The 114,834-nt window shown below is 29.9% G+C and overlaps 12 protein-coding genes and 1 non-coding gene across 20 annotated transcripts; 4 read left to right on the forward strand and 9 right to left on the reverse strand.

Moving 5' to 3' along the window:
- The first annotated feature begins 2,538 nt into the window (after window positions 1-2,538).
- On the forward strand, window positions 2,539-5,630 carry LOC114188092 (protein NOI4). Its single transcript, XM_028076614.1, has 3 exons — window positions 2,539-2,787; window positions 4,385-4,573; window positions 5,255-5,630. Exons 1-3 carry the CDS (start codon window positions 2,782-2,784, stop codon window positions 5,291-5,293), a joined length of 234 nt encoding a protein of 77 aa, XP_027932415.1. The 5' UTR covers window positions 2,539-2,781; the 3' UTR covers window positions 5,294-5,630.
- LOC114188091 (transmembrane emp24 domain-containing protein p24beta2-like) lies at window positions 5,475-7,355 on the reverse strand. Of its 2 annotated transcripts, XM_028076613.1 has the most exons (5): window positions 7,075-7,355; window positions 6,550-6,765; window positions 6,188-6,374; window positions 5,986-6,093; window positions 5,475-5,859 (listed from the first exon to the last, which is right to left on the reverse strand). In XM_028076613.1, exons 2-5 carry the CDS (start codon window positions 6,751-6,753, stop codon window positions 5,729-5,731), a joined length of 630 nt encoding a protein of 209 aa, XP_027932414.1. In that variant the 5' UTR covers window positions 6,754-6,765; window positions 7,075-7,355; the 3' UTR covers window positions 5,475-5,728. The 2 variants fall into 2 exon arrangements, with proteins under 2 accessions (XP_027932414.1, XP_027932413.1); XM_028076612.1 differs by lacking the exon at window positions 7,075-7,355 and having other exon boundaries at window positions 6,550-7,059.
- Window positions 7,356-8,135: 780 nt separating this feature from the next.
- On the reverse strand, window positions 8,136-34,834 carry LOC114188089 (cellulose synthase-like protein E1). 3 transcript variants are annotated; one of them, XM_028076610.1, is made up of 9 exons: window positions 34,484-34,834; window positions 12,474-12,747; window positions 11,351-11,672; window positions 10,929-11,069; window positions 10,547-10,678; window positions 10,230-10,442; window positions 9,859-10,089; window positions 8,984-9,331; window positions 8,136-8,850 (listed from the first exon to the last, which is right to left on the reverse strand). In XM_028076610.1, exons 2-9 carry the CDS (start codon window positions 12,743-12,745, stop codon window positions 8,293-8,295), a joined length of 2,217 nt encoding a protein of 738 aa, XP_027932411.1. In that variant the 5' UTR covers window positions 12,746-12,747; window positions 34,484-34,834; the 3' UTR covers window positions 8,136-8,292. The 3 variants fall into 3 exon arrangements, with proteins under 3 accessions (XP_027932411.1, XP_027932410.1, XP_027932412.1); XM_028076609.1 differs by lacking the exon at window positions 34,484-34,834 and having other exon boundaries at window positions 12,474-12,991; XM_028076611.1 differs by lacking the exon at window positions 34,484-34,834 and having other exon boundaries at window positions 8,650-8,768; window positions 12,474-12,995.
- TRNAL-UAG lies at window positions 21,604-21,683 on the forward strand. The gene has a single exon. It is a non-coding gene; the product is annotated as a tRNA-Leu (tRNA).
- Window positions 29,822-34,550, reverse strand: LOC114188088 (cellulose synthase-like protein E1). 2 transcript variants are annotated; one of them, XM_028076608.1, is made up of 8 exons: window positions 34,210-34,550; window positions 32,865-33,186; window positions 32,353-32,493; window positions 31,949-32,062; window positions 31,632-31,844; window positions 31,261-31,491; window positions 30,649-30,996; window positions 29,822-30,503 (listed from the first exon to the last, which is right to left on the reverse strand). In XM_028076608.1, the coding sequence occupies exons 1-8, from the start codon at window positions 34,479-34,481 to the stop codon at window positions 29,946-29,948; spliced, it is 2,199 nt and encodes a 732-aa protein (XP_027932409.1). In that variant the 5' UTR covers window positions 34,482-34,550; the 3' UTR covers window positions 29,822-29,945. The 2 variants fall into 2 exon arrangements, with proteins under 2 accessions (XP_027932409.1, XP_027932408.1); XM_028076607.1 differs by having other exon boundaries at window positions 31,949-32,080.
- A 3,904-nt stretch (window positions 34,835-38,738) lies between the features above and the next one.
- On the reverse strand, window positions 38,739-42,599 carry LOC114186776 (cellulose synthase-like protein E1). The gene is made up of 8 exons (XM_028074786.1): window positions 42,277-42,599; window positions 41,556-41,883; window positions 41,334-41,474; window positions 41,072-41,206; window positions 40,752-40,964; window positions 40,268-40,495; window positions 39,648-39,995; window positions 38,739-39,376 (listed from the first exon to the last, which is right to left on the reverse strand). The coding sequence occupies exons 1-8, from the start codon at window positions 42,549-42,551 to the stop codon at window positions 38,825-38,827; spliced, it is 2,220 nt and encodes a 739-aa protein (XP_027930587.1). The 5' UTR covers window positions 42,552-42,599; the 3' UTR covers window positions 38,739-38,824.
- Window positions 42,600-53,927: 11,328 nt separating this feature from the next.
- Window positions 53,928-59,055, forward strand: LOC114187724 (WEB family protein At5g55860-like). Its single transcript, XM_028076047.1, has 3 exons — window positions 53,928-54,285; window positions 55,403-55,616; window positions 57,025-59,055. Exons 2-3 carry the CDS (start codon window positions 55,440-55,442, stop codon window positions 58,807-58,809), a joined length of 1,962 nt encoding a protein of 653 aa, XP_027931848.1. The 5' UTR covers window positions 53,928-54,285; window positions 55,403-55,439; the 3' UTR covers window positions 58,810-59,055.
- A 5,483-nt stretch (window positions 59,056-64,538) lies between these two features.
- LOC114187290 (altered inheritance of mitochondria protein 32-like) lies at window positions 64,539-68,213 on the forward strand. The gene is made up of 5 exons (XM_028075501.1): window positions 64,539-64,851; window positions 65,808-65,893; window positions 66,008-66,313; window positions 66,469-66,552; window positions 67,444-68,213. Exons 1-5 carry the CDS (start codon window positions 64,678-64,680, stop codon window positions 67,835-67,837), a joined length of 1,044 nt encoding a protein of 347 aa, XP_027931302.1. The 5' UTR covers window positions 64,539-64,677; the 3' UTR covers window positions 67,838-68,213.
- Window positions 68,214-69,619: 1,406 nt separating this feature from the next.
- Window positions 69,620-72,828, reverse strand: LOC114186730 (ER membrane protein complex subunit 3). Its single transcript, XM_028074719.1, has 9 exons — window positions 72,554-72,828; window positions 72,264-72,434; window positions 72,089-72,182; window positions 71,654-71,773; window positions 71,478-71,526; window positions 70,785-70,884; window positions 70,649-70,710; window positions 70,420-70,478; window positions 69,620-69,913 (listed from the first exon to the last, which is right to left on the reverse strand). Exons 2-9 carry the CDS (start codon window positions 72,413-72,415, stop codon window positions 69,809-69,811), a joined length of 741 nt encoding a protein of 246 aa, XP_027930520.1. The 5' UTR covers window positions 72,416-72,434; window positions 72,554-72,828; the 3' UTR covers window positions 69,620-69,808.
- Window positions 72,829-77,966: 5,138 nt separating this feature from the next.
- Window positions 77,967-82,154, reverse strand: LOC114188867 (SEC14 cytosolic factor). Its single transcript, XM_028077524.1, has 12 exons — window positions 81,882-82,154; window positions 81,675-81,750; window positions 81,538-81,566; window positions 80,934-81,017; window positions 80,741-80,794; window positions 80,023-80,097; window positions 79,777-79,830; window positions 79,453-79,512; window positions 79,280-79,375; window positions 79,094-79,195; window positions 78,911-78,991; window positions 77,967-78,553 (listed from the first exon to the last, which is right to left on the reverse strand). The coding sequence occupies exons 2-12, from the start codon at window positions 81,727-81,729 to the stop codon at window positions 78,212-78,214; spliced, it is 1,032 nt and encodes a 343-aa protein (XP_027933325.1). The 5' UTR covers window positions 81,730-81,750; window positions 81,882-82,154; the 3' UTR covers window positions 77,967-78,211.
- A 14,073-nt stretch (window positions 82,155-96,227) lies between these two features.
- LOC114188880 (DNA-directed RNA polymerases I and III subunit RPAC1-like) lies at window positions 96,228-100,416 on the reverse strand. Of its 2 annotated transcripts, none has more exons than XM_028077540.1 (9): window positions 100,142-100,416; window positions 99,694-99,879; window positions 98,025-98,151; window positions 97,790-97,876; window positions 97,471-97,667; window positions 96,950-97,045; window positions 96,767-96,860; window positions 96,499-96,618; window positions 96,228-96,405 (listed from the first exon to the last, which is right to left on the reverse strand). In XM_028077540.1, the coding sequence occupies exons 1-9, from the start codon at window positions 100,187-100,189 to the stop codon at window positions 96,302-96,304; spliced, it is 1,059 nt and encodes a 352-aa protein (XP_027933341.1). In that variant the 5' UTR covers window positions 100,190-100,416; the 3' UTR covers window positions 96,228-96,301. The 2 variants fall into 2 exon arrangements, with proteins under 2 accessions (XP_027933341.1, XP_027933340.1); XM_028077539.1 differs by having other exon boundaries at window positions 100,134-100,416.
- Window positions 100,417-102,429: 2,013 nt separating this feature from the next.
- On the reverse strand, window positions 102,430-108,158 carry LOC114188843 (probable 28S rRNA (cytosine(4447)-C(5))-methyltransferase). Of its 2 annotated transcripts, XM_028077502.1 has the most exons (17): window positions 107,799-108,157; window positions 107,540-107,712; window positions 107,117-107,180; window positions 106,756-106,889; window positions 106,513-106,596; window positions 106,341-106,415; window positions 106,131-106,202; window positions 105,976-106,049; window positions 105,673-105,725; window positions 105,299-105,408; window positions 104,420-104,488; window positions 104,242-104,316; window positions 103,929-104,021; window positions 103,750-103,829; window positions 103,570-103,669; window positions 102,949-103,235; window positions 102,430-102,836 (listed from the first exon to the last, which is right to left on the reverse strand). In XM_028077502.1, the coding sequence occupies exons 1-17, from the start codon at window positions 108,031-108,033 to the stop codon at window positions 102,770-102,772; spliced, it is 1,845 nt and encodes a 614-aa protein (XP_027933303.1). In that variant the 5' UTR covers window positions 108,034-108,157; the 3' UTR covers window positions 102,430-102,769. The 2 variants fall into 2 exon arrangements, with proteins under 2 accessions (XP_027933303.1, XP_027933302.1); XM_028077501.1 differs by having other exon boundaries at window positions 103,750-104,021; window positions 107,799-108,158.
- Window positions 108,159-109,851: 1,693 nt separating this feature from the next.
- Window positions 109,852-113,660, reverse strand: LOC114186838 (coiled-coil domain-containing protein 22 homolog). 2 transcript variants are annotated; one of them, XM_028074882.1, is made up of 6 exons: window positions 113,487-113,660; window positions 111,921-112,290; window positions 111,482-111,672; window positions 111,067-111,213; window positions 110,605-110,829; window positions 109,852-110,419 (listed from the first exon to the last, which is right to left on the reverse strand). In XM_028074882.1, exons 2-6 carry the CDS (start codon window positions 112,155-112,157, stop codon window positions 110,203-110,205), a joined length of 1,017 nt encoding a protein of 338 aa, XP_027930683.1. In that variant the 5' UTR covers window positions 112,158-112,290; window positions 113,487-113,660; the 3' UTR covers window positions 109,852-110,202. The 2 variants fall into 2 exon arrangements, with proteins under 2 accessions (XP_027930683.1, XP_027930684.1); XM_028074883.1 differs by having other exon boundaries at window positions 111,921-112,261; window positions 113,487-113,659.
- Window positions 113,661-114,834: the final 1,174 nt, after the last annotated feature.

The following is a 114,834-nucleotide window of genomic DNA, read 5'->3' on the forward strand; positions in this document are numbered from 1 at the left end:
TTTAGTCATATCATATTTAACACACAAACAATGCTATATGATAATAAAATAATAGAATAATTAAAACACATTATGGGATGGATGAGTTAGTCCATTCTTTGACTCATGTATGTTATGAGTTATGTAAGGTGGAGCAATACTAAATGACTACTTAAGTGTTCAACACCTTACATTCTTATCCCTATACATAAGTTGGTAAGGTATCATTTTCTAATAGGAAGTCTTAATCACTTCTATTATTGTCAATTTGAACTTATTTGTTATGTTCCACATAATTTGTTACTAAATATTTCAAATCATTTTTTTTCCATTATATTTATCATATTAATGTTAATTAAGAAAGAGTTTCTATAAAAAATGTGTTACTCAGATTTATAGTTAATATTAGGAATCCATGTATGTTTAGAAAGTTTAAATTACTAATTACCTATATCGTATGCTCTTAATCTAAAAATATTGAGCCTGTTAATAAAAAAAACTTATTATTATCTCATATTAATTCAATAACATTTTTTTAATATATACTTATAATTTAATTAAAAGCAAGCAAATTCATATAAGAACCTAAATTTAGTATTATATATATTTTTTATCCATAAACATTAGTTCACATCAACTTACACTTATTGTTGAATAACTAAGTCAGACTCTTAACATAATTTAAATCAACATAAACTTGATGTAAAATATAATTTAAATAAGAAAACATAAATAGAATTATACGACATAATTTAAACTAGACAAAAAGTAGCTTAATTTAAACAAGGTAAGAAAATTTAAACATTATTTATCACAAAGTAAAGAGGTTTAGAGGATTATCCATCAACATAATCATTGAAATACGAAAAATCAATGCTGAATTCCACTCCTTGTTTACATTCAATAATAGTTTAGTTGTTGAGTTTTGGTGAAGCTTGCAAAGGGGAAAGTTGATTTTAAGTGCCAAATTACCATTACTTTGGGCTATTTGTCTTTTTAATTGAGAAAAAAAAAAAAACTATTGGAGGAGAGTGTATTAAGCAGTAGGTATAATTAAAAGAAGAAATAAATTATTTTATTTTGTGTACTTTGAATGATTAAAATAGGGTTTGTAACTCTTTTTCCCATGTGCCTTAACATGTCATGGTTTTTTTTTTTCTTTTTTTTATGATTACCATAAAATGAAAACATTTTGGAATGATTTATTATGGGAAAATTGTATTAATATTTTGGAGTGGGTTTCTTATCCATACTAATAATATCACACCTTCTATTTTCGTGGGTCTCAAAAGGTTTTTCATAGTTTTTTTTTTACTTATACATTAGCCATAATAATTATTTTCTTAAAAATTTAATTAATAAAAAAGGAATTTTATTAAAATATTTTATGGGAGAATTTAATTATTTTAATCATATTCATGAATTAAAAGTAAATTTTAGATTTTCTAACTAATATTACATGAAGTTTTAATTGACAAAAAATGTTATTTTATTGTATTTGAAATTCGATGCCAATAAAATATTAAATAAGTAATAATTATTAATATGGATATGACATTAATGAAAAAATAGAATTCAATTACAACTTACTTGCTGTGACAATATAATTCACCCCTGTGATTGACACATTTATAGAATTAAGAAAATTTTCTATATTGATTTAAATTATAATTAGTAAATGTGCAAAATTACAAAATATATATATAAAATGTTATGTTTATATGGAGAACTTCTATGTGCAAAATTACAAAAATATTAATTGTTTCATTTTTCCTTCTTTCCCTTTAATTCATTCATTGTCTTCATATTCCACCTCATGAAGAAATAAATCCATACCGTATATAATCTTACATCATAAACTACTTCAACTAGAAATATAATTCAAAATTTTCTCATACTTAAAGTAATATCCTTCAACAAAGTAGCAAATAATAATTTAAATTTCCAAAAAATAATTACAGTTAATATTTAATTATATTTCAACTAAGATTTTTTTTTTAATAAATCGTCCATGTGTGAAACCCTCATAACATCCAAATAAAAAAAGCTGGCGAGTATGGAATACGTTAAAGAAATTAAGATGAAATCTATATCATTAAAGAAAATGAATCTTAAAATAGATTTAAAGGTTTAATTATAATAACTGACATAGTGCTGCTGTAATAACATGATATTCATATCATAATATAGTATTAGATTAGCTTAATTATAAGAGAAGAAATAAAATTACAAAGGATGCATCTAATAATTATGATTAAAATGATCACATTTTCTTAAATTGAAATACACTCATCAACATTAATGAAGCATAGTGCATTTAGATTTGCTTAATTGAAAAGGTATCTTTATACGCTCATCATAAAAAAAGTGACCAACTCAGAACCAAGAAAGAAAACGCATCGAAAAAAAGAACGCAACGGCACCTCACGCCGTAACCGTTTGCCAGCTCATTCTTCCGTTCCTTTCCCCAAGCCACGTCAGCAATGACGCTTATTCTAACGGCATCTGTTTGTCCCCGCGGAACACGTAACGACGTTCCGCCAATGGCGTTACGAACTCCGTAAGGCCCACTTTCGGCCCAACCCCAAGTCACAACAAGGTCTTCTTCCTCTTCTTCTGCTACAGCTTCTATCTCTCTTCTTCATCGTCATCGCGCACTTTCTCTCTCCAACATTCTCTCTTTTTATCTCTCCCACTCTCTTTTTTTCTCTCTCAGAATTTTCTTCTCTCTCCGATTCCTCTTATTAATTCCATTTTTCTCGTTCTTCTTCTCTTCCCTGAAAACACCTCCTCGTAGTATTGATGTCGGTATGTGTTGTTCTCTCTCTATCTTTGTTGTTTTTGCAATGATTTGTGTTTTCTCAATTGATTTGATTTTCTCTCTGATCATTGTATTGAGCTGTTGTATGCGATTCCTCAGTAGTCGTTGATTCGCGTTTTCCATATTGTTTTTTTGTTAATTTTACCCCTTTTCCGCTATATTTTTTTGTTTGTTCTCTCCTTTTTTGTTTTACATTTCTGGATTTTGATGCTGTGATCCTTCTTCGATTATTTGAGTTTTGGTTTCGTGTCTTTGAATTATTCGGATTAGCATGCTTTTAGTCTTCCGTGGAGCTTGTGTGCCTTTCTGATTCGATCCTTGTAGGTTGTGTGCTAGAGTTGAATAGTCTTGGGATGTTGCTGCTGAGTGGTGGTTAAGTAAATATTTTAGATATTTTAGTTTTGCCTTTAATTTTGTTTTTGAATATGTGGTTTAACTGTTATATTCTTTCTATTTCTATATTTGGATCACCGAGTGCTTTGGTTGATTTCTTTTCTACTAACTTCTCAATCGTGAAGGCTGTTATTGCTTATCAGTATCGGAATTCGTAGATCGGAGGTGTTGTGATTTCTAGTTGATTTCCTTTTTCTTTTGAGTGGGTTAAGTTACTGTATTTTCAGTTGTTTTGTTCTGGCACAACATGGCCTTTTCTGAATTACTATCTCATGGTTTGTTGTATTTTTTCCTCCTGTATTTTTTCATGAATTACGACATGTGCACTTCTGTTCTTGTTGCTTAAACAACTTGGCCAGAGGGCTTTTTTTTTTTTTCTTTTAGCGAATAATAGAATTTAATCAGAAAGGGCGATAGGGAAGTTTATCACTTGAAAATAAGTAATCCGAGTAAAGGAAACGAGAGTGCTAAAAAAACTAACCATAGAAAAGTGAAAAGGAGCTAGGGAAAACTAGACAAATAACTAACAAATTGTCAATTTCAAAGAGCCCTACCCTGGTTGATGTTCACAGAAGGTATAGATTATAGAATTTGTTCCAGTTTCCTAACTAGCAGGACAAATCCAATATTTTCCATGGATGCCCCAGTTTGCAAACTACAGATATTAAATCAGTGGGCAGCGAAGGAATGAATGACTGTTAGTATACGGAAAAACCAGAAAGTAGAGGGAACACATGTGGTTTGTGGACGAGCTGCAAATCATATGTAATTAGTTATACCAAGAAAGCTGTTCAAATTAAAAATGAGGACTTGACCTAGTGGGAGTGGTGTATCATGGATAAGCAAAAAAGTATTGTAATTAGAACCAATCTATCTGGAGATTGAATAAGAATTCGGAAGAACAATTTTTGTGAATAGACCTCAGAATTATCCACATGGCATCATGTCTAGCATTTAGTTAAATTTCTCTGTTTTTATGTGTTGTGTTTGATCTCCGTTCTTCTATTCTTAATAAACACCCATATAATCTATACTAGTATTCACATCAAACATTTACAGTAGGCAGAAAACCTATTATATTATCAGCTTTCTGTCTAGAGTTTATAATTATCATGTCCAAAAGAATCTTAAGGAATTAATTCAATGCATTTTAGTCTTTATTTTGCATTGGCTAATCTAATTATCACACAGGAAAAGGGTCGGCCACTACCAAAATTTGGCGAATGGGATGTCAATGATCCAGCCTCAGCTGAGGGGTTCACAGTGATATTTAATAAGGCAAGGGATGAAAAAAAGACAGGTGGCAATCCTGAGTCACCAGCAAAGACTGCCGCTGATCCTCACAGCAAACCTGCAGTAGATCCTGGGAAAACTCAGACTGTAAGATGTTGTTTAGTAAACTTCTCTCACTAACCTGACACACAAATAACTTTTTTTATTCATAATCTAACCATGGCATGTTTTTGCCCATCTACAAGAGTAAGTTTAACCTTGCAAAAAAATGTTGATTGTGATGTGTGTTCACCATGTGCCATATATATATGCTTGTTGTGTTTTTTGCATGAATTGAGAAACTGTTGGACGGCAAAGTAACTCCATATATATGTTGACAAGATGTGCATATGCTAGACTAATCTGGCCTACTTAATCCCAGATGTATTGAAACCATGATTTTTAGTTTGAGTTATAACCTTGGCTGGGTTTTCTTATCAGTTTCTAGTATTTCACTCTTGCTTAAAATATATTTGGTCTTGTATCAAACTCTGATTAAGATGAAATTAAAAAGATTAGATTGTCCAAATCCAAAACAAAAGAGGAAAAGATGTGCGTATATTTTATTTGGACTAATAATTTGTCTATGGTTGGCCAGCCAGCACTGATTATTTGTGAACCTTTGAAATGAAGTATGTTTGAGCAGATTGCTCAGAAATTGATCTGCATTAGATTGTGGTAGGTTTAGATAGTGATACTGAGATGTTATTAAGATGTGGAGCAGTCAAATTTTAATCCAGTCAGTTTATTTGTGATTTTCTCCTGATGAATGATTTTACGTGGTTTCAGAAAAAATGGTTTTGCTGCATGCAACCTTCTGCCGAATGACAGATAGCAATGGTTGCTCCTTTGAAAAGCCTGAACAGGAACAATGTTTATGTGTAACTAGCTTCACAGTATTTTCTCAAAGATAAGGGCTGTAGAGCCATGAGCGAATTCTACGGAATTTATATTATGTGCTGTAAAAGTGAGCTGCAATGGGGTAAAGGGAAGGAGACAAACTATTATTTGTGTGTGTATCAGTGTTGTGGTTTATTATTAGGAGCTGGGGTTGCTTCCTGTTTTGCCTTGTCTTGCGCTATGAGCTAGAGCGTTGCTTGTCACATTGTATTGCTTGTATTATCAAACAAATCCTATTTTATGAACTCATTTTATTCCCCTTTGATTTCGTTCCTCCGATTGATCAAGTTTTATATCTTGCTATTTATTACAACAATCTGGTATGTGAGTGTAGCCTATATATAAAGGCCAACAAAATTGATTCTAAACAGTAGTAGTAAGCTTTCGTTCAAAGAGGCGACGAAGAAGATAAACTTGGAGGGCGCTGGCCCCCATTAGTGCTGCCGATTCAAGTAGCGCCTTGTGAAGCGTTCTCGAGCTCATTGCACTGCCTACTGTAATTGCAAGTCAACAAATAAATTCAAATCTTAGATATGTTATCTGCATCCACGCTAATCAGGTCTATAGACATGAATCCAACAAATTAAACCAATAGAACCTCAACATGATACGAGATGTACCTATTGCCTGGCGTTCTGTCTGAGCCTCAAGCCAATGCTGTTCATACTGAATGTTGAAAAGAGCTTGTTCTAACTTTAGTATCTCTTCAAACAGAGGTGTTAAATGCTCTGCAAAGATCAACATGTGAACACTCACCAATTAAGGAGGGTCCACAGTTGCAGAAATGTATGAAATTGATTAATTAGTTCATGTATGTCTCACCATCTTTTGCATGATGATCAGAAAACTCAACGTGGTTACTGTGGACATCAAAATCAATTGTTTCATGATAGGGAGACCTGTTGTTGAAGCAGAAGCGATACGGTCCGGTGCTTCGAGCCACAAATTCAAATATTTCACTTGTCATGTCAAGAAAATCCCGAATTGGTTCACCACCAGGTCCCCTCACCTGAATATCCAACAAAAGCTATTGTGTCAACACTTCATTTCTCAACAACTATAATGCAAACAGACAGGACATGTAATAATTTCTGGTAATTCACAATTTTGTTCTCACATGTCAGAATCGTAGATAATACTTATTGAGAAAACATTTTCACCGAAATATCTTTGACAGTGCTTACCTCAAGGTCTACACCATCATCAGTATATTGCCAAGATGCATCAATCTTGATGACAACAAATGAAGCATGAACTCTATCCCCTTCGTACTGAACATTATGAGAGAAACAGTCACGTCTGTCAATCACAAATCTGATCCCAAGCACTGCATTCATGCTGCAAAAGATTACCATTGCAGTCGCAAAATTTGATAGCCCTACCTTCATCTCTATCACCACCTTCATTCACACATATTCAACAAGACTCAAGTGAGTAAGCTTAAAACTTTCTTTGCACTTCCACCATTGCCATCATAATTTTTTCATCCATTAGTTTTTGAAAAGCCACATTGTTTGATATGATGAACTGGTCCTTTGATTTCCATGATTTTCACATTCATCATAGCAACTTCTAAAACGTACAACAATGGATATCTCTCGAAAATGAATTCCAAATTAAGAATTTAACCATTCAATCAACGGATCTCATAACAATCAATCAACATGATTAGAAACATACATGCAAGGATCAAATTTGAAGAATGTTACCTTCTTTTATCAATATTTTGCTCCCAAACGAATTTGAAAATTGTAGGATTGTACGAGGAAAAGTTATAGAGGAACGCAAACGGGTTTTTGTTTTGTGGAGCAGTTTTGAAAGTTCGAGGTCTAAGTTTTTAACGATTATGTGAATCATGTTCGAATTTAGACGACACGTGTTGGACTATAATGTAGGAGGAGATAGGAATAGGAGATTGTAAAGTATTGATATAACATAATAAGAAACAATGAATCTATACCTATATATTTATATCTATATATAAGAGATATTTTTTTTGTCTATATCTATATATAACAACAATGATATTTTGACACAATTATTTGACACATGTGGCTTTTTTAAATATAATTTTCAATAATTTTTTTAAGTTACTGACTTAGACATTTGTTGTCCACGCTGGAATCCCAAATTGAACCAAATCCCAAATTTTTGATTGCGCAAATGAGGTGTGAATTGAACCCAGGAGAGCAAAAAACCTAGGTCGCGCCATTGTCTCTCTTCTATCAAACGTGCTCCCTTCAATCGTCATTCTCATTCTTTCAATACCATTCTATATTTCAAAATCTGAAATAGAGATTTATATTAAAACGTCTCTAGATTAAATATAAATATCCTAAATTAAAAAGCAAATTTGAAAATTTGAAGTTTATTGGGAGCTTGTTGAAACTATGGAAGTTGAAGAAGAAGCTGCTTTTGTTTGATTGTAGTAGTTCATATGCTATGTTATTGTTTGAATAAGAAATTTTTTCAATGATCATCTTCTACTAATTTCTCTTATTTTAATTTGCAAAAAAAATATTTAAAATTAATATATATTGAGCAAATTCCACTTATCACCATTTTAAGTTTCATGAATCTGCATAATTATTTTTCTTCAAGGTTTACATTAATATCCCTCATGAATAAAATTAAACGGTGTACCATTATTCAAACAGTTAAAAAGTTAGTGTAATATGTAATGATCTTGGTATATAGTGTTTTTTAAACCATTAGGTTAAATACAGGGGAGAAAATTGTGTATTTTGTAATACTGAATGACAAATACAAATAAAAAAGGTCAAATTGTTCATCACTTGAATAAAAAGGCACAACACTACTGGTGAATTGTCATGATTAGGGTACACATTTTCTAAATTATTTCAGTAAAAAGTAGAACTTTGTAAAAATCAAGAACATGAAAACTAAAACTGAAAATATGAAACATCTTAACTAAGGGAAATAAAGAAGGCACATGCAGCTAGAGCCAATCCTGTGGATTTTGCTGCAACGGAATTTGGTAATCTTCCCTCATCTTTTCTTAGGAAGAGTCCTTGGTACACAGGTAGATTGATGAGAACCAAAACCCCACTAAGAAGAACTTGCAATCCCATTGCATCAAAAATTCTGAGACCCTCTTCATTGATGAACACTTGCTTGAAGAACATGCCAAGAAGGCAAAACAAATTGAGCAATGCAAGTGTTGCTAGCAGAGTGAGCATTGGGGATGGGTTTCCAAACTCCATGATTTCTTTCTCATATCGTTGGGAAACTTCTTCTTCTGCTACCTTTGCAGATACTACAAAGCTTGATTCTTGAAAGCCAAAACACTTCAAGATCGTATCAACAAAAGCAAAGACGTAAGAGCTTGTTCTCTTGTACAGCCATATCCGTAGCTCATTCCACCAACCCTTTATCGTGCCTCCTGACCACAAAAACTCCATCAAGCAATAAGAGGAATCGCCAAGAATCACATATGCAAAAGGTATGAACCATGGACTTGACATCTGATCAATGCAACAAGGTAAAATTGTGATGCCATGTCAAAAACTAAAAACACAAACATTCACATGATTTTATCTAATATCTTAAAAGAGAGATTCAGTCCTGTGAATAAGGTCTCTCACATCACATTCATACCTGTGGAAACAAGGGAATGCCTTTGAGGAGATAGAGTGAAGGGATGATGCAATAATATAGAGTTGGCCAACTTAAAAACACCCATAGGTTATAGTAACAATATGCCATTTGGAGGCCTGGACTGATGAATCCATAAGCATACCATGCAGGACTGTGCTTGGAAAGCAAAATTTGAAAGCATCCTTCAGACCATCTCTTATGCTGAACTAGTGCTTGTGGCAAGGTGTTTGGAGCTACACCTAAGAATGCTCTCTTTTGAGGATTATAGAACACTGATTTCCATCCTCTGCATTTAATAGACAATCCTGTCATAACATCCTCTAATGAACAACCATATAGCAGTCCCATCTGCAATCAAATATTCATATATCTTCAATAGATTAGCCATTGTTACACTATTATAGATAACTTCTTTGTTATCGTGAAAAAAACTATATATCTAAATTATGTATTAAGAAAGTGATGTTTATTTTCTTAAAAGTTGACTTTAAGCCTAATTCAATCTTACAAAATTAACTTGTTAGACGAGGTTTTCATCCACTTATATATTCTAAATTCAACTTATCTCTAGTTAATGTAAAATCTCCAACATACCCCACCGAGACATATGCATCTCGAGTGTGAGACTAGACATTAATAGGTGTCCAACAAACAAAAAATTTTAGTAGGATAAACTTTGAATGACTTTGATACCATCTTAAGAAATAGACTCTAAGCCTGACCCAATCCAACAAAATTGGCTTGTAAAATGAGGTTTACACCTACTTATATACTCTAAATTCATCTTATTTCTAGTTTATATTGTATTTCCAAACACATTTATTTATTAATTTTAAATATGATACAATCGCTATCACAAGGAGAAAGAATGTGACCTCTTTTCCCCATAAAGTGTTTTTCTCAAAGGTACAACTAGCAAGAGCCTTTGATTGTTCTTCCCGTTCATCCAAGCTTGCTTCTTTCATATCACCAATATTTTTGTATTCATTCCAATCTTTCTTGTATCGGTGACTGAGCTTTCTCCCACACAGTATCTCTCTTCTGTGAAAGCAGCCAGTTCCAATATACAAAGGCCCGCCAAGTGAATCCAAACCATGGAAATCCACCTTCAATGTTCAAAATTCAAACCATCACAAACTTTCATTTAGGTAATCTACATAGCAGAGTGCCCTTTTGTCAAAGAAAACAATGCAAATTAATCATGAACAACTTTGGTTTGATAAGCAAAAATCATCAACTAATTTACCTCATAAACTACTCGTAGAGCACCACCATATAGATCATTCTTCGTTATATTCTCAAAACACTGTGGAGTCTGCACATAAGCAATCTCATGACCCTTATCTTCGTCCATTAAGAAGCAGAGAGCATCCCTTAGAGATTGAGAATTGTTTGAGTACATGTCACAATCTACATTAAGGATAATTTCCCTGTTGCTAATCATTGATGACACTCTTATCTGCATTTAGGACCAAAAACACATAATACAACAAATGATTAATTTCACAGCATCATGCACAAACCTTATCATAAATGTTAATAAATGAAAGGTATATACAACACCAATGAATTCATGGCTCCAGCTTTGAAATTATGTGCAACTTGAGGTCTCTTCTCACGAGCCAAATATACCAATAGGGGCATAACATTCCCATCTACATCTTTGGCAATCGAGTCCTTTTCATGTAGTAATATCTATAAAGAAAGTAATGCATATTATACTTGGCATAAGTATAGCAGTACACAAAGAAAACATTAATATTCAAACATTACTTTTAATATTATAATATTAAGTTAAGTGAAGTATCATGTTAGCCTCTATAAATAAAAATTAAATATTAGTTAATGAGACCAATGAGGAACATTAAATATTGTTAAAATTATACATTGGTTATGAGAAGAGGTAGTTTAATAAACCAAAAATGCATAGGAGAAAGTGTAGTACTTGAAGAATTGTGTCATGGTCTCTTCGAGAGGAATATGAATCCCACTGTGAAAACCCTTTATGCTTTGAGTGTACTTCTTTTGGTACTCTACCCATCTTTGCAGCATTTTCTATTCGACTTTCCATATCTTGGTACAATTTCTGCACTTTAATTCCATATATTAATGATTTGTTTTATGGTAATTTTTTGCATATGTCAAACAGTTTGTAATCATTAATCAAATCAAAAAAGTGGATAAGGTTTATGAAAAGTTCTTGCCAGTCTTTTATAAGATAAAAATGATATTTTTTTCAAACTTTTTGTATATCTTATTAAATTTACTATAGTAGACCTAGTGATGAGGTAAAAACACTTGATTTAAGACTATCTTTACTGAAAAAAAGTTATAAAAGATCAAATAAAATAGCAGAAAAGAAGTGACCTTGATGGTGAGCAACTCATTGGCATGAGCATTTGGGTGAGTAGACGAGTGAATAGTTTTGAAATAAGCAGATGGTGAGGTGGGATCCACCTTGAAATTCCTGCAGAATGGAAGCCATTGTTTTGCAAAGGTGGAAGCTTCTAAGAGAGCATAGAAGGTAATATCTGAAGCAGCATCATCTGAAAGATACACACTGAGTTTGTGTGGTGGATAATCATAAGCCATAAGTGATAGCACTGTGTTAATAACCATCACTGGTGGCTCAATTTCTGGATCTGCTGTGCACACAAAGATGTCCACTTTTGGTAACACCTTCTCATATCTGTTTCAACAACATACACTTTATTTCTCTGTTTTATACTTCTCTATGGAGTTTCACTGTACTAAGAAGAAAGCTTAAAAGGAAAAAGAAGAAGAAATATTATATATACTTGTTTTATCGGTTTAGTTTCCTATGAAGCCGATAAGTTTAAAAGATTTGGTTTTAATTTTATTTTCATCAATCATATACACATATTAAGTATATAAATTTCTCGTTTCAAAATTAAAAATTGATATATATGTATTTTTAATTTTAGTATTTGATTATAAATTGGCGAGTCCATAAACAAAAAAGTATAATGATTTTGATGGCACACCACTATAAAGAAAAATCAAATGAAAAAGGTGTTTGTGTTTTTTGGTTTAAGAACACACAGCGTTTATTGTGCTTATGTCTTGATGAAGGGTATCCCCACATGACAAAATGCTCCAAATGGGTACCTAATTCACCTTTTCTTCCGTAGACAAAATCTATCTATCCTATAACATTTCATAAACTTTACACCTCACACTGCCTATATATGGCAAAGCCTGACTAAAATATAAATAAATCATCTTGTACTTCAAAAATGAACTACTATTAAAAAAGTTGAACAAATTTAAAGAGATGGAAGAAGTTTAGATTTTTGGAAATTTTACATGGTTCTTTTTAGAGTTTCCAGCACAAGGGATGAAGTTAGCTTACCTCAGTGTCACAAAACATGTTTATAAGATGAAGTGGAATCTCAAACAGAAGAATTTAGAAGAAAAAAATGAGTAAAGTAGTGAAAAAAGGTGTAGAAGTAGTGAGTGCATGGTGTACCTTTGAGATAGCCTTTGTCTGAAAGGTTCCCTGAAGAGAGGATTCCATCTGAAGGGGTGTCTGAGAAGCCAATAAAGACCAAACCATAGTTCAGCAAAAAACAAGCCAATCCAACCCCATTTCCCATCTTCACTTTCTCTGGGTATGTGACTCACTCTGAAAACCCAGATGAAGCAAATCCCCACAAACAATGACAAAGAAAAAACCTTGTAAAAGACTCTTCCTTTGGCCCTCTTTGTCTCAAACAATGGAGAATACTCCATCTCTGCCATATCTTCTGTTACTTTCTACTCTCTACTTTCTTAACTCTTCCACTATTTATGCAATACACAACACATTGTTATGGTGAAGAGCCATGGTTGTAGAGTTTGATGTTCATATGATTTTTGTGTGGTTGATATTGATATTCAGATATTAGTCAAATCAAAAACAATTGTACTTACTTCACTTACCTCAAAATGTCTATTCCTAGCAAATGAGATACAAGAATTCTAGGAAAGTTTTTACCTCAACTTCTTCAAAGTTTGGATCTTTATTGATAAGTGACAAGACAACCATGTTTGCTCCAAGAAAGATAACAAAAAATTGCTGAAGTCCGTTTTTAAAAATATTTTTCCTTTATTTCTCCTATAGAAAAACCCTCTCTTCTCTATTTTTCATTAATGCTAAGAAAGGCCGGAAGGTTAACATTTTATATGATTTAGGTTAAATCATTTCATAGGTCCCCATTGTTGTAATGAAATCTCAAGTAGGTCCCCTCATTTTTATTTGACTCAATTGAGTCCCTATTTTTGAAAATTCGATGCAATTGGTTCTCTTTCGTTAGTTGACCAGTAACCGTGCTAATTATGTGCCACGTGTCAGCACGTGGTTTTTTTTTCTTTTTATTTTTATTTTTCTTTTATAATTTTTTTAAAAAAACTTAAAATTGCCACGTGTCAATCTGAAATTGTGCCACGTGGCAGAGACAGTGTGATGTGGCAGTAGCAGTGTCACGTGTCAATATTGGATGTGAAAAGTCTCAAAGTCCCCGTATTTATTATTTTGTCTCAATTTGGTCCTAATTTTTTTAAAACTGAATCAATTTTATCCCTATATCAGATTTAATTTTTATATAAATTTACAATGGTATTTTTATTATAATTGATATTTTTAACAAAATTAAATTTATTTAAATGTATATTTTGCACTAATATTTATTTAAATTTTATTTTAAATATTTATATATCCATAATTTATAGATAAATGTTAGAGTTGCTTTAAAAATAAAAACTTTATAAATTCAAATATAAAATTTAAAAAAAAAATTATAACAATTCTAACATTTGTCTATAAATTATGGATATATAAATATTTGAAACAATATTTAAATAAAGTTCAATGCAAAATATACATTTAAATAAACTTAATTTTGTTAAAAATATCAATTATAATAAAAATACCATTGTAAATTAACACAGAGAAGGGCTACCTACTATGAGATATTTGAGATATTTGAGATTTTTAAATTTTAAGAATTTCATATATAAATTAGATTTCACTATGTCTTTAATTCTTATAACTTTAGATAAATGTAATTTTTTATTCAAATTGAAATAAGCTAACATTGAAATACACTGTTTAGTCTTTAATTAAGTTGTTGTCATTAATTAATGAAAATGGCTGTGAGGTTGAAAAGTAAATACACTTGTAATTCATACAAATTTTAATTAGGAAAGAAAGTTTAAATTCATTCTTTATTCTATTTAAAGAAGTTATTCGTAAACTTTAGTTTACCTGAATCATTTTGAAGTATAGTGGTAATCTAAATAACGTTGTACTGAGAGATAATTTATAGAATAAGATACAGTAATTCAATCATTGGTCAGGTAATAAAATTGATTAAATTATTTTGTCAAAATTATTTCTTAGTAATTTTTTGTAAAAATCTTGCAGTGATGCCTTTATGATGATGTGTTTGAATGATTCAATTAATCTAAACCAAATCTGATTGAGTGGATCAACTTTGAAATGTGACTATCCAATTCATATCCTACCATTCATTATTTAAACTTTTAGAGTGCAACTTCTCAGTTCAAGATATGTGCACATCATTTCAAAGCCAAAGTGAAACACGAGCACACTAATTGCTAACCAGCAACTTTTGTTATAAGTTTAATTAAATATTGCCAAAAAGTCTTCTGAAAGTACTTATTTTTAATCATTCAAATAAATTCACATTGGAAAACACTTGAATTTCTGAGACATTGTCGGTGAGATTTTTTAAGATATTATTTTTTTATTAATAAGATAATTATAAAATTTTTTTAATTTGGGCTCTAGTTAAGAATAATTAATATATATTAAATTTTGTGAAAGTTCATAGTTAATTATAATAATAAATAAAATCTGACTTAATAATCATTAGTTTAAATATCTTTTTGGTCTTCATTTTCGTAGTGTTTGTTGTGAATGATCCTTATTTTGACATAATGTTTAAACTGGTGATCATTTTTACCGAATGTTTAACATGATCCTCATTTTCGCAATTCGTGTTTTATTTTGTCATTTTCTGTAACGTCGTTTAAATCACTAACGGAGCATTGTACAGGTAGTATAGTTTGTATTAGGGTGTGTTACGTGTACTGTACAGGTGTGGTAATTAGATATTTGGGGATAAATAAGTGAGCTAGGGTTTTGGTAAGGAATGTTTAGACAGTTGGTGAGATTTGGCAATCTTGTTCCTCCATTCTCAATTGGTGTTGTTGCAATTTTCTTCTTCCTGCAATCCCATTATGTAGGTATGTTACGGTCCCAATCTTCTTCCTTTACCTCTGGTTGTAATCGTTAGAGGTAACCGTGTTGTATCACTTCGTGCACTGTTGGTGGTTCAACGAGAATTGGATTAACCCCGATTTATAGCGGATGAGCAGACTGTAACACCTGCTGAGACTGCATCAGATGCCCAAACTGTTGAGAATGCACCAACTGATGAAACTCAAACAACTCAATCACCAAGGAATGAAGTGGAGAGTCAAGCAGCACCACTACCAATACCAGAAGAACCATCTCAGCAGTTTAGGATGAAATTACAGATTAGGAGGAGGCCATCATAGCAGCTACAAACGTCTTAGTTATTTTTTGGAATTTCTGATGTAGAATTCATTATTGATGTACTGCATTTTAACGTTATGAATTTAACTTCTTCCAAACTTAGATCAATTTAATTTTTCCCAAGCTTAGTTCAATATCACTTACTTCAATGCTCAAATTAAGATGTCATTTTGAACATGTTGGGACTAATATCAATATAATCAAACTAATTCATTTCTTCATTTAACAATAGTACAAAACAGATTGGACTTTAAAAGATTACACATAATAATAGTACGAATAATACAATAACAACACAAGTGAACCATATTACTAATTGCAGCCTCTTCTCAACAACCCAGCAACCTTCAATGACTTCTCCAAATCATTAATCTGCCTCATTTGTGTCATGATGATGACATCCTTTTCATCAACACCACCATTTGAAAATGTTGCAGCTCACATTATTGGAACCACCACTTTGTAAATCAATAAACCAAAAATTAAAACCAATTTATTATTAACACAAAAATAAAAACAGATTGTATCCAAAAATTTTTACCAATATTCTTTGGAGTTCTTGCCATCCTCAAAGCTGACATCTCTCTGCAGCTACAAATCGGAGTTAATTCATTTCTCGTTGAACCACCAACAATGCACGAAGTGATACAACACGGTTGCCTCCAACGATTACAACCAGAGGTAAAGGAAGAAGATTGGGACCGTAACATACCTATATAATGGGATTGTAGCAACACCAATTGGGAATGGAGGAACAAGATTGCCAAAACTCACCAACTGCCCAAACATTCCTTACCAAAACCCTAGCTCACTTATTTATCCCCAAATATCTAATTACCGCACATGTACAGTACACATAACACACCCTAATACAAACCGTGTCACATGTACAATGTTCCGTTAATGATTTAAACGGCGTTACAGAAAATGACCAAATAAAACACGAATTGCGAAAATGAGGACCATTTTAAACATTCGGTAAATATGACGACCATTTTAAACATTCTGTCAAAATGAGGACTATCCGTAACAAACACTACGAAAATGAAGACCAAAAAAGTATTTAAGCCATAATCATTTATGTAATTTTTTTATCTTTAAAAAACAAAAATGCTTTTAAATATTGTATAACCACGTTTATATTTTATTTGGTGTTTACTCATAAAAATTAAAAAATAATTAAATAATTATATTTAATGTTAAAAATTAAAATATAATTAAATTATTAATTTGAGACTTTATTGAATTTCTTTATTCTAACTTGATAACCTTTTACAATATTTTTGTTACCTAAAAAAATCATGTATTAAAAAAATAAACAATATTTCAATATCTGAAATTATTAATTATAAATACATAAATTTAGTAATATAAAAAAATTAATTACCTAAACTTGTATATAGATCTTAAAATTTTTAAATTGCTTATTTTATATCTTAAAAATTTTAAAAATAACTATGTCTTTTGTAAAATTTGTTATATACATTTATATTATTTTTAATTAATTGATTTAATTATTTTTCAAATTTTAATATAAAAATAATAAAATTAATACACATTGATTATTTTTTAACTCGTGTTCAAACAACGGTTAGCTTTCTCCTAGTTATAAACTTTGTTTTTTGTGGGAAAATTGATTGTATGATTAATGGTTAGGTGAGAATCAATTGATTTATATCTCTTTTATTAATCAGAGAGAAATCTTTTATGATCTAATTAATTTCCAAAAAAAATAAATTTGTATCAAATTCGAACTAGTAACTAATCCCAATATTGAAATATTAAAAAGAGTAAGATAAGCAAAAAATCTCAAATATCCTTGATCATGAGACATATAATTATCACTATAAATAAGAACGAGAATGCCAACCGTAGTAATTAATATTAACATAATAGAAGTAAGTGAATCGATCAAGTACCCAAACTCTAAAGAAATATCAATATTTATGGTCCAAAACCATACATATTGAAAAAACGAACTATTCTTGATTTGATGAATAGACAAATCAAGCGAAAAAATCATAACTATAGTTAACAATAAGATACTAGGAAAAGTCCAAATACGGTGAATATTTTTCGTTGCAGTGGGAAAAAGTAGAAGTCCCACTCCTATTAACATCGAAACTGGAAATGGAATAAAAGGTACAATCCATGAATATTGATGTGTATATTCCATACAATAAAGAAAAAAAATTAGGATTCTAATGAATTTGGTTTCTTAGGTTTTTCTTTTATCTTTTTTGTAAAGTAAAGGAATGGTTTCGGTTAATAACAAAGAAAGATAGAATTTAATAAAATAGAATAATCGATTATTCATTATTCTGACTCTTTGGACAATATTTTTTGAACATTGGTTTAGTTCATTAAATTTAACTTAACTAATTAAGTTTTTATTACAATAAGAAATAGCGATTTGGGAAAAACTTTCTAAAAAGTATTATATTCTTATTATAAATATAATAAAAATAATAAAAAATGGAAATTCAAATATATAAAATATATGTCTAATTAGAGATAAACTTAATTTTAATTTACCGCAAAATGTCTTTCACATAAAATTCTATAACAATAAAAAACTATACTAATTCTATGGCAGTTCCAAAAAAGCGCACGTCTATATCAAAAAAAACTTATTCGGAACACTTTATGGAAAACTAGCATGAGACCCGTGCATACGCACGGGTCGTGTTTTTCTCGTTGTATATAATAGATTTTATTGTTAGTATAAATAAATTAATAATTTGAATAATAATTATTATTAAGTGTAATTATATAATGATTAATTTCATTGTTTAAATATATTATTGAGTTATTTAACTATTACAATTTGTAATAATAATAAATTGTTATTAAAGTAAAATATAGATATATTATATAATATGATTTTGTATAAATTAAATATAATATAAAATTGATGTTAAAATTTTTAAAAAGAAACATTGTAAGTTATATTAAAATAAGATGTGTACTTTGTATGATATATTAGAATAAGATGTGTATGCATGAGTCGTTATTAAGGTAAAATATAGGCATATGATGTTATATGGTCATGTGCAAAATATATACAACATGAAATTGATGTTAAAATTTTTAAATAGAAATACATGTAGATATAAATACATGTATATTACATTATAATAAAATGTGTATCCACATATCGTTGTTAAAGTAAGACGTAGGCATATTGTGTAACATTGTCTCATATAGATTAAATACAACATGAAATTGATGTTAACATTTTTAAACAAAAACACATGTACATATAAACACTTTAATGTTATATTAAAATGAACTATGTGTATGCAGATATCGTTATTAAAGTAAAATGTAGATATATTGTGTTATATGGTCTCATACAAAATATATATAAGATGAAATTTATGTTAAATTTTTTAAATAGAAACACATATAGACACATGTATATTATATTAAAATATAATGTGTATCCATGGGTCCTTGTTAGAGTAAAATGTAGGCTTATTATGTAATAATATCCCGTATAAAATAATACAACATGAAATTGCGTTATAAACACATGTATATTATATTAAATGAAATGCATATGCACAGGGTCCCGTAGAAAATAAATATAACATGAAATTGTACAAAAATAAAATATAATAAATCTTTCTGATTTTCAATAAATACAAATTCAAGCTCCATTGAGTATTAAAATAATAATGTTGATAAATAAAGAAATAAATTAAAATAAAATAAAACAGTTCATTATATTTATAATAACAAATAATAATAATAATAATAATTGGACAAAAATATTAAAATGATATAAAATTATAATATCAATAATAATAATAATAACGATAAATATATTGCAAATTAAGAAAGATAATGTAAAGATAATTAAATATATTGACAAAATATAATTCTACACATACTTTTTGGATATCGTCAAAAAAATTAAAAATATTTAAATAAGTCAACAAATAAAAATTTATGAAGTTAAAATCTTCATTCACAATCAAAAAAATTTAAAATAATTAATGAAATCAACTAATTCATAAAAAAATCTTTATAAATTAAATATGCAATTATTAATTATAAATGTATAAATTTAAAAGATTTCAAAACCTATGAAATAAAAAAACAATCAATCCATAGATAGAAAATTAAAAACAATTAATATAACTAATTGGTAAATTAATAAAAAAATTTAGAAATAAATCTGATTGGATTTTAACCCCTGAAATATTCTCAATATAATTCAAAATAAAATATATTTATCGATTCAAATAATAATAACAAAATAGTAATTATAATAGTATAACTAATTACCGATTAAATTTGCTTTCATAATTAAAAAAATTTAAAATAATTAATTGATAATTTTTTTAAAAAAATTAATCTTATTAATTATAAATTTATAAATCAAAAAATTTCAAAACTTATAAAATAAAAGAAATTCACTCACAATTAGTAACAAATCATATAATTATTAATTATATAAATCAATTCGTACGTACGCGTAAGAGCACAATTCATTGATAATTTTAGTATTACTATAAATAAGAAAATCTTATTATTATTATTATTATTATTATGTGTTATGATTTGGTTTTATTAATTTTATAATATTTTTATATTGAAGTATCAAAGATAATTAATATTACATTTAAATATGTTCTAGTATTTTTTCTTAGTATATTTAAAAAAAATTAATATAATTATTACTATATTTAAATAAAAAATTTATTTAAATATTTATATTCATGTGATATAATTATGTATAATTATATATACAATATTTAAATAAATAATTTGATAATACAACACATAAATAATTTTTATAACAAATTAACTAAAAATAAATTGTATAGGACTAAAACAACAGGCATAACTCATATAAGGGTAAACCAACTCACTAATAAATTTTAATCTTCATCATTTATTTATATGATAAAGTCTTCATTCATTATTTTGGTAAATTAACCATTTATTTATAGTTTTAAAATTCAAATTTTAATTTTATTTACTAAGAAAAAAAAGTGTCACAATACAATTTTTACTTTTCAGAAACAATAGTAAATAAATCACTTCATATCAATATGTCTTTCATTTTTTCATGGACAATTCTCCATGGAAAACAGGTTGTCACAACACGAATATAATTATAGTAACTATGAATTTCGCAAAACATAACGTGTTCATCAAAATATACAACATTACAAAATATATACTACATGGAGAAAAGGAAGATTTTCCTGCAATAGTTCTTGCTTTCAAACTTGTGGCCTAATTCATCACTTTAATTTAGTCATGAAATAGTCTAATTGTTATGTGGTTTTTTAAGTTCAAACAATTATATGATGTTTTCCTAAAAAACTGTTCTTGAACCTGATTCAGTTCTTTCTTTAACACGAAGAACACACATAGATTGTTAGATAGACTCATACCTTCTCAAGACATCCTAATATCTAAAGCACATTATAACTACATTTTCTGTTGACTATATGAAAATTAAAACTCATTTTCGCTATTTAACATGAATTTACAAAGCTCGAAGTTCAAAAATAGACAGAATTAGGGACACACCTGCAACTTGCAAGTGCTTTCGAATTCTTGGCTTATTGCATTAGAAAATACGTAAACAATGTAAAAGCATTAACAATGTTTGTAACAATCACATTACTTTACAGCATTAAAAGCTTTTTCATTACGGCAATATATTTTTACGGGGAATTCAAAAAGCTTTTTTTTAACAAATATAAACGTTAGAATAATTTCAAAAAGCTTTTTCTGTAACAAATATAAATGTTAGAATAATTTCAATTAACTGGATTCAACGACTCTTTTTTAAATACAAAAATATGAATATAAAATTGATATAGAATATAAGATTCAGTTATGAATTTAGGATATTTACATTCTATATTATGATATTTACATTCTATATTTAATAGATTCTAATAGAATTCTTTAAAATTATTTTATTGAATGTTTAGTAAACAAATATTGTGTTTTAATTGATTCTTTGAATCTCGACAATTGACTAAAATTGGGTTATTATGGTTTCGAGTAAGCCGCTATGGTGAAATTGGTAGACACGCTGCTCTTAGGAAGCAGTGCTAGAGCATCTCGGTTCGAGTCCGAGTAGCGGCATCTTATCTTCTAAAAAAAAGTTCCTATAAAGAATTATTATTTCTATTCCAAGTACTTATATTTTTTCATTCTATATGGTATTTTCCACTTTAGAGCATATATTAACTCATATATCCTTTTCGGTCGTATCTATTTTAATTTCAATTCATTTGATAACCTTATTATTAGGCAATGAAATCATAGGATTATACAATTTGTTCAAAAAAGGCATGATAATAACCTTTTTTTGTATCACAGGATTGTTAGTTACTCGTTGGATTTTTTCAGGCCATTTACCATTTAGTAATTTATATGAATCATTAATATTTCTTTCATGGACTTTTTCTATCTTTTATATGGTTCTTTGCTTAAAAAAAATGACTATTTCAATACAATAATAACACCAAGTATTCTTTTTACCCAAGGCTTTGCTACTTCAGGTCTTTTAACCGAAATGCATGAATCCTTAAAATTAGTGCCTGCTTTACAGTCCCATTGGTTAATGATGCACGTAAGTATGATGATATTGGGTTATACAACTCTTTTATGTGGATCATTAATATCAGTGGCTATTTTAGTCATTACATTTCAAGAACTCATACAAATTCTTGGTAAAAGCAAGACTTTGTTTTTTTTTAATGAATCCTTTTCTTTTGCTGAAATCAAATATATGAATATGAATGATAAAAAGAATATTTTACAACAAACTCCTTTTCCGTTTTATTCGTCTTATAGAAATTATTATAGATATCAATTTATTCAACAATTGGATCGTTGGGGTTACCGTACTATTAGTCTAGGTTTTATCTTTTTAACAATAGGTAATATATCTGGAGCAGTATGGGCTAATGAGGCATGGGGATCATATTGGAATTGGGATCCAAAGGAAACTTGGGCTTTTATTACTTGGACTATTTTCGCAATTTATTTACATACTAGAAAAAATAAAAAATTGGAATATAGAAATTCTTCAATAGTGGCCTCCATGGGCTTTCTTATAATTTGGATATGTTATTTAGGGATAAATCTTTTAGGAATAGGACTACATAGTTATGGTTCATTTACACCTAATTAATTCAAAAAAATTCACAAATATTGGGAACATTCTATAGAATAAGAAAAAAAACTCCCAATAAAATGATTAAGACCCCATTGAATCAAGTAATGTAATATTGATTCAAGGGGTTCTCACAAACAACAAAAATATTCAATTAGAATTCAATTTCATTTTTATGTAATTAAGAAAATATAAAAAGAAATCCATTTTTTTTATTGTGCATCGGATTGATTTCTATTTTTTCTTTTTCATTTATTCCCCAAAACTATCTATAAAAAATGAGAGATAATAGCTTCAACCTTGTCAGCCGAAAATGAAAAAATAAAATCTGGATAAATGCCAATACTTATTACGAGTTTAAGGATAGAAATTGAAATAAATAATTCTCGTGGCCCCGAATCAAAAAAATAAGAATTTTGTTTATTAAAAAGCTTGTATCCATAAAACATTTGACTTAAGATAGATAATAAATAAATAGGAGTTAATATCATTCCAATTGCAGTTACAAAAGTTATGAGTATTTTTGTGATGAAAAGATATTTTTGATTGGTAATTATTCCCAATAATACTATAAATTCTGCAACAAAACCGCTCATGCCCGGTAATGCAAGAGAAGCCATCGATAAGGTAGTGAAAATCGTGAATATTTTTGGCATTGGGATAACCATTCCACCCATTTCGTCGAGATAAAGAAGACGTAGTTTATCATAACTAGTTCCCGCCAAGAAAAAAAGGGCAGCACCAATAAATCCGTGAGAGATTATTTGTAAAATAGCCCCATTCAGCCCTGTCTCGCTTATAGAACCAATTCCTAAAATTAAGAAACCCATATGAGAGACTGAGGAATAAGCTATTCTTTTTTTTACATTGCGTTGACCAAGAGATGTTGAAGCTGCATAGATTATTTGAATGGAACCTAATAACATTAACCAGGGACAAAATATAGAATGAGCGCGAGATAATAATTCCATATTAATTCGAACCAACCCATATGCTCCCATTTTTAATAATATTCCGGCTAAAAGCATACAAGTGCTGTAATGCGCCTCTCCATGGGTATCAGGTAACCATGTATGTAAGGGTATAATTGGTGATTTGACAGCAAAAGCAATAAGAAATCCCATATAGAAGATTATTTCCAGTGCCACGGGATATGATTGATTAGTTAATGATTCAAAATTTAATGTTGGTTCATTAGAACTATAGAAACCCATACCCAGAATTTCCAGTAATAAAAAAACAGAACTTCCCGCAGTGTACAAAATAAACTTTGTAGCTGAATACAAACGTTTTTTTCCACCCCACATAGATAAAAGCAGATAAATGGGAATTAATTCTAATTCCCACATGATGAAAAAAAGTAAAATGTCTTGAGAAGAAAATGTTCCTAGTTGACCACTATACATTGCTAACATTAGAAAATAGAATAATTTAGATTCTCGAGTAACCGGTTGAGCTGATAACGTAGCTAACGTAGTGATAAATCCCGTTAATAAAAGGGGTCCTAGAGAGAGTCCATCTATTCCGAATATCCAGTAAAAGTCAAAAAAATGGATCCATTTATAATTTTCTGTCAATTGGATTAGTGGATCATCTAATTCGAAATGATAACAAAATACATAGGTTATTAGAAGGAGATCTATGAAACATATACAATAAGTATACCATTTAATTGTCTTATTTCCTTTATGGGGAAATAAGACAATTAAAGAACCTCCGACTATCGGCAAAACTACAACTGTTGTTAACCAAGGAAAATAATTCGTGATAAAAATAAGATATACTTAGACTACAAAAACCCGGGCTCAAAATATTTTTTTATTTTGAGCCCGGGTTTTTGCCAGTAAAAAAAGTACTTGTATGCGGTTCTTTTTGAAACGTATCAATAAGCTAGACCCATGCTTCGAGTTGTTTCATGCCATAAATAAACTCTAACACTTAAGAAATCCGTCGGACGGGCGGATTCACACCTCTTACAAATGCACTTAAAATATCGTGAGAAAGCTCTTGATCTCCTTTCTTCCATAGTTATTTTCACAAAAAAACAATGACGAATCTTCACCAAAATTTTTGAGAGAGCCAAAATAATATACTCAAAATTTATATATTTAATATTATTTGACTAATTTAATAAAAATGAATACATAATCTAGTACATATATAATTATCAAAGAAATTACACAATCTAAAGGAATGTCTATCGTTTTTTCATATTTTTGAACTCGTGATAATTGAATTATAATTAGATTTTTCAGTTAACTTTTTTCGATGTAAATAATCATATTATCTGCAAAATATTCATCTTCCGTTTTATTAACATACATTTGATTCAAAAAATATTCACAAGCTTTCATTTCATTGTTATGCGATAAATAACCATATTATCATGTTTTCATCTTCACCAGTAGTTTCTCTATCAATTTTAAAAACTAAATTTATTCTTTTGTTTTTCATTAATATACCTATTTAAAAAATAAGTTTAAGACTAAAAAATAATTTATCATAATCTAATCAAAAGTTGAGAGATATAATTACTAAAAAAAAACTATGATAATCAAGTTACAATTAAAAATTGACTATGAAAAATCACATAGTACATTGTTTCTTCTTCTATATTAATAAAAAAATAATATACAAAAAGGTCATGAGATAAAAAATAATGTTAAATATTAAACAAATAGTTCACTATCAAGTGAGATAAGAGAAAATTACTTTATTTATTTATTTAACAATGGAAGAGAAAATATAAAAAGATGAGGATAGAAATACTGAGTTTATGCCTAACCTTTTTTTAGTAACAAAAGAAAATAAATAAACATAAAAGAAAAATACAACATATGAAAAACTCAAAAGACAATAGGAGAGAAAATAAAAAATATCTTAATAATTTTGTTTTCTTATATATTTAATTTTATATTTTATTATTTATTATTATACTTTATAAAATAAATAAAAAAATATTTAATTTAATTTTTATTAATTATTAATATAGTATTATTTAATTTAAAAATATATAAATAATTTAAAAATTTTTAAAAAATTTCAAAAAATTAAATGCAAAATAATGAAAAAAATAATAAAAAAATTGGGGGAGAGGGGCCGTGGCACCCGCCTGCCCCTTGCATCCTCCGTCACCGAAAAAAACTCTCTTTTATATATATGGTTTTGCAATCATTCAAGTTCTTCTCATTTTACAAAATGGTATCAAGAACTCGTTGATTTTAGGAGTCTTTAGTGAAAAATTTTTATACAAACCAGAAAAAAAAATCCATAAAAAAGATGACATCAAATAACAATTCTTTACCTCCACTCCTTTTTTTCAAGAGAGAATTATGATTTGTGGGTTGTAAAAAATAGAATTTACACTACTAAAAAAATCCATATTTTCTGTCAATTTTATTTTAAATTTTTTTTGTAGGAAATACTTACTAATTTTCTTGTAAAAATAAATTTGCAAGAAATTACTACCAATTTTCTGGCAAAATATTTTGTATAAAACACTTTTTGCAACAAATTTTGTAGAAAATACTTGCAAATTTTATAATTTTGTAGAAAATGATTACCCATGAAGGAATTATCTATCAATTAAAATTCTTAGAAAAAATGGAAGAAAAAAGTATTTTCTTGCAAATTTTTTTAACAAATTTGCAAAAAAAAAATCTCATGTAATATGAGAATTTCTAGTGGTATTATTTGAGAGCTTAATCTTTGTGGAAAATGGAAGTAATCCAACTCCTTTATCAGAGAACCCAATAGTTGCTCAAACAAGGTTCCATAGTGGCAAAGGAAGGAAGAGCATTTGCCATTATACATGCAACAAGAAACAATGATGTTTTTATCAAGATATTGGATCTTATGATAGCAAAAAAGGCTTGGGACAAGCTCAAAGAGGAGTTTCAAGGTAGTGAAAGAATAAGGAGGATGAGGATGAAGGTGTTGAATTTGAGAAGAGAATTTGAAGCAATCAGAATGAAGGAATCTAAAATAGTAAAGGAATTTTTTGACAAACTTTATAAAGTAGTTACTCAAATCATATTTCAAAATGAAGAACTTAAAGATTAAAGAGTTGTGGAGAAAATTTTGGTGTTTCTTTTGCAGAGGTTTGAGTCAAAAATCTCGTTTCTTGAAGAAAATCAAGATTTTTGTCAGATTTCATTTGTAGAACTTGTGAATGCTTTGCAAGCCACTAAGTAGAGAAGATCACTAAAAATGAAAGAAAATGTTGAAGGTGTTTTTGTGTCTAACAATAAAATCAAACCTTAAACTTTTGTTTGGATGAGGGATTTCAGCAATTCCAATAAATTGAAATACCTAGTAATTAAATTACTTGCAATTGAATTCTCTTCATTTCTTAAATAATTAGTTTGGATGAAGTAATTGAAATATCTTAAATTTCAATGTTATTGTTTGGATAAAGCAATTTATTTTTCATTTTCACGTAAACTCAACTCTACCTTTGAGTCTAATTTAACTTAGCTCGACTTTCAATTCTGGATCATTTGTCTCAACTTTTGGTTCAAGTCGACTCAAGTCGATTCGACCTCAACTGGTTCAACCTAGGTCGATTGAAACTAATTCGATCTCAGCCAATTCAAATCGATTTGGCTCGAGTTGACTCGACTCAACCTTCAATAGGGTAGATTCGTTTAAGCATTTAGTTTAGGTTGGCTTAACTCAACATTTGGCCTAGGCCGATCTAGCTCGACCTTTGGCCTAGATAGACTCGGCTTGACCTGCAACCAAGGTCGACTCGGCTTGACCTACAACCTGGGCCAACTAAGATCGGACCTTCAACCAAGGTTGACTTTGCTCAACCTTTGGCTAGGGTTGACCTGGCTCGACTTAGGACCTGGGCCGGCCTGACTCGACCTTCGACCCAAGCTTACTAGACTCGACCTTCGACCCGAGCTGACCAGACTCGACCTTCGACCCGAGCTGACCAGACTCGACCTTCGACCTGGGCCAACTTGTTCGAACCTTCAGCCTGAACTCACTCGTCTCAACCTTTTGCCCGACCTAGCTCGGGTCAACCTTCCACTCAAACTGATGGTCTATATGAGTTCATTTTTGGACATGTGATTTTTTCCTAACCAATGAACAATTTAACAACTTGGGAAATTTCAATTTCTTTATTTTTTAAAGATATTTCAAATTATTCTATTTTTGTTATTTGATATACCTTCTTAAAATTTCCTAATTTCAACTTCTTCATCCAAACATCTCATTTTCCTTCAAAGAATTTCAAACTCTTTAAATAAATGAATTACTCTCTTAAATTGTCTCACACAAACACATCATAAGGAATAAACAACTATGAGAAAAGACTATTTTGGTGGGAAGAAAGACAGTGAAAAAAAAGAAAATACATCAAATAAGGTTGGAAAGAGAAGTTTCCACCTTGCTCTCATTGTAGAAAAATAAAACCATATAGAACATTATTATTGTTTTAGACCTAGATTTTCAAATGTAGGGCCTGTAATCAACTTGGTCATAAAAAGTGTGTAAAAACAAGATAAGGTACCAAGGACAACAAGTTCAAGTTGTTGAGCACTGAGAGCATAATGAGGAGCCCTTATTTGTTACCTTTTGCTAATCTGCAAGTAGCAGCAAATAAGCTTGGCTAATAGACATGAGTCATATGGCTTATGATGCAAGTTTTTTTATGAAATTTTATCGCTCCTACTTCTCAAAAGTCATTATTGGCAACAAAGAAAGTGTTGATGTTAAAGGCAAATGAGTAGTTACTGTTGGAACTCCTTCAAGTATTAAATACATCTCAGATGTTTTATTTGTGCCTGATTTAAGTCAAAATCATTTGAGTGAGGGGCAAATACTTAAAAGGAATTATGCTCTACATTTTGAAAATATAAGATGATCCTTATGGATGTGAGATAATGTCTATAAAAATGAGAGGGAAAAACTTTCCTTTAGAATGGAAACAAACGATTGGGATAACTTTTCGAAGTAAGGTAGAAGCCTCAAGCCAAAAACAACTTGGAGTTGAATATCTTTGAGATCAATATTCAGAAATTCAAGAAGAAAATTTAGATGATTTTACAAGGATGAGTTGAGTGTTTTTTCTTAAAGAAAAGTCAAAGGTGTTTGATGTTTTCCAAAAGTTAAAGCTTATGGTTGAGAATGAGGCTAGATACAAAACATAAAAGCTCATATATGATAGTGGAAGTGAGTATACAATAAGGGAGTTTAAACAATTTTGTGAAAAGGTTGGAATTCAACATCAATTAAATGGTCATTACACACCACAACAAAATGGGACGAGGGAAAGGAAAAATAGGTCAATTATGGAGATGAAATATGTTTGCTCTTTGAAAAAGATCTTCCAAAGTCGTTTTGGACAAAAGTGGTTAATACCTCTACATACATGTTGAATATGATGTCTACCAAAGTCTTGAAAGGAAAAACACTTTTTGAAGCATGATATGGAAGAAAGCCTTCGATGGAGCATTGCAGTTCAGAAAATCAGATTGCAGACATTATGACCGAAGAACTCTACAAGATCAAGTTTGAAGTGTTGAGACGAAGTATCCAAGAAAAATTTGAAGGAAAAGCGTTAGGAAATGAGAATTTTCTAGATATTATGTTCTGTTTGTAATGTCATGCCAAGTTGCTATTAATTATAAACCTAATTTTGTGGAAAAGTTGGTTGTATGCCTAATGATTAGGTGAGAATAAGTGACAATATTTATTTTATGCAGATTTACATCTCTCTTATTAAAGTGTTGTAGCATATAAGCTACTCCATCCAAAATATTTTGAGAAGACTCGTGGTCATTCTTCTTCCATAGTGTATCTTCACAACAAAAAACTCTCTTATCTGTATCTCCTCTAGTTTTTCAACCATTGCAGTTTTTCTGATTTTATAACAGATATTACTAGTGTCGAAATTTCTGTTAAATCTTCTTACTAATATTTCCATTAAAAAAATTATTATAAAGAAAAAACTTTTTTGGAGAAGTCAAATTGCACTTGTTTACAACCATTTTCTATAAGAAATTAATTTTTTTTATTGGATTTCTTGTGTTGTTCCTCTACTGTACCTTTAAAATATATTAATTGACATTAATTTTGATGTTTTAAAATATATTAAAAATAATTATAGCATACCAATATTAATTATCAATGTACTTTTATCGTTCATCAAAAGGAAATAAGACTGAAAATATTCCGAAGTTAAAAGAAAACTAAAACCGAAAATATCAAACATCTTAACTTAAGGAAATAAAGACGGCACATGCAGCTAGAGCCAATGCTGTGGATTTTGCTGCAACAGAATTTGGTAATCTTCCCTCATCTTTTCTTAGGAAGAGTCCTTGGTACACAGGTAGATTGATGAGAACCAAAACCCCACTTAGAAGAACTTGCAATCCCATTGCATCAAAAATTCTGAGACCCTCTTCATTGATGAACACTTGCTTGAAGAACATGCCAAGAAGGCAAAACAAATTGAGCAATGCAAGTGTTGCTAGCAGAGTGAGCATTGGGGATGAGTTTCCAAACTCCATGATTTCTTTCTCATATCGTTGGGAAACTTCTTCTTCTGCTACCTTTGCAGATACTACAAAGCTTGATTCTTGAAAGCCAAAACACTTCAAGATGGTATCAACAAAAGCAAAGGGGTAAGAGCTTGTTCTCTTGTACAGCCATATCCGTAGCTCATTCCACCAACCCTTTACGGTGCCTTTTAACCACAAAAACTCCATCAAGCAGTAAGAGGAATCGCCAAGAATCACATATGCAAAAGGTATGAACCATGGACTTGACATCTGATCAATGCAACAAGGTAAAATTTTGATGCCATGTCAAAAACTAAAAACACAAACATTCACATGATTTTATCTAATATCTTAAAAGAGAGATTCAGTCCTTGACAACCATACTTGTGCTGTGAAAAAGGTCTCACATTCATACCTTTGGAAACAAGGGAATGCCTTTGAGGAGATAGAGTGAAGGGATGATGCAGTAATATAGAGTTGGCCAGCAAATAAACACCCACAGGTGATAGTAACAATATGCCATTTGGAGGCCTGGACTGATGAATCCATAAGCATACCATGCAGGACTGTACTTGGAAAGCAAAATTTGAAAGCCTCCTTCAGACCATCTCTTATGTTGAACTAGTGCTTGTGGCAAGGTGTTTGGGGCTACACCTAAGAAAGCTTTTCTTTCAGGATTATAGAACACTGATTTCCATCCTCTGCATTTTATAGACAATCCTGTCACGACATCTTCTACTGAACAACCATATAGCAGTCCCATCTGCAATCAAATATTCATATATCTTCAATAGATTAGTCATCATTACACTATTATAGATAACTTCTTTATTATAGTGAAAAAAGCTATATATTGAAGTCATATATAATCATGCATGGAAGATTAAAACTAAAAGCTAATTACTGATTACAGGACCACTTAAAAAAGTGAGGTTCATTTATCTATTAATCATGATCGTTTCAATATGATCCAATCACTATCACAATAACAAGAGCTTGAGAGAGGGCCAATGAGAAAGAATGTGACCTCTTTTCCCCATAAAGTGTTTTTCTCAAAGGTACAACTAGCAAGAGCCTTTGATTGTTCTTCCAGTTCATGCAAGCTTGCTTCTTTCATATCATCAATCTTCTTGTATTCATTCCAATCTTTCTTGTATTGGTCACTGAACTTTCTCCCACACAGTATCTCTCTTCTGTGAAAGCAGCCAGTTCCAATATACAAAGGCCCACCAAGTGAATCCAAACCATGAAAATCCACCTTCAATGTTCAAAATTCAAACCGTCACAAACTCTAATTTAGGTAATCTACATAGCAGAGTGCCCTTTTGTCAAACAAAACAATGCAAATTAATCATGAACAACTTTGGTTTGATAAGAAAAAATCATAAACTAATTTACCTGATAAATTGTTAGAAGAGCACCACCATATAGATCATTCTTCGTTATATTCTCAAAACACTGTGGAGTCTGCACATAAGCAATCTCATGACCCTTATCTTCGTCCATTAAGAAGCAGAGAGCATCCCTTAGAGATTGAGAATTGTTTGAGTACATGTCACAATCTACATTAAGGATAATTTCCCCGTTGCTAATCATTGATGACACTCTTATCTGCATTTAGGACCAAAAACACATAATACAACAAATGATTAATTTCACAGCATCATGCACAAACCTTATCATAAATGTTAATAAATGAAAGGTATATAAAATACCAATGAATTCATGGCTCCAGCTTTGAAGTTATGTGCAACTTGTGGTCTCTTCTCACGAGCTAAATATACCAATAGTGGCATGACATTCCCATCTACATCTTTGGCACTCGAGTCCTTTTCATGTAGTAATATCTATTAACAAAATAATGTATATTATACCAGGCATAAGTATAGCAGTACACATAGAAAACATTAATATTCAAACATTACTTTTAATATTATAATATTAAGTGAAGCATCATGTTAGCCTCTATATATAAAAATTAAATTTTAGTTATTTCGGACCTTTATTAATATATATATATATATATATATATATATATATATAATTTGTTAAAACTATACATTAAGTATCAGAATAGCTAGTTTAATAAAGCAAAAGTGCTTAGGAGAAAGTGTCATACTTGAAGAATTGTGCCATGGTCTCTTCGAGAAGAATATGAATCCCACTGTGAAAACCCTTTATGCTTTGAGTGTACTTCTTCTGGTACTCTACCCATCTTGCCTGCATTTTCTATTCGACTTTCCATATCTTGGTACAATTTCTGCACTTCAATTCCATGCATTAATGATTTGTTTTATGGTAATTTTTTTCGTATGTCAAGTACAGACAAACAATTTGCAATCATTAATTAAATCAAAAGTGGATAAGTTTTGTGGATGCCACATGCATTGGGATTCAATCTCACATGCATAGATGTGTACAAATTATTATGGGTTTGAAGCATTGATCAATGTTTACTCTTCAATGAAAAGTTCTTGCCATTCTTTTATAAGGTAAAAATGTTTTTTTTTTCAAACTTTTTTTATATATCTTATTAAATTTATTAAAGTTGACGTAGTGATGAGGTAAAAACACTAGATTTAAGACTATCACTACTACAAAAAAGTTATAAAATAGCAGAAAAGAAGTGACCTTGATGGTGAGCAACTCGTTGGCATGAGCATTTGGGTGAGTGGACGAGTCAATAGTTTTGAAATAAGCAGCTGGTGAGGTGGGATCCACCTTGAAATTCCTGCAGAATGGAAGCCATTGTTTTGCAAAGATGGAAGCTTCTAAGAGAGCATAGAAGGTAATATCTGAAGCAGCATCATCTGAAAGATACACACTGAGTTTGTGGGGTGGATAATCATAAGCCATAAGTGATAGCACTGTGTTAATAACCATCACTGGTGGCTCAATTCCTGGATCTGCTGTGCACACAAAGATGTCCACTTTTGGTAACACCTTCTCATATCTGTTTCAATAACATACACTTTATTTCTCCGTTTTATACTTTCACTGTACAAAGAAGGAAGCATGAAAGGGAAAAAAGAAGAAGAAATATATATACTTGTTTTAGCAGTTTAGTTTCCTATGAATTAGGCAGACGACGAGTTTAAAAGATTTGGATTTAATTTTATTTTCATCAATCATATATACATATAAGTATAGAAATTTCTCGTTTCAAAATTAAAAATTCATATATACGTATTGTTCATTTTAGTATTTGATTATAATTTGGTGAGTCCCTACTCAAAACAAAACAAGTATAATGATTTTGATGACACACCACTATAAAGAAAAATCACATGAAAAAGGTGTTTTCTTTTTTTGTTTTGTCTGAACACAGCGTTTATTGTGCTTATGTCTTGATGAAGGGTATCCACACAGGACAAAATGCTCCAAATGGGTAGGTACCTAATTCACTTTTTCTTCCATAGACAAAATCTATCAATCCTATAAAATTTCATAAACTTTAGACCTCACACTGCCTAAGACAAAACCTAACTAAAATATAAATAAATCCTTTTGTACTTCAAAAATGAATTTGTATTCAAAAAGTTGAACAAATTTAAAGAGATGCAAGAAGTTTAGATTTTTGGAACTTTTACATAGTTATATTTAGAGTTTCCAGCACAAGGGATGAAATTAGCTTACCTCAATATCACAAAACAGGTTTATAAGATGAAGTGGAATCTCAAACTGAAGAAATATAGAAGAAAAATATGAGACTATTTTTTAGTAACTGAAGTGAGTTGCGTCATATAATTCAGTTAAGTCATACTAATGATGCTATCCATGATCAATTAATCACAAGTTTTGTTATGGCTTTGGATGTTACTGAACTTGAATTGATGATAATGGGTAAAATTTGGATTACCTCAGTGTCACAAAACATGTTTATAAGATGAAGTGGAATCTCAAACAGAAGAATTTAGAAGAAAAAAATGAGTAAAGTAGTGAAAAAAGGTGTAGAAGTAGTGAGTGCATGGTGTACCTTTGAGATAGCCTTTGTCTGAAAGGTTCCCTGAAGAGAGGATTCCATCTGAAGGGGTGTCTGAGAAGCCAATAAAGACCAAACCATAGTTCAGCAAAAAACAAGCCAATCCAACCCCATTTCCCATCTTCACTTTCTCTGGGTATGTGACTCACTCTGAAAACCCAGATGAAGCAAATCCCCACAAACAATGACAAAGAAAAAACCTTGTAAAAGACTCTTCCTTTGGCCCTCTTTGTCTCAAACAATGGAGAATACTCCATCTCTGCCATATCTTCTGTTACTTTCTTAACTCTTTTACTATTTATACACTACATAAGACTTTGTTATGGTGAAGACCATGGTAGTAGAGTTCGAAGTTCGTACGATTCTTTTGTGGTTGATATTGATATACTGACTCATTTCACTTACCTCAAAATCCCTTTTCCTGGAAAATGAAAGGCCAGAATTCTTGGAAATTCTTTTACCTGAACTTCATCGAAGTTTGCATCTTTCTTGATAAATGGTAACCCTGTTTGCTCCAAGAAAGGTAACAAAACATTGCTGATGACCATTTTGAAAAATAGTTTTCCTTTATTTCTCCTATAGTAAAATCCTCTCTTGTTTAGTTTTCATTAATGTTAACAAAGGCTGAAAGGTTAACTTTTTATATGTTTTTCTACCGTTTTATGTTGTTAATGTAATACATGGAAGGGCCACCGACAATGACATATTTGAGATTTTTAAATTTTAAAAGTTTCATATATAAATTAGATTTCACTATGTTTTTAATTCTTACAATTTTAGATAAATGTAATTTTTTATTCCTATTGAAATAAACAAACATTAAAATAATTTTTTGGTCAACAAACAGTCAGTGGACAACTTCTAGTAGTTATCTGTATTTTCATAGGACAATGTTGAGATAAGCATTGCTTCTTTTTTCTTTCTCTTCTGCGTAAAACCATTTTTGTCTGCTTTTCATACAGTATTATGATGACAACTTCTCAAGTATATCTGTTAATATATTTATTTAGTATATATTATTTTCATTACCTTAAATTTGAACTGGTAATTTAGTTTAATAATCAAATAATAACTGTGCAAGGGAGTGATTCAATTAATCTAAACCTAATCTCATTGAGTAGATCAACTTTCAAATGTTGCAATCCAAATCATATTCTACCATTCATTATTTTAACTTTTAGATTGTAGACTTTTCAGTTCAAAATCTGTCAAAATCATTTCAAACCAAGCCAAATTGGAACTCTATCACACTAATTGCAAACTAGAAATATTATAAGTTTAATTAAATGTTTGCAAAAAGTCTTCTGAAAATAGTTCTTTTTAATCATATCAGAAGTGTCTGAAATTCCTGGTCAATTTTCAGACTGATATTTCCACTAAAAAAATTTAATTGAGAAAAAGAAACTTATTGGGTGAATTATTTGGTGGAAGCCAAATTGCAGACGTCGACAACCACTTTCCAGAACCCCCTCCTATTAGCAAAAAGAAAAACAAAGTTGTGCATTTGATACCTTAACTTTCGAGCAATAACATAACAAATGATAAATTTTTAAATTATATAATTTCTTTTACGTGATGTATTTTATGGCGGATAATGGAATATGTAACCACCCAAATTTTAGTAGCTAGATGCTATAAAAAAGGTATTACATATCCATATCAAGTTCAAGTTCATGGTGAATAATAGATAGAATTGAAATATTATGTACAATCTTCCATAGAGAGTTTTTAAAACAAAGTATTTGAGAATGAAGGAAGAGTCAAAATGTTACATAACATAAACTTTCCTATGAAAGCAACTAATTACTCCTACGACAGTTTCAATGTTGCTCTTTATTATCTTCTATTATTAGGAAACAGATAGTCATAACAAGCGGATACCAAAGCATAAACAAACAAGCAGGATAAGTTAGAGTTCATTTTAAATTAAGTTTTGAAAAAAATAAAACTTATATAAAAATAATACAATTACTACATAACTTCATATCAAACATAAAATTTGTACTCACACACATAGGCTCTCATGACCAATTCATATTCCAAGAACCAATAGACTTAACCTTCAGAGAACTAGTATATTAACTAATATTCTGAGACCATGCAACTATCATTGTCCACTCACTCCTACTTCTCAAGAACTATAGTTATATCATGTTCGGGTGTCTTCCTAATTCATAGAGCATGGCAGGATAAATTCTATATTTCACGAGTTCAAACTCTTGCTAAAACTCCATATATGAACCTCCATCTTATTTTTATCTATATAATCCAATTACTAGTAGGGTCAAGATGATCTATTTCAATCTTTGTTGTCAATACACTTCATGCGGTTGGGAATCCAAGTGTGAGTCTAAGTTTTATATTGAGTAAAGATGAAAAAGTTGAGCATCATATAAGGATGAAGACCCATAAATCCATTGTTTTAAGGTTTTGTGTTAATAGTGATGTCAATCCCTTATGGGGTTGGGCTCATGTCTCATTAGTGTTGTATCTCCCAAGTTATCCTCTCTCCAAAAGTCGAAAAGGATTTCCAAAGGCAAAGAGAAAAATTTGAGCACCACTTAGCCCAAGTTGAGTGTTATCTTGGATAAAGAGCTCATTCCTTGCCTCTAATTTCGCGCTCCCGTGTGGAGTGTGTGGCGATGGGTTATGCTTTTTGTTGATGTGACACTTTTTGGTGATTTCTTTTTGCTTATTCTAGACAAAAGGGTTGAGAAGTGTGGAATGTGTTTTGGTGTTTTTCTTAAGTTGTTAGGGCTTCCTTTGAGACCTTCATTCCTCGCATTTGATCTTGATCCTCTTCCATCGTTTGTCTTCTCGTTTTGAGCTCTTCAAGAGATAATGAAGAGCTAAACCCATTTTGTGGATTAGATCTAACCATTTAAACTCTTATTGTTTCTATTTATATGTCTTGCCATTCAATTTAAGTATTTTGTTTTTGTGTTTCATTTTTTTTTTTGACTTAATCATCCATAGCTTGCTATTTAATTAATTGGATATTGAAAAATATCTTTTATAAGCTAGAATTGAAACAAAATACATAATAAAATTTGTATATAGAAATGAAACTTGACTCATTAATTGTATTAAATCTTGATGCGAAATAACACTTATCTTCTTTCTAATTTAAAGTTGAAGTCAACCCATTTACTCAAACTTTAATTCTTGAGTAGAATGAATTTATGTTTTTTTATTAAGAGTAAATTCCTTAAGCACTAAGTGTTATATGCTTGAGAGTAGGATTCAATAAAGTTTAATCCTAACAATAACACTTCATATCATTTTTAATCTATTATGCATTCTAAGTATTTGATAAAATCCCGAAAAAAAAGTTTATTCATTTTTACACAATTTAATTCCTTAAACATCAAAATAATTTATGATATTTTAAAGAACGTTAATTACTTATTATATATTATTATATGTTATTATGAAACTAGTACACTTCTCATTGACTAAATTGTTCTAAGACACGAACATTTAATTCAACTTATTTAAAGAAAAATGGTTCTTTTCTTATGTATTTTTGGAGTATAAAATATTTTAAAACAATTAAAGAAATAATTAAATATGTCTTTGTCCCTTAACTTTCAATGAATTTTGGAATTAGTTCATTTCGAAACTTTGGACCAAATTAGTCATTCATCTTTCAAAATACGTGAATTTAGTCCTTTTAATCAAATTTTGTTAAATTTATCTGACATTTCATGTTTCATAATAGTATTTGATTTAAAATTGAAGCAAATATGTGTCAAATAATATAAACAATTCAAATACAATATTTAAATGCGCATGAAACATCAAATAATCCTAACAAAATTTGATTAAAATAACTAAATTCACGTATTTCGAAAGTTAAAGAACTAAATTGATCCAAAATTTTGAAATGGACTAATTCCAAAATTCACTTAAAATTAAAAGAGCAAAAACATAAGAAAACATAATTTAAACTTAATTAATAAATATGTTAACCTTTAATGATTTGATAGACAGTTAATATACATTATTACTTTAATATCTTAGAAAGAAATAACTGATTTAAAAAAAAATATATGATTTATATTTGATCGGTAAGCATACTAACCTTTAATAACTTGATAGGTTATCAATGGACATTGTTAATTACAAGCGTCAAATGGAATGACAACCCAAATATTCTAACATGAAAGTTAATTATCAACCCTACATCTTGTATAAAATAAACTACTTTAGTACCTATATATTTAAGAATTAGCTTCTACAAGTTGGAAATGGAAAAACAATAATAATGATAATAGTTGAAAATTTAATAATTTAATGTTGATAAAAATAAATCTAATATACAACAAAAGTCCATAAACAATCTACTCAAACAACTTATTTATATCAAAGAAAAAGCTTAAACAAATCAAAGTGAGATGAAAGTTATCAAGACAAATGAAGAAAACTCCATCCTTTGCAAATCAATTTTGATGAGGAAAACAAGAACACTTACATTATTGTATGGATTTGTGTTTCAGAAACTAAACAGACACTTCATCCTATAAGCAAAGAACTTCTTCATTTCTAACAAAATTTTGGAATGTTGACAAATCCAATTGAATGTGTAAATAAAAACACTACAGTGTGATCAAGCAAAGCTGAAGAAAGTAACTACACATAGTGCTAGCAACACTGATTTTATGGCAACAGAACCAGGTAATCTTCCATTGTCCTTCCTTAAGAAAAGTCCTTGGTATATAGGCAAATTGATGAGAACCAAAAATCCACACAAAAGAACTTGCAACACCATTGTGTCACAAATTCCAAAGCCATCTTCCCTTAGAACTGCATCCTTCAACACACTCAGAAAACAGAACAAATTCAGCAATGCAAGAGTTGCTAATACAGTGAGCATTGGAGAGGAGGTTCCAAACTCCATGATTTCCTTCTCATAGCGTTTGGAAGCTTCTTCTTCAGTAACTTTACTTGTGATAACAAAAGTTGAATCTGAGAATCCAAAAAGCTTCAAGATGGTGTCAATGCAGGCAAAAAGATAAGAGCTTGTTCTCTTGTATAGCCATATCCGTAGTTCATTCCACCAACCTTGAAATGTTCCCCCACAGAATAAAAACTCCAACAAACTATAAGTGGCTTCACCAACAATGATATATGCAAAAGGTATGAACCATGGACTTGACATCTGATAAATCCATCAATAACTGGTTAAACACATGCATGATCAAGTATAATGATGCATAATCACAAATAGCATGTTTGATATCCTAAAAGGTGAAAGAAAAATAGAATGATGTAAATGTGTGTAACAAGAGTTATTTGTTGGAAACGGATTCATTGACTAGTCACTAAACAATGTTGTTGATGTTGTTGATGCTAGTCATTCAACACATCAAAATTAACGTGATTTTTTCTGAGAAAAAGACCATGAATCCGTTCTTATTTTGTTTTGTTACCTTTGGAAACAAGGGAATGCCTTTAAGGAGGTACAATGAAGGGATGATAGAATAGTATAGTGTTGCAAAAGAGCTAGGTGCCCATAAGCAATAAATACTATATCCCATTTGGAGTGCCAAACTGATCCTTCCCAAACCATACCATGCAGGGCTAAATTTTGAAAGCAAAATTTGCAAGTCTCCTTCAGACCATCTCTTGTGTTGAACAAGTGTTTGAGGCAAGGTAGTTGGAGCTAACCCTAAGAAAGCCTTCCTTGGTGGATTGTAGTACACTGATTTCCATCCTTGGCATTGAATAGACAATCCTGTTATCACATCCTCCACTGGACACCCATATCTTAAACCCATCTGCAATTCAAGAAACAACATTATAACCTAATTTAGAAATTTAGGGTCTCTTCAAACCATTTGGAGTCTGAAACTTCTGTCACTGTTTTGTTCTTAAAAATGGTCAGGAAAGTTGTAAGAGGAAGGTGTATCTAAATTGCTTTTTACTTCAACTCTTAACTGATGTGAGACTATGGATGTACCAGAAGACTTAGTTTTAGTTTTGACATCTGTTATAAAATTATAAGAAGTGTATATGTTTGTGTGAGTGAGTGAGAGAGAGGGAGAGAAACCTCTTTTCCCCACAGTGTGTTTTCCTCATAGGTGCAACTTGCAAGAGCCTTTGATTCTTCTTTCAGTTCCTCCAAGCTTGTTTCTTTAAACTGATAATCTTCATTAACATTCCAGTTATTCCTATATTGATCACTGAATTTCAATCCACAAAGAGATTCTCTCCTGTGAAAGCAGCCACTTCCTACATACAAAGGACCCCCACAACCATCTGCACCAGGGAACTCCACCTATTTTTTCATAACAAAATAATTGTAAATTCAATACATGTGTCTTTGAAACAAAGTTGAATGCAAATAAGAAAAATAAGGAGTTGCTTAACTTATCATTAGTACAAATTTATGTGTGAGATGTTTGAAGATAACATGACAGAATAAATGTCACTTAAAACTGTTTGAATGAAAGATAAGATATAAAAAATGAGTATCTTAGATTTTCATTAATGAAGTTTCTGAACTAAATCATCTCAGTCCACAAATTACTCACCTCGGATATTGCTAATAGATTACTTCCATATAAATCATTCTTAGTGACATTCTCAAAAATCTGACGGAACTGCACATAAGCTATTTTGTGACCTTTCTCTTCATCCATGAAAAAACATAGAGCATCTCTCACAGACTGTGAATTGTTTGAGTACATGTCACAGTCTACATTTAGAATGATTTTCCCGTCACTGATATTGGAAGACACCCTTAACTGCATATTCACACCAAACAATTGTATAAATTTACACAATTTTACAGATGAAAGATTGATCAAAATACATAAACTAACACTATGAAAGAATTGTACATATTTTATACCAGTGAATTCATAGCTCCAGCTTTGAAGTTGTGGAAATATTGGGGTCTCTTCTCACGAGCCAAATACACCAGAGTTGGTAAAAGGAATCCATCAACATCTTTTGAATTCTCAGGGTCCTTTCTATGAAGTAGTATCTATTAAGAAGAACAAAACATGAGCAACAGGGTGTGTGTGATTATGACAAATGTCAAAAGCTAATGCACTTAATTAATTACTTGAATTCATCATGTTTAAGAAATAAATTGATGTTACTTAAATTACTTCAAAAATTGTATCATGGTCACGTCGAGAAGAATATGAATCCCACTGAGAAAATCCCTTATGCTTTAGACGTGCTTCTTTGGGTACTTCACCAAACTTGGTTGCATCTTCAATACGTCTTTCCATTTCGTTGTACAATTTCTGCATCATGAATACTTTATGTCTGTATTAAATTGTAATGAATTAAAAAAACTAAGATGGAATTATTAAGTAATCTTGTACCTTGATAGCTGTTAGCTCTTTGGTTTGATCAGAATGATTAGAGTAACCTGATGAGACTATACTCTTAAAATATGCAGCTGGTGACCTTGGTTCCACTTTGAACTTTCTGCAAAATGGAATCCAATGTTTTGCAAAGTTTGATGCCTCCAATAGAGCATAGAACGTGATTTGAGATCCAGCATCATCAGAGAGATACACATTCAATTTCTCAGTTGGATAGTCGTAAGCCATAACAGATAGCACTGTGTTAATCACCATCATTGGTGGCTCAATATCAGGGTCTGCTGTGCACACAAATATGTCCACTCCTGGCAACTTTCTCTCATATCTGTTCCAAAAAAACACACAAATTTTCCTCACATGTACCAAATCAATGATCAACAACATAGTTTATGGGTCTGTGCAGGGAAAAATTCATTAAGGAGATAACAATGAGACTTTTGATACAAGAGTCATACGGTCATCAAGATCAACTATCGACTCTAAAACCACTGATGAATTAGGAAGACAATAGTATCAATGAAACTTGAGTCAATTAACATGAGAAATTGACAACACTTCTAATTTAAAACCTTAAAACAATGAATTTATGGGTCTTACTACTTAAATTTTTTCATTTCTACTCGATATAGAACTTAATTCATACTTGCATTTCTAACAATAGAATCTCAATCAGAAATAGAAAGTGAAGGAAAATAAATTAAATAGAAGTAGGTGGCACCTCTGAGAGAGTATGTTTCTGAAGGGTTTTCTGAAGACAAGGTTCCATCTGAAGGCCTGAGTGAGAACCCAGTAAAAGCCAAACCAGAATTCAGCACCAAGCATACCAAGCCATACCCATTTGCCATCTTCACCTTTTGCATCTATGATATGGCTAATTCTGTAAATCCATACGAAGCATATGCACACAAATAATGAAGTTGCAAAGGACCTATAGATGAGTCTTCCTCTGCTCTTTTTTGTCTCAAACAATGGAGTGTGCTCAGTGATTCCCATAACTCTGATATTTCTGTGTGCCTTGTTCTGTTGTTTGTTTTTGGGCTATATATATTGCGTTGCACATTTTCACTGCATTCATATTTCACAGCCATTATTAACGAATTCACGTTTGAATGTTGAAAGTTGGTACATTATTGACTTTTTTGTGCTGTGTGAACCGTATTTTTTAAGGATAATATTGAAGTGGCTGCTGAATGAACGTAATATGTATCATCAGGAATGAGATGATCAATACGTGTTTCATTTTTTTATTTTTTATTTCTAAGTTCTATTTTATAATATAATGTTTTTAATTTACAGAAAATAATGAAAGAAGAAGATAAAAGCAGTTGATTATTAACACAAGTCTCGTAACATTTTTATTTCTAGCTTTGCAATTTTTAAATATCAGGAAAAGCTTCATTTTTAATAAATAAAAGGCATATTGGCTTTTCGAATGCACATGTAAAAAATGATAAAAGTATTATTATATATTTATAAATCATCTTTTAATCTTCATTTTGTAGTTCTAAAAACAAAAATAAACGAGTCTTGGTTAGATGACTTGTTAACAGAACTAGCAAATTGCAATAGCTTAATTTTGATAAGTTGTTAATTTTACATAATTAAAAAGTAAACTCAATTTGAATTTGCTAAAATATGCAAACAAAATAAAATATTATATTATATAACATTTAAGTATTAACACTTATGTGTATATAATTAAGTGTTTGAATCCCTTGAATATTTATTATTATGATTAATTATGTGATGGCAAAGTCAAACCACAAGACGCAGAAATTGACTTGAGGAACGTCTTAAATGTCATTGAATCATTTACATCGAAAAGAACTCAAACGTAAGCACTCACATAGTTTTTATTTAGAAATAACTTTGAACAACATATAGTTAGTGATCTCAATAATAATGATGCAAGTACGAATGACACGAATAACATGAAAGAAACTAAGCACATTGTATAGGAGTATTATCCACCAACTTATCTATATTTAGTAAAAGACAAAAAAATTTGTAGCACGTTTTGTTAAGGTTGTTTGAGTTTGTGCACATCCTTTGAGTGAATGCTAGATCCCTAGAAAAAATTGGGGATATCAAAATATTTGTAGGAATATGTACAAAAGTTTTGAAGATATTAAATATATAAAACATGCTAAAATTAAGTCATTTTCTTACATAAGTTATTTACAAATGGATAAAGTTTAAATATGGTTATCATGTGGTTTGAGTTTTCTTTTACATTAAGTCATGTGATATTTTGTAAGTGTGAGCCATCAAAATGTTTTCATAAAGGTTGTCCTTAGATAAGTGCGATCGATGTCAGATAAATGAGACCGGTTGGTTACGAGATCCAAATTTCTTTTTAAACTATGAAAGCGATTAGGGTTGCGTTCGAACTTTACATGAATTTGGGATAATAATTTTAAGAGGATTTTAAGAGAAAAGGAAGTGAATGTAAGGATCTTTAGACTAAAAAAATGAGAAGAAAAATTATAAAAATTTGTGATGAATTGATTGATATAGATAATAAAATAATTTATTTTATTTATTTTAAAATAAAATATATATTAAAATAAAATAAAAGGAATTATTTTAATTAATTTTTTTATTATAAAAATAAATTATATTTACAAAAATTATTAAGTATGATTTATTACGATTGAATAAAAAATATTAAATATTTTATTATATTTAATTTAGTTTTAATTGTTTATTATTTTTAACAGAATATGAAATTGTTTTCTAAATAAAAATTAACATAAAATTTAAATAATTCACTTTTTTTTTTGCATTTTTCATCGGTCTCACACAATTTGTTTTTGGAAACCGTGATATTTTATCTTAATTTTGCCTTATTACATGCAAAATTATCGCATTTTTGCGATTAGCGTGTTTCCGTAGTTGGAAACAAACGGAGCTTAAGTGTGTGGATAAACCAAACGAGTGACTTTCTTATTTGTGTTTGGACGAAAAAATTTAAATATTCTAAAAAATTAAAATATGTAGTATTTGGATTATTTATAATTGAATTTTTTTACTTTGTGTTTTTAGACAACGAATTTCAACAATTCTAACAAATTGAAATATCTAGAAATTCAATTACTTATAATTGATTTCTCTACATTTTTTAAATAATTAGTTTGGATAAAATAATTAAAATATCTTAGATTTCAATTTTTTTATTTGGATAAAACAATTTATTTTTTATTTTTTGATGAATTCAACTCTATTTTTTATTCTAACTTAACTTAATTCAACATTTAATTCAGTACGACTTGTCTTGACTTTTTATTCAAGTAGAGTCGAGTTGATTCAACCTTAGTTGGTTCGACCTGGGCCGATTTGAAATTATTCGACCTTGATATAATTTGAATTGATTCGACATCATTCAAACTGATCCAACCCAAGTTGACTCGCCTTAACCTTCAACTGTGGTAGATTGGTTTAAAATTTATGTCTAGGACAACTCGACTTGACCTTCGTTCCAGACCAGCTCGGCTCGACCTACGGCTCGGGCCGCCACGTCTCGTCCTTCAACCCGAACTGACTCGTCTCGACTCTCTACCTAACTCGACTCATGTGAACTTTTTATGTCCTAACCAATGAGAAATTACACAACTTGGAAAATTTCAATTTCCTTCTTTTTTGAGTATATTTCAATTTCTATTATTTTAGTTATTTGAAATACCTTTTTAAAATTTCTCAATTTTAATTTTCTTATCCAAACATGTCATTTTCTTTAAAGAATTTCAAAATTTTCAAATAAATGAATTACTCTCTTAAATTGTCTCATCTAAACACACCATTAAAAAATATTGGAAACATACAAGACACAAAATGTCATCCTAACTGTTAACACAATTATATTACATTCGAAGTCATTAAAGATAAATTCTTACAATTACATTGTAGGTTGGATTGTCCTCGTTAATTTAATCATAACATATAAATTAATCTCTATAAATATGTTTAGAAGAGAAAGATAAAGAAAAGAAATACCTTTCGTAAAATAAAATTATCTTATATAAATTAAAAAAAATTATAGACTTAATATTTTGATTTCTATATTTAGACTTATAAATAACTTAAGTTCATTTTTTTTTTTCTCAATTGAGTTTCTCACATTTGTTAAATTGATATTAACATTGTTTAAAAGTATCATATATCAAAATTTGGTTGATCACTTGTCTTGGAACTCCACTTTTTTTTGTTTTATTTTTCTCCCTCCACCTTCCACCACTTCCCACCACCTTCTTTCACCTCCCACCGTCTTCCTCCAGCTTCCTCCCACTGATTCCCTCCACCCACCACCCACTAAATCCTCATTTAATTTATAAAAATATAATAGAATTATGTTGAGGTGTCATAATGTCTTACTAACCCTCTTGTTTTTGTCAGTTTTTTTATCATAGAGTTTCACTAACATTTCGCAATTTAATAGAATTTTATTAGAAGGAAAATAATTCAGTATAGGTGATTCATTAACAAAACTTTTGTTAAGAAAATAATTTGTAATAAACACTCACGAAAAAGTAAAGAACTTTTAGATTATTTTATTCGCAAATACTACTCATATATTAGTTTATACAATTAATATAAGCATACATACAAAGTAAATATAATATCCTACAAAATTATGATACTATTTTCTTCTTATAAGAGCCAACAAATGTTTATAAGAGCCAACAATTTATATATATATCTATATATATCTATATATATATATATATATATATATATATATATTACTCTATCACATATTTCACCCATATATAACTAGGGATGACAACGAGGCGGGATGGGTACGGATTTTGCAATTCCATACTCATTTTTATAGAAAAATTCATCATCGTCCTCGTACCCAAACCCAACGGATATTAAATTTTTGTTCCATCCACATCCCCATTGAATAACGGGTATATACTTGTACCTATACACATACTCATATTCTTACTCTTTCAATAATAATTAATTATTTTTTATGAAAAAAAAATAAAAAATATATATATATATATATATAATATTATCAAATATTCAATATTAAGTGGAGGGTTGTTTCTTCGATATCAAATATTTAGAAAGAAATTATAATTGTATACATTTCAAATTAAAATATCAAATAAAATTTTATGAGAACCAAAACATTTATTAAATTTGCAAACATTAATAAAACTTAGTTGATAAAATTTAAAAATATTTTTAAAAAAAAAATATAAAAGGAAAACAAATATTCAAATTAAAATATATTTTAAATGTCTGTTTACTTCAATTTTTTAAATTCTAATGATTCTCTTTTTTTACACTAATAAAAGTTATAACATATTACTTGATCAAAATCATGCAAAAAATAAAGATTAAATTAATCATAATAAAATTTTAACGTAGATTATGTATATTTTGAACTTCAATATATGTTGGATGATGATAAAAAAAAATCATCGTAATTATATAAATTTGAATATTATAGTAAATAAAATATACTTATACAATTAAGTGACGAAATTACAGTTTAATATTGAGTTAGAAAAAAATATATATATATATATATATATATATATATATATATAAATAGTATTATACATGATAAAAATAAACAACAAATGAAAATATTAAAAAATTATCAAATATGTGTCTTTAAAACAATTTGAGAGATTATTGAATGAAATCTCACAAAGAAAAGCAAATATATATTAAGGGTATGATAAGATGAAAAATACCTTAGAAATCTAAGAAAAATTTTCAAATATCAACATAGTCAATGGTTGAGAAATAACAAAAATTATTCTAACAAAACAAAAGAGTTCTTCAAATGAAACAAAAATTAATAATAATAGTTATTCAATAATTGAATTGAGAGTGTTAAACATTTTCATTTGAAAGGAAAATATGCAATAAATAAATATTAAAAAAGAATAAAAATATTCAAATGTGAGACATAAAAAGTATTTAATTAATATACATCAATTGAACATAATTGGATAAATGTTATGATATGATGAAAAATATATTGGAGATGCGAATGAATTTCATGAAAAATAAACAATTAGAATAATTAAAAAATAAAAAGTGTGTAGTGTATATATATATATATATATATATATATATATATATATTAATTATGAATATTTTAATAATTTAAGTGGGAAAGAGTATTATGGCGGGTATAGAGTAGATATGTACATGTCCATGCCCAATTGAAAATTTTGAGATTCTTCATACCCAGTCAATGCAGTATCGTCAAAATGAAAACGAATTCGAACAATACCTAGGGGACGAGTTTATTTACCATTTCTATATATAACTATTTTGAAACATTGATTAGATATAACATATTAATTTTCCTTCCATAGATTAAAACGTGTCTACTATAAAATTTTCCCTCCAAACTTTCATAAATGTAACAACAATCGAGATAAACATCGGAAAATAAACCCTAAACCAGCATACTCTCTTAACAAATTACTCAAATACGAAAATAATTAAATTAAAATTCTAACAGGAAAGGTGTAATGATCGAAATTCAATATAATGTTATGTTTTTCCGTCTATTCCCTTTGGGTAGGAGATACATCTTATTGTTTCCTTTAGGAAGACTTTGTGGCTAATTGACTTTCTTCTAAAAAATTGTATGATGGAAACATGGATGTGAACGGGGCGATAGAGTACGGATAGTAATTCTCTTGCAATTTATCCGTCGAATAAATATTTATCTCGTACTCGTAGATATATTCGTGTAGATATTTGCATATATTTTTGATATCCAAGGATATTTGCGAATACCTGCGAGTATTTACAAAATAAAATTTTAATAATTAATAAAAAATTTAACCATAAATTTAAATAACAATACAATGCATAACCTTTATAAATTCTAAACAAAAGTGAAAATAACTCATTTAATTAGTGTTGAATGACAATTTACAAATAAATGAAGATTTTTTAAAACCAATCGATGAAAAATAATCTATTCAAAATCAATGTGTTAATGTTTTAAGAAATTTTTTTAATTTAAATTAAAGTATAGCAGTTGCGAATATCCACATATACGAATATTATGATACTTGTTCCCGCTCCGTTAATATGCGGGTATAAAAGATACTCATATCCATTACTTGCAGATATTTATTTATAATATTAATTTTCTATCCATTACGAATTTTATCCAAAAATATCCATGGATACGAGTTTTTCTTACATCCCTAAATGGGAACCTCTTCAAAGAAAAAGATTGATTTTATGGCTCACCTAATTAACTCTTTCGACCCATGTGAAAGCTTGTGCATAAATAAATCTTTCAAATTGGGCAATCTACAAGATACTTTTACGGATATAAAGCCTTTTAAATTGAACTCCAAAATATACTATTAATTCAAAACATTTTTGAATTGAAAAATCCTGAAATATTTCCCATGTTCCGTAAGTTAGAAAACTCATATAAAACAATATGAAATATCATGGCCAACAAAAGAAAATGAAAGAATATAAATCAAAACTTGATTTTCTTAACACTTTTACCACTCACATTTAGATTATATGACAAAGAAACCAATATTAAAGAATCTATCCGTCAACGGTCTCAAATAAGATAAGTTAAGTTGAAATTTTTAATATATCAATTCGTTTTGGCCTGAGCTGCTTAGCTTACTAAATTAATAGATTAAAAGTGAAATAAGACTAATTAACATGTTACTCTTTTAATTAAATATTAAAATGAAAAATTATTTAAAACATTATTTTTTTATATTATATTTTGTAAGGAGATAAATATACTATAATATTATAATTTAAATTATTAAAATTTATAAATTAAATTCTAATTATTAATTATAATAAATCAATTAAAATATAAATATGATAATTATTTTAATTTATCCGATTAAAACATTAATTAATCAATTAAAAATTTAAAATATTTATATAATTAAAAGTATTTTTAATGTTTATTTATTTTTATATAAACAAATTTAAAAAAATTAAAAAGGAAATTGACGAGTCGAACTGTCAGCTTATCCTTTAAGAAGATGAGTTATAAATTTTGACAAATCAAACTAACGTGACATTCTTTTAGCGGACCAGTCACAAATCGAACTAAAACATATTCGATTCACCACAATTCACGTTAAAATTGATACTACAAGATGACACTAATTAATAACAACAATGTAAAACTCAATAAAACTGAGCGCAAAATGAGATATTGGATGAGTTTAAAGATTATTTTTGTTTGTTTTTTACATATCCATCCATGGAAGTGCATGAAAAAAGAAATCAAGGGAGGGCAAAAAGCAATTGTCTTATTGCAAATATTTTAAAGGCCATTTCTGAATTGGGCTTACAAATCACCCCGGCGTTGGCCCATGGTTTTAAACGTGGGGTTTCTTCCTGCAACTCCACTATTTCTTCTACACTCCCAAATAATTTTTAATTTTCAAAAGTATCCCTTGACCATTTGACTAGCAATAAACTTTTAAAAAAATTAAACTCACATTCTCTTTCTTATTTAGTGAAAACTAACTCACTCACATCACATCTCACCCTAAGCCTAAAAGCACAACCACAGAACTCTCCTCTCATCCCCACGAAGCTCACATTTTCTCTTTCTCTTCTCTTCACATTCTCCCACATTCTCCTCCATTCTCCTCCATTGTAGTCCTTGTGTTGTTTTATCTCTCCTTTCTCTTCACACCATAGACATTTACACAAGTAATATCCTCTCCGTATTGTTGATGTAAATTATTTTTAATGATTTACAAATAGGGTAGAGTATAAGTGTTTTGTTTTGATGTTATAATATTGTGAAACCATTAACCAAAAGTGAAAGCCACGGGTCTGAAATGGGAACTCGATAATGACAACCGAAAGTCGACTTCTAGTGAAGCAATCGACTTCCAGTCAAGGAACACGACTTTCGATGAAGGAAAACAAAATTGAAAATGACCATCGAAAGTCCACTTCTGTAGGATAGAAACACAAACCGGAAGTCGACTTCTGTAAGTGAAAAATGGTTAAAATTGAAAATTACCACCGGAAGTCCACTTCCGTAAGATAGAAACACGTACCGAAAGTCGATCTCCGTAAGTGAAAAATGTTGTTGAAAAACCATCATCGAAAGTCGACTTCCGTAAGTGAAAAATGATTTTAAAAAACCATCACCGAAAGTCGACTTTCGTAACTTTATCATAAGTCCCGGATGTGAAGAGATTTTTGGAAGTGAGTGAAATTGGAAATCTAATTTTCGGAACTTCCGGTGAATTTCAAAAAATCGACTTCCATAAGCTTATCATAGTTTTCAGAAGTAAAAATTGGGGATGTTACTTCCGGAAGTTGACTTCTGGTTAAGTATGTTTCCGGAAGTCGACTTCCGGTTCTTTTAGTTTAAATTTTTTATTCATTATTTAAAATTTTATTATTTTTATTATTTCAACATTTCTTAAATATTTAATTTATATTTTTTATTTTAGTTTTTATGTTGTAGTTTGAAAATGTAAATAATTTTAATTTGAATATGTTTTTGAATTTGTTTATTATAAAATATAAAAATAATAAAACAATAAAAAATATAAAATGAAAATAATAATATTAATGCAACAATAAATTAAATATAAAATATAAATAAATAAAAATAAAATAAAGCGTAAGTAAATAAAAATAAAATAAAGCATAAATAAATTAAACTAAAATAAAGCATAAGTAAAAAAATAAAATAAAGAATAAATGAATAAAAATAAAATAAATCATAAATAAATAAAAGAAAAATTAAGCATAAATAAATAAAATAAAATAAAGCATAAATAAGTAAAAAAAGTAAGCATAAATAAATAAAAATAAAATAAAGCATAAGTAAATAAAAATAGAATAAAGCATAAAAATATAAAAATATAATAAAGCACAATTATACAGTAAACCTTATAAAAGTATTAATTAAATCAAGTATAAATAAAATAAAAATTCTACAAGTCTTACTTAACCGAAGTGGACTTCCAGAACTATTACAATTCCACTTATGTTACCAAATTCACCATATCCGAAGGGTGTGGATATGATTAACATGATTTCCGAGAAAATTAAATACCGGAAGTTGACATCTAATTTTGTGTGAAAGTGAAAGGCAAATTTGGGAGTGTAGCGCGTTAGTATATAGCAAATACCATCACAAGCAGGGATGGATGTTTATTGGAGCAAGGAGGGGTCATGGCCTCCCAAATTTTGAATTCTTTTTAATTATATATATATATATAATATTAAAATTTTATTGAATTTTTTAAATTATAGGTAATATATTTCAGGAATTAATGAAAATTAAATGATATATATTTTTTTATAAAGTACAATATTTAATGTTAATAGATAATAGAGAATAAAAATATTTAGGCTTAATTTTTTGTTTGGTTCCTCTTTTTTGTCAAAAAATTGACACTAAGATTATATTAATCACATCAAGAAAGCAAATCATTCATATTAAGAATTTCAATTTTAATGAAAGAATCATTTACCTGTTTCAAGAAATTTAAGTAAAAGACAAATTGCATTAGTTTTTCAAAAATTTAGGACCAAATTGAGATTAAAAAAATTGGAAGACCAACTTAACATTTTTAAACGAAAACCTAAATCAAAAGAGTACTTAAACCAAATATTTATTAATATAATTTTTATTTTCCTTCTTATTTTCTTTTTAGTTTTTTCACAAATTGTAATAATCTCTCGTCTCATATATTTTCTCTTTGTATTTTAAGAAAAAAAAGTTAGACACAAATTATTTTTCCTTTCATTTCTCATTTATCTTATTTCTTTATTGTCTCTTGTCTCACTTGATAATGAAAACATTATTTTTTATCTCATTAGCTATTTGTTTATTATTTTTTATGAATATAGAAAAAAAATGTATCATGTATTTTCTCATAATTGTTTTTTAATTGTGACTTAACCATAATATATTTTTCTTTTAATAATTATGTGCCTCAATTTTTTATTAAATTATGATAAATTATTTTTTAATATTATGTACACAAAATATATATTGATAAAGAATAAAAGAATAAATTCATTATTAAAAAGTGATAAAAAAGGAAACTATCGATGAAAACAAGATAAATTATATTTCTTCACATGTTTTGAAACATTATAATCAAATTGTTTAGTAGAGAAGTAATTTTTTAAAACATTATATTAATGACGAAATATAATGATCTCAAAATTATATTATTCTGACCCTTCAATATTTTTAGTCAACATCCGCCACTGATGACAAGTGATGTTGTTTGTTCAGGCAGCCACCTAGGTAACTTTATAATTACTTAATTATTACTTTTATCTAATTCATCTTTTAATTTTCATTTAATTTTTGAAGGGCATAAATGGAATGGCACAAAACTTTCGCGGTGCAGAAGAAATATTAGGGTGTAGAAAGAAAACCCCTTTAAACGTTGAATAAGTTAACATCTTGATACAAGTGGTGGTAATTAAGATATGCTATTCTGAATACTTCAAAACAAAGTCATTCTCTACATATATATTAACATACACTATTATCGGTTTCAAAATGCCGTGAGTCTCGTATATGAGAATTCAACACACATAATAACAATAAATACTAATAACCTCATTGTATAAACTAAGTACTTAACGTGTAAGTATTCTCATTTTTTAAGCTTCATTTTTTACTTATATTTTTTTTATGTTATCAAATTTTAACATTTGCATGAAAAAAATTGATGATAGATAATATTTTACAGCATAAAAAAGAGACTTTTTTCTTCTCTTCACATGTGATAAAACAAAAGAAAAAGAAAAAACCATAATAACAAAATCATGGGACATAGTAATTAATTTTTTAGGACATGCTCATGATGACAATGAGATGGGGGAAAGAAACAACAATAATAAAGGAAGTGTGAATAAAGTATATAGGGTTCAACGTCCTATAAAATCCAATTGTAGGACAATTTGGCACTATTCAAAACCCACAAATTGCTTCATCAAGGATCAGAAAGCGATGTATGAATTGTATAATATCATGTTATCATGCAAGGTGTCACCTTTCGGCACCCAAAGAACCCTAATTCAAAAAGAATACAAAAACTATAAACTACCAAACAACTTCACCAACAACAACTACCCCAATAACCCTAGTCACACACAGATGTGCTGTTGAGGTTAAAAAATTAAACTTTACGACATTAACATGTGTAAGAATTTGCGGTTTTATTTGATCGATTTTCTTGTACTTTTTTTCTTTTTTACTTTAATCTATTTTTCTCTCTCAATTATTGGAGACAAACTTAGAAAAACAAGGAATGAAAAAAAATATAAAAGAATTTGCCTTTTTGCTGTCTAAAACACTGCTTTCTCTACCATCTCTTTCGTTTTCCTATTGAGGTCATCGTCACCTGAGGGTGTTTTCTTGGACGGTGCCACCGATGACGTGGCGAACCCTAGTGCCATGCGCTAAGGACAAAAGGGTCATTTCATGGAAAAGGAACAAGGGTATACAAACGCTCTGAAACGAAAGGGAGAGTCTTAAAATGAGAACGGGTGCACGCGATCCGCACTCTCATCTCTTTGAACTTGACTACAGCTGAAACAAAAAATTTGTCTCGAACAGCTTTCGGATTTTTCAAACCCACACATCACTTTCTCTCTCTCATAACTTTCTCTTTCTCGCTCTGGAGAGATTCAATATCGGAGCTTTTGATTGGAAATTTTGAGAGTCAGCTTTTTGAAGAGGCCCTGGAAGGTGAGGTCCTATTTCTTCTTCTTATTTTCTTTTTTTGTTTTTTTTTTTTTGTGAATTTCGCTTGGGATTTATGAAGGTGGAGGCTTTGATGGTTTTGTGATTTTGGGTTTTGTTGGATTGTTTGGAGAGGCCGCTTTCGGTTTTTCGTTTGTTTTTGTCGTTCGTCGTTTTTTTGCTTCGTTGGCTGTTGTTTCAATTCATGCTCTGTTTGCGGCGTTTGATGATGTTTTTCTGTCGTTTTCGGGTCGTTTTGACCTACTTCTGGGGCTTTTTAATTGCAATGTTATCCCCTCTGCCGTGTAGGTTGGACAAACTTCTGTTCATGTTTTAGAGAATAAATTTGTTTCAATAATTGTGGTCTTTTTTTTTTATTCTGAAGGGGTTGTTTGGATGGGAAAACCCTTTGAAAAAAAAAATAGATTGTGGAATTTTAAGTTTTTCGTTACTATTTTTTTTTGCATGTAAAGTTTGGATTGCCTGAAATCTTTGCATTTTGTTTTTGGAGGCCTATTTGCACTGCAGAAAGGTCCTTGACTCCTCAATTTATTATGGTTTTGTGAATGGGCTCTTAACATTGTGTAATATTCTTTATTCTTTGGTTTGTTTATACTTATGCATTAAGGGGGTTGTAGTGTGGATACAAGTTGGTTGTTGTTTGAGGAGTATGTTGTTTTTTGAATGTTCTTATTTGATAGAACGGGGAGGTATTCTGGAATCTAGTAGGCTGTTGGAGTTTAATCCAGAATAAGCTATTGATAGTGACTGTTCAAAACTCAGAAGTATTTTTTGAGAGAGAATCTTACTGTTTCAATATATCCAAGTGCAAGTTGTATTAGTGATTTTAGGGTTCTATCATGTCTCTTGATTCTTGACACTGCACAAAAATAACTTTTTACTTTTTCCCCTTGGTTGGAGAATGATCCTGTGTCCATCACACAGTCACTGTGATAGATTTTTGGTATATGGAGTTTTTCTTCTTTAACTTGGTTTTATAGTGGTCTTGTTTTGTCTGATATTCTTCTAATATGGAGTTCTGTATGTTTGACGTTTATAATTTACCAGTTCATGATGATAATTATTTTATTTTAATATCTTTCTACTAACTTGTTTGCAACAGGTTGGCTTCAAACTACTTAATATTATTATAAGACACAATGGTAGCAAAAATTCGGCAAAGTGCTACTGAGTCTCCTAATCCAAAACCTGAGGTTGGAGAGATTGACACCAGCCCACCTTTTCAGTCTGTTAAAGATGCTGTCTCTCTATTTGGTGAAGGTGCTTTCTCTGGTGAAAAACCAATTATTAAGAAGGCAAAACCTTATTCTGCTGAGGTAATTGTTGTTTTGTACTTGGATGTGTTCTCTACCACAACAATGTTACACTGGAAGTTGCATGATGTAGCATAAACATTTTATGATTCAAGGTAGTCTTTTTAACTCTAATTGATAAAAAGAGGAAAAAAAAACCTTTATGACAAATTGACTATATGCATTTTGACGGAGCAGATACTTATCCAGTTTGCTTAATAAAAGTTTTACACTATTTTATCGTCCTGTGTTTCTCTCCATTGTGCGAGGAGGCACTTCACTCTCATTGCCAGACTAGTTTTCCTTATTATTTTAGGACTTGCAAAATGCAGACTCAATTTTATTGAGCAACTCTGGAAAATTTCTCTGCACTGATAAAACTATGGTATAAGTTTCAGTTCTGCATACTAGAGTATCCTCCCTCTTTCTCTCTATAAAAGACTAGAACGTAATAAGTCATAGGACATGGGGAAACCTTTATGACCAGAGGCCCCAAAACCATTCTCATATCATGCTTAACACTCTACTTCTTTAAATCCTTCATCTCCTTCTATCAGTGCCATATCATCATTCTGTAATGTTGTGGCTTGATAGAATGAACAATGTGAATGTGTAAACGATCACTTTGGTCCCTAAATTTGTAGGGTGCAGTAACATTAGTCCCTGAACTGAATGAAATTAGAAATTCGTTCTTGAAAGTGTAATCGGCAATCACATTTGTCCAAAATTCAAAAAATTGTGTTATTAAAGTGATAATATTAAATATATGTAAGGACTAAAATGAACTTAAATAGTTAATTTAGGGTTTTAGTTAACATCCCAAAGACTTATTATACCTTTTGGTTTTAACTACTTTGAGTTTCCTGAGCATTTTCAATAGTTTTAGCTTTTATTAAAACAATTATAATTCTCAGCTTGACTACATAAATGGTTTGGAGGACAATTCAGGTTCCTAAAATGGTCTTTTTCTACTCAAAATTGTGTGAACGTGTATATAGCATATGGGAATCGTAAACAAGAATTCCAGGTGTCTCAGCAGTGTTAATGGTTTAATGATATTAAAATTACATTGTTATAAGTTGTTTTTGCTCAGTTTTCTTAAAGATCTGAATACAGGAAGATGTTGTGTTCATCATTTAAGAAGGAATCTCTTGTGCAAGAATGAATTGGCACAGGTTTCAACATACTCAAGGGCAACATTACATTTTCCATGTAACATTATGCAAATCTATATCCACCATTTTAGATAATCAATTACCATAGCAATCTGTTTTAATTGTACACCACTTTGTTCTAGTAACACCAGCTGATCTAACTTCTGACCACTAAATTAGGTTATCCATTAATAATTTTATATTTCCTTCTACCAAGATAGATTTCATTGTACTTTGTCTTTTTCAATTTCCAATTTACAAGTTTGTTCTTTCACTAGAGAGTATTGGCCAAGGAGACACAACTTCATGTAGCCCAAAAGGAGCTGAACAAGTTAAGGGAACAAGTAAAGAATGCTGAAACTACCAAGGTTCAAGCTCTTGTGGAGCTTGAAAGGGCTAAAAGAACAGTTGAGGATTTGACACAGAAGATGAAAGTTATTGGTGATTCTAGGGAGTTAGCGATCAAGACTACCGAAGCTGCAAAGAGTCAGGCAAAAAAACTTGCAGAAGAAAAGCATGGTATCCCTGACGCAACAGGTAGTGCTTGGAAGGAAGAATTAGATTCTGCAGTAAAAAGGTATGCAGCTGTCATGACAGAACTTGATGCTGCAAAGCAAGTATTGAGCAAGACTCGACAAGAGTATGATTCATGCTTGGATGCAAAAAAGTCTGCTTTCAAGCGAGCAGCAGAAGCTGAAGATGGATTGAAGGAAAACACAGAAAGAGCATGTGAGATTTCTAAAGAAATTTCATCTGTAAAGGAGTCAATTGAGCAAGCAAAGCTTGCATCTATTGCAGCACACCAACAGCAAGCAATGATTTTGGCTGAGAAAGATGTTCTAAGACAATCGTATAAAGCTACCCTGGAACAATCTGAAAAGCAATTGCTTGCTTTAAAGAAGGAATTCAGTCCTGAGCTTTCCAAGAATCTTGAAATGCAGCTGGAGGAGAGAATGAGTGAAATTGGGGCTCTTCAAAAGGAAATGGAAAATAAAAGGACCTCGGACTTGGACTCTGTGAAAAGCGTCACTTTGGAGCTTGATGATGCTAAGGGGTCACTGCAGAAAGTAGCAGACGAAGAAAGCTCTCTTAAAAGCTTAGTGGAATCTCTCAAGGTGGAACTGGAGAATGTAAAGAAAGAACATTCTGAGTTGAAGGAGAAGGAATCTGAAACTGAATCCATTGTTGGGAATCTGCACGTCAAGCTCCGCAAAAGCAAGTCCGAGCTTGAAGTCTGCATGTCAGAAGAATCTAAAGTTAGAGGTGTATCTGAGGAAATGATCTTGACACTTAGCCAGCTGACATCTGAAACTGAAAATGCAAGGCGGGAAGCAGAAGATATGAAGAAAAAAACAGAAGAATTGAAGAAAGAAGCTGAAGTTACTGGACTTGCATTAGCAGAAGCAGAGAGAAAGCTTAAAGTGGCACTGGAAGAAGCAGAAGCAGCAAAAGCAGCCGAGAAAAGAGCTCTTGACCAGATTACAGTGTTAACTGAAAGAACTACTGCTGCTCGTGCATCCACATCTGAATCTGATGCTGTCATCACAATCTCAAAAGATGAGTTTGATTCACTAAGCCATAAAGTTGAGGAGTCTGACAAATTAGCAGACATGAAAGTGGCTGCTGCTAAGGCACAGGTTGAAGCTGTGAAGGCCAGTGAAAATGAGGCTCTCAAAAAGTTAGAGACAACTCAGAAGGAGATTGAGGATATAAAGGCTGCAACACAAGAGGCTCTGAAAAAGGCTGAAATGGCTGAAGCAGCAAAAAGGGCAGTGGAGAGTGAGCTCCGAAGATGGCGCGAAAGGGAGCAGAAGAAGGCTGCAGACGCCGCATCCAGAATTTTGGCTGAAACACAGGTGTCAACAGAATCATCACCTCAGCACTACAGGATTCAAAAGCAGAATCCTCCTCATACAACTACGCAGGTGAGGAAGTTTGAAAAGGAGAAGGTTTCAGTTTCAAAAAAAGCACTCTTGCCTAATATTAGCGGCATCTTCCATAGGAAGAAAAACCAGGTTGAGGGTGGCTCTCCTTCTTATCTGCCTGGTGAAAACCCTCTATGAAATATGTAATGTGCAGCAGTTTGTGCAGCTCTTGAATTTGAGAGAAACATTTATTTGTGTGTAGTTGAGGAATTTGATCAGATTTTGTCGTTGTAGTCTGTTTGAAGGAAAGGATTGTGTAGTGTTTATAGTTTGGTGACAAATTTGGAGATGCATAATGTAAATGGAACCAGAAGTAAGATTAAAATCTATTGTTTTTTTTTTCATCTGTTAATACTAAGCTTTCATGGCTGGTAGTTTGAACTATATTTGAAGCAAAGTATTGTGTAATGTGAATAGTGTTTGGTTACCATTCTAGGAAATGCACAATGCAAATACTTCATTTCAGTTTGGTTCATAAGAAAAACTTTATAAATGTGTCTCTATGCATACTAAAATACAATGTCAAGGTAGTGAAAGATACAGCACAAAAATCATGGTGATTTTAATGCACTATTCAATTTTCCATAAGGAGTAAAACTTTCAACTGCATAACCTTCTCTAACTTGTCATAAATAACTCAAACTACAAAGCAAAGCTACTTCTAACCTAACCTTTCTCCATTTATAGGCAACTTGCACCACTAAACATTTACTACTCATTTTTGTATATAACACATAAATTTTCTTTAATTTCTCTACCACACTCCAAGAACGTCTCACCCTCTTCGTAAATGGACTAATTGGACCACCTACCACTGCACACAGTCTTGACAAAAAGATGCATCATCCTAATCAAAATCTAAGAAACTAAAATGTGTTTTATGAGAATTTTCATACAAAACAGCACTATCTACGTTTTGTTTATGCAAATAACACACTTTTAGTGTGTTAGATCAGAATTTGATTCCCTGAATCTGTTTTTGGTGTACCTGATAAAAAAGTAAGTCAAAATGTACTAGTTCGCGTTCAGAATTCGATTTTCAGAATCTGAATTTTGAATTAGCACAATAAAAATGTTTTTTTTTTATAAATAAAACATACAGTGTGGTATTTAGAGAAAAAAAAAATGGGACATAGTGCTATTATGTGAAAATTTCGTTTTATGGTTCTTTTTTTATTATATCATTTATATTATTGTAGAGGCAGTGGAATAGAAGTTGAAGCACATAAATTCCTGTGTTTTCTAATAGTTTTTTATGGTTTAGTTTCCCGTTTGTTTTCATGGGTTATTTTATTTTCAAAGTCAGTCAATAAAAAATCGATCTTAATATGGTTTATTAAAACAGTTATTACAAACTTCAACTATTTAGAAACTAAAAAAAAAACGTTTTTACTACATTAGGTAATGACAAATATAATATTATTTATATTTTATCTCTTAAAAACGATTAATGAAGTTACAGGAAATTGTGCCTTAGTATCCAAATGATAGTTTAGACAAAACATACATGTTTTAGTTCAACTGAGATTTAGTAAAAGGTTTAAAGGCAACATGTCCATTTTCTCTGAGTAATATCTTCAATTTTATTGATTGATATAATGAATGTTTAGCTATAGGAATATCAAACCAGCACGTTCTGATAATGAAAAAGCTTTATTAAAACATAAAGTTTGCAACGATTTTTACATTTGGAAGAGATTATAATTGTTTAACTATAATATGAATGTTAAGGATGTAAAATTGTGAAGACATTGTGACACTTTATGGTGCCACCTTTATTTTGCTTAAATTAATGAGTGGGAGGATATCTATATCAGATATTGTTATTTACCTTTGAGATTTTCATATTATTATTCAATAATTATATTGACGTATTTTATCCTTTTAGTCTATATTTTAACTTGTTATATTTTCTCATTACTAAACAACATATGTGATAAATAAAAATGGGTAAAGTATGGTTTTGCCTCCTAAAAAAATTATTTTTTTAACACCCAAATGAGTCAAATTCGATTTTAGTTAAAATTCTATTTAGCAAATGACTTACGTGACAAATAAAATTAAAGATGTAAAATATAGTTGTTCACTTTTGTCTCTCTAAATTATGTTTAATCGTTTTAAAGTACAATATTTTGTTAAAATAGCTACGTCCAATATATAGGAACCAAGAGAGGTGAATTTATATTTCAAGATTTTGATATTTTTAGACAATTCTTGGAATTATTTTCGATCTTTATAAGATGTTCTAATCAATTAACCAATGCAGTGTAAATGGATTATCCCAAACACATTAAAAATAACAGAAAGGTAAGAAAAGAGGACAATACTAGTTAGATTCAAGATGAATCTACATCTAATTTTCTTCTAAGCAACCCGAGCTTAAAAGATTTCTACTAATTGAAAAGAGTTTCAAGAATTAAGAGTTTCTCTAAATAATTCAAAACTAATTACTTAAGATCTTAATCAACTAATCAAGAATTCTTCCTAAATGCAATGCTTCACACAATTGCAATCAGACATTCACCTACACAATGAATAAGATATAAAGAAACAGTTAAAGGAAAGAAAGGAACGAATACACCTATTCTGTGCAGATTTTACAAATGATCCCTAGTGCCAAGCTTCAACTGTCCGAATCAACTCCATGTTTTCAAGCTTTTGAAAACCTAGGTGTAAGATCCTTCAAGAATGCAAGAACTCTCATATCTTAATCACTCAAAACAAATTTTCGAGGCTTTTTTTTTCGTAAAAATGAAATTGAGTTGAGATTTGTTTAAAAAGAGTTCTCTACTACTCAGATTAATGGATTAGAAAATTTACCTAATCGATTATCGTGGTCAGGTTGTAAGTGCACTAACTTCAATGCATCTCATAATTGATAAGATAAGTGAGCTAATCCATTAAGGAGTTCTGTAAAGATTTTTCTTGTTTCAGACTTTCCTTAGTCAATTGATGTTAACGCATACCATAGGTGGATTAGCTTAGAATGGTTCTAAGCATGCACTACAATTACAATTCACATGACTAATTAATCCTATTACTCATGGCAATGTAGAACCATGTTACTGACTTTGATCGGCCGGTGATCGATCGATGTCGCACATATTTTTGTTTGTCGAGAGCTGATGATCAGTCAATGTCACATATATATTCATATGTTGATTATAACTTGACTGACCGATGACCGGTCAATGTCACACATATCTTCATATGTCGAGCATCGTAACTTAATCGATGAGAGAACATTTAGGAAGTCACCCTAGCCGGTCGACAGTTGATCAACCGACCAACCCATACAGTACAATAAGTATGATTTAAATTACTTTAACTTACCTTATTGTATGTTGTGTTGTGATTAGGGATGTCAACGGGACGGGTAGGGTACGAGTAGTAACTCCCTTGTACCCTACCCGTTGGATAAATATTTGCTTTGTACTCGTACCCATATCTGTCGGGTACCCGTTATGTAGGTACCCGAATAATATTTTAATATCTACGGATATCTACGGGTACCTACGAGTATTTACAAAAAAATAAAAATAAAAATTTAACAACATATTTTAATCGTAAATTCAAATAAAATACAATACATAACATTCATGAATTTTAAACAAAGTCTAGATAATCCATTTAAATAGTGTTGAATGACAGTTTAAAAGAAAATAAATTTTTTAAAACTAATTGATAAAAAAATAATTCATTCAAAATCAATATGTTAATATTTTAATCATATTTTTTTATTTTTAAAATTTAAATTAGAGTATAGCGAGTGCCTGTATCCACGGGTACGAATACTATGATACTTGTACTCGCCCCGTTAACATGCGGGTATTAAAAATACACTACCCATTCCCCGTGGGTATCTATTTACAATATCAATTTTCTACTCGTTGCATATTTTATCCACGGATACCCATATGTACGAATTTTTTGATATCTCTAGTGCATATGAACAAGTTTTGAAGCAATAGAACTAGGGACTGTCTTCCTAAGGAGAGTAGTTGTTGCTTAAGTATATAAGACTAATATTGTATAGATCCTCTAATATTAATAAAGTATTATTTATCTTTCAAAAATTTATTTTGTTTTTCTCATGAAGAGTTTTAAATACATTTTATATATTTATAAGTTGGTTTATGTTTTTTTCAACTATGTAATGCTTTAAATTAATTATTAAGGTGAGAAATGTTACAAGGACAACTTTCACTTCATTAAAAAGAATATAGAGTTTCTAAAATATATGTGAATGACATTTTTTTTCGCTAAAACATTTTTTAAATGACAAAAAGTGAAAAAAAAAATTAGAGACAAAAGTGAAATCTTGTAATTAAAGAGAGTAAATAACTAAGATTAGACACGTTTTACTTTTATAGGGATAACAAGTGTATTATATTTTTTAAAAGAAATTAAAAGTGACTAGAAGAATAAAATCATATTTTATCCCATAAAATAAACAATTAAAAATTATAAGTCATTTACAGTATAAGAGCATGAACATTACTCTATTACATAATCTTGTATTATTATATGGATATAAGTGAATAAAATAACAGTACAAAATAATAATTATACCAGCCAATTAATGGGAAAATTAAATGAATTGAATTGAAACAAATTAAACAAGTAATACAATTTCAATTAAAAGATGTTAAGAATATTAAAAAAATAAGAGGAACTTTAAGTTGCAAGACATTATTTTAAAACTTAATTAACACTCTAATGATTTATCATTATACATGCGTAGGTTAATTGTGGCAAAATAAAAAAGATTATATGCAATTAATTACTTTGATATTTTGATTCATTTATGGTTTACTTTTTTAAAGTTTGGCAAAAGAAAATGCAAGTTCCAACTTCTGCGACTCCAAACGACACAAGATTTTGAAAATCTTATCCTTCTGTTTTTTCATTCTCTTTCGGTTTCTTTAATCATTTCGAACAAGCCGTTATAACATATTAAACTTTTTAAGGAATTCAAATATAATAATAAAATAATGGCACCCACCTTCACCAGTCACCAAATATATAATTAATTATAGGCATTTAATTATATAGATTTGACTTGCAACAGCAAATAGGAGCCATGGATGAAAAATAATAAATGTTCAATTTAATCCTAGAACTATATTTCTTTGTGATATTATTTCTTTAAATTTTAATTCTTTAAATTAATTACTTTTGTTAAGTTTAAGTTATAACAATATCATACTTTGAAAATTAAATTTAAATATTTGATTTTAAATTTAGGCAAATAATATCATATTATTTTAGGGTTTTAAATAAGAATTGATGACAAATTTTAATGGGGGATAAAAAAAAGTCTTATTGAATCATTAGAAAGGTAGGTTTGAATTGATCGGAGTTCTATAATTTATTATTAAACTACTTTTAAAAGTTATACTGTTTTTTAGAATAAAGAAAGTAAATTATAATATAAGATCAAGATGATGTTAATTTAAATTTAAAGAGAATAATGTCTTTTTAATATGTATTATTATCAATAAAATTTGAAAATTATTTTACATTTATTTTCCCCCTCTCCAACGATTTCAGTGGTGGATTAAATTTAATTCAACTTTTTTTTCTGTACTTCTATTTTGAAATTGCAAAGGAACAACATAGAAAATGTAAAAAATTTCACCTTCAATCACACAACAAGTTAAGTTACTAAAAATTATATGTATCATTAAAATAATTTTAATAATAATAAAAAAATTGAAAAAAAAATGTAATTATTGTCCTTTTTACACGTTGAAGAATCTAATCAGTCATAACTTTTTCTGTAAAATAAAAATCAAATCTATAAAGCCGATCTCACTATAAAGACAGTACACCCTACCACACAGGAAGAAAACTTCTCTACCAAAAACAAAACATCACCAAAGAGAAAGCTTTGCACAGACACTCACAGTGCACACTCTTGCAAGTTGCAATCACTTCCACACTCACTCGCCGTCATTCTCGTTTTTTGTCACAAAAGATTCAAACTTTAGCATTTAGACGAAGATGGGTAGCAGCAGCAACGCCTCCTCGTCGGATTTCTTCTACCGCCGCCACGTGTTCCTGTGCTACAAGAACCCCGCCGTGTGGCCACCGCGCATTGAGGCTGCGGAGTTTGATCGCTTGCCCAGGCTTCTCCACGCGGCCATTAATGCAAGAAACCCTCATATTAAGAAAGAGGTTCACTTTTGTTTTCCTCTCATCATTCTTGGTTTTCTTTGGTGTCTTTTGTTTTTGGTTTTTTTGTTTATAATCAATTTTCTATTCAAAGATGTTTTCTTTTCATGTTTTTCTGGGGTGGGGGGTGTAAGGTGCTAGGGAGAGAAGGAAAATGCTAAAGGTTGTTATTTTGTTCTTGCTCTAGCAAGGGATAATGTACTAGTTTAGTTTTGGGATCTTTTGTTGAATTCTTGCTGTTGAGATGGGTTTGGTGTTTTTTATATTTGTTCTTTTTGCCTAGGACTATGAGGGAATAATGAATCATAGTAATGGAAACAGCTTGAAATCAAAGTCCACATTCTGTTGTTTAATCATTTTTTATGATAGGATGAGGAAATTGGTATGGGAAGGGCTTCCACCCCATGTTTGTGAAAGAAAAGAGTGGCTTGTATTTTGTTTTGAAGTATCCAAATCATGGGATCAAGGCCATTTTGGATAGGCTTTTCCATGACTGAATTAAGTTAGTCATATAAACTGGAATCAGCTTTTGCACTTAACATGTATAGAAGCTTTCTTCATTTTTGCTTCCCTGAAAGCTAATACATGTAAGTTGATTCTAGCTTATGGAGAAGTTCAATGTATTTTACCTTATTATTTTCTTCTGCTATAAATACTCGTGGAAAATTTTATCCAAATAGGTCTTTAGAATAATTCTATTTCAGTGTTTTTCACCAATCCAAATTGGTCTTACAAAAATGTCACCTGATATTTGTTCTGTCTGTTTCCTATTTTTGTTTCCTTGTTTTCACCATGTCATCTACAAAGTTCTAAAATCAGGAAACTGAACAAAATCAAAAGTAACATTGGTGTGCAATTATGAATGAAAACTTACACCGGAAGTGAATGTTAAAAGTGAACCGAAATCCCCTCATATTATACTGACTATGGCTTAAATTCTTGGGTTCATCATTTACTAGACCTGCTTAACAATATGTGAGGGGCATGATGGGACTGAAACATCAAATGGAGATGTGTTAATCTTTCCCGACATGATCAGATATAGGTTAGTACTTATAGTACAACTTCTGTTTCTCAACTTCTAATTTCCCTATAAATGTTCTCTCTTGTTTTCCTTTATTCCTTATCAACAACAGTAGTAATGTTAGTGAAATTGCAGGAGATTAACCCATTTTGATGTTGAGACATTTGTTGAAGAAGTTATTGTCAAGGAAGGAGAATGGCTTCCTGGAAATCCTGAATCCTTAAAAGCTTCATATGTTTTTGTCTGCTCTCATGGATCACGCGATCGTAGGTGTGGGGTTTTTGGACCTGTCTTGGTCAGTAGATTCAGGGAAGAGATAGGGTTACATGGACTCCAAGGAAAAGTGTTGGTTAGCTCCTGCTCTCACATTGGTGGCAATAAGTATGCAGGAAATGTCATTATAATCGGATCGAGCATCAACGGCGAAGTCACAGGCCACTTGTAAGGAGGAGATTTCCCCTGGTTATTAACATATATATATTTTTGTTCCCATAAAACTTCCATTTCTTCTTTAAACTTGAGAAATACCTTTGTAACATTGTTTCTTTATCTTTTGTATTAATCTGATCAGAGTTGTTATTAACTAAACTATGTAGGTATGGATATGTTACTCCAGATGATGTGCCTTTATTGTTTCGCCAGCATATCATTGCAGGGGAGATTTTTGACTCACTATGGAGGTAGCATTTTTCTCTAACATTATTTAGTACTAAATTTTAAAGATTCTTTTTGTTTTAGTTTCATTCTTTAACAGACACTACCGGATTGCTCTCGTGCTTGAGTTTTGAAAGTCTGTGCATTAAGAGTTAATTTTACATTCAAGGTGAAAGTTTTAGTTATAGTTTAAGGTCTGTTAGGAGGAAACTTTTCTGTAAGCACTTCTAACAGAAGAAGCGTAAGAATCAATGAAATTAGTTTTGCCATGAACTAAAATCCTCTTATCCATGAGTTAAAGATCAGATTTGAGAGAAGATATTAAGAAATAACTTCTATAAATTAGTTTATGCACAAGTTAATTTTTACTTTATAGAAAAACTGATTTTAACTTTGCTCTTCTAAAGGAGTTTTGGAAAAGTTTCTCCAAACAGTCCGATAAAGATTGTTGCCATTCTCAAGTTTAAAAGTCTCAACTAAAGAAATGTTGTAAGGTTAAAAGGAGTTAAGTGGCAAATTTCGTATAGGTTTTTCAGGAATCAGCTTTCTGAGATTGTTTGTAGCAATTTTTTGTTCGAGATTATTTGTCATTCAGAAGTTTAGCGTGTTAGGTTCGACTTACTTTAGTTTTGGGTTAGAGGAAGAAGTATATTGACTTATATATGATTTTGGTATCTGTAGGATAACTATTTTATGAGTCTAGCCTCTGTAAAAGTACATAGGAGAACATTCTTGGTGTTTCTCAAATAATAGACCTGTATCAAAGGCTTATAAATTTGTAAGGAGTAATACTATTAGGGACTAAAAATCCTAAAACAAAAATCTTTTAGGAACCAAAATCAACACAATTTATAGGGTCTAAAGTATAATATTAATATAGCATGATGATCAGAAACATGTTTTGGTTTTGCCATCAGGGGACAAATAGGTTTATCAGAAGATGAACAGAAGAAAAAGCAAGAGCAAAGGCTTCAGCTGAATGGTGCAAGAAATTTAGAAGGAAGCACAGTGGCCGCCGCCGCCGCCGGCCGCTGTCAAACAGATGGAGAGAGCTGTTGCCAGGACAGTGAAGACTCTTGTTGCTGTCAGAATGATGTATTAGAAGATAGGAACGAGGTTTCCGGTGATCATAAGAGGAAGGAGAATCTGAATGTGCTTCGTCGGATCAACAAGGGCAAAGGAGTGTCTCACAAGTTCAGTTCCATGCCGACATGGCTCGACAGCTGGGAGCAAGAGGATACTTATGCTGCTCTTGCCGTTGTCTGCGCCGCCGTGTCGGTCGCCATAGCCTATAGCTGCTACAAGCAGTGAGTTGTTGATGAGAAGAATGAGGTCAACAATGTTGTTTAGCAGTGGATGAGATAAGCTGAGCTTTGGTATGTCTTCATTTTTTGTGTTACATGTTCAGTTTCTACCTTGTTTCAGACTTGCAGGGAAAGAAGTATCTGAAATGGCTCAGACTTGGAATTCACCTCTTAGCTTCTTCATCTGTACATACGTGAAATCTTAGCCTGGGAATGTTTAAACTAAATATTAGTAGTTTATTTAGGTGGAATTGGACTGTGACATTTATATTAACTTGATGTAAAGCTAATTATTAACTTTGGTGTTTCATATTAGTTTATACATGATATTAACTTTTCTAAAATCTGATTTTGAAGTTATGTACAAGTTAATAATACAGAAGTTTGTGTTGTTTTCTTTTAAGAAGTTGCTTGTCTGTATTTTAAGTTAAAGTTTATGAATTTGTTTTTTTATTCCAGTTTTTAAAATTATAGAATTATGATATGATATTTTTCATATTATTTAATTATTGTAATAATTTAACTAATAAATTGTAAACTAGTATCTTAACCAGTTTATTGATTCAAAGTTTTAAAAAATAGTTCTTTTACTATTCTGAACATGATAAAGAACAATGAATACCAAAAATAAAAAATACAAATACAAATCTACTTTGATAATAAAAAAATTTATACTTATCTCTTACGTTAAAATAAATATTTCCCTTGAAAATATGAACGAGTTGCACTTACATTTTTCAATTTACACACTTTTTAATAGTAGTGAATAATATTGAATGTAACTCAATAGTCTTTTTCTAGAACTTTCTGTATGGAAAACAACTAGCTCTAAGCATCTTACTCATTGTATCTTTTAGAAAGTAAATATTGACTTCAATTTTTTACTTCCATTTTACTTTGAAATTTCTCCTAAAATTTTCATTTTATCTTCTACGGTACTAAGTTAATACGTACTCACAATTAACTATTAAACATGATGGGAAATCATTAAGAATTAGAAATAATTATAGAAATATTCTTTTATTAAAATAGACCCAAATGTAAGAAGAGAATAAAAGAAAAATAAAAAAAGTGTATTTTAATTTGAAACATGATGTAATTTACTCTTACAACAATAATAATAAAATAATGAAAAACCGAAAAAAATAATACATAGAATGTAACAAGTTCTTGCTTTCAGCAAGATATAGTTGCAGTTCTACAGTGTCATTGTTTTATATGACATTGTTTTTTCCAATACAAAATATCTGCACATCCCAAAAATATAACATCCCAACTTTTCTTATAGACTACATTTCCCCATTCGGAAATCCAACTTTCAAGTTTTTCACAGGAAAACTGACTTATTAATTACAGGGGGCAAAAGTCCACCACGTTTCATTTATAATAAGTGTCTACTATTTATGTATAATTAAATATAATTATATCACTAATGTTAAAAACATTATTCTGTTTCCTTAATCCAATAAAAAATACTTTGAAAATATTATTCCTTATCCTCATAATTTTTTTTCCTTTAATCTATAACTCTGAAGAGTAACACACCTCTGAATGTAAGATCAAGAAAAAAAAACTATCTTAACTTGATCTCCCTCCTCTGCAAATATAAGGAGACAAAAGATCAACTTACTACATTAAAATGCAAGACTTGTAATATATAAAGGATGCAGATAGAATTGGACTTGACACACATTACAGGAGTCAACAATTCCAGGAAGCCTTCAAGCTTCTTACTTATGGCTACGAGCACTAAGAAAAATAAACAAGAATTAATAATTTCAGTTCTAGCTTTCAACAAAATCGTGCCAAGGTTTTCTGATAATAAAATGAAGAATGTTCGGATTCAAAACTACACTCATTATCCCAACATGATCTTTTAAAACTATTGCTGCAAAAGGAACAGCCCCTACAGCAATAATAGAATGTTAAGTGTGCCCTGCTAATGCGAGCAATTAAGCTTTCCTATTCAACAACACAGTTAACTGATGACTTTCCTCAACACAGCTTCGGCACGATGCTCAAAATTCGGTAAGGCCCAGTCATGCTGTGTTATGTCGAGATTGTCTTTCTCAGCACTCAGACCCTGAAAACAAGATTGAGATTAGTTTGTTAGAGACTAGACTATGATTCATTTGAGTCTCACATACTAGGTTACACACATTTTACATACATATCTGAACATACATGGTATATGTCATTTACTGTATTTTCCAATTTCCCATTTTCAAAGTCCATAATTAATCACAATACCACAAATCCAGCGCAATGTGTAACCTATCCCAACTTTGATATATCTAATAAGCATTTCTTCAACAAGTTCTTATCAAATGAGTTTATTCATAAGCTTGACTGAGAAACTTGCTGAATTGAGCTAAAAAGACTTTGTACAAGGTTATAAGCTCAAGTAAGCTTTCTCAAATACTACGGGAAAAGTCATCTACATCATATAGGTCCTCACTAAAATAAATGATCATTTTTGCCTTGTGGTATGGACAAAAGGGGGAAGTGTCAACAAGTCATGCATACAACACAATTTTCAATGATTGATCTTCAAAATTATGAAAAATCAAGAGAAAATAAACACTGTACCTTTGAAGGATCAAATCCAAATCCACCCATTTGCATCATACGTTGTGTATCATCTACAGCTGTATAAAAAACAGACATCATAAGTTTGGACTATTGTCAACCAAAATCCCAGGCTATAATGGAAAAATAATAACATACTGAGAGGTGGTAAGAATTTATATTCATGAAATAAATTAATTAAAGAAAAAGTATACACATAAAGGTGATCAGCTTTCAAGCCATAACTAACCATTTTCTTCACCCAAGATGAGACTAAACAATCCTCTTAGTCCAAACAAATTGAGGAAGTACCTGAAAAGCAATCTTTTGACAATTAAACAAGAGTAAGAGTGAAACATGCAAAGATCCAGAAAAACGAATATTACCAAGAGCGACTGCTAACATAGCTGACATCTACTGTGCTAAGGTCTATTCCATTCTGTAACATCGACCTAAACCTCTGTGTCAAAGGAAAGGGTATCTTGGCTGCAAGAAAGTTTTAAACATTTTCAAGAGGTAAATAGTAGAAGTAATGAATCCAAGACTACACCAAGAAGATGACCATCTTAAACACATCCACGTGCTAAATACAAGATACAAGTTGTATAACTATTCACAGGATAGAGCCTGAGTCTTGGCACTTCAAAATGATGGATAAAAAAGAGGCTTAAATATATTTTTGGTCCCTGAAATATGGTAAAATTTTGCTTTTTAACTCCCTAAAATTTTTGTACTTGTCCCTGTAAAGTTTCTTTTTTTGGATTCGGTCCTAGTTATTTTATCTTATTACATATAAAATATTCATTTTTTAATCTTTTGTCCTAGTAATGTGTGGATTATTTATCTTTAGGCCCTATCAAATATTTGTACTATGTGGTTTTATATATTACAGGAACTACACAAAATAACAAGGACCAAAAGTAAAAAAAAAAAAACTGTAGGGATCAAAAGCAAAATATGACTATTTCATAAACTAAACATATTTTAGCAAAAAATATCAAAGACGTTTTAAAGAATATGAATTCACGCAAAGAAATATTCTAATAAATTATACGAAATAGCTACAAGCCAAAAATTACCTGCTACGAATCCAGAAAAGAAGAAGTTCACCCAAGCAAATGTAAGAGTCTGTAAAAAATTAGGAAACAACACAAGTAAAAGCCAGTGAGGCGTCTCCTAATAATCAGGAAAAAGTACAAGAAAGAGCATGATCCAAAATCTAAAGCTGGAGACTGTCAAACTCCAATAGTAATACCTGAGGAATAATCATTGAAAGGTTTTTCTTCATCATATCCATGGCCATGTTAGGATCAGAGAACATCTGTGCTTGTGGATTCTGCCCCTGGCCCTTTGGAACAAACAAGAGACCATTTTCCTTCAATGAAAAAGCACAAACAGTCAATTCACTGTTGATTTGGTCAGATACATACACAATATCATTTAAAATACCACTTAAAGCTCGTGACACAGTTATTAAGTTCTAACTAACAACTTCTAGAGTTGATTCAGAAACATCAAGTTTCAAATTCCTTCATCAACTAACTTGTAAATTATCCACTGAAACAAGGTTTGAGTACATGTATAAGTACGATGAAATATCAACATTCTCCCAATCAAGAACCACATCCTTCAACCAAAAAAATAGAAAAAAGAAACATCTGGAAAACCGTAGACTAAATAGCAAACGAACCTCGTTACAGAAATAAATCTTGCGTGCGCGAAAAGCCTTGGAAGGAATAAAATTCGCCCCAGCACGTAAACTCCGAGCTCTAACGATCACTTGCCTAAAATTATAACAACCCTTAGACATCAAAATAAGAAAAATATAAACTCTTAATCGAACAATGAACCAAGCTAAAGCATACCCCTCCTTAACAATTTTGGCATCTGGGGTTTGTGAAGAGTGCATAAGCTTAGAAACGAAATAGCGCAGCACGCCAATAAGAACCATAACTACAGAGAGAGGGATCAACACCCAGTCTCTGATTGCAGTATCCAGCACCAGATCTTCTGCCATTGCTCTAATTCCTAGTTTCCTGCAACCCCATATGAAATAAAAGCTGCTTACGACTCGAAATCATTCCCTTTTTTCGTTTTGAAGAAAAAAAAAATACTTCTTTTAATCGGCTTTGCCAATTGAATTTGAAGAACTCACCGTGTCACACTATATGATTCCGTTTCGCGGGTTACTAAAACGAAACTGATGAAGAATTGCGATGCGTCTCAGATAAAATTTGGTCAAGATGGCCGTGGTGGATGGATTTGGGAAATTGACGACAAGTCACGAACCCTAATTTTGCGATTGAAGAACAAAGAGAATGTTACACAGTACACTCTGTTTTCATCGCAAAAAAAAAATCGCGTTTTTGGTTTTTTAAGATGAAACCTTAGAAGAGGAAAAGCAAAAACCCTTATTAGCCTAATCAAGTTACATATTATAAATTACAGAAATATAGTGATTTTGTGAATTTTATTATCTAATTTTTTATACATTTTATCATTATAGCTTTTAGTTTTAATATATTTTATTGATTCATAAATTACAAAACGACTCACAAAATTTTATGGTCCATGAATATTAAAAATATGATAATAATAAAACATAGAAGGAATATAATAAAATTTATCAAATGATGACTTCAGACTGATAAACAATTATTAAAAAAACCCTAACACCAACATAAGTTGATACTTGAAACTGATAACTGAATAAACTGTGATTGGATCTATTAGCATTACAAGACTGTTACGAGAGTTACTACTTTTTTTTATATTTCAAATTCAACTAAATATAATGAATATAATTTTTATATAAATAATGAAGTTAATATGATAAATATTGATATATTTTATTTTTAATATAATGACAAATTAATCTTAATACAAAACTTTAATTATATTTATTTTCTTTAATCTAATAATTAAACTCATTTTATAATAATTATCATATAAACTTATTAGAAAAATCATATTAATATTGTTAATTTTTAAGAAACTTTCTTATTTTTGTTTTGTGAATTTAAAATTCAACTTTTTTATTATTTGTTCAAATTTAGAAAGTAGCTAAAGAGTAAGTGATTTAAAAAATGAGTTTAATTATTTTATTAATAAAATCTTAGTTTGTAAATAGATTTATTAATAATCAAATTCATCATTTTTCTAAAACTATTCATTTTTCATTTTTTTATTTCTCTTTAAAATTTTATAGAATCTACCTAGTTTCAAGGAATAGGACATTTGAGGGCTACAATCTTATCTAATCAGTTTTTTAAACAAATTTTGTCATTCTTTTTTGTCCTTTAAAAAATATGTTGCATGTGGGATATTTTAGACTTGCATGTGACGTTAAGGATTTGAGATGAATTTCTGTTTAATTAAGATTGTTAGGATATGTTCTGATAATTGATTAGAGTTCTCAAATCGTGGTGGTCGTTCTTTTTTTCCAAAACAACAACCTTGTCAACCCTGTCAACCACGATAACAATCCTTTTCTTAATACAATAATAGAATTCAATGTCAACTATGCTCAAAATTTTGTTACTTTGTTGGAGAGTGTTGGCACAAATTCAATCAAGACGTTCAAGCACAAATCCAGATGAACAATTCCCATGTTTCCTCTCCCAATCTTGATTATGATCAACTTTCTAGTATCTCATCATTGCCTGATTATCTGTGGTACCCCGAGAATGGGGCCTCGAGAATGGGGCCTCACATCATATAACCAATGACTCAAATAACTACACCATTAAATTTAGGCAATGATGCAAGTATGAAAATCACTCAAATTGGTTCCACCACTTTATCTTCTTCCTTCCATTCTTCTTCTTTTATTTTAAATAAACTTTTACATGTTCATTCTATTACTAAGAACCTTTTAAGGGTATCACAATATGCTAGGGATAATCATGTGTTCTTTGAGTTCTTTCCTAACTTTTGTTTTTGTCAAAAACCAGGAAACTAAGGATATGTTGATAGATATTACCTATCTTTTGTTTATGCTTTTTCTAAATACACATGGATATGTTTTTTGCATGCTAAGTGACAAACTCTTGATGTTTTTCGTAAGTTCCAATTAATTGTTGAAAATCAATTGAGTCATAAAATTAGAACCATACAAAGTGATAACACTCGTGAATTCTTACACTTTTATAAATTTCTTATATCTGTCGGGATTTAACATCAATATATTTGTGCTCACACTCACCAACAAAATAGTAATGTGGAAAAAAAACATTGTCATGTGGTTGAGACATGTTTAAGTATCTTAGCTTGTGTTGCTTTACCCTTAAAATGTCGGACCTATGTTTTTCAAACTACTACATTCATCATTAACAACCTTCCTACATCTACCTTATATCATGAAACTCCTCATAGTCTTCTTTATAAACGTGCATCAAACTACAATATGTTTATGTTTTCTGTTGTACTTATTATCCTCTGCTTAGACTATATGACAAGAATGAATTTGATTTTAAATCTCATGCATGTCTATTTTTAGATTATTTTATAAATACGAAATAATTTCCTTATCTTCGTCCCACTAGAAAAATATATGTTTCTTGAGATGTTTTGTTTAATGAAAATGATTTTCTTTATAAACATTCTCCTAATATTTTCAAGCCATTTTCACCATGTACATCTTATGTTTTCTTTTCAAACATCCTTCTCTTTTACTGTCCGCCACCTCCATCCAATAATCATAATACTCGTAATAACACCACGATCAATATATTAACTTTCTCGACCATCCACTTCACATAGTATTCTCAACACCACTATTGATAATGAGTATTGTCATGATAATGTTAAAAAAAAAACTCATGACAAAAAAATAGTATGATTTTGACCTTACAAATGATATAAAAGTTTTATATAGTCATCAAATTCAAAGTTGTTAGCTTGACTAACAAGTTTCATGTCACATTTAAAAATAAATAGGTAAGCTAACATTTCTATAAGTTATTATGATTAGTAAATAAATCCTTTCGATTAAATTTGGACTAATTATATTTTTTTAATTGGGTTAAATTATTGGATTGAATTTTATTTAACGCATTCAATTAATATAATATTAAGTAATAAGTTTATAAATTTCAAACTTAAATCAATCGACTATAATATATATATAAATTTATTTAAAAAACTTCATTTATAAATATTATTGTCATCTATAACTATATATAAAGGGGATTCCCTCTTTTGTGTCCACATTTCATAATTCCAATTTTACCCTTTACAATTTAATTATTTATTAAATTTTTAAAAATTAACGGTTACTTTTACAAGTTTTTATAAAATTATTTATTTATCTCCTTTTTCTTTTTTCTCATACTATTCATCAACAGTTATTTTTTTCATATTTTCTCCATACATTTCACTTTAATTTTTATAAATATACTTTTATTTTGTTCATTAACTTAATAACATTACAATATCATTAATTGTAAATATAATTCGAAAAATGCGTACACGCAGGCGCGATAGCGCCTGTGTTTACACTAGTATATATTATAATTATAATTGTTGTTGTCACGTCATAACTATAAGAAAATATTTATTTGGAGATCTTTTTAAAATACTAATATTTTTTAAAATTATTTAATATAATAACCGAACTTTTAAACTTAATTGGATTAAGATGAAGGTTAGACTAAAATTATCCTTAAAAAGGTTAAACCTGACGCCAGCATAGTTTGGATAGTTCTAAGAAATTCATAGAACCATATAATGAGGAATAAATTTTGAATGGTTTGTTATTATATTGTTTTAACTGTTTATGAAAATTGTGGATAAGATTTTAATCACATGACATGGAAGGAGTACGGAATTTAAGTTTAACTATATATGTGGTACGGAGTACCAAAGTTTGCTACTAAATTCATCCATTCAACAGCAAATACAACTCATTAAAAAAAAAAAAAATTAAAGTACTTTTTTTTTTCAATTTTTGTCAAGTATTTTCAAACAAGTCCTAATTTTGGTATTGTGTTTAAATAGGTCCTAATTTTCGTCAATTTTGTTCAATTGGGTCCTTTTTTGCAAATACCGTTTAAATCATTAACAGCCATGAACATTGACTCTCACGTGTCATTTCGTGGTTTTTTTGAATTTTTTTTTAAGTTTTTTAAATTTATTTTAAGTGTACACGTGTCAACCCAATAGTGTGCCATGTGTCACTTCGTGGTTTTTTTGATTTTTTTTTTGAATTTTTTTAAAAAAAATTTTAAATGTCCACGTGTCAACCTAGTAGTGTGCCTCGTGTCAAAGTCAATGTTCTATATTCAATTTTGTCCTATATTTGTTATTTTTGTTCAATTTAGTCCCAATTTTTGTTAACATTAACCAATTTGATCTCTATCAAAGATGTGATCAAATTTAATTTTTATATCAAAGTTATAATGATGTGAATTTTAATATATTATATAAAAATATTTAATAAAAAATGTGAATTTTAATATAAAAATTAAATTTGGTTTCAATTTGGAAAGGAACCAAATTGGTTAATTTTAACAAAAATTGGAACTCAATTTAACAAAAATAACAAATATAAGGACCAAATTGAATATAGAACATTGACTTTGACACGTAGCACGCTATTGGGTTGACACGTGGACATTTAAAAAAATTAAAAAAAAAATTAAAAAAAAATCAAAAAAATAATAATAAAAATTCAAAAAAAACATGAAATGACATGTGGCACGCTATTAAGTTGACACGTGTACATTTAAAAAAAAAATTAAAAATAAATTAAAATAAATTAAAATAAATTAAAATAAAAATTCAAAAAAACTACAAAATGACACGTGGTAGTCACTGTTCATGGTCGTTAATGATTTAAACGGTGTTAGCAAAAAAGGACCCAATTGAACAAAATTGACGAAAATTGGGACTTATTTAAACACGAAACCAAAATTAGGACTTATTTGAAAAAACTTGACGAAAATTGGAACTAAAAAAGTATTTTAACAAAAAAAATAATATTTAGTTTCTAAAAATATCTATTTCAAATATTTCTGTAAGCTCATATTTTAGCTTTCATGCATTAGTGAGAATATATAATTTTAAAATATAATTATTATCAATATTATTATAACTTGCAGGAATTTTAATAGTTAAGAGTCATTATCAATTGTTATTATCTGGTGATTCTCTCTTTTTCTTTATAGAAGAAAACTAATACTTTTCTTATTACACAATTTTTTATTTTATTTTACTGTATTTACTATATTATATAATTTAAACATAATAATTAATATAAGTGGATAAATGTGTGTTTTTTATAAAGTTATGGAAGTCTATTTTTTAAGCTTGGAAGCTTTCATCTCTACAAAGAAGAAGGTAAAGTATATTTTTATAAAAGTCGTTAATTTACGTATTATCGTATCATAAAATTTATTATTTACTAAACTTGTGGTGTTATTTATTATCAGATCGTTAATATATAAGATATGCAAATTTTAAACTTAAAATTCACTTCTTAAAATTCATTTCTTAACATGTAATGATATACTAGGAACAGCTTAAAATTCATTTCTTAACAAGTAATGATATTCCAGGAACGTATAGGATTAGAAGTAAGCATGAACTTTTCTGCATTAAACACATCAAATGGCCATGATCCCAAGGTGGTAATAGAAATTAGATTAAGGTTTGTCTGATGAATTTTGCATCGAGTTGATGCATACTTTCCAATATTACATCTCTAATAACCTCATAAAGAACAAGTATAACCCTCATCCAAAAGTGACCATAAAACAAGCAATCATGAATTAAAAATGGCTCAGGAGAGGCCAAAAACACCAATTTGCTAGTTTTAGTAGCTTGTATTTCGATGGCCATTGACTGCAACACCATTTCGAGAGTTGGTGAAGCCATTTTTCTGATTCTCCAATTTGTGGAACTCAGTTTCTATGGTTTTGGCTATTTTAGCATCATCTGGGTCTGGCTCTGGAATGTCCACATAGAAGGACCCTTGTCTGATTGGAGGTGAGATTGACTCCATAATGATAGCTTGATGCTTGATATGATTGTAGAGTTGTTGGTGGAAAACATGATTCAAGGAGAAACAATTTTCAGTGTTTCCTGATGCATTATGTTTCGATGACTTGGAATCTTCTTTTCTGCAGAAGTGTGGGAGGGATGCATAGTCCATTACCTACAAGTTTCAAAACACAGGATAGATTTCATTGAGTTATGTTCCTTTTCAACTCTCACCATGATTTTCAAACAGCACCATGACAGAGGGAACATTGTTAAGGACAAGAATAATTATAAGGATGGAACAATATGAAATATTTGATAGAACATAAGGACACTGCATATTGTTGGAGATCGCACATCCAGGAGAAATAAGATCAAATTATAGTATACAAATTATCTTATAGGTCAATTTTATAAGATTGAATTAGAACTAAACCCAATTTTAAGACACATCTTCCAAATTTTATCTTGTCTAACCAGATATTGAAAATGAGAGCCCAAGCAGATAGTTGAAGATAATGTTAATGTTTACCTTCAGTAATTCCTCTTTCCCGCAACCTTGCAGCACCTGGATTTTCCTCCTTGTTCTTTCTTGCAAAAGAGGCTTTACAACCTTATAAACATTATTGAAGAAAAAAATTTCTGCTGTTAATCCTTGGATTTTGAATTATGTTAATGAAAAATTAAGGATGAAAGTGAAGCATTCTCTTCAAACCTTCCAACATGCAGAGAATACATATGGTGCATTAACAATATAGTATGTGTCTGTCTTTTCCGGGTAGTTCAAGTCATCTATTGTGGATATAGCAGTCAACAACTGCAGAAAGTGATTGAACAGAAACTGTCAACTATGAAGAGAAAAGAAGAGAAGAAACGTTTTATCTCAAATTATTGGCATTACCCTCAATTGGTTCAGTGCTGAAAACTTTAGACCAGTCATATCCAAGACTTTCACACAGGTGCCAATGTATCGTTCATGCTTCCTTGTAGCTGTTGGCTAAATTAAAATTTTCAAATCAGCAAGCACAATCTCAGAGAATTTCTAAGATTAACTAAACAGTTCAAAATACTAACCAAGATCACTCGATCCCTATATTCATTGATTTGAATGTGTGATTGTATATAGTATTTGTCCTGAAAAACAGAAGAATTGGCAATTTAATATCAAATACATAATCCAAAGGAGTTTAGATGCCAAATTTAGTATTTTCTAGTTTGTTAAAGTAATGCCATTACCACCAAATGCAAAAAAAAATGTTAATGATTAAAAAAGATCAATATTGATGATCTCTTTCCATCGATTTGGTTGATTTTATTTCGGTCTTTTTTTTTTTTTTCAATTACATCTCTGTCCAAACACACTCTTAATATGAAAAAAAGATGGTGTATGTCTCTTACAGAAGCTTTATCATATGTACTGAGCCCAACACCAACGGCAATGACTGGTAGACCCTGAAAAAATTCAACCAAAAAAGAAAAAAATTACAAAAATAGCTTTTCATATTGTTTTGAAAGATGCCTATTCCGATTCCTTATAATAATAATAACATCAACAACGTAGGGAGAAGGCAGGTAAGGGTGAAAATAAACTCATTCATATAACAGATCAAAAGCTCTGATAAGATCTAACTAAAAAATTGGTACCTCCTTTGAGTAACCAGACATTCCTATGAGTTGAGAATCCCGTATGCCTCTATATAAATCCGCAGGAATAGGTTTCTGTTACACAGAAAGGACAAATATAACAATGCAGCAACTTTATGATCTGATTGAAGAAATGTAGTAAATGTTCATGTTATGAACATGATATGACGAACTGATGCATGCAGAAAGTAGAAAGTATTGAACGAAACATTTTTTCCAAGCTTCCAGTGTATTAGATGCAGTACTTTTCATTATCCGTTGTTTTTTTCCAGCACTAGTTAGCAAGAGCCACTAAATCTACAAAGCACATGTCTTCGGAATGTTCCAAAATATCAGATATCTTCAAATAGATTTCTACATCTATATTTGGTCATTTCAATATTTTTACCTCTCCGTTGAAAGTCTCACATCAACTAGAGATAAGGTCAATTTATAATATACAAGTGGATGCAAACTTCACCTTACAAGTCAGTTTTACAGGGTTGAATTAAGTTTAAAGTGTACTTTTTAACAATACCCTTCCATTGTTTGTCTTACAATTAGCCCGAATGACCAAACCCAACATAAATGGTAAATGAGGTTTTTGTCGAATATTTGGACTTCCATAAATCTTAGATGCAAGATTTTCCAGAAACATGAGATGTAGTAAAGAGAGCTTGTCAAAAGATAACCAGAAAACAGAAATTCAGGAAATGATAGCCAAATCAAGGAAACTCACCGTTAAAACTTTGTCAATCTCATTTTCCACTCTCCAGTTCAAACAATCACTTAACTGTATCAATTTAAATTGTCAGCAAAGTGTATATACATCTAAAAAGCCAAGATTAAGACTAAAGTGTAATGCTACGAGCAATCAACAACGCTAAAATTGGAACTAATTTTCTTAACCAAACATAACCGATCTTACTAACCATTTTATGAGCTTTGCCAACATTCCAATCCCTTGCTTTGAGAAACCGTATTAATGTTTCAGCTGGATAACCTTGGTGCATGTTCTGAACCATAAAGGGAAAGATTTCAGAAAAAATCACCGACTCTCACAAGTCAGCACAAACCACATAGTCAAATAGCGTAAAAAAAATGAAGAGATTCAGCAAACAATAGGCCTAGGATACACTCAATTAGTTATTTTTGGTTCAATAATCACTAAATCCAGTTTGATTCTCTTGAAGAATGTTCCTCAAACATAAAAAGACCAATTTTACTAAGTTATCACGTTAATCCTAAAAACAACCATAACACTAAGGAATAAGCTAGCCCAATGAAAACTCCTAACAACCGCAAGATAACAGTGATCCAGATCATTTTGGAAGCAAAGTTTAACTTTTGTTATGAAAAAATATTCATCTTGTTCCCTCCTCATAATCTAGGATGAATTAAAAAAAAAAAGGTGTTGATTCTTTTATTATCAAATCAGGTTTCAGATCACAAATCACAACTTCTATCCATTTCTTTTTTCAGGTACCATTCCCAACACCCAAGATCAAGCAAAACAAAGCAAATCAAAAGCCAAACCTGAAATGTGTTCTTCAGCTGCTCATCCACTGCAACAAGAGTCACACACATTAAAAAAAAAAAAAAAGGAACATCTGTGAGTGATGAGAAAAGATCACAGAAGAATGTAATCAGAGTTTGAAGCAATTGATGCACACCATTTTCAATCATGGACTGCAACTGCTTAACAGCCTCTTGATTTCCACCACCCATATTCTTGTTCAGCTCTGAGCACTGCAAAACCAAAATTCAGAAGCCAATCCAAAGTTGCTGCAAGGAAAATCTTCCAACACCAGATCCTTTTAAGACACCCCCCAAGAAGGTATAATTATTGCTACCCCCACAAAAAATTTATACTGATTTACCAATCGTGGCTTGAAAACAGAAAAAGTGGGTTTGGTTTGGCAGAAGTGAGGGTTGTGATCCCTCTAAAAATTATAGCTTTTTTTGTCCACCTGCTCTTGCCCCTGTGCAGAGCACAAAAGCATGGAACTTGGAGGTGAGTTTGTACTATGTATGTATTGTTGCAGCTTCCTATGTAGGAAAGGAAGTGAGGGGTCAACAAAACAAAGAAAAAAGTGACAAAACTGTTAAAATCAAATCACCAAGAACCGAAAGATGGGGATTTTTGAAATTGTTGCCCAAATTAAAAATAATTTTCTTTCCGAATAACTTCTCGCTTTATATTACAAAACTTTTTTGGAATTGAGAAGAATACTAAAATAATAATTTGAGGTAGACCTCAAATTTTCAAATTTGTGGTTCAAATTTGGGGGTAAAAGGAAGAGTAACGGAAATAAATTATTAGGTTTTCGTTATAGGTCTACGGTTTAATTAATTTTAATGTTATAATAAAAAAACTAATAATATTTAATTACTTGACCTGTCCATATTAGTGGGGACTATTATAGTTATAAACTGTTTAAAATTTTTTGAAGAAACATAGACAAAGAAAATTCATACATATTTAATAAATCAAATGATGAAAAATAATAAAAAATATATATAACTATGATAAATCATGTGATGAAAATAATAAATAAATGAAGAGGAAAAGAAATACAAAAAAATAAATAAATAAAAATACGATGATTTTTTTAAATATAATTTGGCACTGGATAATTGTAGGATGTGATATAATATTCTCATCTGAATTTCATATATTATTTTATAAGAGATAATACTATTTCGATATGAACAATAAGTTGTAAATATTCAAAATAATTGTTTATTCTCTGGATGAGAGAGTATTGATTAAGATTAAATAATATTGAATGAGTTAATCCACGAACTTAATCATTCAAAAAATTCATGATTGAAATCAAATCTTATTTATTAAGTTAGGAAAATGTGTGTGAAACAAGATGTAATTAAAATTAAATCGATGAATTTGACTGTAATTTTTTAAGGCCTTAATAATTTTGCATGAGGAAATTTTTTTCTTAATTAAATAAATCGTGCACCTCATTCTCATTTATTTTTCATATGACACTTTTGAAGAATATTTAATGTGTTTAGCTGATGTTACATATAAAAATTATTAAATCACTTATTTCTATCAATTTCATAAATGTTTTAAAAATAAATTAAACATGTCAATGTATATTGACCTGTATTATTCTTTGAATTTGAATTCACCTCATTGGCTCTTTTACCAATCTTTCTACTGTTTCAAGTTCACCAATGCAGGAATTATATTGCTTATTGTTAAATATGAAAATTATAGAAAATTATAAACTCAGTTGCAGATACAATAAGGAGTATATAATTTGTTTAGTTCAGACTTAAATTAAATTTGAACTATTTCATTAAGATTATTACAATGTGATTGAATTAAGTAGGACAAAATTTCTTTTGTTATCAATTAACATATTATATCTAAAATTCACAAAATATTTAAATATTTTGAATAACAAATATTTTCTTGAACTTTTTTCACTATATTCTTTGAAGAAGTGATGATACAGGAATTCTTAGGCTGTATTTTAAATCTCATCTTTAAATTACTTTAAAAAAAACACACACATACTTTGTCTTTTAATGTATTCAAATTCATTCTTTCACTCCCTCTTATATCAAATTTCACAAGTGATTTTAGATAATTTTTGAACTTTGATAGGTTATATATGTATAAGGTTGAAATCATCTCTACAACTTAAGGGTAGAGGACATTTCGACATAGATCAAAGGGTAGACACATATGTCATTGCAATGTGGATTCACCTAAGCAAAAGGCCAAGTCATAGAACAATTAAGGGTAAGTAAGTATGTTAAGCAAAATCTAAAACCACATAGTCTTGCATAATTCAAGGCCAACAGTCTAGGCTCATCTAGGTAGTATAAATACAGTAAACATTCCCTTATGTCCGTACTTATTTAAGTCCACATCCTGTCTAAATCTGCATTTGAAAATGGAAAATTCTTCGATCAATAATTTTGTGACTTTATTTTCAGAAAAAAAAAATCACGTAAAATTATTTGACAACTATTTTTTATTTGTTCATGTGTGATTGTTGATTGACCATTTTGTAAAATACAACAAAAGGAAAAGAACGCACCTTAACTTGATTTAAGTGATCCGATAAACAAATCTCACATGGACTGCGGTTTAGATTGCTTCAACAAAACAATAATCTCCAAGCATTGACGATCATTCAAATGTGAACTTTGACCTTTGCATTTCGTATCTTCTTGATTGCTCATCATTTGCAATAATAAGGCAAATTGATTTTTCAGAAAATATAGAATTTATTATATGACTCATTATTAAAAATATTTACTTAATATTTTGTATTTAAATTAGTTTTTAGAAAATATTTCTATTTTTTAAAATATCTTTCAATTTTAAAAATTAGTTATTATTTTATAATTAGAAATATTTTATATTTCATACTCTGTTACATTATATATATATATATATATATATATATATAAAGAGTATATGAATAAAAAAAATTACAAGTTTTTCTATATAACATATCTATTTTATCTATCATATATCATCTATCATATATTTCTATAACTTCATATAACTTCATATATTTCTATAACTTCATATTTCATACTATAAATATATGACTTCTAATATTTTATATTATAATTATATGACATATAAAATTTCATAAGTCCGCATCTAACTCTCCAAATCAAAATGCGGACTTAAGTGAATATTTATTGTAGTATTGTTCACAAGGTAAGAAACAAATCTCATTTTATTACGATCACCTATATTTGTTGCAGTAACTAACTTGAGCGTCGAAGTATTTTTGTAAACACTCTCACGAGGACATCTTTGTAAGAACATGTTATTTTGAATCATCGTAATTACAGTATCAACATAAAGTTTATTTATTTATTTATTGATATCGTCCTAATAAAATAATCCTTATAAATATTTAAAATTAAAGAATAAAAATGACACTAATAATTTCACATTACAAAAATGATGTAAAAAATATTCAAGACATCTTAAAAGATCATGATAAAAATGAGTATGATGAATTAATATTTTAAAATTATAACAAAAAATTATATTAAGTTGTTTTTTTTTCTGTTATATTTGTAACAATGATAAAATATATAAATTTTAAATATATTGTTTTAATTTCTCAAAATTACTAGTTAAAATTTGTAACTAAGATACTGACATATAGTTCTACATTTTGTTCCGTAAAAAAATTTATATATAGTCATGCCATAATAAATGGAATTTTTTTGTTATATTTGAATTACATCAAATGTCCAACCAAACCAACAAAGTCTTTAACAAACCTTATAAAAAATCGTTCATCTCTTAAACTGATTGTTCAAGAAATATCCTCAACTAAATATAAATGTACCCCTCGAACACTTATTATAATGTATACCAAAATTTGTAGAAATTTAAGTATGAGTTTAAGTTTCACATTAACTATAAATAAAAAAGTATAGCACTATATAAGTATAAAGACTCATAAATTCATTGTCTTAAGGTTTTGGGTTGAGAGTGGTGACTGTCTTATATGATTGGACTGAGGTCTTATTGATGTTATATCTCCTCAATAAAACTTTCTCTTTCTCTATAGACCTAATAAGTGGTATCATAACCGATGGTTAAAACCGACTCAGACGAGATTTTTTGTTAAGGCTATGAAAAATATACATGTCATCTTCAAATCTATCTTATATGTAACTCAATAAATTTTGGCAAGTAAATAATTTTTGTCAAACAACCCACTGTCATTCACACTGACCTCTAACAATGATAAATAATCTATTGACAAAAAGAATATAACTATGTTTTGACACACAAATTTAATTTTTTGTTTTTAAACTATGCGTAATCACATTTATGTTTATACTCTATTAAATACTATCTATTAAATACTATTAAGTATATAAATAGTATTTTTTTTAACTATATAAACAATGGTTTATTTTTAGTATACTTCGGTTTTTGTATTTTCATAGTTTTAAGTATTTATATTTAACTTTCTTAAAAAAAATCAATTGCTTAACCTTGGTTTTTCCTTTTAATTTTTTTATCTAAAATATTAAAAAAAACAAAAATGTAACATATTTTTTATTTATAAGAAAAAATACATTAAACATTTAAATAAAACATATAAAAAATGCCAAATGTCGATTTTTCTTTTGTGCTATATTCTCCTTGGTAAGCATATACGATAATGAATTGCATCTCTTAACATTTTTATTAATTGTTGGATGATGAACTTCAACTATCCGAATGATTTTAAAACTACAAGAACAAAATCTCCGTAATTAAAAATCAAAATCAAGAGAACAGTTAAAGTATAGAGGCCAAAAATATAACCAAGTTTCTATAAATTGAAAAGAAAAAAGTTATATAAAAATAAATGTAAAGAAGTATTTAAAAGGTGTTGTTATTAGTTAGTAGTAATGAATTGGAAAGAACATGAAGGTGTGACATGTGTCCACCGAAGTGACAACCTTAACCATCTTTCTTATTCATCTCAAACACACTTCTATTATCATATCACCAAGATTGTGACCATTTTTCTTTTTCTTTTGTGGCCAACACTCTTCCACCTATGCCAAATCAATGTCACAACCTCAAATGTCAAATTTCATTCATAGCTCAACCATACCATATGCAATGATCAAAACTACACCATATCTTTATCAATGTGTTAATTGAGTAACATGTTCATAGATTTGATATATATTCATGAAAAAAAAAACAGAATTACTAATATACACTAAAAAAAATTCTAAATAATTATCAATTTTAGTAATTTAAAATAATTAGTTACTATAATGACCAATTTAGATATTAATTTATAAATTAAAAATGATTGGTAACTAAAATAATTTTTATCGTAAATTAGTATTTGAATTGGTCACTAATATTAGTTATTAAGATTTTGACTATCAAAAGAATTTGTTTCTAATAAAAAATTAGTCTCTAAACATATTTTTTGTGTCATTATTTAAAATTTTTCTTGTAGTGTTAATCTTTTTACATTATGTTAGTTTATAATTTAAATAGTAATTTAATATTTAGGTTTTCTTACACAGTTAGTTGAATGCTTTTTGTATAGTTGAAATTTATAATCAATAAATAATTTTGTATACTTAATGTATTTAAAAGTTTAATGTTATATCAATATTTTACTGTAAAAATGTCTTATAAAATTTATATTTTAAATTTATGACTTTATGTATAACTCTCCAATATATCCTTAAGAAGACTCAACCGTTAAACGTGTGAAAAGAGTAAACACTAAGCAAAATTTTAATATAATATTTTTGTACTACGATATCGTCAACTTTATTAATATTAATAATTACAATTAAGTTAATTGAATAGTAAATATGAGTGGTTAGAAATTATCTTTCATTAGTTAGGGTTTGATTTGTTTGAACATGTACCCGAAATTTTTAATAGTATGATAAATATTAATGGTTAAGAAATATTAGTTTTCTTAATGTGAATAAAAATGTACTTGCATATTGTAGTATAAAACCTAAGTAATATAACAACCAAAACACGAAATCTTTTCCAATAGAAAACTTTGGTTTTAAAATTATTTTCTGTTCTTTTCTTCTTCTAAATATTAATTTTTCCTTTCAAATTTTAAAGGGAAAAGTGTCGTACGAGAAGAACGGGAAAAATATATGGCTATAACATTTAAAACTTTATAAAGAAACTGGCAACATATATCCTTGTAAAAAATAATAATTTTAGAAAATAAAGGTTTGAATAGAATTTTAAAAATATTTTTGGAAAACCTTTTTTTCAAAAGCTTTATATGAAGTTGTACGAGGGCCATGTGATGATTTTGTAAGCTATATCAAAAAAATCTTTTATAAAGTTATTTAAAAAGATAAGGTATCTAATAGAAGAAAATATTAATAGCAGTGATGGATCTTGACTAAAATTTCTGGAGGAGCCAAAATAATATACTTAAAATTTATATATTTAATATTACTGTTACTAATTCAATAAAAATAAATATATAATTTAGTGTAGTTATAACTATAAAAGAAATTGCACCTATCTAAAGATTATCTATCATTTTTTTTATATTCTAGAACTTATAACTACATTTTTCAGCTATTATTTTTCTTATATAAATAACCATATTATCTACAAAATATTCATTTTGCCTTTTATTAATGTGCACATATCGATTCAAAAGTCATCACAAGCATTTCATTTCATTGTTATGCGATGAATAATGATATTGTCCTTTTTGATCTTCACTTTTCTTTTATCAATTTAAAAAAATGAATTTATTCTTTTATTTTTCATCAATATACCTATTTAAAAAACAAATTTAATACTAATTTTTTTATCATAATCTAATCAAACATTAAGAGACATAACTACTATAAAAAATTATGATAATCAAGTACACTTAAAAATTGTCTATAAAAAATCACACAATACATTACTTACTCTTCTATATTCATAAAAAATAAATAATATACAAAATGTCATAAGATAAAAAATAGTACTAAATATTAAACAACTATTTCATTACCAAGTGAGACAAGAGAAAATTACCTTCTTTTTTCTTTATAGATGAAAGAAAAGATTAAAAAATGAGGATAAAAATAATGAGTTTCTGTTTAATTTTTTTTTTGAGTAATAAAAATAATTAGGTAAAAGTGAGAGATGAGTACAACATATGAAAAACTCAGAAGAGAGAAAATGAAAAATATCTTAATAATTTTTTTTCTTTATTATATTTAATTTTATATTTTATTATTTATTAACATTAAATATTATACTTTAAAAAAAATTCATAACTTAATTTTTATTAAATTTTTAATATATTATTACCTAACTTAAAAAGATAAACATCATTTAAAAAATTTAATAATATATATATAAATTAAAAAAATTTAAACATGTAATTTAAAAAAAAATGAAAAAATAAAAAAATTGAAAATTATTTGCTCACCAACTCCTAAAGAGCTCCGCCACTGATTAATAGCATAATTTGTGCATTAGTTCATCATAAACTAAGTTAGATATACTTATTATTCATTAATTGTATAAATTTCAATTAATTAAAATAATTATAAATATTGTTAGTATTACTTATCACTTATAATAAACATATATGAAGTCATTTTTATTATTTAAATATAGGGTGAAATATGTTTTTGGTCCCTTAACTTTCAGTGAATTTGGAATTAATTCATTTCGAGACTTTAGACCAATTTAGTGTTTCATCTTTTGAAATACATGAGTTTAATCATTTTAATCAAATTTTGGTAGATTTATTTGATATTTCGTACGCATTTCGTAATTAAGTTGTTTATACTGTTTGACACATGTTTGCTTTAATGTTAAGTTAAATTCTATGATGAAATGCACTTGAATTGTCAAATAAATTTAATAAAATTTGATTAAAATAACTAAATTCATACATTTCGAAAGATGAATGACTAAATTGGTCAAAAGTTTTTAAATAAACTAATTCCAAAATTCACTAAAAGTTAAGGGAACAAAAACATATTTAACCCTTAAATACACAATGTCTCTTTAATTAGATGTTAAGATAACATAATATTTTGTGAGACTATATATTAAACTTTTTTAGTGTCTACCATATATACCCGACGATTTTATTAAAGTATATCAGTGAATTTTAAATTTGTTTTAATTTTATAAAACTAATTTGTAAAGTAATATATTTTATCTCACTTATATATTATAAATTATGATGTGAAATTTTTAATACACTCCCTCGTCAAAACATATATATTGAATATTGGACTAGACATTAACGATGATCAAATAGGAGCTTGATAACGATTAATATAATATATCCAATAAAGAATAATTCTGACATCAAAATATTTAAATTTTAAGCTCAATTTAAGCTTAAAAAATTATTTATAAGAAGAGATTTTTACATCAATCAATTATATATATATATATATATATATATATATATATATATATATCGTAAATGATGTGAAAATTTCAATAATATACCATTGGTTATTATCAAAACATAGGTGTTTTAAATTTGGTTTTAAATAAAAGAAACATATTTAAATCTTTATTATAACTAAACTTATTTATAATTTCATAAGGTGTTTTTTACGGTATACCTAACATAACTTTATTTAAAAAATTCACAATGTGTTTGAAATAAAAATAAATAACATGTTAGAACTAGTTTATACATAAACTAATTTGTAAAACAAATTTCTATAAAACTAGTTTTATCTCCTGAAAAAATAAATTTTATAATTTTTGTCTTTTAAAATTACTTATGCAAAATTTTTTTCAAACACCTTTTAATTAAACATAAGCAACATGAGGTTTAACCCTAAATTCTATAACTAACTTCTAGATAGTGGTTGATAGAATATATGCAAGATTTTGAGGTAAATCATTGGGAATAATGTTGACTCTTTCCTATAACAATATTAACTATTTCCTTTAACTTTTAAAAGTAGAAATTAATAACAATGGTTATTTATATAAAGATTCCAACGCAAGAATAATTTATGGAACATATTGGAACTCGTGAATCACACACGTACATAATTATTATAAGCTGAAGAAATTTGAAAAAAATAAAATAAAATGATATATATGAAGCAGTAATAATGTAATACATAGAATTCTGGTGGTGCAAATAAATACCAAGAAACACAAGCTTTTATAGTTTTAAAAATAAATGTAAACTTTCACGAGATGTACGAGTTTTCTATAATGCCTAACTTTTGTTTTCGATATAATTAATTATTATAGAATAACATTTTTAGCATACAAATTAGAAAACATAAATCACTATAATTCATATAAACCAAATTATAAAAACCTTTTATATAAACTACTAAAAAAAACTAATATTTCATACCAATTTTGTTTTGAAATTTTTTTCATAAAAAATACTTATAAATTTTATTGTAAAAAAAATTTTGCAAAAAATTATTACTAATTTTCTTGCAAAATATTTTATATAAAACACTTTTAGCAACAAATTTGTAGAAAATATTTATAAATTTTATAATTTCATAGAAAATGATTACCCACAAAAAAATTACCTATTAATTAAAATTCTTAAAAAAAAATGATAGAAAAAAAAATCTTACAAATTTTCTTAACAAATTTGCAAGAAAAATTATATGAAATATGAGAATTTCTAGCAGTGACTATTATATGATTGTAAATCACCGTTAATATGATTTTTAAGAACATCATTCTAAAATTTAATAAACTTAATAATTTGTTATTAGATAACATGCCTAACTTTTATATCATTAAGTACTAAATCTATCAATGTTCTAAAATTTAATATACATAATTATCAAAAATAACATCACATGATTTGACCTATTCAATTCAAATTCTGAAGAAACATTAAGTAAACAAGTGTGTAAATACTTTTAAAAGAAGCAATTCCATTGAGACAAGAAGTATCATATTTGAATAGGTACCTATAGTTAGCTAGTGCATCACATCAATTAACAAAGGTTGTTACACACAATTCTACATTTCTATATGATATCAAAAAGTTTACAATGTCAAAGTCACACAATATATTAATAAAGAGTTTGAAAGTTGAAACAAACTCATTAATGGCTATGAAGCTATGGCTATACCCAACCAATAACCCCAACTTTTGTGCCACACACTTGACTTTGGTCCAACCATTTACAACTATAAAATAAAAAATTTAATGTTTATTATATTTTATAATTTATATTAGAAAAATGAGATTAAGTCTCTTTCATCATTATAAAATCATTTTTTAAGATAGATATAGTTATACTTTAATCTTATCTCTAATTAATTTAATATTCTCAACAACAAAAATAATTATTAAAAAATCATTATTAGAATTATTTACAATTTTTCGAGATGGAGTTTAATTATAATAGATAAATGGAAACAAATTTTATTTGATGTTAATGCTTGTATATTTTGTTCTATTCTGCATTTAGTTCGCAGAATGTAAGTCAGATTTTGATTAAAGAAAGTAGGCTAATTTTTTTTGACTTGTCTTGCATAACATTTGTAGTCCGCATAAGAAATTTAATAAATTTATTTTTACTTAATTAAATTAAAAAATAATAATTTCTATAAGTTAATTTTTTAAATAAGTAATATTCATAATTTTACCATTTTTAATTTTTAAATACAAGTCTATTGAAAATCGAAATGTCATTGAACTAGAATGAAACAAGGAAATAAATGTGAACGAGGAAGCCACTTTTGAATGGGCTGGACGTGAATGAACAAGTTAATTTTGGATGGACCGGAGAAGAAACGAAAATGAACGAGTTACTTAGAAAAAATACACACAACATGTTGTACTAGTGTTGCTCGACTTTGGAAATTTAAGTCTATACGAACTATGCAGGTCAAATGTGGGTCAGTCTGTCGTTGCCCATGCGTACCGCTGGTTATGCAGGACTAACTATCCCGTGTTACCATCCCTACAAGTCAATATATATATATATATATATATATATATATATATATATATATATATATATATATATATATATATATATATATATATATATATATATATATATATATATAAGTTAGGGGGTGATCATGGATCGGATTTTTAAAGATCCAATCCATATCCATTTTAGATCCAAATAATTGGATCATATTTTGGACCAAATCCATTTTTTCTACAAAACTAATTTGAATAATTTTTTTTAAAATCCAGATCCAGATATTTGGATAAAGATTTAAATCCATGTCCAAATATTTGGATCTAGATCAAAATCAAGAATCTATTTTTTATAAAAAAAATTTAAACTGAATTCTCTAAAGCTTGTATCGTTGGGCCTAACACAAATGAATTTGGCAGAATTTCGATCAGAGCCGACTCAACTGAATTTTGGTTAGGATCAACTTGCCCAAATATGGCCAAATTTCAGTCGAGGCTGACTTGACCGAATACAACCCAATTTCATTGTGACTGACTATGTCAAATCTGGCTGAATATAGCCAAATTTCTTCAAGGGCCGACTTGGTCGAATATGACCAAATTTCGATTATGGGTTGACTTCGCCCAATATGGCAAAATTTGGACCAGAGTCGACTTTGCCAAATTTTTGCAAGACCGACTTGCATCAATTCGCACAAATATTGGCTGGGGTCAACTCGACTAAATTCAGTCGAATTTGGGTCAAGGTTGACTTGACCGAATACGACCAAATTTTGATCACCGTGGACTCAGCCAACTTTTGGCCAAGCTCGACTCGACCGAATATGGCCAAAGTTGGACTATTATCAGCTCTATCAAATTTTGGCTAGGGCCGACTCAACTAAATTCGGTTGAATTTTTATTGGGGCAAACTTGGCCAAATACGACCAAATTTCGATCGCAGTCGACTTGGTCGTATACATCCAAATTTCTTCAAGATCCAAATACACCTAAATTTGGGGCGAGGTTGATTTGGCCGAGGTCGACTCGGTCAAATTTTCGTCGGGGTCGACTTGGTAGAATTTCATCTGAGGTCAACTCGACCTTGTTCAGCCAAATTTTAGTCGAGGCCAATTCGGCTGAATTCGCCAAAATGATTAGGGTCGAATTTGGCCAATTTTTGGTTGTAGTCAACTCGACTGAATTCAATTGAATCTTGATTGGGGTCGAATCGACCGAATTTTAGCCGAGACCGACTCGACGAAATTCGGCCAATCTTCAATCAAGACTGACTTAGTTGAATTTTGACCAGGGTCAACTCGGCTGAATCCCAGTCAGGGTCGACGTGTCTCAATTTTCGACCTGTCTCAACTTTCGACCTTTAGCCTAACTTAATTTAAATTGAAAATTTTGATTAAATTTTTAGATTATCCATATTTGAAAATCTGTATTTAGATATTGGATATCCACTCTAAAAAATATATAAAATGTAGATTAAATTAAAATCTAAATTCAATAAAATGAATTTAAAAATGGATTGATTTAGAGTAAAAGTGGATCAGATAAAAAAAAATCAAATTTTTTCGCATCCCTAACGAGTGAATTAACATCCGAATAATATCGTAATTAGAAAAGAAGAATCATTAATATATAAACTTAAAACAAAGTTATGAGCACACGTTACTCTCCCATGTGTTTCATCTTTCTGACTTCTTTTTTTCCCTTTGCTTCTGCGTATTGGTTTTAACTCATATGGCCATCACATGCTCAGTCAGAGATGTGGCTTCACGTGTTTGTCTTTGGATAACAATATTCAAAGCATCCCAAACTTCTGAATTTTCTGTCACTTGTCACCATTTTGTGTAACGAAGATTGCCTCTTCAAACTGAATGTGCAAAATTTAAGGTAGACCTAATTTTGGGTCACACTTTTCTGCTATATATTGTACAAAATTTAAAAAGGGTACCCGAATGAAAGTTGATATCTATAAGCCACAAAGAAATAATCTTATCTCTTATGCAATTTTATGATTCTGGTTTCCTACAAGTGTTTTCTTTTTGGGTATCTTTCCCTTGGCAAATTCTATATAAAAACCAAAAGTTAGGGAGTTGCTTTTAGAATATCTTTGAAAAAAGATCTAAGAATTAGATAAAGGAATTAAAGTTAAAGACAGTCACAACTTTTCTGAATGGTAAGAAAACACAGCACTGAAATGGGATTAGAAATATAGGGTAACCTTTGCCTTTTGCTTAAAGTTTGTTAATGGAGAATGGTATAGAGAGGTTGATTAATGGAGGAAGAGAGAATTTTGAAAGAAAGAAGAGAGAAGAATGAGAAAAGGATAGATAATGGCAAAGTGACACACTAGTCACCACAATTTTTAGCTTTTCGACGCGTAAGATGCTCCAATAACAAAAAATTGTGTAAGTCACTCACTTATTTGTCAAAAGTGGGGAATCACCTCATTTAATACTCAAGGCTGCCATTGTGCTTTGGCTGGTTCAAAAATGAAACAAGCTATTGTGCTATTTTGTTTCTAAATTCTAATATGATATTGGCTTCAAAAATAATTAAATGAAGTTAGTTTAGCCTTAGAAAAAGTAAAAGACACATCAATTTAGTTTTTTAATTCATCATGGGTTGCTTCCACTCTTTGTGAATGTGCCTTATTTCGATGGACCTACCATGTATGTATACTTTAATTTGAATTATGTTTTTTATTGGATGCTTTATAATATTTTATCGTATTTATTAATAAATTGTCTAATCTATACAAAATAATGTTTTTATGATAATAACAATTTTTTATTTTTTATTTTAACAATGTCTAATAAATATAATTTTAATTTAGATTCACAAAATAACAATCTTATATTTATTCTGTTTTTAATATTTTTTATATATTTTTTTAATATGCATATATCTTTATTATTTTCAAAATAAAAACTGTACATCAAATCTAAATCAAATCACAATAGATATTATTTAGTTTCACCGTTTAACAAAATGTCAAATATCTAAAAGGAACATAATAAGCCGTTTTTAGCAGTATCTAACTTGAGATTACCTATCAATTATAAAATCTAAGATTTAACAACCCTTCTACTAGAAATATAACCACGTGATGAACTCAACTCTTTGCAAGCACAAGGTTATTAATTACGTATGAAACAAATGTTTAAGATGGTGATTTCTTTATTTACTAAAGGATGCGATTAGAATGTGATTCAGAGAGAATGAGACAAGGAGAAAAAAAAATGATGTATAACTTATCTGACCGACAAGTTCTTTTTTAAAAACTGCACCATGCGTTTATAACATGGTTGGATTAGTTTATTTCAAAAAACTGCCGACTTGGTGTTTAAAACTCAAATAAAAATCATAAAATTTGTTAAAATAATTAATTTGTGAGAATACATATGAAAAAAATAACTTAGGCAAGTGGAACAAGTGCTCAAACTTTTTTCTGTGGAATAAAAAAGCAGGTTGCACTGCACCTTCATGGAAAGTACAAACCGACATGGATTTGTTAGTGATTTAGTGAGTGATGAGAAGAAAGTGGTCACCCATTTATTTTTTGATCAATTGCAAAGACTATTGTTCATTGAATGTCAATTATCAACTAGAAATAATTGAGTAATATATAGTTTTAGTGTGACAATTACTATGCACTTAAAGCAAGATAAAAGAGAGAAATTACAATTACCCAAAACTGATATATTATTTACCAAAACAATGTGAAATTACACAAGAAATGGGATAGATAAATGTGTATCTATGAGTAAAGAAAGAGCTTTAATTTATTGCAAAGAGTTGTAAAGAATTGAATCATAAAAGAACTGATCATGGATCACATTAATCCACTTTATTGAATTTAAGATTAAGACGTAGCAAAAAAGAAAGAATCAAGAAAGCTCACTAATCACACTTTGACATTTATCTTCCAAAATCTTCACAGCTTCAGCAAATAGCACTTCAGGGGGTAATGCTCCCGTTGATTCAATAGTAACTACACACACAAGTCATTTAATTTTTTAAGTTAAGATTTCAGAGAAGTTTGAAGATCTAGTCCAGTGAATTCAGTAGACTATATGGTACTTACATATGAAATGATTTTTAACCCGACGTAAAGAAACACGATCTTCCCATTCTTTGCCCCCTCTGATGCATTCTCTGCACACAGTGCAATTCCTTGGTCTGGCTACTTTTGCCCTTCTTTTACCTACTCAATAACCAAATCAACAAACTAAGAAAAGTACCAATGAGAAAACAAAATGAGATTACATGTTTTTACTATGTTATGTGCAAAACCATCCTTGTCCATCATATGATGGACATTAAAAAAACTATGAAACAAAAAACTGAACAACCTTTTCCAATGTCTTCAATATCAAACACGTTAGGCCTACACTTATCTTTTAATTCTTCAGCCTGTTCATCCACAACATCTTTCAAGAGTACAACCTAGAGAAGAAAATCAAGCTTATTTGCAAGTTTTTGGCAGTGAACAGAGTGAATAGGAATAGTAGATAACATATTTTGTATTCTCTTACCTCTGGAAGCATCCGATACCAAGCAGGGGCAACTGGGGACCATTTTGTATGTGTCTTACCAATGCCTTTAACCGCATGTGCTTCAAGTTCAATTTCCTACAATAGTATATGTTTACCATATTTGATGTTAAGTTTGACAGTATTCTATACCAAGACAAGTAAACCGAACCAAGTTTGAAAAATCAGATAACTCGGTGCATTCCATTGCATGCTTAAAGAAAAGACTGATAGAAGTTAGAACCAGAGGTAAATGGACCTCATTGGTATCAAATATGTCACAAGTGACCAACAATGATACAATTATCCAGTCCATGAGGAAAAAAAAGGAACTTGGCTGTAAGTGAACTATAACCATTGAGTAGATTCAGGGTGGAAAGAGAACATCAAAATGCCACTTATAAAAATGTCCAAAAAGCAAGACTGTTGGAGAAGGTTACCAATGAAAATATTAATTGATCTCTCTCTAAAACTTAAACCATAAAAGAAAAAAGAACGATTTCGCTTCTTTTAGAGAAGGTTACCTGACCAGGTCCAAGTTTAGATAATATAATATCTGGGTATGTAAGACCAATTGAATCGTTGGAAAATTCAGGAAGTGAATCTTGGCTGCAAGAAAAAGATGTAAACGTTTTTGGTTTTGTTGATGCTGTGTTTGGTTTGATATCTTCACTGGGAAACTCGCTCCCATTGGGTAACCACTTTAGTTTATCGGATTTCACTGCATTAATATTACAATATCATCAAATAAACTGATGCATGGGTAAAAGACGAAGTCAAATAGCTAAATAAGAAATTAAAAGCACAATATATATTATAAAGCAAGAGCCCCAAGTAATGTACCCTTAATACGAGATTGTTTTACTTCACAACGTCCATGTAGACCAAACACAATGGTGTTCTTTTCATTCCTGTCATCTCCTTCATTATCTATTCAAATGAAAGACAAAAATAACGCATTTAACCAGGACCATACAAATGCAATACACTGAAATGTGTACTCAATAATTCCAAATTTCAAGTTACACAGAAGAAAGTCATAAAAATAATGAGAAATACAATTAGTGTAGATATAAACCTGGATATTCAAATAGCCTGGGATCAGCACGAATTGGAACGAGACCCAATCTATGGGAAAGAACTTCATCTTTTAAAACCGATGTATTGTTTGCGATATACACTCTTTCAATAGCCATTGTTGGAACCTAAATTATACAATCACAAAAAAATAATTATCTCTACTCGTACCACACAAATACACTACTACTAACAACCTACCGAAAGTTATCATCCAAACAGAAATGAATAAAACCAAAAATAAGACAACTGTAAAATGCTATACATAACTGGAGCTAATAAAAGAAATCTCCATTCGCAAAACATATCAAAGCAAGCGAAATAACCCTCTCATGCAATATGTCTCCTCCGGCTTTAGGAAAATAAAGAAAACATTCAACTTGTAAAGGCATCACATTTTTTATACACTTATCAATGTATAATGTATCATTTCATGACAAGCACTTCCTTTCCATAACTATCTTGATGACTTTCTGAATTTGTTAATACAACACATACATTTTTGAGAGGATAATAAATTTAGGGGTGTACAAAAAAGTTAGTGTTCTAAAAATTCAAACAGTTTTAAATTGTTCAGTTCCAAATCCAAACATAAAAAGTGTTTTAGAGAACCAGTTGGAAAGCAAACCACTTTTCAAGAATTAGTTCTGAAGTGGTTTTGTACTGATCTGATTTCAAACCATTTAAAATATTGAATTGGTTTTTAACTGTTTTCGAACCAGATTTCACAATTACTATGCAATGCGTAGCTGCAACAAGTTTAAACAGGAATCTTAATTTGTGGGACTAAAGAGGAATTATATAACAAAGAAAGTACCATAAATTTACAGCAGTCATCTCTATCATGTGCAAAGATTTTGTAGCACCAAAAGCAAAATGAAAATTCCAAAGAGCACATCAATATTCTACGTTCTTGCTCCAAAATGAAAGTTACAACTACCTATTTACCCAACCTTCATCTTATTACTACATAATTTTCTTTTTTTTCCTTTCCATGATCCTGGGAATTATAGTGAAATATATTTACACTTATTTCAAAGATGATCGAATGAAAGAAAACACTGGGAGCCTTCAATATCAGTATTCTAGGCCATATAAAAACAATTCACATAATGCAATGCCTTTGATAGTCTAAGTACACTAGATCCCTTTGAGTAAATCCAAAGTAACTTGAGGACCTACTGCTAAGAATTGGAGTAAAACAAATCTGATAATTTGAAATCAAGGGAAATAAATTTGACTCTTGCAAGTTTGCAAGTCTATCAAACTCTACTATAAAACATTGTTGTCTACGAGGACAAACGTACCTCATCTGCAAATATAGCTACTTGTACAATTAAAGATTAAAAAAAAATGTTAATTTAAATTCAGAAATCTGGCAAAACCAGTCAAGGTACTGTACAGAGACATTAACACGTGTAAATGCCTTAGATTTAAAGCATGATTCATAACTCTATATTCGTTTATTAATAACATTAGGTGTATTAAAGATAAAAACATTGCAAATCCTGAACTAGAAAAGGCAAATGAGTCGGCATCATTCACTGTTACATTAAAAAAATGAAATTTAAGAATAACGAACGAGTGTTGGGAATACGACAAGGCATCTAGCCTCGACACAATAGCACTAACAACATGCATTGACAATCAGGAAAGCAAAAGTATATCACCTCTGACATAAGAATTCTTCGAAATGCATTCGCAATTGATGCATCAACACCAATTATATCAAACTCCATCTCACTATCAGTAAGCCGCTTCACTTCAACTTTAAAGTTTTCACGGAAGCTATCAATCCGCACACTATTATCAGCTTCCGAAAGCGCATAAGCACCAGAATTTTGTACAGTATCAGTCTACAGACACCAGCATGAAAAAAAAAAATGAAAATAAGAAAACAAACCGCTTCTAAGAAAATAACAAATGCGAATACTTGGAATCCTAACTCCTACAATTCCAGCACCCCAATTGACAAGGTAGAAACTTTTTGAAACTGAGCGTTAAAAAAACTAAAAATAAATGGTTAAAAAATACGTAGCATAAAAGGGGTAAAACTAAAATAATTTAAAGATGAAAAAAAAAAAAAAAACTTAAGGACAATAGGGTTTACATGCACACCAGCATCGTTGAAAATTTGGAGTTGTGGATGGAGCTTTGTGGGAACATTTTCTAAGCTCATTATATAATCAAGTCCTAATCCAGTATTACTTTGTTCCGCCATTGGTTCGTCTTCCCCAGGCATCCTTGTGCTTCGTTCTCCCTTTCTGTGGGATTAGCAACTGAAAGAAAGTGAATTAAGAAATATAGGGTTGGTGTGGTTTACGTGCTGAGTTTCTTCTTCTTCTACTTTTTTCGCAAAAAGAAAAAGAAAAAAATAAAATTATTATCAGGGTTTAAGGTTTTAGCGGGAATAAATAACTGCTGAGTCGTTTTATGCTTTAAAGAGGGTATTGACTTTGGATATTTGTAAGGAATTGGGCCGTTGGGTTGTTGGGCCTAGTTGGTTTTCGAATTATTCATAAATATTAATAGCCAATTGCTTCCAGCACCTACAAAATAATAAGAAAAGACTCAACTTCTTTTACCACAGCACCACACCACTATCGTCCCTGCCACCGCTCTCACCATCACCATCACTATCATTGCAGATACAGAAGAAGATGGAGGAAGAAGAAAAAATGTGAAAAAAAAAATCATTCTGAACAACATTTTCTAAAATACATTTCAAGTAGAAGTGTTTTGAAAAACTTATTTATTTCCAAAGTTTGTTCTGGAAATCATATTCCCTAAAATCTTTTTTAAAATGTATTTCACGCATTTTGAAAACTTTATTCTGAAAATTTTATTTCAAGATTTTTGTTCTAAAAATTTAATTATGAAAATCTTATTAAAAATAATCCAAAAACCATGTTCCGAAAATTTTCATTATATTCCGCAAATTACTGTTTCAAAAGGTAAATATCGTTTCAAAATTTTATGTAGGTGGACAGAGAAAATGTGGGATGCAGCAAGTAAAATCTTAAAGAATTAGGTTTTGTTTATTTTTTACATAACATCATATCTATATTTAAAAGGGGCCTCTCCCTGCACCTCCAATGATTTCTCCTGTATCTCCAAAATTTATTTTAATTTCATTTTTGGCCATGGTTAAAAAATGAGTTACTATTTTTTTTACTGCAGTGCACCTCAAATACCCCGCGCCTCACCGCACTGCACCCCTAAAAGCAGATTCCCTACACTCTCTGCACCCCCTGTCCTTGGAATCTTTGACCTTAAGCTTTTTTAAGGTGCAGGGCCTCCATTCTCCACACACTATCCCCTTCTCCCTCTTCTCCCTCTTCTCCCACACACACAACACAGCACCCACCTTCTCCCTCTTCTCCTGATGCTATGCTTTTTTTTTTTTTTTTTTTTCAAAAACGGATTGTGAAATCTGTTTGGCTTTTTTTTTTGTTTGGAAACGGACTGTGTAATCCGTTTCCTTTCTTTTTATTATTTTTTTTAAAAAAACAGATTGTGAAATCTGTTTGTTTTTTTTTTTGGAAACGGAATATGTAATCCGTTTCCTTTAATTTTTTTTTTTCAAAAGCGGTTTCCTTTTTTTATTTTAGGTGAAACGGATTGTGGAAGTCGTTTCCCATACTGCTGAAACGGAACCTAGAATCCGTTTTGGCTGTGTTTTTTGGTTTTGGAGTGAAATGTGAAATCCGTTTTATCATTTGATTTACTTCTTTAATTTTTATTTAAATTGTTCTTCAATTTGTGAAATTCAACCTACACTTACTTACAGTTCTTGTTTTGTTTTTGTTTTTACGAGTACAAAAAAAATGGAAGATGAGGACGAGTATTTCTTATTTAATAATATAATTTGTATTTTATTTTATTATAGCTATAGTTAGGACACGAGGAAATTTATCTAGACGTGGTTCAAATGATACCCGAGAGTTCCACACAAGGTGGTGCACGCACGTTTTTCACTTTGCCTGCACATTTATGGGAAACGGATTACAGAATCCGTTTCATACACTGTGAAACGAATTCTGTAATCCATTTCTTAAAAAAATTTGCATATATATTATTGAGTTGATGACTTAGTTTTCTAAGATTGGATGCTTGTAGGATCATCAGTAAGTTGCTACCATCTCTTAAAATAAACCAGTGTCAACATTAACCGTGAATAAAGAATAATACCTGTTTATTTATATCTTCCTTATAACTTTAATGGTGGTATTAGGGCATTTTTCAGTAAATAGCTTATAACTTAACTTCCTATCATATATACAACCACAACTAATACAACAAATAATTCCAGACAGAAACACATTTACCATAATCAAAAGTTGTAATAACAAGGACGAGCAAAAAGTTCTTCCCTCACTTGCAAAACAGAAGGAAGTGTTAACGGATAGAAAATAAATTAAAATTAATTGATGGCAAATAAAAAAAAGAAATATTTCTTTTCTGATTTACAGCTTTGCAGATGGAAACTAGTTTTACAACTAAAAATGACCGGAAGTGAAAGAAAGAACTACCAAAAGCATAAAAAATGTGCCACTAACTCAGACCTGAAAAATCACATCCGTGATATGTTTCCAAACATTAAATTACCTTAGAAATAAAACAAAAATGTGCCCTACGAATAGGGCATGCCTATGATTTCAGGGTACACTTCAATGGAACTGGCAATCACCCCAGCACTTGTCTTGGAGTTGAATCACTGCTTCATGTATTGCCATTGGCTTTTGGTCATTTTTGCTTCTGTTGTTTAATAACTTTTCTCTTTTTTTGTCGTAAATCGTTTCTCTTCTCCTCCCTGCAGGAATCACAAAATCATTAAGGTTTTCATAGAAAGGTTTATTTCCATAAGCTGGTTTAAATTTACTGATAAAGATATATTCTACGTCTACACGGAGAAAACATCTAACCTGGCTTTTGAAATCTCTTCCTTTGATGGAAATTTCCTCTTCATCCTCTTTTTGGGCTCAAATTCAGAAGATTCTTTGCCATTTTCTTTTACACCATTAACTGGTTTAGAAGGGAACTTTCTTTTCTTCGTCTTTTTGGATTCAGATTCGGAAGTTGCATTGCCATTTTCTTTTTTGCCATCATTTGATTTCTCCTTTTCATTCTCCACCTCAGTAGGAATATCTTCCTCCTTCTCGGCTGTTTCTGATGATTTTGCACCAGGCTTTGAGCTACTCATTTTTTTCAACTGCAATATTAGGAAGAATAAAAACTCAGTTTATTTTAACTATATACAAATACACGGTACTCAGATTCCCAGCTAATCTATAAAATTGGCAAAAAGAGATCGAACTTTTTCCAGATAAGAGGTAGGATACCAAAACTAACGGAAATAAATGATTTTTTTTGTATTGCACTCCGATAAGTACAACTGAACTCAAACCACAAGTTCTCAACATAGATAATTTGACAAGTTTCAAAACAAAAAGATAAATCTGTAGCCTGGTTTTACCCAAAAAATTGCAATCCAACAACTTGCTTTATATTCCAACAATTTCATTTATCATACTGATAATACATACCTTTGCTACAAAAAAACCATCCATATTTTGTACGTGAGGATAGAAACGCCTTGTCTTTTCCAAAGAAGGGTGAAAACGTTGTTCCCTAAACCTTATAAAACTGATGGAAAGCAAATGTCAAATATACTGACGTATATAATTCCTAATAATAACAACCAAACTACAAAAAAAAATCATTACCCTGGACGACCAAAATCAAGTCCACACGGAACCAGTTTAACATCCCGCTTTTTGAGTGCATAGTCAATAACTGCTTCGTTCTGAAGAATGATGAAAGAACTTGTATAATCATACGACATAAAAAAGGAAAGAAAAGAAAACGAACATACAAACTTAGAACATTCAACTGAAAAACAAACCTCAGCAACCATGATTGAGCATGTAGAATAAACAATGTATCCCCCAGATTTTGAATTAGCATCCACCATGTCAATTGCCGCAAGAATTAGCTCCTATAGGGAAATAAACCAGTTACTAAACAATAGTTTGTCAGGAAAAACTATTATTCAGGGGTTAGATTTGCTCTACCAACAAAAAAAAGAAATTTACTGTGAAAGAAGAAAGATGGAAAACTTGTCCCACTATTTGATGGCAGAATACAAAAGATGAATTATGCCACGGCCTGACTTTGCTCACTTCCCAAACAACATTTCAACATAAATGATAATTTACCTTCTGTAGCTGCGCACACTTCTGTATATCTTCCAAATTTTTAGAGGTTTTAACAGACTCATCTTTCGATATAACCTGCATACAGAAAGTACTTCAGTGTCTTTCAAAGTTCTTCAAAAAAAAAAATATCAAATCCACCCAAACATTGACACCCTAAATATTATTCACTATTTCTTACCCCAGTTCCACTGCAAGGGGCATCCAATAATACTCTATCAACAGCATTGACACCTAGAACTTTTGGAAGCTGAAAAAGATAATATAGACATTAGGCCTACAGATTATAGGAGTTACAAATGAAACTGACATGTGAAAATCTGAAGTTGAACCAAAATGCTTATTTATAAATTTACAAAGGATAACATATAATAATAATAAAAATAATAATAAATCAAATGGATAAAGTATGTAACAATTCCTATAGCAACAACTAGACATGCTAAACAAAACAATTTAACATATTACTATTGCAACAGTGAACTTAAAATCTGAGATGAACCAGAAAAACACTCTTGCAGAGCATGAACAGAAGCTGAGACAAACAGTTGTCAACCTATCCAGATAGGGTTGAAGCTTTCAAACCGATATTTTTCTCCTGAAGAAACAATTGCATGAGCAAGAACGTTTTTTTGAAACAGATTTTGAATAAGGCTAGATTGAGGTTGGCAGTGAAGATGTTACAAGGGATGGAAGACAATGCTCTTTTCTTGAAATCACTATCAATTGAAATAGTATGAATATAGTCATCATTAACATAATTGTTAGTCTAACGACCTGCACCCTATAGTTCCAGTTTCTTTTCTTTACATTCTTTCTTGTCACAAATATTTGTAATGTTTCTCTCACCATTTCATAACAATATAGGGGAAGCCCTGATTCTTTACTCCAAATTGTCAAACCAAACAAATTATAGAGAACAGAGAAGCCAAATGGATAGTCTAAGAAAATACAAAACCAATGACTATAATGCAATCTTATTGCAGTAAGGACATCAAAGCTCTTTTGTAACAAATACAAGTAAACACTAAAAAATAGCAGTAATACAAATGATGCTAACCTCCTTTCCATCATAGTTACAGACTACAGTGTTGGATACACCCATACGATGCAAATTTGCAGTCAATGACTTAAGCCTCGGTACCTTCATTTCATTTGCAAAAATTATTCCTGCCATAAAAAATAGTATGATTGGATTACTAGAAACATGAATTTCACGAATTTACAAACATAAAACTTGAAGAAAATCGTGCAGGTAAATCAGTGACTCAAATTCAAATATCCAAGGGTCTGTAAATACCTCAACATAAAAAATGAATAGGATAATGCTTTTTTTAGATCAGTGCAATGAAAAGAACTTTACAGACTATTTGGGACCAAGTAATTGATGTACAATGTTTGAAATAATAAAACAAATAAAAACACTATAAATACCAGTGTTCTTCATTAGAGCAGCAATGTAAGTTGTTTTACCACCAGGTGCAGCGCTGCAAAAGGCATAAACTTCCTTCAGGAAAATAAAAGTATTGCAAAAAGAAACATTTTCTGCATTGCTACCAAAACCAATAAGTGCTCATTAAAAATGTGAATGATAATACCAACATCAATTAACCTAAGAAGCAAGCACAGACACTCTAAAAAGCAGTCATGCATGTCACAATCATGTCAGAGCTTGACCATGTTAGCCACTGCATGAACACTGAATATTGCTACATTTTTACAATGATGTTTACTTACGCCATATCAACAACTCGTTCCTTCTCTTGAGGAGCCAAGGCCATGACAGGCAGAAAAGAGCTTGCACTTTGTAACTACAGAAAGAACTAGTAGTAAGTGAATCGTGCAATATTAAATGAAATGCAATGAGAAGCCAGTGGTAGAAGGGCACCTACCATGTAGAAACCAGCCATATACTCAGGAGTGGCACCAATTGGCACTTGAGAATCATACACAACAAGTCCAACCTGCGGATAAAAAATTCATCACAGTTTCTTGTTAGGTTCTTGCCAGTACTCATGACAAAAAGAACTACACAATAACAAGGAGTCAATAGCAGCAAAGAAATATAAGGTCCAGATTTGCAAGACATGGGTCCTTCTTACCTTTGACCATTTGCTTAAAGGATCCAAATTAACACCCCTATTTATCAAAACATCAGCCAAATCCCTTCTGCGTGTCTGAGTGATAGCAGAAGAAAAATTTATACTATCAGCGGGGAACATGAATAAATCCACATTAAGATATAAACCCAAAATGACAGAAATGACATGCAACCTTCAATGTATTAGTCCTTAGACATATAGGGCGTGGCTTTTCAAAGGCTTCAATCAGTTCCATAAGTTCAACAACTGGAAACATCTGAGATAACAAAATACAAAGTTTTCTTACAAATTTTCATTACACAAGAATGAAACACAACTCCCTTTGTGTCCAGTCACATCAAGGTTAAAACGAACTCAAAGGGCAATAATAGCATTTGGGAAGAACTAAATGTTCAATATGCTAGCAGTAACCAACCTCCACTAGAGCACCCATTAGAAACTCGTTGTAGCCATAGTATGTGCAAATATCTTTCTTAAGCTGTTCAACATAATCTTTCCTGGTTGCCCCATCTTGCCTCAAAACCTTAAAATTTGAAAGAACACGAACAACTACAAAAACGAACATTTAAAAGAGTTACAACAACATAACATGTATTTAAATATTCGTTTAGAGCCTTCCAATATGAAAATCCTTCCTCCCAAAGCAACAATAGGAGAAGCAACTATATTGATGGATTAGAAAAAACGTGTATTACTTTTCCCAAACACGCACTTATAGCACAACCTGGACAGTATCCACAACAGTCAAAGAGAGTAAGCAGCATAGTAAAACTTACTCTCTTTAATCCTCCTTTGGAGATTGGAAAGATCAGGTGGACGCAAAGCCTCTTCTTCGAGTTCCTAACAGCCAAAATGAAAAAGAAACATTTTCAACCCATGTTCCATCATCCAATAATTTAAAAACAAAGAGTAGCCGGTTTAAACTGCCTTTGGGTTAAACACCTTGACTAAGCTTAATAGCAGCTCTTTACATAAGCTTGCTTACTTAAAAAGCACGACAAAGCAAACACATTAAACTTACATTGCATGAGAGGTAAGAAAAATAAAAATAAGCTACAATAGCTCTTCCTAAATCCAAAATAAGCCCTGACTTACAATTAGCTTACATAGCATTCTAAAAAAGAAAATACTCATTCTAAACTATTCACCTATTATTTAAGCAAGCAAAGAGGGTTCCAAAAATATGAAAAAAGAGAAACCTCTTGGGTCGGTAATCTGAACTCATCAGACTCTTGGTTGATATTGAGCTGCATTTCGGCTTCCGCGTCCTCTTCCTCTTTCGCCTTCTCTTCATCAATAGCTCTCGACTTCTCCTCGATGTCATAATCATCAGAATCAGAACCAGAACCTGAGTCCGAACCCGGGGCTTTCCCTGCCAAGAAAAGCAATATACAAACATCAGAAGAAAGCAACAGCAACAATCTCGAGAACTACACACGCGAGCATTCGAACCAGCACCTTCATCATCATCATCGCTTCCTTGGAGGAAATCGTCTGCTAACGGATCGTCCCCTCCAGAAGAGAGCTCCGACGCAGAATCTGAGTTGTCATCGCCGAGTTCGAGTTGCTGCGGTTGCTGCTGCGACGGCGTGTCTTCTTCGGATTCGGAGCTGGAATCGTGCTTGGGTTGGGCCTTCTTAGGGTTCTTCGGGGACTTGCGTGCCTTCGAAGGTTTCTTCCTCGCGGGAGCCATTGGAAAGTAGTGAACGAAGCAGTAAATGGGTAGTGTGGTTTGGGCGCAGAGTTTCTTCTTCTTCTACTTCGGAAAAAAATAAAATTCGGCTAGGGTTTAGGGTTTACCAGCAGACATGCCACGACGACGTTTTATGCTTTTATTATCCCAAGTGAGACCAAGGGTTGGCCCCTTGGGCCTTGCTTCTTTACAGAATTATCAATAAATCAATAATTACTAATTTCGTGTCATTTTATATATTTTTTATAATTAAATAAGTTTTTGTTAATTCTAAAACTAGTTTATATTGAAATTCATACGTTCAAAATTTATTTATTATCATTCTATTCCCAAATTTTAATAAATATATAAATATTGATTCCAAATTTAACTTTATTACTTTTAATTAATAATATTTATGTATATTTATATATATATATATATATATATATATATAATCAAAATTAACATCCAACATTATTAATTAAAAAATAATGAAATAACTATTATAATCAAATTTACATATTGATTAAATATTAGATATAAAAAAATATTTAAAAAATTTGGAGGTATCAATGATAATGTGAACCAATTTTGAAGATACTAAAATTTTATTTAATTTGTTTAATTTGTTTATGTAATTACTTTTTTAAGGAGATTTCATAGTCAGGTTGAATATACTAGTGTACACACGTGCGCTATCACGTATCTATATATGCAATTTTTTAAATATGAATGATAATATCTTAGTATATTCAAAATAATATGTAATGCTATTAAGTTAATATATAAAATAAATTTATATTTATTAAAAATGAAGTGAAATGTTAAAAATAAAGTAAAATGAATAGAAAAATTAATTATTGATAAATAAATAAAAAAGATAAATAGTTTTATAGAAAATAGTTAAAAATAATCATTAATTTAAAAAATTTAATAAATAAATATATTGTAAAGAATATAATTGGTATTATGAGATGTGGATAAAAAAGGGAATTCTTTTTATATATCGTTATAGACGTAACTTTCACATTATTTCACTTTGAAAAAAATAATTTTCTCTTTTATATTAATTTAGTGTTTTAAGTAACTTGTAATAGCTTGTTATGTTAAAGATAAAAAGATATTCTGGTAGTAGCAGGTATCACGTTAGGTCAAAATATTCACGCTAAGCTTTTACTTTTAACTTATTAATTACTTTGAACATAAATCACTGTTACTTTAGTCAATTCTGACTAAAATTGTTTTTTTAGGGTGAGTTTTTTATATGCATAGAAAAACTACAACAGGAACCAAACTAAAAAAAACTTTAATTTGATAGATGTTAGTTTGATATATTTCGATAGATATACTTTAATTAACGAATGACAGGGAAAAAAAATTCAATGTTTTATTTTTCAGATTGATTCTGTGAACAACACGATTCTTTATAATTTATAATTATTTGTCAGTTATTTATTTGACATACGAAAATAAAAATACTTTGTCATGTGTATATTTATCAAGAAGGGTGATAGATAATTTAAGTTGAACAGTGATAGATCAACTCCGACTTGATTAAAAATCGATATCAGTTTTCAACTCAAGGACCTATCATTTAGTTGAAGATTATTAAATGGATTCTGAAATTATGTTTAAGTTCATTTAGTCTGAAATTTAGTTGAAAACAAGGAAATCGATGAAAATGCATTATCTCAATCACTTTAGTTCCTAAATTAATATGATCTACTTAATAATATTATCATTATATTCTTAACAATCTTACTCAATGTGACAAGATAGGTATTGTGTAAGATGCCTGTATAGCTTATAAGCTAATAACAATCATCAAAGTTGAACTTTCATTATTCAAAGCAAACTAACAAATCTTCATTCTTCAATGCATGACGAAAAGAATAAAAATTTGAGTACAAGTAGTATCATACAATGGACAAAACAAGTATGAATAATGCCCTCAAGCATTCAAACCAAAAATGCATTCCTATGCAAAACTTTGCAATACAAAACATGAAAAAAAATGGTAATTGACAATTAGAAATGGCTGTTCCCAGTGACTTGTAATGTCCCTTACCCGGTAACTATTCTTCAAGGTATTCATTTTCTCTAATACCAATCTCAAGAAAAGCTTGGGGCAGCCAGTTTCAGAAGTGCTTCTGGAACAGCTTCACTTAACTGCAAATGTTATTCAAACTATTTCTTTTCCCTGATAATGGTATCAAGACTAGTTTTTAGTTCACTCAAATCCAAGCTCTTGGAAGCCGCATTTGCCAGTTTCATTTCATACTCAGCCACTTCTCTTTTAACTCTATCAGTTGCCAGAATTTTCTCAGATATTTGTTCAAAACGTTTGTGGATGCTAACCAGGAGCCTATAAACCTGCAGCCCTGTTGGATCCTTCTTTGCTTCCCTGAAAGGATATAAAATAGAACAAAATTGCACATTACTTACCTTGGGTTTAAAAGCAAAATAACTAGTAGTATACTTTCTCTTCATCTCACTCTTCTGATTGCCTTGTATATTTCAATTTCATTTATTTTTTCTTGCCTGTGCATAATGATTAGTAGTATTTGTGTGGCAATAGAACTTCCATACCTAAAGACAATTTCATCTGCAACAGCATATGTTCGATGCAAGCGTTCTCGGATAGAATTACTCTCCAGTTGAATCTCCCGAGTATCTTTCAAGATACGCTCAATATCCGTGTCTTGTTTCCGGGTATTTTTTGTAATCTCCTTTATCCTGTCAGTATAGGATTTCCTGGATGCTGCTTTCTGCTGCTTCTCAATATCTGCAGAAAGTTTCAAATTTTCCTCCTCCCTAGAGAATGAGGGAGAGGAGAGAACATCTCAGAAGGTATATGCATTTTCTTAGGACTTTATGCATAAGAAACTAGAAGAAATATAACTTACAAGAAGTTTCTATATCTATCAGTAATGGGAAAAGATATGGAAGTTTCATTTAAGATATCTTGCATTTTCAATCTGTCTTTGCTTACTTTTATTAAGAAATTTATTTCAAAAGGAAAAATCAATGCACAATAAACTTCATATGTACCTCTTCACAATTTCAGATGAAATGAACTGCTCTTCCTGCTGCACTTCTCTTATCTTCTGAAGCATTTCTAGTGCATCTGGATTGTTTGAATACAGAGACTCCTCAAGACTTCTCTTTCTCTCCTCCGGGTGTTTTCTTGCAGCGTCCCTGAGACACATCGAAAACAAAGAAGTTAAAAATCATTCCACTGCCTTCACTCTCTTGAGAACCTGAAGAAAATTATTCTGTGCTCAAGAATTATCATTTTTGTCTTATCAAAGTAATACACCCCTTCCCCTTTATACAGGTCAAATTGAGCATTGAACTACTCTATGCTGTGCCTATGCTGCTGACCCAGAATTAAAGAAAACCTAATAAGAGATGGCATACTGAAATAAGTAATTTTAGAAAAAAACATATCAACAGTTTGACCTACCACTCAGATTCCAAAGTCAAAAGGTGATCCCTTTTAGCTTGTACTTGTTCATTCAACTGGTCAATGTAGAAGTCAACAGAATGTTGGTTATTAAATATCATTTCAGCTGCTTCCTTCATCAGTTCCAATTCTCGTTCAAGATGCTCTAGTACTGAAGTCTTTACAGTTACTTCATCAAAGAGTTCTTTCTCCTGAATTTGAAATTTATCAGTTTCAGTTCAAGTCTCATCTAGTCCAGCATCAAGCCTAAAGAAAAGAAACATATAAGCCATATACTTCAATTTTGTAAGACCTTTTATACACTTTAATTTCAATAATACCTCTTTGTTATACACGCCTTTATAGTTGGACATAGTAGATAAGGAAATAAGAAAAAGTACAAAAATCATATTTTCTCAGTTAGACATCAGCTTATCATGAGATAGTTTAGGAAACATACTTTTTGCTTCAAGACTGTCAAATTTCCACACTCAATATGAGCAGGATTCTCTTTATTTTCTATCGAACCTCCTCCATCATCAACTTGTCCTTCAGACAGTTCCTGTGCATTTAATACACAGTTGAATTCATCCTTGATAAAACCTTCCATCCTAGAGTTGGATTCATCTTTGTTCGCCTGATTGATAAAAACATCACCCTTGGTACTCTCTGTTCCATGTGTCTGGGTGTCCATCATAAGAGCATTTAATGTGCTTTCAACTATAAAGTAATCACCAATTATCTCTTCATTGTCTTCATTTTCAGTTGGGTCCTACAAAGAGCTTAGCTAGCTAGCTTTTCCTACAAAGAGCTTAGCTAGTTAGCTTTTCCTACAAAGAGCATAGTCTGTGTTTAGGTCTACTACATATATGGTTGGCTTGGCAACCATTTAACTTTTACACAACTACGAAATCCTCTACACCAAGATTTCTATTAACTTATGCATATCTTCTTCAGATGGATACAGGAAGAGCTACAAGCAGAACATATATTCTTTTTTTAAGTATTAACACAGTAACACTGAACACAAGAATCACAATGAGAAGAAAAGCAAGCAAAGACACCCACACTAACATCAACCATCATAGATACAATACAAACATTTTTCATTTAAAACATCATAAATCCCCAGTACCAAAAAGAGAAAATACAAAGACACAAACACAGCTACAAATATGACAATGGTACACGAAATAATAACAACTGAAAATATAACGCTCCAAAGTCCACACAACCAAAACAAGAGCATGTAGTGGTGGGGGATTGTTCTACAAAACAGCACTCTTCGAACATCAATCGTATTAGCACACCATTTTAAGAATTATCATACCAAGAAGCCTCACTTTTTCACACTATACATAATCAGGTTAAGTTGGATAGCACACAAAATATGCTTATGCAGCTTACCATGCCTAGTTTAGTTCACAATTCACAGGCAGAACATCAATCGTATTAGCACACAATTTTAAGAATTATCATACCAAGAAGCCTCACTTTTTCACACTATACATAATCAGGTTAAGTTGGATAGCACACAAAATATGCTTCAGCAGCTTACCATGCCTAGTTTGGTTCACAATTCACAGACAGAACGTACCATTGCAACCCCATATTCCTTAATTGTATCAGAAATGCAAATCCACCAAAAGGCACATGAATGCCAATTGTCAAGAATTATAATTAACTGACAAACATCAACTTATAAGATAATAATATGATGACTCTTGTAAATAAATAAATTAATTCATCAAAAGATAACAGTGAATTGTTCAGCAAACTAGAATAAAAAGAATTAAAACAAAGAATGAAAAACGACATGAAGATTTGATCACTGCTGAATGATCTGCTATTCCCAGTCACTATTCCATTAAGCTGCAATAGTTATACACAGACAGAACACCGCACACCAGAATACTATTCACAAATGGAAAAATCTAACTAAAAAGTAATCATTTTTATTGGTTCCCATACATCCAAATACTGACCAAGAAGGGAAAATTGCAAAAATTGAGCATTGTGATAGTACCTGGGTGAAGCTGATATCTTGAACTGACCCAAGTTCTCAATCTCGAAGGTAATTTCGGAGGTGACAAAACTCCGGAGGATGTTAAAGTTTGAAGCTCTGAATTTGTAAGAATGGTGTCTGAGTGTCTCCTTGGAGAGTCTTCACTCTGTTTATCAGACACCAAACGTCGTCGTATCTCTCGTGCCATATCTGATAGATCAAAGGTTTTATTTTATTATAAAACAAAAAGATGAATTTTAGTATTCACACTATACAAATTAAGTTATTAGTTTATATAACTCCAATGAAATGAGTAGTTTGAAGATACAAGTTATATTTAAAATTTATGGTGAATAAAATGCATTATAATACAATATTTATTTTTTTAACTATTAATCAAATTTTAAAATACTCATCAAGTAAAATTAGACATCGATTATTTTCTTTTTGTAAAATAAACAACTTTTTATTTTATTCATCAAAATATATTATTCTACTAGATTATAGTAGTTAAAGTGTGCATAATAAGTGTATATATTTTGATTGAATTAATCAATTAGTTCATTGAATGTCAATTGATTCTTTCTTGATCTTGTAATATGACTATTAATTTCATGAATTTGTAATATTTGTAGATAGTTTATATTTATTATTGTCATGTTTTAAAATAACTCATCAAAAGGATTAATTATCATATTATAAATAATATCGGTAGAGGTTGAGAAAAATATATGTTCAAACATATAAGAGGTTGAGAAATTTTCTTAAATATATCTTCATTAAATAACTTTTATAGACATTTTTCTTAATAAATAATTCTTCAATTAGATGATATTAAGGAATCAATTTTATTTATAATTTGTTATGTTTTTATCTTATTATAAGAAATAATGGTGCATTTAATAAGAATTAAAGGTAATGTTAAAGACTACTCAATAAAAGTTTATGTGAAATTAGAAAATTTTGTATAATGTTGTCTGGAATGTGCTTTGTAATGCAAGATATACTAATTTAGACAAAAAATTGACAACTTACTTCTTTTTTTACTTGCAATGCAATGGTAAGTGTATTAGATTTCATCTTAAAAGTAAAATTGACAACTTACTTATTTTTTTTACTCACAATGCAATGATAAGTGTATTAGATTTCATCTTACAAGGGTAATATGTAATGATCAACCTTATGATTTAATATCACTAACATTTTTATATTTCTAGAGTATGATATCAATATTTTTTTCTCAAACTTGAATAATAAAGCAATTCCTACCTCAGCTATTTTCTCATTAGTTAGTATTATCTTCGACTCTTAATATTCAATAAGTTTTTTTCTTTCATTTTTATTTTTCTAAATGTTTTGGATTTGTGGC

Source organism: Vigna unguiculata, chromosome 6 (assembly GCF_004118075.2).
Source record: "Vigna unguiculata cultivar IT97K-499-35 chromosome 6, ASM411807v1, whole genome shotgun sequence".
Classification (NCBI taxonomy): domain Eukaryota; kingdom Viridiplantae; phylum Streptophyta; class Magnoliopsida; order Fabales; family Fabaceae; genus Vigna; species Vigna unguiculata.

Excerpts from the sequence above, each read along its gene's own strand:
- LOC114187724 (XM_028076047.1), top strand. The coding sequence starts at position 55,440 with ATGGTAGCAAAAATTCGGCAAAGTGCTACTGAGTCTCCTAATCCAAAA. Across the intron at positions 55,617-57,024 it reads CAAAACCTTATTCTGCTGAG|AGAGTATTGGCCAAGGAGAC; the intron begins GTAATTGTTGTT and ends TTCTTTCACTAG.
- LOC114188880 (XM_028077539.1), bottom strand. The coding sequence starts at position 100,265 with ATGCCTGGGGAAGACGAACCAATGGCGGAACAAAGTAATACTGGATTA. Across the intron at positions 98,152-99,693 it reads GAAGAATTCTTATGTCAGAG|GTTCCAACAATGGCTATTGA; the intron begins GTGATATACTTT and ends TGTATAATTTAG. Across the intron at positions 97,046-97,470 it reads CTAAACTTGGACCTGGTCAG|GAAATTGAACTTGAAGCACA; the intron begins GTAACCTTCTCT and ends ATACTATTGTAG.
- LOC114188092 (XM_028076614.1), top strand. Across the intron at positions 4,574-5,254 it reads ATCCTGGGAAAACTCAGACT|AAAAAATGGTTTTGCTGCAT; the intron begins GTAAGATGTTGT and ends ACGTGGTTTCAG.
- LOC114188088 (XM_028076607.1), bottom strand. The coding sequence starts at position 34,481 with ATGGCAGAGATGGAGTATTCTCCATTGTTTGAGACAAAGAGGGCCAAA. Across the intron at positions 31,492-31,631 it reads CTCTTCTAACAATTTATCAG|GTGGATTTTCATGGTTTGGA; the intron begins GTAAATTAGTTT and ends TGAACATTGAAG. Across the intron at positions 30,504-30,648 it reads GCATTCCCTTGTTTCCAAAG|ATGTCAAGTCCATGGTTCAT; the intron begins GTATGAATGTGA and ends TGCATTGATCAG.
- LOC114188867 (XM_028077524.1), bottom strand. The coding sequence starts at position 81,729 with ATGGGTGGTGGAAATCAAGAGGCTGTTAAGCAGTTGCAGTCCATGATT. Across the intron at positions 80,098-80,740 it reads AGATTGACAAAGTTTTAACG|AAACCTATTCCTGCGGATTT; the intron begins GTGAGTTTCCTT and ends TCTGTGTAACAG. Across the intron at positions 78,554-78,910 it reads GGAAAGAGGAATTACTGAAG|GTAATGGACTATGCATCCCT; the intron begins GTAAACATTAAC and ends TGAAACTTGTAG.
- LOC114188843 (XM_028077501.1), bottom strand. The coding sequence starts at position 108,033 with ATGGCTCCCGCGAGGAAGAAACCTTCGAAGGCACGCAAGTCCCCGAAG. Across the intron at positions 107,181-107,539 it reads TCAGATTACCGACCCAAGAG|GAACTCGAAGAAGAGGCTTT; the intron begins GTTTCTCTTTTT and ends TTTGGCTGTTAG. Across the intron at positions 105,726-105,975 it reads GAACGAGTTGTTGATATGGC|CGCTGCACCTGGTGGTAAAA; the intron begins GTAAGTAAACAT and ends TGCCTTTTGCAG.
- LOC114186776 (XM_028074786.1), bottom strand. The coding sequence starts at position 42,551 with ATGGGAATCACTGAGCACACTCCATTGTTTGAGACAAAAAAGAGCAGA. Across the intron at positions 39,996-40,267 it reads ACACACTGTGGGGAAAAGAG|ATGGGTTTAAGATATGGGTG; the intron begins GTTTCTCTCCCT and ends CTTGAATTGCAG. Across the intron at positions 39,377-39,647 it reads GCATTCCCTTGTTTCCAAAG|ATGTCAAGTCCATGGTTCAT; the intron begins GTAACAAAACAA and ends TGGATTTATCAG.
- LOC114186730 (XM_028074719.1), bottom strand. The coding sequence starts at position 72,415 with ATGGCAGAAGATCTGGTGCTGGATACTGCAATCAGAGACTGGGTGTTG. Across the intron at positions 72,183-72,263 it reads GCCAAAATTGTTAAGGAGGG|GCAAGTGATCGTTAGAGCTC; the intron begins GTATGCTTTAGC and ends TTATAATTTTAG. Across the intron at positions 71,774-72,088 it reads AGATTTATTTCTGTAACGAG|GAAAATGGTCTCTTGTTTGT; the intron begins GTTCGTTTGCTA and ends TTTTCATTGAAG.
- LOC114186838 (XM_028074882.1), bottom strand. The coding sequence starts at position 112,157 with ATGATGGACACCCAGACACATGGAACAGAGAGTACCAAGGGTGATGTT. Across the intron at positions 111,673-111,920 it reads TGACAGTCTTGAAGCAAAAA|GAGAAAGAACTCTTTGATGA; the intron begins GTATGTTTCCTA and ends TTTCAAATTCAG. Across the intron at positions 111,214-111,481 it reads TTGACTTTGGAATCTGAGTG|GGACGCTGCAAGAAAACACC; the intron begins GTAGGTCAAACT and ends GATGTGTCTCAG.
- LOC114188089 (XM_028076610.1), bottom strand. The coding sequence starts at position 12,745 with ATGGCAGAGATGGAGTATTCTCCATTGTTTGAGACAAAGAGGGCCAAA. Across the intron at positions 10,090-10,229 it reads CTCTACGAGTAGTTTATGAG|GTGGATTTCCATGGTTTGGA; the intron begins GTAAATTAGTTG and ends TGAACATTGAAG. Across the intron at positions 8,851-8,983 it reads GCATTCCCTTGTTTCCACAG|ATGTCAAGTCCATGGTTCAT; the intron begins GTATGAATGTGA and ends TGCATTGATCAG.
- LOC114188091 (XM_028076612.1), bottom strand. The coding sequence starts at position 6,771 with ATGAAGGTGGTGATAGAGATGAAGGTAGGGCTATCAAATTTTGCGACT. Across the intron at positions 6,375-6,549 it reads ATGATGGTGTAGACCTTGAG|GTGAGGGGACCTGGTGGTGA; the intron begins GTAAGCACTGTC and ends TTGGATATTCAG. Across the intron at positions 5,860-5,985 it reads GACAGAACGCCAGGCAATAG|TAGGCAGTGCAATGAGCTCG; the intron begins GTACATCTCGTA and ends TTGCAATTACAG.
- LOC114187290 (XM_028075501.1), top strand. The coding sequence starts at position 64,678 with ATGGGTAGCAGCAGCAACGCCTCCTCGTCGGATTTCTTCTACCGCCGC. Across the intron at positions 65,894-66,007 it reads CCCGACATGATCAGATATAG|GAGATTAACCCATTTTGATG; the intron begins GTTAGTACTTAT and ends GTGAAATTGCAG. Across the intron at positions 66,314-66,468 it reads GGCGAAGTCACAGGCCACTT|GTATGGATATGTTACTCCAG; the intron begins GTAAGGAGGAGA and ends TAAACTATGTAG.